Source organism: Phaethon aethereus, assembly GCF_964289735.1.
Source record: "Phaethon aethereus genome assembly, chromosome: 5".
Classification (NCBI taxonomy): domain Eukaryota; kingdom Metazoa; phylum Chordata; class Aves; order Phaethontiformes; family Phaethontidae; genus Phaethon; species Phaethon aethereus.
Genome location: NC_138579.1, coordinates 55,090,056 through 55,210,100, shown reverse-complemented (window position 1 = coordinate 55,210,100; position 120,045 = coordinate 55,090,056). Strand labels below are relative to the sequence as shown.

The 120,045-nt window shown below is 49.4% G+C and overlaps 3 protein-coding genes across 3 annotated transcripts; 2 read left to right on the top strand and 1 right to left on the bottom strand.

Moving 5' to 3' along the window:
• Window positions 1-12,448: 12,448 nt before the first annotated feature.
• On the top strand, window positions 12,449-13,453 carry PHLDA2 (pleckstrin homology like domain family A member 2; the record flags this gene model as incomplete). Its single annotated transcript, XM_081999879.1, has 1 exon — window positions 12,449-13,453. The coding sequence occupies one exon, from the start codon at window positions 12,449-12,451 to the stop codon at window positions 12,845-12,847; it is 399 nt and encodes a 132-aa protein (XP_081856005.1). The 3' UTR covers window positions 12,848-13,453.
• A 2,036-nt stretch (window positions 13,454-15,489) lies between these two features.
• On the bottom strand, window positions 15,490-77,650 carry SLC67A1 (solute carrier family 67 member 1; the record flags this gene model as incomplete). Its single annotated transcript, XM_082000472.1, has 10 exons — window positions 15,490-15,677; window positions 20,852-20,972; window positions 24,764-24,865; window positions 34,553-34,653; window positions 40,014-40,124; window positions 40,611-40,726; window positions 71,968-72,100; window positions 72,791-72,936; window positions 75,338-75,435; window positions 77,468-77,650. The coding sequence occupies 10 exons, from the start codon at window positions 77,648-77,650 to the stop codon at window positions 15,490-15,492; spliced, it is 1,299 nt and encodes a 432-aa protein (XP_081856598.1).
• A 19,319-nt stretch (window positions 77,651-96,969) lies between these two features.
• CDKN1C (cyclin dependent kinase inhibitor 1C) lies at window positions 96,970-99,186 on the top strand. The gene has a single exon (XM_081999920.1). It carries the CDS (start codon window positions 97,246-97,248, stop codon window positions 97,750-97,752), a length of 507 nt encoding a protein of 168 aa, XP_081856046.1. The 5' UTR covers window positions 96,970-97,245; the 3' UTR covers window positions 97,753-99,186.
• The last annotated feature ends 20,859 nt before the right edge of the window (window positions 99,187-120,045 follow it).

Below are 120,045 nucleotides of genomic sequence, written 5' to 3'. Positions count from 1 at the left end.
TTTACTTTATTTTATTTTTTTTTACTTTATTTTATTTTATTTTATTTTATTATTATTTTATTTTACTTTATTTTATTTTATTTTATTATTTTATTATTTTATTTTACTTTATTTTATTTTATTTTATTATTTTATTACTTTATTTTACTTTATTTTATTTTATTTTATTTTATTTTATTCTATTTTATTTTATTCTATTTTATTTTATTCTATTTTATTTTATTTTTTTAATCTAATTTAATTTTATTTTATTTATCTATTTTTAGTTTAGTTTAGTTTAGTTTAGTTTGTATTATTTTGTTTTGTGTCGTTTTGTTTTGTTTTATGACAAGCAGTAGGCAGCGGTGCTCTGGTAGAGACACCCTTTCCGTGACCCCACACAGTGAGCACCAAGCTGGGACTAACCCACCCAGCCCAGGTGTGCGCTTTTCCTGTAGGCACCACTGTGTCTGTCTGTCCTAATGCGTGACCAGGGAGGGGAAAACCGAGGCACGTGGTAGAAATCTCCCTTGGGAAACTGGTAACTGCAGGGGCTGAACTGCTGGCTTAGTCCCCTGAAGCCTCCGCTTTTTATTGCTCGCTCTGGCAGCCGGGAGGCCAGAGCTTTGGCCTTGGCTCGGTCCCGTGCGCTGGGATGTCCTTCCTCCCCGTGTTTCAATGAAATGTAATCGCTCACGACTTCCTCCTGCCAGAGATAAAAAAATAATTATTAAGAAAAAAACCTGGCGGCTTTGTGGCCGCGCCGTGCCCTCGGCGTTTCCCCTGCCCCTGGCCGGTGCTGCTGGGCTTGCCCGCGACGGCGGTGGCTGACAGGGGCAGGTGGCCCTGGGACCGCCGGGCTGCCGGCCACGGGCAACCTGGTTTGGTGGTCAACGCAGTGCCGCGCCGCAGAGCACCGGCCTCGGGCAGAGAGGGGGCCGGTGCTGCCGCCCGGCCGGTGCTGCTCACGAGACGTGGCTCCGGGGAGGGGGGGGAAGAAAAAAAAAAGGGAAAGGAAGCAAGGTCCAAGGTCTTTCTGTGCAATGACTGATTCACCTGCTCGGCAAATATAGCTGGGGCTGGATGGCAGGCTGCTGCGTGGGCGGCCCCAGTCACCCGCTGCGCGCCCCAGCTCTGCGCCAGGCGGGAGAACAAGGGTGCCTTTACCAAAAAGAAGTGAAACCTGCTTTTTTGAATGCCTGCATGGGAGCAACATGCAAGAGCTGGGCCAGGCCCAGCAGTCAGCACCGAGCCAGCAGCCTCTTCCCTTTGAAGGCTGGGGCTGAGATCCCGCTCCGTGTTCCCGGCCAGGCCCCCCCCAACACAAACCTCCTCCCTGCCTTCCCGCTCCCTTCGCCCCGGGGTCCCAGATGCTCCACAAAAGCTCATCAGCCTTGATGCCCACAGCGATCCTCGGCTGCAGCCTGGTTTTTCAGAAGGGATTTTTTTGCCATGACCCACAACCCGTTGATCTCCCAGAGAAATGCAGTCCCGCTCCCACGGGGACAGCTGCGTCCCCATCCCAGTGCCCAGCTTTCTCACGGGGTTAAGGTCTTTTTCCCCTTCCCCCTCATTGCTGTCAGAGGAGAAATCACTTATGATTCAAGATGACTGGTGGCAACTGCTTGTGGGGAACGAAAATAAAACCACCCTCCTGCATTTCAGGCTGGGGAGCAGGGTGCCATGTGTCAGTGGCGCGGAGCAGCCACCCTTCCCTCGGGGCAGCCCCTTCCTCATCCTCATCTTCATCCTCATCCCTATCTTCATCTGTGCGTGGTCATTACCGGTGGCCAGCATGTTGGTGCAGCCAAGGGTAGGCAAGGGGGTCCCAGGGGGTACCCCACGTGCACAGTGCTGGTCTCTGTGCGTATGCAATGTGGACACACACATAAATAAAAAGCCTTAGGGAGAAGACATGGCTGTAAGACACCTGGAGGGAAATACAAAATGTCCCCCTGCTGCCCACCATGGTGGTGACTCACTGGGCACACGCCGTGCCTGGGAGGGTGTTTCTCCTCCATGGCAACACAACACCCCACGCCTCCCGTGGGGCCGCGGCGCTCCCGAGCAGCCCACCCCCCCAGCCTGGGGACCTCCCTTCCCTCTGCTGGAAAACACCCGAAGTCCCCAGTGCCACACAGCCAGGCGGCATGTCTGGGTGTCCCCATTCCCAAACTGGGGGCAGCGTGGGGACGAGCTGCCCTGCGGCACGGGGGCACCTGGAGCTGCCTTTCGAGGGTTGGGAAAGAGGTGATGTCTTTGGCCACCCAAGACCTTGGTCACCTGTGGCATAGATAAGAGAGGATTTTTATTTTTGATTAATAATCGTGCCAACACAATTGGCATTCAGTTCTGAGCAGGGGTAAAGCAAACTGTCCCACGGCACTACCGGTACAGCCTTGGTTTACACCGTGAAAGGAGCAGCGGAAGCAAGGAGAGAGGCACGGCAGGGCGGTAAGCGGTTCAATGGCCGTGGCTGAAGGGGATTTCTGGGCACAGGCGTGGTTGTGCTCCTCCTGCCCCTGGTCAACACTTAGGAGCTTCCCCGTGGAGGAGGCAACCGGCCCTCGACATGCAAGTGAAGCTGAAGCAGCCGTGAGTCACCAAAGATAAAGGTCAAGCTCCTTCTCTTATCAGCCACGAGCTGTGCAAGCAGGCGAGGCCGGGCTGCGGGCTGGGCCTGCTGCGAAGAAATGTGCTCAGAGGGAGGCCGGGGCTGAAAATCCCAGAGCGAGACCTCCGCCCGGGGAGCCAGGGGCAACCGCCCGCCTTTCCTCTTCCATCACCCGTTTCCCAGCAACGTGCGATGATGATGATGGTTTTTGGTGGTGCCGTGAGCCGAGCGGCGCAGATAGGGCAGTTAAACAAGCCGTGGGTGGTGAAGCACCCGCACGGCTTCCCACAGGGCTCCCCTCTGCTGTCACGCATTGCTGGAGCGGCTCCAGATGAGTCCCATCTGGAAGGGAAGGCCAATTTTGGGGAACGGGCGATCCCGGCAGCGGCTGGGCAAACAACGGGCGCTGCCGCATCCCTCCTCCATGGCCAGAGGAGGAGAAGGAAGAAAGGAGATGGACTCACTGAAGTGAAACATTTCTCCTGCTGCTCTCACATAGCTTCTCACTTCAGGGTCTCGAAGGAAAAGCTAAGCTTGGAGGTGCGCCTGTGCGAGCCCGAAGAGGCTTTTAGAAAGACCTTGGCAATGAAACTGGGCTCGGCAGTGGCCGTGTCAGAAACTCCAGCCTCATTTGCCGCTATTTCAGGCAAATGCGTGATTTGCTATTTCTGTTCATTGGGTTCTTTTTGCAAAGCATGGACGTTCACGGACGCGCATCTTCCTCCTGGAGCTGCCCGGCCCGTGGCCCTGCGGGCTGCTCGCAGCCACCGCGGCCTTCGCTGCAGCCCCGCATCCCGCGGTTCTGGCCAAGGGTTTCCAATTATGGGAAATGTGTCCGTCTCCGTGACTCCTGCTCCATTAAGGCTGGAAGAATGACTTAGTCATCCCAGCCGCCTGCCAAGGCATTTAACTCATTTTGCTCCGTTTGGAGGTTATTTCCCAGCTCTGAAGGCCGGCTGGCCAGCAGGACTCAATACTGCAAATATCTAATAGTGAACAAATACATTGAGGAAACAAGGAATTTAAAGAGTTTTTTCCCTGCTGTAGCAATCTCTGTGGTTACAACACCTCCAGAAAAGCTCAGATAAACCCATCCTGGGGTGGCAAATGCCAGTCAGCGCTAGCTGTCTTTGTTCGCAGAAGGGAACCCTCTTCTAAAGGACACCAGTAACTTGGGGTTAATAGCTAAGCTTTTACGACATTTGGCCAAGTGAGCACTCAGATATTACATCATATTAAGGGGATTTCTGTGTTTTAAGCTATGACACAGCATTAGGAAGGTTCCTGTGTTTTCAGCTCAATGAAAATAACTTTTCCTGCACCAGGACGGGGCTGGAGCCCCACTGAGCCGATGGAGGGCACACGAAGGGGAAAGTGTGGGCACCAGGCTCCCGAGAAAACCACCCCCAGTAAAGCTGTGGGAGGCCCTCGGCCGGGTGGTACATCTCTGCCCGCTCCGATGCCCCGTGCGTGCCATGGCTGCTCCCCCCTACATCGTGCAGGGACTTTAACCTGGGTGCTGGCTGCCCTGGCTCCAGGGAAATTTATTTTTGGCTCGTCCCCAGGGAGCAGAGCCCAGCCAAGGTTACGTGCCGAGTGCCCTCATTTCCTCCCCTTAACTGCCTCCCTGCTTTATCACAAACTTTCTCGCTTCATCTTTTTTTCCACTCGTAAAGGCTGCAGTCAGTGGTGCCTCCAGCAGCACCGGCACAGGCTGCCCCTGGGCCACTGAGCCGCTGGACCACTAGGCCACCAGGCTCACACCCGTCTCCAAAAGTGCTGGCTTTTGCTCGCCGCACAAAACACACGGAGCTTTCTGCAAATCCGTTTCTCCCTGCCACCGAACAGTGGTTTCTTTAACAGAGTGGAAAAAATCAAATCCTCAGCTTTTTATGACTTATGATTTCCCTTTCCCACCTCCTGGCTCGACCCATTGGCTCGGGGACCATCAGGAGGAGAATAACGGCGTCATTGATGCTCGCTGCTTTCCCCAGCCACAGCCCAGCCCGGTTTACAGCGGCACAGCGGGGCTTGGCCCAGGACCCAAAGCGGGGCCATGCCCTGAGCTACTTATTGCAAATATTTGCCGAGGTGGGGCCGGGTGTTTGAACGTGAGACAGTCTGAGTAACCGTCAGGAAAAAAGAAAATTTGGCTTTTACACGTTAGCCCCATCAGCAAATATTTGCTCGGGCACCGCGGAGCAAGTGGGCTGCCGTTATCCCCTGCTGTACGACCTGAAAGGCAAAGGACAGGTACAAATCGGGTGGCATCTGGAGTTTATACACAACAAATTCTATGACTCAGGGCTGTTGAACTCACCCCATTCCCTTTAATTTGGTGGTTGGAGTGGGGAAATAAATCAATGACAACTTAGACTTGGGAAAGACAGTCAAAACTGGAAAAAATACACATTGCTGATTCCCCTTCTCCTTTTTATCCCATAGTTTTAGGATTTTTTTTTTTCTCTCCCATGGTTTTTGGATTTCATTGAAGCACCTGAAGCTGAAGCGTGGAGAGCATTCCTATGTTTTTTTAAACCACCATATCAGGCACCCGTTTCCCTCCAGCCTTCCCGGGCACGGCCAGCAACACGACATGGCGTCCTCGGCTCCTGCTGGCTGCAGCAGCGGGGAGCTGGTGTGGGAGTGGGTTTAGGGAGAGCAGCAGGGAAATCATAGCAGGTAAAGGTCATGGCAGTGGGAACACGAGCAAGGAATCGGAAAGCCTCGGGAGAGCACAGCTGGCACCAAACACCGCTTCCCTTCACGCCTGCCACAATGCAGTGTCCTGGGTTCAGAAAGAAAAACTGTCGGACAAAGGATGATGCGAAACATGACATCAGCGCTACCCCGTGTCCTCCCACGCATGCTGGCTGCCTGGGAGGGAAAGGATGCTCTTCCCCCTCCAGCCCCTTGCCGCAGCCCAGCCCTGGCCACTGCTGGGAATGATGTGCTGGAGACGGGAACATCCCAAATCTGGACAGTACAATGACCTCATCATTCCCTCTGACTCCCTCAAGTTTGCTGATGTTGTGGTTAGGCGGTCCTGCGATGCTTTTCAGTGTTTACCCCTAAAGTTTACAAACTGGTACTTAACAAAAAAAAAAAAAAGCAAAAAAGCAGAAAGCCGGGCCAGGAGGATGCGCCAAGCAGAGAGTTCAGTCATCCACCGGCGGGACAGCCGGGGCGGGATGCCGGGACATGCGCCACGCCGACGCCAGGCAACGCAGCCCAGGGATGCGCTCAGATGTGACACGGGGCGGCGGTGGTGGGGACGTCCTGCTCATCAGCGCTGGACCCAACGGAGTCTCCACACCTAGATAAAAATGGGAAAAGATGATTGACAGTCACTTTACTGATCTCTGCAGATTTTGAAAGGGCAGAGTATCCAGAGCGGTGACCTTCAGTTCGGCTTGTGCTGTCAGCATGTTACTACAAGGCCTGGCCCGTCATAATCTCCAGTAAATGTCATTGCTGTAGCACACCAGGGTAATAAAAAGCTGGCTGGGAGCAGACAGGCAATGGCAGGATGAATGGCATGAACTGTAATCACTGGAGACTTCATATGCAAAGAGCACATCAGCATCAGTCAGGGCTGAGGTCTCAGGCATTTACTACTGCTGCTGCAAAATAAAGATATCCCAAATGTTTATCCCAACAGACTCGGTTTGGGAAATCAGATGTCCCATCTTTTTAAAATCGTGACCTGTAGCCTAAACCATCTCCTGAGCTCATTAGACATGAAGCAATGTTGACGGCGCTCTAAGGGGCCAGTAAGTAACCTCATAGTTCAGGGCAGCGCTTGGCAAGCCGCTGGTCTTCCCATGCTCTCGGCAGAGAAGTCTTTATTGAAAGGGAAGTACTGAGTCACCATGGGTTGCACAGCAGCCATGCGATGGGGCTCTCTCCTCCCCGCTGACGTAAGTGTCAAGGTATTCATGGGTCACCCTGTGATTCTCAGCAAGCCGCTTCACGAAGATGATTGTGAGAACAGGCTAAATCCAGGTCTGCCGGCGTTTAGACAGCAGCCCTGGACCAAAACCAACCTGTTGGGTCAACAACCCCTCCTTGTGCAGGTGCCTCTGAGCGGGGAGACAAGCAACGCCCAGCCACGCACGGACCTTGCAGCGACTTTCCATCCATCACCGTTCTGCCATTCGGGCTCAAAATAAGCCAAGAAACTCATAGATGCATGTATGAGGTGAGGGACCGGAGCAGGGAACGGCCCGAGAGACCAGATAACTCAAGCTTTTTTGTCCCTTTTTTTTTGTTTTTGTAACCAAACTAAACACCTACATGATGTCCAGCAGCGGAGAGCACACTACACACACAGTCGTGCCCAGGCTGCTGAGGAGAAAGAGAGCAAAACACACATACACACACAGACCCCCACCAGTTTTTAATCCCAGCATTGAAGTTAAGTGCCTGAAGTCCTCCATAGCAGGTTTGAGTTGGCACATACCCACCCTTATTTGACTGTCTCATTCAGAGCACAACCAAGGACCGGCTTACTGGAAACGAAATCTTTTTTTCCCCAGTCCCTCACACCTGCTCCATGACTGTCTGAAGCAGTTTACAACATGTAATAGTAACACACTGAGTCAGTGGGATGAGACATTTCAAGCTGCTTAGGAAAAAAAGAGTCTTAGTCAGATAAATATTAGTAAATTGAGCAAGCGGGGCTACGTGATACTGCTGATGAATGCACGGGTTGCGTACAGTTCGAAAAAACTTCTCACAGATTGAGCAAAGATGCTTCCGCTGCTGCCCGTGTTTAAATTAACCCAAGAGCTCCAGCCTTGCTACGTTTCATTTGCCGTAATCGTTAAAAAACCAACCTTGGTGGCCTTCGTTTCCCTGGCCGAGACCTTGCCAAGTGAGCTGCCCCTAAGGGAAGAGCATCTTCACCTGAACTTGGCCACCTTGGGGTGAAGTATCTGAGCATCTTCTGTGCTCATGGAAAGACCTGAACACCCCCAAAGTGAGACTGAGCCTCCTCATGGGGTGTCTCCATCTTGAGCAGCTGCCCCTGACGGGCTCCTTGTCCCTCCAGGAGGTCCTGCGTGCAGAGGGACCAGCACCTGACCTGTGGGGTTTGGGGTGACCCAATGGCACCAGTTCATCCTAGGACATTTCTGAAGGAGGAGAATAATAAGGGACTATAACAAAAAACTTCCCAGAAATATTCTGGAATAGTCTAATTTAAAAAAATACGTTTTAAGGAGTATGAAAATGTGAAACAATGGAAAAAAAATGTGAAAAGCATGAAAAAAATGCTGCTCCTCACAACCTTTCCACAGTAGCAACCCACACCCTTAGCTTACGGCTATTTAGGGGGTTTTTGAGTACGAGTTTCCTAAGAGACCTGGTGGTCACTATACTGAGCCTCTGGATACAGCTACGCTCTAATATAAACTTGGAGTGCAACAATTTATGATGCAAGAGCATATGTTTCTCTGCTGTTAATTGACTTCAGCTGGCAGGATTACAATGTCAATCCTGTAAAACTTTTTTTTTTCCCTACAGTTGTCATGTTTTAAATCGAAGGAAATCATTATACCAAAAAAAGTTACATGGTCTTGAGTCTCCACTTCCCTCTGCTGCTGAGATGCCCATGTAACACCAGTGAAATCAGGGATCCTCCTCCAGGGACAGGTGCCTCGGAGAGGAGATGCACATCTCCGGGATTACAGAGCGACAACGGGAATAGAAGCATGATGGCAGCAGGAGCGCCAGTACCCTGCAATGGCTGATAGCCTGCAGTCGGACGTCCATCATCTCTTGGGAGAGAGATGTGCCATCGGGGCCAGCCGGAGACCTCAGCAGGATAAGTGCGTTGCTAAATCCCGCAGGAAAGCTAGCAGGTCCTGCTTGATGGGCGCGTGGGGAGAGCCACAGAGGAGGTAAATCGCCAAACTCCTTTTTTTTTTTTTTTTTTCCATTTTCCTCGGTGTGACACTTACCCATCCTCAGCCTTGACCTCCGACGGTGGACTCCTCCCGGCAGTGCCCACGTGGCTGCTGTGCTGTGTTACCATGACTCGCGAAGCTAAGGCAGCCCGCTTTTGCCCGCAGTAGGGCGCATGGTGCCTCAGACTCCGAAACGATGATCAAATCCCTCCTCTGGAGCTTAAGGGACATGTGCTGTGGCAGAGCCAGTGACCCAGCCTGCAAAAGCTGGGGCCGCTAGCCCATCCGTTGAGGCTGAGTGTGGCCACCCCATCCCACATCCATAAAAAAGTCCCTACACACAACACACGCACGCATGTGTAAGCACCCCCACTGCCCAGCGACCCAGTGCTATTCCCTTTGCCTGGGAGAGGGCTGAAGCCACGCTTCCACGCCGAATTGCCCATGCAGGCTTTTAAAGATGCCTTTACTAGAATAGAAATTTCTTTGTGAGCAAAGCGGAGGGTAGTGCCAGCATCACTGGTGAGCGCGGGAAGAGAGAGACGACCACATGGGATGGAGCTCCAGTGAATGAGCTCAGTGCACTTCCCATCACCTCTCCCTGGTTAACACTCCCCACTGCATTATTTTCCCCTCTTTCTAAGAAGAGAGACCAACTCGAAAATTTTCAAATTCCTGCAGATTTCTTGTATTTGGGGGAGTAACGAAGGGCTGGTGCCTGACGACCTTTTTTAATGACAGCCACGGTAGTTGTATGTGAGAGCTCACGCACTGCCAAGACATTAAAAGAAAAAAAAAGTCTCCTCTCTTGCTCTCGCTGGTAACACATAAAGGCAGCAACAGGTCTCTCCCAGCCACCAGCTCCAGCTTGGACAGAGCCAGCAGCAGTCACCTGAACTGCAATCACCCAGAGCTCCTATTAGCTAAAGCTGGCTCGTGGCCCTTAATTATCAAAGCCACCCACTACCTACACGTACTCAAACCGCCCTGTGACACTCGTCCCGTGCTTGTCCCGAGCTTCGGTGCCAGGGTACAGTGCAGGGCCGGCATCGCATCTCTGACCCCTCTCTCCAAGCACACTGGAGATGAAATTAGCACTCCGCTGTCAGCTGCTCACCTAAGTTATTAGCCCTTATTATTTAAAAAATAAGGCAATATATATATTTTTTCTTTTTCCAAGCAAAGCTAGTGCTATATACTTGTAAGAGTAGTGATCATGCTACCACGGCATGCACTAGGATTAGGGCTGTACTACTTGCCAGCAATTGCCATGTTTCCCAGGTCAGATTGCGCTGAGCTCCTTGAAGCTCTCCGTTCTTTCCCAAGACATGTTCCCATAGGAGATTGCCCATGATTGGACTTCGCTGCCCACTTTGGGTGCAGTTATAGTCACCTTTGCTTTCTGTCTCAGTAAAGGTAAATAGGCTTTAAAACCTACTATGTGGAATTTTTGCATGGTCACAATGCCAGAGACCTAAAACTGGTATTTTAATGCACTGGACTTTCCTTTTATATGGTTATCCACTTAAGAAGCCCATGCTATGTGAAAATGTGGAGTCTTCCTACAATGGATGTACACTGGAAACTAAGGTCCCAGTTCTGCAAGAACCTATGTTTTTCTACACTGTGAGCAATTTTTTCACTTTTTTTTCCTAATAACCTTTTAGTTTTCTAGCAGTTTTCTAATTTGGCCAGTTCTATGACAAGTTGACTGCAGTGACAGCTGGGGGAGGCTTTGAATTTTCCAAAATGATGGATAAATGCATAAGAAAAATCACTCAGATGAAAGCAAAAGCAGAAAGTCAGAGACCAAAGCGGGCTGCTGACCCTGCATCCACAGATGCAAGTTTCATTTAAAAGCAAATTCAGGGTTTTTTTTTACTGGACCTTTTGAAGCAAGGTGTGCACAAACATGCCAAGTCCTGCAGCCTTTCCACACCGGGAGCCTTCCTCCAGATGTTCCTTGTATGCTCCTGACTTGTTGCCTTGTTTTTTTGCTCTTTTTGAAGTGGTGTCCCATTTCCTGTGCACAAAGACCATTCCCTGTTGTATTTTGGACCCAAATTAAAAACATCGTAACGATTTCTGCTTAAGATCCAGCTCTGCTCCTGGCTGGATAAGAATAAGCTCCCTTATTCGTACAGGGCCTTTTGGGCAGGAATTTGCTGTTTTACAAAGCAGACCAGCATTTGTCCAGAAAATGTAGCTGTGCAGCCTGATGGTTAGTCCATCAAAACAAACTGTGTCACGCTATGAAGTTAGCTATAGTGTTGGCTTTCAGGGAAAAGTCCGCAGCTCTTCCTGCAAGGACACGCGTATAGTCTGCGGCCGCTCCCCCACTCCACGAGCAGTGATGGCCAGCGTGGTCTTCCCAGAGCGATCCCACCCCGAGAAGCTCAGCCAGACCGCTCCCGGCTCATTCATCAATGCTGGGAGCATCCCACAGACCCCGCTTTGTTCTGGCCCTCCCCACAGATGTGCACGCTGCCCTGAATTATCAAAGCGCAGCCGTTTACTCCAGCCGATGAGTGATTTGCAGCGGAAACGGGTTTGGCTGTAGCTCTAATTTGTTCCCGGGAATGGGCTTCTGACCCTGCCGAAGTCCCCGGGAACGCCGCCAAGCTCTTCAAAGGGGCCAGGCCTCGCTTTGTAAACTTACCTCTGGGGTTTGGCTTGCAAACACCTACAGAGAGTGTCGGTCATTCAAGAAAAATGATAGAGGGGAACAAGGCTCAAAGTCCAAAGGGTAATGCTGCACAAAGTGCGTAGCTGAGCAAATACCACTTTGGAAGCAGCGTGAATAAGCTCATTAAGCGCAGCCCTGCCCTCGGCTGCAGCATTGAGGCAATGGTTAGGAAGCTGGATCAGCCTTGTGCCAACTATCGTAAAAGGGTGACAAAATGAATGGTGTACGAGAGCAGGGACTGCAGGCTTGCGTGTGCTGCTTAGATATCACCTCCTACGGCCTTTCCTGATTTCCCTGTGGTGCTGGGCACTGGCCAGACTATAACGAACTGCGGTGCCTTCCCTGGGAGGAGGGAGCGGCCTGGGGGGAGGAAAATGGAATAAATCTGGTGATGCAGGGGACAATGAAAAAGATATGGGGGAGCAGTGTTAATGTGAAACTGGGGAGGTGGGGTGCCTTGAGGAAAGGATGCCGGAAGGGCTGATGGCAATGGTGCAGAGCCGGCTGGGATGCAGGACCTCCAATGAAGCTGGTGGGCTTGGCCAGGTCCTGGCTGAGCCTCTTGGGGCAACCAGGGGCTAGGGCCCAAACCAGATGCCCATGGGGTGCCTGTGGGAGATGGTAGTGGCCTGCCACAGGCGGGGCTCAGGCCCCTCTGCGCTCGGTGGACATTGTGCCAGGGCAGATGCCTGGGCCCAGGACCACAAGGACATGGTTTTGGGAGCATCGTGTGCCCCAGAGCGGACCTGAGATGCAGCAGGGAGTTGCTCAGAGGGGCAAGATGGGGCTGCATCAGGTCACAGAGGCCCCATCCTCACCGGGGGGGCTTATCCCCGCGGGGCAGAGGAAACACATGGCATGGGGGGGGGGGGGGGCCCAGAACTGGGGTCCCCTCACGGGGTGGCCGCTGTCCCCCTACCCACCGTCCCACAGCCAGCCCTCCTGCCGAGGCGGAGCAGCATCCAGCACCCTCGCCTCCTCTTCCCGGGACCCCCGCCCCGGTGACCCCCCGCTCCCGCAGGCCAGGGCCGACGGGCGGCGGCGGCAGCGGGGAGCGCGGCCGGGGGGCGGGCGGGAGGCGGGGCGGCGAGGGGGCGGCGGGCCGGGCTCCCCGGGGGAGGCACCGGAAGGCGCCCGGCGCTGATTCATTGCAATAAATTGTTCCCGTCGCGGCGAGGCTCGGTCATCGCCGCCCGAGCCAGAGCCGGAGCCGGAGCCGCAGCCGCAGCCGCAGCCGGAGGGAGCCGCCGAGGAGGGAGGATGAAGATGCAAGCCGAGGTGATCCGCGAGGGCGAGCTGGAGAAGCGGAGCGACAGCCTTTTCCAGCTGTGGAAGAAGAAGCTGGTGGTGCTGACCAAGGACAGCCTCAGCCTGTTCCCCGACGGGCACAAGCGGGCCAAGGGCAAGGAGCTGGGCTTCGGCTCCATCCTCAAGGTGGACTGCGTGGAGCGCACGGGCAAGTACATCTACTTCACCATCGTCACCAAAGACCGCAAGGAGATTGACTTTCGGTGCCCGGACCAGAGCTGCTGGAACGCTTCCATCACCATGGCCCTCATCGACTTCCAGAACAAGCGGGCCATCCAGGACTTCAAGAGCCGCCAGGAGATGGAGCAGGCGGCGGGCGCCCAGGAGCGGCGGCTGGCCCGGGCGCCCTGAGCCGCCTGAGCCGCCCGCCCCGGCCGGCCCGGCCCCAGGTGAGCCCCTCCGCGCCCCGAGCGCGCTCTCCTGGGCTTTTCGGTTTTATTTTTTAAAATTCATTTATTTATTTATTTTTATTCTTATTATCCCTCTCCCCGCGCCTGCTTTGGGAAATCAGACGGGGACGGGCAGCAGGGCTCCACTGGGCACCGCTCACCCCCATTTATTTATTTATGTATTTATGTATTTATTTATTTATTTACCGGAGGGACTCCGCCGGCCCCACCGCCTCTCCGGCTCCCACCCTCCCACGAGGGTGCCCAGCCGCACCCCGAAACCGGGGCGTGCTGCCCGGCCGCTTCAGCGCAGGAGTTTCGGGGCTTGCTCCCGCTTTCCTGGTGCGGCCCTGGGAATTTCTGGTGGGAGCTGGGCGCTGAGAAATGCGGCGATTAGGCGAGGAAATAAGATAATGGGGCTTGGCAGAGCTTTCCTTACAGAATTTGCTAAAAATAGGATATCCACGAAAATAAATGCTGAATGCTTACTCTCCCTTTCAAGCTCCCCCCCCCCGCCCCCTTTTTCTTTTCTGCCCCGCTGTCCTGTTCGTTTAACTAACCTGCTTTCTCTTGCTGCCTTTAGAACATACCACTGGATGATAAACCAGATCAAGTGTCTTGGACTGAAATGGGACAGGGTACCAATGAAGGAAAGCGAAGAAGAGAGCTGGAAGCAGCTTGGTTTTCTCCAAGCCCGTTGAGGCTGCTGAGCAAAGAGCCCTGAGCTTTGCCTGAGATGCATTTAAAGAAAAACCAAAGACTTTTGTAAAGGACTTCTAGCGAAGCGTCCACGTGTTTTGAGTGGCACAGCTTTGCGAACGATTATCTTCTATTTATGAGACGCAAGGAAGATTCAACACTGACTGGTGGTGTTAAACACAGTTTAAATTATTTGTAGTATCTATATTTGTATTTATTTTGATGAATGTCTTTCAGCAGTTACTGGTCTTAATATTGCTTTTGCATTAATATGTCCATTCCAAATAAATTACTTGAAATGTTCACTTTTTATTACTATACTCTGGACTGCAGTAACTTTTCTTGACAGATGTTTGTGGAGCGGGCAGTGGTGTAGTGGCTTAAAAAGAGCAGGCAAGCTTAGCTTTTTGGTGCCCTGGCCTGGGCAGTGGGAGGTGGAGAAAACCCAGATAACCCATTTGTGTTTGACCTTGTCTCCCAACTGGGAAAGGAAAGCGTGTTGAGGTCCAATTCTGGTCAGCGGTGGAAATAGAAAAGCCTGCCACAACTCGGGTAAGTGCCACTTTTGAAGCGCTTTCCCATATAATCGAGTAATGGTGGCTGCAGAAGGCACAAGAGCTCCCCGCAAAACTAAAGCGCTGCTGCCTGCTACTGCCCCGTGTCCTTCCCCAGGCCCCCATAGCTTAGTGCGGTGCTAAGGCAGAAAACTGGATTCTTGACTTCAGAATAACACAGCACCGATGCTCCATGGGATTCCTCAGCTTTGCAACGAAGCAAGCTGAACTCTTCGCTCTCTCCTCTTCCTCTACCTCTGCAGTCTCTAGATCAAGTTAAACTTCTACAGGATAACTGGGAAGAATGGAGGCTGTCTTTTTCTGATAGCACCCGGACCAAGAAGCTTGGAGAAAAAAGCAGCTAATTTTTTTTTTTATAAAACTACTGAAGTTTTATCTTGTGAGGCTCAACTATCGCTAACTAACCTGGGCTTCTTCGAGAGCAATGCTGCAGCACGAGTCAGCTCTGGCAGTGAGGACTACGAGCTTAGCAGGCAAAGTACTTGCTGCTAAAGCTCCAAACTTGGTAATTGCAATTGGGTAACTTCCCCTTCCCCATATCAGTGCAATTTTTGCAGGAGACTTTGTTCTAGAGGAAGTTGCAAAGTATGTAATTACAAGTGGCCTGTAGTAAGAGCAAGAGAGACTCAATAGAGGGGGAAAAAAAGCCCTGGAAGGAGAGTTGGCCCCCGTTTCTGGAAGCAGCAGGGACGCTCTGGCACTGCAGTGTGCTACATGGGGGCTTTGCATCCTCCTTGCACGCTGCTGGCGGCTGTGCTGCCGCGCGCCGGGCTCGTGCAGAGGCAGGGTTGCGCACGACTGAGCTGTGGATGTAACGAGACATTCGGCCACAACATTCAAAAGCCTTTGGCCTCAGTTCCCCTCTAGCACAAGAATGCCAGAGGTGCATTTAACGCAGCAAAATGACACTCAAAAGCAGATGTGTTTTACCCCAGTTTTCCTCGGTACCGTTGCAGAGGGTGTGTGTGTGTGTGTGAAATAAAAGGCCAAACCAGAGCAGAGGCATTGGCTCCTAATCCCCTTAGTTTTGATGAATCCAAGCAGGAATGCTGCCTGACAACAGCTGAGGAGCTGGAGCTATTGCCTGCAGTGACAGCCACTGCTGCGGGGGGGAACCTGATAGCTCCTGGGGTCCCGTGGCCGCCAGCTGCTCCAGCATGGCTCCAAGGCCTTTGCAGAGCGATCTGTCCCTTACTCTAGATGCAAATGTTGATGAAAGGCAAGGCATTGTTCATATGGTTTTACTCCAAGTTTATAAAATAAAAAATAAAACTCAAGAACTTCTTTATTTCTATGGAAAAAGTAAGGGGGTTACTTTCTTGCAGCTGAATCACTGGCTTTTTGTCTCTTTCAGTGGGATTTTACTCTTTAAGAGATAAACAAACAAACCTATATTGACAATTAGCTGTAAATAGCCGAAAGAGGAGACTCCAAATTGTTTGTATAAAACTCCGCCAATGGTGGGGCCCACAGTCCGGGTCAAGGGCTGGACCGAGGCACAGATCCCAAGCATGGTACCTAGGAGAGGTGGCAGAGACACGCAGACGTCAGGGTGAGGGCAGGTCTTGGGATGGGAAAGCAAAGAGTGTGCGGGAGCCCCTTCATCCCTGATGGCATTCCCCTGCAGTAGTAGCAAATCACTTCAAATAATCTCTTGCATTAATTTATAGAGGTCCAATTAGGGTTCGTTAAGGCTAAGGACTCCTGGAGGCACGGGGACTAGTTTCCACCACGAGCCAGCTCAGCTCTTTACCGAGCGGTCCGCACGACCGTAATGCTGCCCGGAAGGCAAGCCGGTGCTCACTGCTGCCTTCACCGGGGTCCAAGGATGCCTTTGGCCCCGGAAGATGCTTCTGGACATTGCATTCAACAGGATTGGGGTTAGGAACGGAGAGGTAATTTCTAGGGTCATGTTAGAGACTTCCAAGCAAATCACAGATTCTTCCAATATCGTAATTACCTGAGAGGGCCCTGTTCCACCCAAGCTGCTATTGCCATTTATTCTCTAGTGTGGGACAGAGGAACAGCTCTCGAGGGCTTAGCAGGAGCGAGAGGCTTAGGTCTAACTAGGTCTTTAAGAATAAATAAATAAAACCACAGATAAAGACTGAACCCCCTTGAGATACTCCCCCACCCTCCCTTGCAAAAAGAACGGATATTTCAATTTGGATGGAAATGTGAGCCCTGCACCCGGCTGGGCCGGTTCCCCCTCCAGCAGCTCTCCCATTTGCATCGTTAACAGGAACCCGGCGGATGGGGAAGCACCTCCAGTTTGGCAAAGGCAGTTTTTTTTCCACACACAGACGGACAGCCAGGACATCCCACGGGATGCAAAGATGGCCCCCAAGCATGCTCTGTGGCCCGCAGTCTTTGTGCGGGACAGCTATCCCGCTCAGGGGAGCAGAAAATACCCAGCCGGCCAGAAAACCATTAGCCCTCAGCACCGGGAGGAAGGGCAAGCTGGCAGTATATGCCAGAAACTTGTGACCCACCCTGAAATGATGTCTGCAATTTTTTTTTTTTAATATCGGTACAATTATTTGGGCTGTTGGCATCAATTTTCCACCAAGACATGCGCTGAGGCATTGCTGCTGCACCAGGCCAGCAGTGTCTGGGAAGAGGAGGATGCTGTCCCGCATGCGAGAAGATGTGGAGCCGAGTTCCATACTTAACGTGGGCAGCCACAGGGAAACGATCCCTGGCTCCGGGAGAGAAGAGGCAGCCAGGTGTTCGCGTAATGCCGCCCAGCGACTGCTGGGCTTTTATCAGCATGCTTAAAATACTTGTGCAATGAGCTCGAGTCGAGGGCGTAGCTGTGCGGAGAGGGAGATCTCCCGGGAAGCGCTACCGAGCGCTCCGTCCGCGCATGGGAACACAAAGGCGATGGGTGGGACCTCGCCTTGACCCTTTGCCAATGGGAACCATCCCACAACCACCAAACTTTCTGGGCAGGTTTTGCAATTATTTTTTCCCCTCTAGGTATTTGAATTAAACTAATTACTACGTACAATTGCCAAACTGGCTCTTATGACTGAGGAGGCGCTTTTTTTTCCTTTCCTTTTTTTTTTTTTTCCTGGAGCAGAAATCCGTCCTCTTAAAAGGCAAGGATCTCCCTCTGCACTTCTGTAACATGTTGCTGAGAAAGGTAATTTCTATCTAATGGGCTTAAATTAGATCCCTTGTGTCAGACACCCTCGAGCTTTGGGACATCGCAGATCTCGGCTCTGCAGCATGGCCCTAGTTCTGCTGCAAAGCTGTGCATGTGATGCATCTCATTTAAGGCAAGACCTTTCACTGGGACAAGTCACCAGATCAGCAGAAAAAGCCCTGTGTTGCTTTGCGCAGCTCTGCCAACACACTTGCTCACCTTCTTCATCCCGTCTATCCCACTTTCTGAACCTTCCCTGCCATTTTTTCTCACTCTCCAGCTTTTTTCTCCCTTTTCCCATACCTGGCACGACCCGTCCCGGCCAGGAGCCCATCCTCCTCTCCTGCCCCAGCCCTCCTCTCCTCCCGCAGGTTTCAGGGTTGGGTGCTGGCAGCATCCCAAGCCGGGTGGCTCCGTCTCTCCTCCCACCCTCCGCTGTGCCGGGGCGCTCGGCTCGCCCTCCTTTCCAGCTCACATCCTGTTGCCGCGCTCAGATGATGGTGCTGGCCCAGATCAGCCAAACCCCGCAGGGCAATCGTGGGGCCTCATTTAACGATTAGGTCATCCCCACCAGCGGCCGCCTTCAAACTGGCAAAGCCCCGGCAAAGCCGCAGCAAAGCCCTAGCAAAGCTGGGGAGTTCAATGCGCTGAGCCCCGCCTGGCTGCAAGCTCTCCTCCTAAGATTTTGCGTCTGATGTGCAAATAAAATCACGAAACGTGGGCCCGTTACACAGGGAGGCTCTGCTGGGCTTCCTCCCTCCCCTGAGGGCGGGGGGCTTCTCTGCAGAAACAAGACCTCCGTTCTCGGGGGGGACCGGGGTTGACAAGGAGTGCGGATGCAAGTCCCCCCCGGCTCGGGGCTGCCCTCCCACCAGCTCCCGCGCCCAGCTGAACAGCACATGCACGTGGGGCAGAATTTTCCCTTCCTGCCTTTGAAGATGGGGGGAAGGGGGTGGAATCAAAGGGAAATGAATTAAATCATTTCCGCTCTTTTCCCTTCAGTGCAAAGCCTCGGCCATAAGCAAGGAGCAAGTGGCAAGCTCGTCAGCCTCAGTAGCAAGTGACCTTGGATTGGTCCTGAAAGCAGGATGATGGGTGCAAGGGACAGTGCCATCCTACGTCCCGCTGTTCCCTTTCCGAGACACCTATTTAAAAGGCAAGGGCAAGTGACTCAGTGTCTAGCAAGGGCGGACAGGTTATCCTCCTGTAACACCCCATCCGTTCCAGCCCTGCAATGAGACGGACACCTGAGCTCAGCCCAACTTCCAGCTCCTCGGGAAGCCTCTCCTCGGCCTGAAGAAAGACCTCCATGGGCTCCGCCGGCCCCAGGCTGGCAAAAACATCAGGAAAAGACAGCAGCAAGGCTCAAACCTGATGTTTCCAAGGGTTAAATTCCCAACGTGTGGTTTCCTTGCATTAACTAAAAGCTGGTGCAAGTTAGCGCTCAGGTTTTTGATACAGCAGCAGCGAGACATTTTCATAAAGCCAGATTTCCACGCTCTTAGAAAAGTGAGGATTCCTAACGCACCACCAAAACGCTCGCTTTGCAGAGCCGGTCTCAGACTCGCATAGGAAGGAGCAGCCTTCTAGCTGCTGTACGGGTGGAGCAGCCGTTGCGGGGTGCCACCCACGGCCAGAGACGGATGGCAGGCATTTTAATAGCTGCATTTCTCTGCGAGACACCCACGCCGTCACTGCCACAGCTGCTGCGGAGAGGCAGCTCGCCGGGACGCGGCTCTGCTGCGTCAGGCATTCCTGCCTTCACCCTGGCCCCTGCCCGGGTGCGTCCAAAACAAGCACAAAACTATCAGATGCCTCTTCCCTTGGAAACGGTGCAAGGAGGAAGCGGGGTATGAAAGGCAAGGGCCAGGGAGGAGTGGTGGAGACGAGGTTTTCCCCCCAGCGCCGCGATCCTCCGTGCCAGAAGCATCCCTCCTTGGCATGCCCAGTTTCAAGCCAGCCGTAACTGCAATTTCTAGTAGCGCTTGGCATGGCATCAGCCCAGGATGGACGGGCAGAAGAAAGCCCCACATAGCTTGTGGCTCTCCCAACGTCCCACGACCCCCTCCTGCTCGCCCACGCTGCCCCGCGGGCTGCCTCCGTCCTGCCCTGCCACCCTGCCCTGCCGTGCGGAGACCGTCTGTCCCGCTGAGGCGCAAACTGACCTAACAACATACGCAAGCAGAGAGCAGGGTGAGGCAACTAAGCCCATTTTCCTCTCTGACCGAAGCTTGCCTCCAGGCTTTAAAAGCCAAGCAACGCTCCAGTTTTCCTCACAAAGCCCCTTTGAGAAGAGCCTGGATGAATTCCAGCTTGGCTGTACGTCCCAAAGCCGCTTGGTGCCCTTCCCCGCAGCTCTCCCTCCTTGCATGAACATCGCTCCAACTCATGAAACAGCAGATTTTCTTCCCATTCGAGCACAGGGGCTGGGACATCCCCAGTCCTCACCTCCCCGGGAACTAAGTGGTCCTCCCAGGTAGAAGTACCACACTCAGAAATCACGGGCTCCCAGCATTTGTAGGAGACGCAGCAGTCAGCTCCACAAATAAACTACTGAAGTGACGTTTAGAAAAGCTCTTCATCCAGAAGCATCTCAAAAGTGCTTTGTAAACTTCACTAATGGGCTGTGCAAACTATGGCTCCCATTCTCAGTAGGGTCTGTGCAGAGGTATCTGCTCAGATGGCTGCTAGGGAAGACGAAGGCTGCAGGCTGGCATCCCGGAAAGGCTCAGCTAGAGCAGAGAAACTACTGGGTACTTGGTGAACGTGGCTTGGGGAGCAAACCTTGAAAGAGCTCAGTCAAAAGACGCCAAACTGGGTCCATCCTGGGACAAACTCAGCAAGCCTCTCGTGACAATAATGTAGGCTTGTTTCCTTTGTTGACAAAAGAAAAAAAACCCAGGTATAAAGATCTGTGTGTCTACCTGCTGCGTTTCAGCACCCTTCTACAGAGAAATACAGTAACTCTTCAACTGAAACACGGCCGAAGTGTAGAAGGGGGTGGCAATTACTGTGTCAGGCAAAACGTGTTTCCAAAGAGCGATCCAGAACACCCCCCTGAGATGGCCTAAGTTAAAAGGTATGAATGAACAGCCCCCTCGGTCACCCTCATGGTGGAAAAGCAGCTGCTTTTTTTTTTGTTGTTGTTGTTGAACATATCTTGTGTTCACATGGTGTTGAACATATCTTGTGTTCACATGGTGTTGAACATATCTTGTGTTCACATGGAAAGAAGCATTTGGGAGAGGCTTCCCTTACTGCGTCCGGCACTACGGATGTCAGCAAGCAGCACAGGACCGGGAGCACTGCGTCACCGGATGCTTGCTCAGTGTTGTTCAAGCTCATCCTGTATCAGCCCCATCGGTCCCTGTTCATCCACTCTGCTGATACCCACTGCACCCAACCGCCAAGTCAGATTTGTTGGGGAATTGGGCATTCGCCATGAATGTGCCCCAGTGCTTGACAGCAGTGGCATGAGCTGGGAAAACCCTGATGGACTCAGAAATGAGAAGAGACCAGTCTGGTCTTTCTTGATGAGTCTTACCGGTGTCGGAGGAGGGGACGGCCTTGGTGAGGATGCTGTCGGTGATGGTGCCCAGCATGCTGAAGGCAAACACTAGCGGCACCGCAACTATGCAGTAGTGCCACACGGTCCTCATCAGGGCCTAAGGGACAGGACAAAAGAGACCACGGATCATTAGAGAGAACAAGCGGTGACTTTGTGGCAAGAAACAACCTAGAAAAACATCACGAGCCAAACCCATGATTTAGGTAAATTGTAGGAGCCACAACTGCTAGATGATGGTGTGGCTTTGGCCATTGCAGGGTCTTTCATAGCCCACCATTTGTCTACAGGCAATTATTCCAAGCATGCAGCACAAGTAGCAAGTGATACCCGACAATCTGGCAGCACGTTTCTCCGGCACTGCTGCGGGTATTTTTAGTGTCTGGGAATTAGTGACGTCCCCGCACCCTTCCCCCCATCTTCTGTCTCTTGTCCAACTCCTGAGGAAACGTGGAAGAGCAGATGCATGTGGTGTACTTCAGGAAGCCTCCATTACTTATACAAAACAGCCTAGAGAAGGCATTTCAGTTCATTATCATAAATAATTAAAACTAAACTGAGCTTGTCAAAATAAATGAGCGCGGTGCATTATGTAACGCTGTAGCTTTGGGATTTCTAATCCTGTTCTGCTGCTTCTTTGCTAATAAATTCACCAAATTCAGTAATCTGGAATAGGTCTTCTGGCCATAAGTGCACATTAGCGAGCATAATTAGGGAGAGTAATGATTTTGTTATTGCACATATTCTTAGCGGAGACATCCCTCCAGCTGTTAAATACTGAAACAAAAGCGGTGAAGCTCCCTAAGCCGTGGGGCTAGAGCGGCTCTCGGCTCATTCACAAGCCCTGCTGGTCAAATGAATGGGTTTCTCTGGGGCATGGAAAGGAAATTCCCCCTTTCTTGCAAGTCTCCTGCCCTCACCCGTGTCTCAAGGTGTGTTGTTGCAGCTGGAAAACATTTCTGTTGCTGGTTTAGCCAGAAGTTTCATTCTCTGGAGTTCTCTCTCCTAAGATCTGGTCCCTGCCTCTCAGCTACAGAAGATAGAGAAGCCCAGAGACATTGCTCACTAATGACTTGGAAATACTGAGGTTTATTCCTAGTTCCCCTCTAGACTCACACACAGCCAGGTTCCTCTCCTTGGAGGGGCTCTTTGCCTACGTTTTGGTTAAGATCTAGGAACTTCTGATTAAGGAACCAGAGAACAAAGACAGAGGAACAGGTATTTGGTACATAATACATTCAGACAGAGGGAGAATAATTCCTTGCTAGGGCAAATGTCATTGCAGGACAGCATTGCAGAGCTCATAGGAAAAAACAGCTTTAACCCTCCCTTGCCTTGCATGAATTCCCTCATGGGCTGAAGCAACTGGGCAGAAAAGAGCTGAGCTGTGTCTGTGCCTCCTGTAAAACCAGGGGAAATGGCTCCTCGCTCCCCTGGGACTCGGGAAGGACGGAGCCAGGCAGAGCCTGGTCTCTGCTGCTCCTCAGCGGGTAGGCAGCAGTCTTTTTGACCTGAGCAGATCTGAAGGCGTTTTTCAGGTGAGAGAAGCAGAACCAAGAGTTTCAGCAGATGACAGGCTCAAAAAGCAAATGCCTGGGAAACGCAGGCAGCGAGGCAGGACGAGGCACAGCCGAGCCTTCAGACAAAGAGAAAAACTTCCCCGTCGCAACCGCCAAGCCCTCCTACATACGCCCCTGCCCACGCGCTCCCGGCTTGCATCTGCAGATCTCACACCGGCTCTCCACTCCTCTACTTCTCCAGGTGCTATTGCCGAGCTCGCAGCCCACCCCTTCCCTTCTCCAGCTGCTGATTGCTGGGAACATCCTGCAGCCTCTTCCCAGCTGCACCGCCGGCTGTCTGTCTGTCTGCTGCCGCTGGTGCCCGCCTTCCAAAAACACTTCAGCCCACCTCCTGGCGATATGAAGATGGGTTTCGGAGTGTCTTTTATTAACAACTAGCTTTTCTCCTCTCTTCCACCCTTTGGGGAGGGGATCTACTTCATTTGGAGGCCAGATGCAGCAAGGGCACAGCGGGCGGGATGCTCCTCCGCCGGCGGCTGCGCAGGATTAAAAGCTTCACGCATTAATCTCTGCGTTTGGGGCCTGCCGCTGTGACGGCACTCAGCCCCGCCACGACAGAAAGCCACCCCAGAAACGGATGTTTTCTCGGCAGCCGCTCGAACAGAGCGCTTTTCAATAAGGCATCCCCGGTGCAGAGGATCGCAGCTGCGTTTGCCTATGAATAGTTCTCGTGGGAAGTCATTGCTGACCCTTGTCCCCAGGCCCGTGCTGTCAGGATGTCCACAGCCCTCCGGGGTTGGCGTAACTGCCAACTCTAAAATGAACTTCCAGCAGCGATTTCCCTTCCCCGCACAGCCACCGTCAGCCTCCCCATGCTGGGGCGTTAGCCACTGCAAGCTGTGCCACCCTGTGTGCCCCTCCACTGCCATTGAGGCTTTGTCTCCTACCTCCAGCCGCCTCCAGCCTTCCCTCTCAGTGAGACCTTGGTGCACAAAAGCTGTTCACTCCATGGCTACCCCTCTGCCTGATTGCTGTGGACTGGGCTTTGGCACAGGGACCCGGTCCCAGCAGCACCCTGTCCTGCACCCGGCTAGAGGTGCTCAGGTCTCCAGATGGACCAGGTCCACCTTGGTCCCACCTAACTGCTCCCCACCATGACCATAAAACAATGGCGCAGCCTTCAAAACCCTTCACTGGCCACGCTCAGGGGCAGCAAGCCCTGTGCAGATGTCCCATGCTAAGGTGGCACATTGATGCCAGCCAAAAACATGTGACAGCCGAGAGGCACCCTTCCCAAGCATTCTACCACCCAGCAGCATCTCCACGAGCCCTGAAATCCCAGAGAGGGGGGACCGCATTCCATCTGCAGAGCCAACCCTTCCTCTGCATCCGTCCTCTCTTCCCAGCCTCATCTCGGACACGCAATTTAGCCTCAGATTAGCAAAGGTGTGTAGGTGCCTCATCTCATCCAAGTAGCTGGGAACCACGAGCCTCAATACCCTCCAGGATTTGGCTCTGACCTCTCTGTGGCTGTGGTGTGGTTGTAGGAACGGCAATCTCCTACCCGCACCAGCAGGAGTACCGGCACCTTGGCAGCAAGGCTCGAGGCCAAATCCTTCAGGGAATATCAAAAGGCTGACACAGCTCGACCATCCTTTGGGCCCATTGGTGTGCACCCTTTCTCCATCCCCATTGCCTGGGCAGAGGTATCGGTTCCCTGAGTGTGGCTTATCTGAGCAAACATGATTACCAGCAGAGCTGCCTATGCCAACTTGGTTTTCCAGTTACTGTTTGAGACTGGCATCGACTGTCACCCATGCAGACACAACTGGCAATGGGTAACATCGCTCATCCCAAAACAGAGGAACAAAATTCTTGCCTTGCTACGTCCTTCCCCAAATACTCTCAGCTTGGGGAAATTAGACAAAAATAAAGCTGCGGAAGAAGAGCACGCAACCTCTGCTGTCTTGTAGCAGTGTACAACTGCAATGATTTCCCCCCACCCACCCATAATCTTCATTTACTTTCTGGGTAGTTCAGGAAATGCAGTTGCTGACAAGACCGAGGGCAGGAGTTCTATGCAAATCCAGTGACTCAGGGGGGACTTAACGACTTTCTATGCAAGATTTTTTTTTTTTTTAAATCCCCGTAACTGTTCCTCACGCGGCCCTTTATCGTTATTTGGTGTAGTGCTTATGCTGAGCACGGCTTTGTTTGCACAGGGGCACAGGAGAGATGGTTTCTCCCCCGAAGAGCACCCAGCAAAGCTGGTGGTGGCATTTCAAGGGGCAGAGCTTGCGGCCAGGTCTCACAGACCTCATGCTGCTGCATTATTAAAAGGCACCATGGACGATTTCACACCGAGCCTTACCATGCCTAGGCCCACAGCAGCGAAGACGAAGACACTGAGCCTGAGCAGGGTCCTCTCCGTGCAGTGGTTGGTGAGTTTTCCAACAACCAGACCCTGGACAACCTGGGAAAGAAGCACATGAGCACCTCTAAGCCCGATGTATAACAATTTAAGCAAGCTCAAAAGAGAACTGCTACAGTGCTTCAAGCAAATGAAAGGCAGCACATGGGTTATTCCCTTGCTTTTTTTTTGGAGAAGGGACCTCACTGTCACGGTAAATGGCTGGAAGACACAATCCATTATTTCAAGCATTTTGCATCCGAAGGATAGATCCATCCCATCAGCTGAAAGCCTTGACTCAGGGTGCACGCCTGAGTTTACCATCACTGCCTACTCACCAGTGGTGATCGAAACTTTCTAAAGATGCTTGCAGACACAAATTAATTTTTCTAACTTGTGATGTTTTTGTGAAATGCAATTAATACTAAGGTCTTCATTCTTGGCAAGTCCTTCCAAAGAAAAAACGTACGTTTGTATGCAGAGGAGGAAAATGCCTCTTTTCCTGTACCTTCTCTTGCCATTATTTTAAACTATAAATATACAAATTGTGTGGTTCACTGTTTTTAGGCAGGAAACAAGTATGACGGAGATGCTAATACTCAGCCCCAGCAGTACACACAGATGTGAGGGTCGGGGAACTGGTTTTACAGATTTTAAATAAAAACTGGGGGAGAGGGGGAGGGAAGGAGGAGCAAAAAAATCTGAATCCCAGGAAGTATTTGGCTTTTCCAGCACTTGGCAGAGCAAAGATTCGTTCTTTTAGTTCTCTGTTCAGCACCTCCCATACTTCAAGTGACACTGGCCCAAGTGGACATGAGAGGACAGAGGCTGGAAAACATCACTTTGAAAACAAACCCTGACGGACTGCGTTTCAGGGAAGGGACAGATAGGAATCTACCAAGTTTCCCCTTCCTTGAAAGGGTTGGTTTGATCCAAGCGAAAACCCCTCTGACTTGAAAGAAAAGCTCTAGCTCAAAATGCTTTGTTTGGTGCGATGGCTTCATTTCAATGGCAGTCCAGCCTGGAGAAAACCTCAGGGCCTTGCTTGGACCTGGAACGACGCTACGCCACGCTTAACCTTGCTGTGTTAGTCCTAAGGGTGAAACCCAAACTCAACTGAAAGGAAATGCATGCACAATGAATAAGAAAGTTATTAAAAAGAAAGGAAACGTTAATCTGTGATAAGCAGTCCAGAAAAAGCAATTTAATTATTAAAATAAAATAAAAAAGCAAAAACTAAATAGTAATATAGTGAATTCAAAATAAAGTTAACATAAAGAACAATAGCTACAAATAGAATATATTTCCAACAAGCTACAACTTAATGGGAAACATCAAAAATTGACTCTTCCCATTGCTTCAGAGCACAAGCCGTTTTTGACACCAGGGCACATCGCACCAAGCAGACGTTTGGGTTCCCGGTGAATGCTTTTCCTGCTTCCTTTTTATCCCTGTCCCCACCCTCAGGCCGGGCTCGAGAGCTCAGCTCACACGTGCCCGGCTGCCACGTGACAGTGGCATGGGCCCCGCTTGTCTCTCCTGGGTCGTGTCACCTGCCAAGTGGCCTCGGGGACACGGGCGATCCTGCTGCGGTGCGATGCTCGGACGATGCGTGGGGTGACCTGAGTCATCCCGGCTGAAAGCCCTGCCGCGGACACGGGAGGAGGCTGATACCAGCCCCGGCGGCTCCTACTCAGGGGGTGGGTGGAGAAGTTGCTGAGTAACTCTTCATTACGCTGAGTGCTCCTAAAATGAAGGATTGTCATTAACTTTTTGCAACTTCCCAGTCCCTCCCACCGGCTCTCCCCGGCCGGGGCTGTGCTGAGTCACGCGGGACGGGGGCTGAGCCCCGTTGCAGGGCATGGCTTGACTCAGCGGTGGCATCACCTGAACCCCAATTCAGCTCTGCTGAGCCACCGGTGGAAAGGAGACGTTTCTCAATTTGCCCTGAGTTGAACGGCGTATTTAATCGGGATACACTGTGCAGGTGCAGCCCGGTCCCTGCCCTTCCTTGAGTCATTGGGGTAGATCATCAGCAACGTCCCAGAGCAGCCCGGTCTGATGGCCGTGGGAGTGGCGTACCCAAAAATGTCTCCACCGCTACACATGAGTGCAGGGAACAGCAGGGTGAGTGGGGCAGGGTGATGGTCCTTGTGCCGAGGCTGGCATTCAGCACGGGCTTCCCCATCACTTGCAATGGGGCAATACGAGCACGAGGTTAAAGCACCACTGCTGAACCAACCAACTCATTGCTGGGACTTCTTCCAAGGGCAAGCGTCAGCCCGAGTCACCTGCCTTCCCTTCGGGGCTGAGCAGCCATCCTTGGATTATGCAGACTGCAGCCTCCCCACTGGTTATCCAGGCTGCCAGACGCCCTCCCCAGCGTGGTTGTTGCCGATCCAGCCATGAGCCCCAGGCAGGCAAAGCCCATCATCTTAATTTTGGACACTACCAAACACCAGTGCCTTGATTTAGGTGCTGGATAATGTTCCCAGTCACCGGGAGCTCCGGCTTCGCTTCCACTCCGAATTGAGACCTGAAAACCCATCACTCCCAGCCTGCAATTTTCCCTGGGTGCGCAGCACCCTGGTTTGCATGAGCGGCAGCACAGGCACATTTGGGAAGGAGGAAGCAGAAGGTGGTTCATGTGCACTCTCCCATGCAAGGTTTTGGACATGTGCTGCTGTTGCCAGAGGGTAGCAGGGGCATCCCGGATGATTTGGCTGTCATCACCTCCACGGATAAGCCCTGGTGGCACTGAAGAGGCAGCAACTTATTTTTATTCCTGCTGGTGTTGTGGGCTTTTCCCTTGTAAGCAACCTCCCATTGAGATCGACTGAGATGGGCCGTCCCCTCCTGTATTTCATTTTGCCTGGATGGTACTTGCCTTTGTAACCTGACCTCCTTTGAAGTCGGGGAAGAGCCAGTGTACCTGGCTGGAATGCCTTCTGTCATCAATAAACAAAAGAGAGAGGAAATTGTTTGCAAGTGAAATAACAGGCACTGCCTGTGGCTGTGTACACATGTCACAGGATAAACTAACTCATCGGTTTTTTTTTCCTTCCCCCCTCTCCTTCTTCAAAGGCAAATAAGTCTCCCAATAAACGCATAAGAACAGCCAAATCTCCTTGTCGTCATGCTCGATTCGCCAAACTGGGGATTTGTTACACTAGTTCAGCTGATCACGCAGAAAAATACTCTTTACCACTGCATTTGATTTCTGGGAAGACAGCAGCTCCCATTTGCTCGGGAGAGCTAATTGCCCATTTTATTGTTAACCTCATTAACAAACTTCAGAAATCCCTTAGCAGGATGGAAAAGATTGCTGTTGTTTGAAGGTTTAAGGTGCCAGTTTTTGGAAGACTTTTGAACAGTCGAAGGGCTTAGCCTTGCTGCGTGGAGCTGCCGCTGAGCAGGACTGGCACCTGCAAGCAGCCGTCCTCGTGGGCAAAGGCTAGAGGAGCTACGCAGGTGCTCCGCTGGTCCTCCGCGCGCAGCGGACGCAGGACCGCTGCTACAGATTCTTCCATCGGCACTGACAGAAAGCGTGACAGAGCCCGGCAAACAAAATAAATTCCCTTTCACCCAACAGCCTGGAAATGAAAAGACACGAGGAGGTGGGAGAGGAAGGTGCAGCGGGCCAGATAAGCTGGTACTGCCTGGCAGAGGAAATGTGGGGCCCCATCCCCAGTGCCGATAGCACGATTCACATCAGAGGCAGCCTCCCACGCGCTGGACCCGTATCTCTCGCCTTTGAAATTGTGCCCGGCTGACAGTTCCCAGGGCGAGCGCGGTGCCGGCTGCGGGGGACACGCGGGTGGGCGCCGGTTGGGGCAGACTGCAGCGGGCATGAGGCTTTCCTGCGCGGGCTGAAGGTGGTGCGGAACATCGGGCGGGTAAAAGGGAGTTGTTTTACTGACACGGCCATGCCAGAAAGTGCTTGAGCACTGGCTCAGGTCTTGCAGAGGAGCAGGCGGGCGGTGGGACTGGAGGGAGAGCTGACGGCGAGGACCAAGCTGCTGAAGGCAGCACTTTGCCGCACAGGGGGAAGAGGACCCTGTGTTTTGCAAACTCCAGCCTAATCGCTTTCTTTCCCCTTCCAGCCTGCCCCGCTCCACAGATTTGAATCCTTCAAAGCCAGGAAACTGGAGAACTTTCTGTTTGTTGTTGCAAGGTCCTTTAACCCAGTGGGTTTTCCCCCTAGGCATACCTGGCTGTAATTAAATCCCTGGCTCTTTAATCATCTCTTTTGCTGTGCAGGGGGGAAAAAAAAAAAGCAAGAGGGACAGACTGGTGATAAGATGATACGCAATGTAAATCTCTCCTCCAGGAATTTCTCTCATCTTTTCAGGATCACTCCGTACCAACTTGTCCCTCCAGAAGCTGCACAGCTAGAGGTGGAGTTTGTATAACAATACAAATTTAAACACAGTAAATAGAACAGATGTCTTATGATTTCTTGATCCTCAGGGTAATAAATATCTACCCCTTTGTCCCACCCAGAGTTTTTGTGTGGTGTGTTTTGCTTTGTTTTTTTGGAGAAAAACTTCTTAAAGGAAAGCTTCCCCCACCCCTTCCTGCAGTTTGAAATCTAAGCATCAGATGTGACTTTAGATACCAACCAGGGACTCCAGGTATCTCGCTTGCCTAATCCTCCGGCAGCATTTTCCAAGCCAGACACAATGCCTGGAAGTTCTCCATGCTATTGTGCTTGCAACTCCAAAAAAACGCTGGAGTCTAGGCCTGCTTCTGCCCATTATGCAAAGTTAAATTATTTTAAATTATTATGAAATTAATTATTCTCTGGAGGGAGACTGAACGGCATCTCACACTCCCAGGCATTCACTCTGAGGGAAATTGCTTCTGGGATGAGAGGACTCTGGAAGCCCAGCCCCGGAGGACAGCGGGATTGCGTCCCTGACGGGCTCTCACGCCTCTTGCCTGGAGTCCCACCAGCAATCAGATAAAGACGTTTCAAGCATACCATGAGCAAGGGAATCTCTGCGATGCAAGACTCCCGGCACAGAGGTACCCCTCCCACTATCTGCCTTCCACTCCTCATTTCCTTCTCTCTCACCCGACGACTCCTCCTCCTCCTCCTCCTCGATTTACGCTGGCACAGCCCCAGCTCACCACACAGCCCCACGCTATCAGGGCGCTTCCAGTATCACTGCAGAGCCCTCGATTGCTCGAATTACCCCCCACTTCCCATTTTCACTTCCCCATCAGACTGCTCCAGCCTTGGTCGTATTCCATTTTCCAAGCAACGACTTTGTTCCCTCGTCAGACAGCTCTTTGTCCCGATGCTCTGACACCGCCTTCCCGCGCTGTGACACCACCTCCCCACACGCCATTCTCAGACCTCGTTTGGCTCTGTCGCGACCCAGGAGTGAGCCTCCTTCCCACCCCCACAGCGCTTAAGCCTGCCCCACACTTTCCAATATCCTCTGCTATTAGATGATGCTCTTTGCCTAAGCACAAAGAGGAAATTGGTGCCAGCTCCTGGGCCAGTACTTCCTCCAGAGTGCCGGGAAGCCCCCGCTCCCCACGGACAGGTCCTCCCACGGGAACTGTTACAACGGTACATCAGCAGACATATTACTTTGGGCCACACATCTCCGTGAGACAGGCTGGGAGCAGCAGCAAGGCAACCTACGTCCCTCCACGTAGGGGTACAAGTGGCAGCAAAGAGATGTTATCACCAGTGCTGGGGCGAAGGGTGACCAACGCTGCGGGCAGCCAACTTGGCAAAGGGGAGAGGGTGCCGAGGATGCCCCATGCCACGAGCGGAGGTCATTGGTGATAGACGCGCAGCATTGAGAGGACAAAACCATCACCAGCACCAGCTGAGCCATCTCACTGCTGGCAAGTGCCATGAGCGGTTCCCATGTGGACAGAGCTGGTGCTCAGCAAGAGAGCAACCAAGAGAGGTACTCTGGGGAGCAACCAGCCAAAGCCCACGAGGCTCTTGGGCTCCAAACCAGCCCTGAATCTGCCTTCCAAACCGGGAGGGATCCTCTCAGGCTGGGCACAGGGCAACCCCCATACGTTGAGGTCCTGCGGGGTCATAAAGTGACAAGACGGGACCAAGCATGATGGGGTGAGGCTGAGGAGCTCCAGATGGGATCCCTCAGCAGGGCTGCCTGAGTTAGCTGGGCTGCTCACTAACATCCTTCATCTGCAAAGGTGGCAAACGCTTCGCCTCTTGTGGGGTTGGTGTTTCTGTGCTGATCTCCCCATGCAAAGAGGTGTTTGGGATACCGATGATAAAGTACTTGACTTGCCTAGTGAAAATTAGGTGGACTGACACAAAGCCATTCAGAATCTCCTCTCTAGATGCTCTGCAGCTGACTTGAATGAGAGGAACAGTGAGAAACAGAGATGTTTACAGCGCATTGGCCACTTCTCACCACAGTAGGTTAAATGAGGCTGAGAAGCTGAAAAATTAGGTTAAGCAATTGGAGCATAATAACCTTGGGGCGGGAGAGGAAAGGAGGAAGAGACCATTGCTATTCGAGCCATCCTGGGATTACCAATCAGCCTGGGAAAGGAGGCTGCAACATTACCTTCTGTGCTAGAGGAAGATGTTCGGTTTTAGAAGATCTCATTAAAAAAATAGGAACTACAATAGCACTACTGAATGTTGGTAGGAACTGGCAGACTGGGCAATGCTTTTCTTGGCGCGTGACTTTTGGGGGAGAGCTGAGTAATGGGCTCAGCTAAGCCTTGCTCGCTGTGCCGTTCCCGGTGTGCATCTGAAGCCACCAGTGCATGCAACGTGTGCTGGGAGCAGGCGAGACCCCGGGACACGGCGCTGGGTCTATCAGCTGGCCATGCTGTGCAACCGCCCAGGCACTGCGTTCAGTGCCTACAGGGGGGTTTAAAGTAAATGGGACATGGCTCGATTTCTATTTTCCCCTTCATTTCTGTGACATCTTCTCCCATCTATAAAAGTCCTTAAACGTGACCCGTTTTCAGGTCCAGGGAGGGATGCAAACAGGAGGGGGATGTTTCCTCTAACAGGAGGGCTCAGAGCAAGCCTAGGAGAATGGGACCCCCCCCCCCCCCCCCAATATTTTATGGAAAGGCAAACTAAGGAATGAGAAATCAAAACTGAGGATCTGGTTGATGAAATTCATTGAAAAGGACATTATATTCCTTATGAATAAAGCCATAATTTACTCAGTGAAGTGGGGAAGCCAGTCAGCAGATATTAATCACTGTTCACCCATCCAGACTGGTGGAATTTGCTTGCACCTTAATCTGCATTTATATCTCCAGCAGTATCAATTCACTGTACAACAGAAACAAATGCATCTGAAATGCCAGCTGAGGCAAGATGAAGGCACACGAGCAGCTCTGGGGCTCGGCAGGACGAAGCCGGCACATGTTGCATTTTCTGTATACATCTTCCACTGGAGGAACCCCAACAGCAAGCCAGTCACTATCTGCAAGAGACACCTTTGGGTGGTTCCAGCCAGAGACTTGATTTGAAAGTAAAGACAAAAATTCTAACGTTTTACAATTTAAAAGCCAGATGGTGAGAATATAATTTGGACCAGTTGAGGATCTGTTCCTGCATAAACCAGAGCAGAGCTTGGAACTGCCAGAGATCAAGTGGAACAGAAAGCAGTGCTTTGCAAGCTCGTGGGCAAGATGGCTTTGCTGCCACGACGAATCAGGTGTCTTTTAAAAAAAATAAAGCATTTGTTTCATCTTTCCTTTTTGGTGTTCTGACAGCAAAACCCAATGCAGCATCGTGAAGAAAAGGAGTTTGTACCCTATGACCGCTTCGCTCCTCTTATATTTCTGATGTCCAGAGTCACCTGCAGTAGAATACGCATAGCAACACGGACAGAAACTGCACGGATAGATGAAAGAGAACTGCCTGGCTGACAAAAACTACTTTCTGCGCCAAATGCCCCAAGGCAAAGACTCCCCAGCAAAGCAGACGCTGCACCTCAGCCTGTAGGCCACTGCTGGATTAGAGCGTGGTAAGAGGTATGACTGGCCTCTGCGGGATGAAAACCTGTGACTGTGGGAAGGGGCAGGTCCCTGGTTAGCACTGACATCTGATTATTTGTTAGGAAGCAGAGTGAATGCTATAATCCCCATATCTTCCAGAGCGGTATCTATACATAGGGTGCACTGGCATGGCAGCACAGGTAACCTTATCTACAGTAGTTTCAACCAAACTAACTTGGGAAACAATAACAGTGAAGACAGACAGATATCCCAGACTTAACAGCAGTGTCCTGAAGACAGATATCCTGGACCTAACAGCAGAGTCCTATTGCTGCCCACGTTCGCCAGCTCAAAACAACCACATCATATCCATGCTGCAACCCCAAATTTGATTTCAGCGTAGACGTATAAAACAGGGATTTAACTGATAGGTCTGAGTTAAGAGCATAGCTGTCGGGAAGTCCCTCTCCATTCAAAGCGGGGAGAAGATAGCATGAGGGTGACTCAGCCCCTCTAAAACCTAAGTGATTCCTGCAGACCCTGGTCTAAGGAGAGGGCACGGGAAGACTAACACAGGGAAAGCCTCTGTTAGCAGTGGAGTTTGGATCAGAAGCATGCTTTGGAAAGCAGCTGCTGATCACCCCACTTGTCATGCGGTTTCAATGCTGTGGAGCAGCAAAGTGGTTTTCTGTCCGATGAGATGGATGGGAGAGTGCATCCAGTCCATAGCAGACGTTGAGCTCATGGGACCGAGTGACAGCTAGTCCAAAGCCACTCTCCCAGAACGGACATGGTAAAGGCATCAGCTCCTCAGCTCCAGTGGGTTTACCCTGAGGACTCCACTTGCTGACGTACAGCCGTGCTCGTCACCTGGTGTCCAAGGTGCCCAGATTTGGTGAGACCAGGGCAGAGCCCAAGCGACTGGTAACGCTATGCCAAATCCAAATCACAAGGGAAGGAACTAAAGCTGCCGTTTCCCAGATGAGAAGCTCCTCCAGATCACACAGGAACTCTGCGGCAATGCCCAGGAAATGAAGGCGGATTTAATAACAAGACCACCCTCCTTCAGGATATTGCTTAACTTGCATTCCTACCTTGAGACTTGCTTATAACCATCTGTTGCTCTTTCTGCAAAATGATTAGCCTCTTCCTCCAAAAGGAAAATTCTGCTATAATACAGCATCTTATTTTTTGGCCCTGCTACTGCCTAATTCAACTAACTTTTCCCTTTTACCCATTTTGCAAGTCTCCTAACCATTGCCCATCTTTAATTTTTTTTTTTTTTTAATTACAAGGTTGCTGTGCTTGTTTCCACGCAGCAGAAACAAGCTCTTCCTCGACACTGAAGGCATCTGTGAAAACGCCAGTAAGACCGTCTACTTACATACATTTACAGGGTGCTACTAAGTAAATGTAAATCAGCTCACCTGCCTCAGTGAAAACCTTGGTTAAGGTGCTTTAGCTTCAACGTAAGTTTTGTTACAAAAACCAGGACATGTCAGTCCAAGGAAATTTTAGCTTCACAGCTTAAAGATCTGCAAAGAGGGACAAGGGGAAGACAGCTTTCGGGGCAGACAGCTTTTGGGACACTCCTTGCTCTGATTTCTTCCCATTCCAAGGAACAGAATAAAATTGGAGACACGTTTCTATTTTTTGAAGTCAAGTGTCACATGGCAGAGGTATGATTTGCCCCTCAATATCATGCATGGATTTGGGAGAGCATGTGTCATAAAGGTAGCAAATTAGATAGCAGTGTGGCAAGAGGGGGACTTCCACTTCACTTACCATTTGAAGGGCACCAAAATAGGACATCAGGTATCCAGACTCCACTGTTTCCAAGCCAAAGAAATCCATAGAGATGATGGAAAACATAATCAAGAACAAACCTAGAGGGAGGGTTAATGAAAAGCATACATCAATATACTTGCACTGCATATAGTGGTCAATACCCTGCTCCCAGTCACCTCCAGTATGAGTCAGTAGCTCTCCCTGGGGTTACCGTCACTGGATATAAACATGAGCAGAATCCTATTCAAAGTCAGTGTAGTAATTTAATCTTTAAATGTTAACTTTTTTATCCCCCTTACTTTCATCTTTAAAACAATGTGACTATGTAGGCTGTAGATTCAGCTGTTTATTATAAACTGGTAAATATTTTTATCACCGAAGCCAAACTAACCATTAAGGCAGCAAGAAAACATTTGTTCAGACAAGACTGTAACCATAAAAATAATCTGATTGGATTCCTCGCCCCTTTGCCTAACTTTAGATTTTCACCATGGGGAACACTGCCTGGGAAACAACCTGGTGACATCAGCCTAAATACAGCGTTTCACTGCACATCTCAGCAGTGACGTTGGTGGCATGTGAAATCTCTCACTTTCCTGGACCGATAGCGGTGTCAACACAAGCAGTGGGGAAAGTATGGACAGAAAGAGCACAGGCTGGGTCTGCTTTTCAATTAAGGCAATTTCTGGAAAACATAATGGCAAATGCCCACTCACTTAGTCTCACATGAGAATACAATGGTGTGCATTTCCCCCAATGCCAAACACACACAGACACACACACACACACACTCTCATCTTACACAAAGAGCCATCAAATTAAAAATATTATGATAAAACATTGTTCTCAAAGTGCTGGTATGGGGTAGGAGGCTGCTGCCTCCCCTAATGTCTGTGCACCTCAGGTGGACCAATACAGTAGGAAACGGGAGCTCTCTACGTGTGGACATCCCTACAACGTGCCCGTCGGAAAGCACTGATCCTGCTGGGGAGAGGAGAAGAGGGCAGATGACCCTTAGTGGTTCTCCCCTTCCTCAAAGGATCTTCCGAGGTACAAAGACTGGGTAAAAAGGGAGCTGTGGTCCTCTCTTTCCTGAAGAAAACAGAGCCCAGGAGGCAATGCGTGAGGACTGAGAAGACAGCTTGTGGCCTAGCAAGGTGAGTCACTAGCCCCGCGGCATGGGAAGGATTTGCTGGCATTTCCCGGAAGCGTGAGGAGGGCGATCCCAAACTGCTGACTAAAACGCCGTGGGGGACTCGCACCCTAACAAACCAGCGCAACTCCACCTCATCCAGCAGACCGGCGGCACTGCTACCAGTGGAACACCTGCAGCACCTCCCTCCAAGCACCCTAAGCCTTTGCCTGGAGGGACCACCACCCTCCCATCCTAGGACCTGCCACAAAGCCTTCCGGAACCCCAGTGGAGACACCTGCTCCCCCTTAATGGGGATATCTGCACCCCAGCTGGCCCCATGGCACTGGGGGAGAGGGACGGGGGCCAGGACAGGCGCCCTGCTCTGCTACTCTCTGGATATTTGGAGAAGGTGCCGGGGAGCTGGGCTGGTGAAGATTTACGGCTTCACCACACCCCTCTGCAGAGAGCACCCCATCGTTATCCAGTTACTTTGAAATTGCTCTTAGCTCAAGCCAGCTTAAGGTAACATGCAAATAACAGTTATTTACCCACAACATCCAAACCAGGCAACAGAGCCGCACATGTTTATAAAAGGCGCGTGTGAAGAAATGAAAGAAAAACCACACTTCGTCTCACTTGCAGGAAGATCAGATCGAAGCGGGCGCTCACCCTCCATCTTGCTGCCCCGCTGCAGGTACCACCTGGGAGGGGTTCGACCTTCCTACATACCTGACGCTTCTTCCTGGTACCGCGCGCCAGCTTCAACAGCTCCTCTCCTTTTTGAAGTCCCTCACCAAGTTAAGGCAGATTTGGATCTTTCTCCAAACAAGCCGATTTCTTTCGGAGCAGGAGGGTAGGCTGTGCTCTTTAATTAGCCGTTACACGTTGCGCGGCTTCGCCTGGAGATGCAAAGGTCTCTTTCTTTAGATGGGTGTCATCTCCCCCGGCCTGCAGGGTCACTTAAGCTACCCAGGCAAGGGAGACCACCCTGCTCCCTCTGCTTTCAGCAGCTAAGGGGGTCTCTCCCACTGGCAACACGTTTCTTGGTGAAACCCTCAGGCTGAGCCCTAGATTGAACTCAAAAGGTTTTCTGAACCTTCACCTGAACATGCATAAGCATTTCTCACACAGACCTCGGCGGGTCCCACCTGGGTAGGCTGCGGGTTGGCCGAGCACAGCCATGTGAGTAACCTACCCCTGGGGAGGGCTCTTCCGGGGACACCAAAACCCCGCACAAAGGCTGCTGGAATAAGCTTCAATCCACAGTGAGGCTCAGACTTTCAACAGGAGAAAAACTGAAAATAGCAAAAAATATCCGCAAAACCCTCGCCTTTTTTTGGGGGGGGGGGAGGGCGTGTCTAAATAAGGAATGAACTCCTTAGAAAACCTGGTACCAGAGGGATAGGTAACTAAGGCTACGCAGCAGAAAGCAGGTAAATGGTTTGCGAGATACAAATAAAGATGAGGACAAGCACCAAGGGGACACAGGAGTGCAAACCGTATTTTCCAAAAAAAAAAAAAGAAACGACAGTTCTAAAAGCAGCCCCTGGCTTTGGCAGGGCCAGCTGGGCAATCCTGACCGAGAGCTGGTGGGAAGAGGCGAGCGTGGCCTCTGGGAGCCCGTCTCAGCCCTCCTACGCCGGACTGCAAACGCGATGGGACGCAGAGCCCCAGGGCCCACTGCAAAATCCTGCTCTGCGTGTGAAAGAACGTCCCTTTAAAAAAGGGATGGGGATGCCAAAGTGATGGCAGTAAAACCAGGTTTTCCAAAGGGATTAGGCAGCCGAAGATTCATACAAGCATCAGTAGTTTCAAGGCCCGGGTGATTTCTGGTCAGTAAGAGGTACGTTTGACATTTTTATCCTCGTGTTTTCTGTCTCTTATCTACCGCAGTGCAACGAGACTCGCTTTCCCCAGGTCGGCCGAGGATGTAATCTGGCCGTGCGGGAGCGGTCTGCTGCCCATCCCTCCCGCGGCAGCTACGCTCCACGGCGCAGAGCCCGTGTCTCTGCCTTTATGCAACACCGGGAGGAGGTTCCCAGCCCCGCAGCCCTCTCGGGGAGGCTCTTTCGGTCTCAAACAAGCTAATTTTAGACAACAATGAGATCCATAAGGAACAGAAGTTTTTTCTTCTGTGTATATCACAAACTTGTTTACAAAGTAAATAGAGAATGGTCTGTAATTTGGGCGATCTAATTAATTGTACAGTTGCAGCAGGGAGATGAAAGGTAAGTGAGCTCATGCTCAGCCTCCAGCCGTGAGCTGCAGAGGAGTAGGTGATGGCCAAAGCCCCTTCCGGCCGCCATCGTACGGTCAGTAACCCGAAGAGAGACCTGCAAGGGATTTTGATCACTCTCCACTGTAGCGCAAGCACTATACTTGTGGCGGGAGTGCCTCAGACGAACCCATTCCAGCTCCCACTGAAATACTCCCAGCCATTTCAGTGACAGACTGTCAGCCCATGTCCTGTCTTAACTCTCAGCTTCACTGCCTCCATCCTCTTTGCCTAGAAGTTCCCTTGCAGTTTTGGGCGGGAGATGTTGATTTGGGTTGGGTGCACGTTTTTGCCGTGCAGCAGTGAAAGAACATCTTCTGCAACAGGGAGGAATTTGGATTTCAGCAGGGATGACTAAAACAAAGCGCATCTCACCTGGCCTTTGGAAAAAGGAGAGCGCACAGGAAATTACCGTGCAGACTGCATATGGATGCGGTCTCGGGATGGCATTTTTAAACAGAGAAACGAATCATAGAATCATAGGATCGTTAAGGTTGGAAAGGACCTCTAAGATCATCAAGTCCAACTGTCAACCCAACACCACCATGCCCACTAAATGAGCCAGAATCAGCAAAGAAAACCCTCTTAAAACATCACTTGACTATCTCATTCTGTGAAACGCTGTCATTTTATAAGCACTTTTAAAAGTACAATTTTAAAAGTTTAGTTTCAGAAGGACCTAAAAAGCGCACTATTAGGGCAATCCATCGAGACTGTATCCTGCCTCCAGTGGTGGTGATAGGACCAGCTGGCATTACTGATCTCAGCCAATGCCAACTACACATAAAAAGAAAAAAAACCACAGAAGTCCTTTACTTCCCTGCATGTTATTCTACAGCTCCAGTTGGACTTGTTCCCCCAGAGCCTTAGCAAGGAATAACAGGCAAACCTGGCCAAGCCCAGAAATACCATCTCTTTCTGATTCAGCCACTCTCCACAGCCAAATCTACTACTTCCACTTGTAAACTGAATTTACAGTTTACAAATTAGAATTTAATTTGTAAATTGTTTCATGTTATTTAGACTTCAAGGGCTTCTCCAGACACAGATGAATTAGAAAAAGATGCAAAGTATAAAAGCTAAGGTACCTTAAATCCCCTTTTAGGATCCTCGTTCGGAAGGGAATTGCCCTAGTTTATTCAGATGCATGATGTGCACAAAATCCAATCCTTGAAACTGTAGTCAAGAGAAACTGCACTTTTAGGTTTGACTGGGAAAGAGCTGTGAAGGCTCTCTATGTGGAAGGGCAGAGAACATCATCCTTTCTGTACACCACCGCTAATAAGGCTGATGTGCTGGCTTGTCTCCAGACAAGCGGTGGGGGAAAAAAGTTAGACGGTAGGCAAAATTAAAAATTGTGGTCAAGGATACACATAACCAGGCAAATCGTGAGACATGGACTATGCCAGAACAACAACTGACTCAAAGGGAGCAGGGAAACAGGCAGGTTTGGGATGGGTTTGAGGTAGTAGCATGTTCCTACCATGACACAAAAAACCGAGCAGACTATATAAAGAAGAGAAGAACAAACACCACCATCAACATGCAAGGGAAGAAACATGCCGTGGTTTCCCTGCATGCAGATGACAGAGCAGCCACAGCCTCTTGACAAGCAATAGTTTTTAGTTGTTGGGAAAAAGGTTAGGGTACACATACCCCCTAAAATCATTAAGTAAAATCAGGAAGAACCTCGGTGTTTCTGGAAGAGTACAAATGATTTCCCTCTGCTCTGAAGAGCCTAAATAGAAATGACAGACAAGAGGAAAAAACATTTACAGCCAGGGGGATGGGGTAGAGGGATTAAGCGATTTGCCAAAAGGTGCAGAAAGCAGCCTGTGGCAAGTAGTCTGTTTTACATTAAGTCCCAGGTTTTTGACCCTGTGTAGCTGAGGCGTTCAAAAGCAGCCAGCATCAAGTTAGGATCTGAATTCGCAGGGCTCCATGATCAAATGCAACGTGCTTTCAGTAACTTGAGACAAGCCTGGTCTACAGTGTGTGTCATCTTATTTTAAATACATCAGCAATCACAGGTAATGGGTGAGATTTACCTATGGGAAGTCCAGCAAAGACCTTGACTATGAAAACTTCCATTACTCCCGGAAACTTCATCAGGCGTAGGATTTCTCTGATGCTAAACATGCTGCCAGACTGCCATGTGCCTACAGAAGATGACATATTGATTAACACTCTCTTTATACAGGATAGAGGCAGGAAGCAAGAGACTCTGAGACTGTCTGCTCAGGTCCACCACCGCCTTTCCAGAAAGGTGGGTCTCTGAAGCACCAGCTTTCCACCAAGAGCAGGAGGTTGGGAGGTGATGCTGGGTCTGCGTGCAGAGGATCCTTGTGAGACAGCGGGACTGCCTCCCATGCCGGGCCAAACTAAGCCCCAGCGAGGGGTCCATGTTCACCTTTTCGGAGATGTGCAGCAAGCACTGGGCTGGAAGCCTGCAATTCTGCACGGCAGAGCGGTCAGAAGGTAGGGAATAATATTCTTCCACAAGCACAGCTTAGGCGTTAAAGTGTCAGCATTTCAAGGTTGGTACCTTTTTGCCCTTAAATGCAACCCCTTTAGCAGAGTCCTTACAGCATGTCAGTCCCCTGTCCCTATTCATGCGCTATTTATCAGAAATGCTAAATACTTACTGTGCTCCGTCACACGATGGTCTGCCTTTGGTTTAGCCTGCAAAGGGATCCAAACCATTGCTATCATGGTATTTATGAGATTTCCCACCAGCCCGACATACATAGGAACAAAAATGCTGCAAACAGAAAAAATATAGGTAAGTGGATAAATAGCATAAGCAAGACATTTATGCCTCTGTCCTGGAACGGCTTAGGCACCTGGATGAAGAACAATCCCCTTGAAGTCGCTGTACATAAGGCTATAAAAGAGCTCACATGTCTTCATGGGGGCTTTGGACATGACCATGGTTTGAAATTTCACCAAAAGGTATCTATTGCCATCAAGATAGTTTACAATTTGTATTAATAATAGGGTATAATGCAACGCTTTTAAATCTGTAAGTGTCAGGGGAAAAGAGCCCCTCTTGGTTTAATGAAGCTTAGAAATCTTCCCACGGAAAGCACAGCAACTGCTTGTTAGGATCCGTCTAATCCCCCATCTAATCCCCAGTTTCATTCATCTAAGTATCATTTCACTCCTTGAAATTTCTCAGCAAAATCAAATGAACTTAAGGAAAGTGAAGAAAGTATTCAAGATTATTAGGGATGGTAGAATACAGCCCAGCCTATTACCACAACTGAAACCACCAGAGGTGCAATGCCACTTGAAAAAGGAGCTGCTAAAAATAACAAACGTGATTTACAAAGCCTTCTGAGGAGGTGAGCAAACAGCACTTTGATTGATGCACCTACTTTTCTCTAAAGGTGCCCAAAATCAAATCAACACGCCTTCAACTGCCCATCAGACCCCAAAACGTTCAAACTTTAACAGAAGTGGGGCCACATCCTTAGATGTAGGCCCAGTGAACAGCAATTATTAACAGTAGTTTTACAATGATAAAAAGGAACAATCACAGCTTCTGTAAAAAACGCAAACACAAACCATGTAAAAGTCAACAGAGCCAATAATAAGTCCTCAATTATCACTGTTGTCTTAAAAGAGAAGATTAGGAAATGACTCCTCCTAGACTTCAAGGGCATCTGGGAAGATTTCAGATTCTGAAGGACTTTAACTCTGCCAAACACAGATAGAGCAAAGTCCAGGGCTGGAAGACTGAAACTCAGGAGGGTCAAGCTGAAAACAAAGGGAGAAGCATGTTATGTCTGTAACAGTGAGAGCAATAATCCACTAAACCAGCTCATTAAAAGTCTTCCCCACCATGGCAACCCTGTTAGTTTAAGCGTTTCCTAAAACATGTGCTTAAAACCTACCGCAGGACACAGATTTGGGGTGGGAATGCCTAGCAGAAACACAAAAGGCTGGTGTCTTGGAGGGGACAAGACTAAGTGACCATTGTGGTCTCTTTGGGGCATCGAAATTAAAGTACCTTGGACTTCAGCAAAACAAGCCCTGGATTTCACCAGAGAAGGCTTTGGAGCCATGTGAGTCAGAATCACAGAACCATTACAGAATCATTAAGGTTGGAAAAGACCTTTAAGATCATCAAGTCCAACATTAACCCAACACCACCATGCACATTAAACCATGTTCTGAAGTACCACGTCTACACGTTTTTTGAACGCTTCCAGAGACGGCGACTCCACCACCTCCCGGGGCAGCCTGTGCCAATGCTTGACCACTCTCTCCGGAAAGAATTTTCTCCTAATATCCAATCTAAACCTCCCCTGGCGCAACTTGAGGCCATTTCCTCTCGTCCTATCGCTGGTTACTTGGGAGAAGAGACCAACACCCACCTCGCCACAACCCCCTTTCAGGTAGTTGCAGAGAGTGATAAGGTGTCCCCTCAGCCTCCTCTTCTCCAGACTGAACAACCCCAGTTCCCTCAGCCGCTCCTCGTCCACGCCGTCCCTGCCTCCCCAGCAACCTGTGCTGCAAAAATAGGATGCAAAAGTGAGCTGCGAGCCGCCAACCCACGTTCCCTGCAAGCCTCCTGTTAAAGGACTGCTTATTGCCTGACTCTTTACTGCTGCTTTCCTTGTCAGAGCACGGTGCATGTTTTTTGTGGAATAACCAGCAGCACTAATTGTAAAAGCCTCAAGTTTCCTCCATGCTAGTCAAAGGTGCGGTCTGAATAATTTCTGGAGTATTATTAAAGTCCCAGAGCAAGACAGTCAAGGATTGAGATGCAAATAACCAAGAAAAGCATCAAAGACCAAATACACACATATATATTTATATACACATGTATTCCCGCTAATAGCAAGGGCAAAAATCCCAGATGAATATTTTAATTATCATTAATTATTATTAATAACAACAAAGTCAGATAATATCTTCCTGCAAATGGACTTGGTGCAGTAATTTAGACCTGCTGCCTTCCATCCGCCAAGCTGTTCCGCTAATTCTCCTGGACCACAAAATTAGTCATTTACTGGATCGCTACTTTTTACTTTTAGTGCAGCAGATTGCCACTTTCTGATTTAAAACTATCTGCCAAACAGCTCCCAATCTATTGAAATCAACTTTGTGGACCCAAATTTTTATCCAAGAAATCTGGAATTTCTACTTTGCATTGCAACATAAAGTAAATTTACTAACAAAATAGAAAGGATAAAATAACCAAAATAAGTAGATGCAGCTGGCTTAATGTTTTTTTTTTGGATTTCTATATTTCAAGCTTTCATTCTGATGAATGGAAAAAACACATCACAAAAATTTTTGTTGGATAGAAAAACTTCCTTTGCAGTCCTACCTTTTCCTGAGGTTTTCCAGACTCCCACATGCCAACGTAAATATGGTTTACTCTTCAGATCCAAGAAGAATTACAGCAAGCAATGAGGGAAGGATCCTCCTATAAAACTAGTAAGCAAATGATGCACTACTACACCGCAAGCATATGACTGATAATTCATTGCTGTGAAAGGGAAAGAAGAACCTTAACATTTTACATATTTGAGAAAACCTGGGCTTGCCGTAATGGATTCGTGGCATTTTGTGCGGCTGGATTCTAAAGTCAGAGAAACCCGGTAAAACATAGAGCTCAAAACTGTGTTTCCCAGGCAAGCCTGAAGCATTCAAAATTGCCTGAAAAGCCCTTTTCTTAGCCACAGCTTTCTGCAAGCGCTTCGCCTTTTCCCACATACTAAACGTGATCATTTGTTGATGGAAAGGTGATGAAGGTACACCCCCGGGTTAGCTGCTCCGCCGTCTCGTCCTACACGGCAGGGACGAACTCTGGAATCGGAGGTAACGCATCTGTGCCCAGGAAACCACCTCTCACTTTTTTTTTTTGCTTGTTTAAGAAAGAGGAAGTAAAACCAATGGTCACAAAACACGCCGTATCAACACAGCAGGTCATGAATCTTTTTTCTGATGTATCTTCATCTCTTTTTTTCTGATGCTTCCATTACAACCCATGAATCGTGGCACGACGACACCTCCTGTGCCACCCCTCCGGTACAGCATCTGTGGGACGTATCCTCCCACTCCCGCAGTGAAAGGCGACCGTTTCACAAAGCGGCAGTGCAGGGTGGCTCTCCTGAAGCCCTGAGACATCATCACCTCTGATCTCTCCATGATGTTTGCTTTGGGGCTTGGGTAGGGGAGGGACTGTAGACAACGTCTTTCCCTCTTATATATGTCACAGAAATATTTACGCTGTCATGTAAAGGGACACGAGTGCTGAAACCAGTGTGCGTGTGCGGAATCATTATTTCTGGCAGCAGGGAAGACAGAGGTCACCGGGTTGAGCTGACGGTATTCTTGCAATGACACTGAGCAGGAGACCAACGTGTTTACTGGGGAAACAGGTGAAGATGCAATGGTGCTGCTGGCTCCCCAGATAGAGCTGCTCCGTGTCACTGGCACCAGGGAAAACTCTACCCACACCCTTGGATGCTGCTGGGATGGGAGCTTCTGCCCTGCGGAGGCAGGTGGGAAGGAAGCAGTGGCGGCTTGGAGGAGTCCAGCAAGCACCAGGATGGGAGGAGAGGGTTTGCACCCCACGGCAGTTCTGAGGAACAGCATTTTGGCAAGGGGTATGGTGATGCTATTGGCAGCAGCAGAGAAAACAGCGGGGGGTTAGCACTGATAATCCCTCCGCTGTGCTCGCTGGACCCTTTTCTGCAAGCTAAAGAGGTGGAGGGCCCAGGGGTAAGCTGTTGCTCTTATTTCTTACCGGTCTGATGAGGAACAAGCAGTACAAACCAGAACAGCGAAGCTAAAAGCGAGACACCCCGACCCCTCAGGTAGCCCAAGGCTGGGGCTAGGAATGATCGCTGGGTTGGCATCTCCTGCTGTGCAAAATCTGGCTCATGGGCACCTGTCTTTTTTTTTTTTAAGCTTTAAGCATGAAATTTCATCTCTGCTGAAATCAATGGGAGCCCTTCTGCATTTAATTTTGCCTGTTTGGCTTATTAGGAGAAAGTTTCACCAGGAAGGGACGTGGTGGCACTATTAAGACAAATGAGGCACACTAAGCAGGTTGCTCCCACGGCCCCTTTTCCCATCTTCCTCTTCCCCTTCCTGCCCTCCCTCTCATCTCTCCTGGCTGTCCACAAACCAGCCATGTGGAGCCAGAGCGAGCCCTGCCAAAACCAGCGGCAGATTTCCTGAGCGGGGCGGAAGAACAAAGGACACAGGCAGGATTAATACAATTAAATTAAAGGGAGCAAAAGGGCGCAGCAGCTTCAGCAGCTGAGATCATTGTGTGGCCTCTTCCAGCTTCTCGCTGATTAGTAGAGGTTAAGAGCCTTTACTGTTCTGGGCTTTATGGTCAAAATAACTTGGGTAACTTTATCTGCGTACTTCAGCGTGTAACTTATAATGCCTTTGCCCCTCTTGCATCTGGAGAGAGAGTCCCTTGCAGACTTTTGCCAGCAGCCTTCCTTGCTCTTCCCTGGGCTTTTCCACTGGCAAAGGTCCTCTCAGGCTGTCGGCTAAGACCACAGCTGCCCGCTCTTCTTCGTGTGTTTTCAGCCCTGCTGTGAAAGGAAGGAGCAAAATGCATCGCCCCGTCCTGCACGGGACGGATGTGCCCCGAGGTCCTGCTGCCAGGAGGGCGCAGAGCAGTCGCCTGCAGAGAGCAAACAGCTGAGCCCGGAGGAGGACTAGTTTTTGTGAGTTTTTGCCAACAGGAGCAGCCTCAGCTTGCCCTGACTTAAAGCTTTCAGAGAAATAATAAGAAAACAAGAGCAGAGGGACCTGGAGGCCAGGAGCCGATAACATTAGCCAAATGCTGCTTAACAGCATAACAAAAGCCTCCTCTTTTCATTTTCCTGAGGCCATTAGGCAAGTGTGGTGGATGCATTAAAAGCATCCATTAAAAGAGTTTTAAAGGGTTTCAAAAAGCAGGATGGTGAGCCCAGGGCACACTTGCCATGGGACTGATGGTGTGGCTCACTTGGTAGCCTGTGGCCACGGATAAGGGGCAAGTGGCTGACAGCTAGGATTGCCCATCTGGAAACTCCATCCTTAATGCTGGTGGGAAAGCAGAATTGATGATGAAACCTTTAATAGTAATGTCATGGTAAACAGATTAAACCCAAAGAAAATATTAGCATTCAAATCCAGCTGGAGGAGGGCTGCATTTCTTCCCATCTGAGGCAAAGCTAGGACATGCTCTACGTTACTTCGCAACCTGCTCCCATCGGGGTCAATTAGTATGAGGCAAACGAGCGCAATCAGGGAATCAAGACATGAGGCAGTAACACAGGTGACAGCAAAGGCTCCCAGAGGCTCCCCAGCTCCTGGAAGTGATGTTGTGCAGCTCTGCCCCAAGTGTCACACGCCCCTGAAGTCAGAAGTGGCACAAATGGAGCGTCAGAAAAATCTGGCGGAGTTTATAGCAAACAGAGATTTTGGAAAGCAGTACCTGGCCAGCCAAGTACATGTGGGGGTGTGTATGTGTGTGTATATACATATATATATATATGTACAAACACATACGCAGAGCATTTCCCAGTAGCTTTGAAGCAAAACATCCATGAAAAATTCAATCCCGCAAAGGCGCGTGCCCCATGCGGAGATCTGGCAGTGGCACAGGAGCAGGAGAGAGGCCACTGACCAGGCCTTTGCGGGCGGATAATATTTTCAGCTGGCAGATGAGGGCATTTGAACAGAGTCCCCGCTGCCATCTGCCAGCCGCAGCCCCCAGGCAGTGCCAAGGAGGGACGGGCGCCGGAGCCTCCCGCTTCCACCATGGAAGGTTACAACAAACCAATAGGGGACACAGTTTTGGGCTCCAGCCCAAATTCCAGTCCTTGCCCTGACCTTGCTGGGCAGCGATTCCCATCTTTGGTTTCCTGCCCGAAAAGGCTGGGACAGACCCATGAAGGTACCTAAGGGTTGCTGCCAGCCGGGAGGCCGCATTCAGGCTGTGTGCGCTGCGAGATGGTATCAATCGCTTTCTGATTAGCATTCCAGCCACAGAGACCTGCTCTGCAAAGCCCAGGAGAAAAACGCGTGTGTGTAATTGCACAATTAAACGTTGCGTCAACACAGCAATTCTTTCAAGGAGGAAGCAGTTCCCAATGATTCCCTGAGGATTAAAGGATCAATGTGTATTTCGGCAGTGAATGGGATTGTGTTTGTTTTCTTTCTCTTTTTCTTAATAAAGCCAAAGTTGAACACAGAGAGAGCACAAATTGTTTTTTAGTGACTCACTCCTACTTCAAAACAGCGCTGCATAAAGCCAGCATTCATAGCCGGCCCAGATTCCTTAAAGAGGTCTGAAAGGACTCTTAAAATATTTCTTTGATTGCAGTCCGGCCACACTATCCACTCATCCACTCACACCCTTAGAGGGGCAGCTATGGGTGAAAAGCAACTGGTGAGTTGAAAAGAAAAGCAATGCAAAAAACTGATGTGGAAAAAAAAAAGGTTCAGGTGAAACCATGAAACCATGCTCTCCAGTAAACAGCTTTATGTCCATAAGAGAGTGAGCAGTGGCCACTGTGTTCCTGAAGACTTAGTGATACATAAACTTAGTGCATAACTTATTGTACATTAGTGATGGTTTCATTCAAGGAACTTTGTTTTACTGCCTTGACAATGCCTCCTGAATGTATTTCATCTTTGACTCATTGTGGTCTGGTCTATGCTGTTGAGATTCCTCCTAAAGACAAAAAATGCAAGCACAAAATTTCACCAAAGCTTCTTAAAGAAGCAAAACCACAAAAGCCTCAACCAAACCCAGATTTATTTAGCCTCAAAAACTTTCACACATTTCTTAGGATGTTCAATGCAAATGTACAGAGATAGTCCAGCTTCCACAGCCCAGGGCAAGGAACGGCACAGTAACACAAACCTAGACAGCCCAGTGCTCAGCAAGCTTCAAAGCAGCCCTGCCAGTGAAGGGTGGCCAGTACAACCCATCACATTATCTCTGCCTTTGAGAGGAAAACAAAAAAAACCCCAAACCTTCCTTTCTGCATTTCCTACTCCCTGTCCTCCTGGAAAAAACCATCATACAAAGGCATGAGTAAGCGTGGCACGAGCCCTTCCCCCCGGTGCTCCTGCCCAAGCAAATGCCCGTGTGAAAATTGTACGTGAAGTGAGGAGCGCAGGTTAACGCCAGCTGAAGGAGCGTTAAATCCCAAGTGGGAACAAACACAGCCTCCAAGGGACGCGTGCCAGGGAAAGATGCCCTTTCTCACTTGCGTCCTCATGGTCAGGTAGTAGGTACTTCACAAGAGGCAGGACAAATCGCCTGGGATAAATCACCTGTATTTCACGGTAGCCACTCAGTGGGACCGCTTCAGTTGCAGTTTTCCCATTATTTCACTGGGAGCCTGGGATTTCTCTAGAGACAGAACGTAAAACCTGAGCAGATACCCACCCCCGTCCCCACCCATGCATCAGCCGGAAAAGGAGGGAGCTCATTGCCCTGATGCAACTGGAAACCATGACCAGGGTGTCCTTTTTGCCACATGTGTTTTAGACGAGGAGCAGCAAAAGTTGGCTGCAGCTGCTTCAGGGAGAGCAGGAGGCTCTTTTTCACTCCAGTGAACTTGACATCATTGCAGGCTGTCCAAGAGGGTGGTGAGACTCCACGTCTGCACCCTCCGCAGAGCCCCTCACAGGGCGAGCATGAGTCACCCACAGACAAGTGCTCATTCAACTGCTTATTTCTAGTGGCAGCCACGTCTGGAAAATTCGGGTGGTGGGAAAGGAAAAAAAAGATGGAGGGGGGTATGGGCATCCTGCATCACCCATTTCCGTCCAAACTGGGCGGGGGAGGGATGCTGAAGATTGGCACTGGTTAGCAGGGCAAAGAGCCAGGAGAGCAACAGCAGAGGCACGTCAGAGCTGCCATGTGCTGGGGACAAGGTGTGGGATAGTTCAGAGCCGTCCCTAAAGTCATCAGAGCTACCTGTGGCTTAACTTCCCTTAAGGGACATTGGCTCCTCTGTGCGTGTCACTGATCCAGCACAAGGAAGGTTGCTGGTGCAACACTCAACCTTGCAGAAAAAACACTTTAGGTCAGTGCAGGGCACTGAATAAAAACATTTGGGCTTCTTCCACAGGGAAAATCCTCCTTTGGCAGAGCTCCTTACGTAAGCGGTGCTGTCAATCAGGGGCTCCAGAGCAACGAGGCTATCTGTCCCCCTCTGAGCCTCTGCTGCAGAGAAAATCCCAGCAATGCAAAGCAGCCCGAACTAACCGGCCCCTGCCATAGCCCCAGCTCAAGCACAGCAGATCCCGCTGCCAGGGCATGAAGGGGACGGTTGTGGCAGGATGCTAATTCCTAGGCAGCTGGAGCAGCCTGCCTGCACCAGCCTGTCCTGCTGCTTGATCCAACGCAGTGCTTCTCCGAGGAACTCGGCTAATTGCCGGAAGAGGCATATCAGTTACGCTTCAATAAGACGTGGGCGGATTTGCATGCTTTGCCCATAATCCGCCACTAATTTCAAGTATCATTTATTCTCGTGTGCTCTTTTCTGGTCAAATACCCTATTTCAAAATACTGCACTTTGCTAATTCAAAGCTTGCACTTGTATGTGTGGTTATTGCTTTTACCCTATTGCACGGCGTAGAGAGTCCTGCTGGCATCTCGGTGCACCGAACACCTGCACGTTTACATGCATTTATAACAAATAGGGGAATAAGCTGCACTCCCCGAAAGATTTTAGCCAGCTGGCTGGCTAAGGCATTGCTTGCCTCACATTCCATGGTATCAGCCTCTATGTCTAGAAATGGAGGAGTCTAGACAAAGACGAGGTATGAGCTGCACTCCCTGAACGGGGGCTTGCAACATCTGGCTTCGATCCCGGCAGCGCTGCTACTGGATGAGCTGGGGCAGGTCAAGATAAGCATCAGAAAGTAGGTGTAAGTGGTCAGTTCTCACAACAGAGGCATCCCACTGGTGAGGCCGGGACATGTGCTGTTCGATCTATCTGTGAACAATCTGGAGCAGCAGCGAGGGAAGAAAGTTTGCTGAGGACACGCAACTAAGAGAGTACTGGGGAAAAGAGCAGTCAGTGGGGAATTGCGTATGGTCCTTGCAGGGCTGAGGGATTGGGCAATAACATGGCAGCTGAAAGTTACTGCAGATTAAATTTGAAGTGATGCATGCCGGGAAAACAAGTCTTAAATGCACCTATGAAATGATGGTTTCTGAACTGCTTATTATTGCTCAGGAGTGAGACCTTTGGACTATCATAGACTATTCCACAAAACCATCGGCTCAGTGCTCAACTAACCAAACATTAGGGATTACCATGAAAGAAACAGCAAACGAACAGAGAAGAAAACCTCATTAGACCACTGTATAAACTCCTGGTTCACCACTACTTTGAATAGTGCATGCAATCCTGGTCCCCTCCTCTCAAAAAGGCATCTAAGAAGTGGGATAGGCTCAGAGGACAGCAACAAGGACAGTTCATGGTGACTGGTTTTATAAGGAGGCCGAGAGCCTTCACCCCAGGAAGGAGACATCCAAGGGACATCTAATACAGGTCCACAAGTTTGTGAGGGACTTAGAGCACGGGTTTAGGAAGTGACTGACATGGTAATTTCCACCACAAAAACTGGGAAACACCAAACGAAGCAGTCAGAGACTGGTTCAAAACGAAGAGAAAGGCCTAATTCTCCCCACAACATGTAGGTCAGTGGAATTTGTTGTGGAAGCAAGAGGTTTAGACAGGTACAAGGAGAGACTGGGCAAGCACTTGGAAGAATGATCCACTGGAGGTTCCTAAAGAGTCACAAACCGTATTCATTCATGTCAGGAAATCCCCTGAGTTGAAAACAGTTGGAGGCTGGAAAAGTAATCAGCAAAGTGTTATGCAAGTTTGTCCCACTCTTTCTCTTCTCTAGGCTTCTTGATTTTTATTGGAGAAGGGATACCAGATCATGTTGAAACGCAAGTGCAATTTTCTCCTCTGCAGCAGGAATCAAAACCATGTCTCCCACCACCATCTTACAAACCAGACAGGCTGATTTTTGCTCATTCCCTGGAAAACGCTGCTTTGTTCCTACAATCCTTAAACGTTTCAGATAATAAATAAGAATAACCACAACTCTCACTTTGCACTTGGGACACTCAGTTGGGAAAGGGTAGTGCTATGTTTCAGTCCAAGAAATATTCACGTATCTTATCAAGTGGCTGTTTAATATAACACAAAGATACAATCCTCTATCTCTTAAACGTGGATTTTTCCCAGTTTTTTTCTTGGATACAGATACTCCAACCATACAAAGTAATAATAGTTTTTTGGGGTCCCTCCCTTCTTCTTCATGGTGGAGGTTCGCTCCCTAACGGGTGGCAAAGTCTTTAAGTAATTCTTTTTTTTTTTTTTTTAATTAAGCAACAAAAATGGTTCTTCCACGCTCAGAATGTGGTAAATCATTAAAACGCTCAGTTTGGGTGTGTCGCCGGGTAAGGACTCCCACACACAGACTGGTTAGAAGGTGAGCAGTGCTTGCTAGACTACCCAGTGACTCACCACTGAACACATCGTTAATCATATGTTACAGCATGTCTGACTTCATAGAGTACTGTAGGTGGTGTGAAATAATCTTTGAATGAGTTCAACCTTTTTCTAGCTTTTATGAGGTTACAATGCTTCAGACTCCAAAAGACTCAGCTGGGCAGGAAACTGTTGAGGATTTGCTATAGTAACCTGGGTTGCACTCCCAGCACGTCAGGTCTTGGCTCACAGCGGTGGCTTTGGAGGATCCACAAGTTTGGCATCGGCTGGAGTTGTTACCTCTCCCTGATCGTGATGCACTTGCTTATTCAGAGCTGGCTCAAAGCAATGCGTAGGCAGAGCTGAATTTTGCTGCCCAAGGATGAGAGGTGGGGTCCGGGTAATTTCTGCAAGGGGAAGGGGTAGGTTTTGGCTGGGAAAGAAAGCATGAAGAGAGCTCTGGCGAGCCAGGACCACTGCCTTTGCTGGCACTAAGGAGACAGGCGGTGACTGCGACTTTCAAGAGAACCTCTCCCACCTTCCAAAACCAGACACAGACACCAGATGCTCTGGCTTTCCTCAGTGAGCATGCCTTGTCGCCACTCTGGCACAGGCAAGTAGACAACAGGACTGTGGGCGGACAGTCCAATGCCGCAGGCAGCTACTTGTTTTGCCGATGCTTGGAGGTGTCCCAGCGTCGCCCCACTAAAGGACTCGAGCTTCTTCCTCTGCCTGTCTCTTTTGCGAGCAGGGCACTGGCGAGGCTACTGCAACGATCCAAGAGAGCAATCCTTGCGTCGTCCAAAAGGAAGGGCTCCCTCCACGCCCCACAGCCAAAGGCTAACGAGGTACATAGCGAAGTCATTGACTAGCCAACTCTGACACTTAAATTTCATCTCTTACCAGGACCACATTCACGTGAATGACATTTTTAAGCTACGTAATCCCTGGCAAGACACTACTTTACCTTGAGGTAAGTAACTGTAAATGCAGCACCCTACCGGAGGTATGGCACAGACTGATCTTGCCTTGGAACAAGTAGTGGCAGCCAACACCTCCTACCTCAAGGTGTGAAAAATCTTGCTGTGCTGCATCAAGGGCTCCAGTGGCTTTTGTCTAGTAAGACCTTTTAATGAAATAGGACACATTAGGGCTAATTTTGTACGGGAAGCAACGTTGGAACACTAATAGCCAAAAGTCACAAATAAAACATTTCACACGTCAGGTGGAAGACGTCCAGCATCCCACTCCAACCTCTTCAGTTGCACAACAGGGCCCTTGAAAACAAACCTTTCTCCAGCAAAGACAGAGCCTGAGGGCTGTGGTGCAGCTGATTTGATTTCATTAAGAGCTTGACCCCAGAAGGAGGCATCTGCATGAGAAGAGTGAGTCACTCCATTTCAATAATGGGTGAAACCATTAATTAAAGGTGCACAGTTTGCTTGCTTGGGCAGGCTTCATATGCTCAAACCAGGAGTGGTCTCACTGTTACTATATTTACTGAACTCCCCCAATTAAGTATTTTGTTTCCCTCATCCCATAATGACAATGGTTTCTGCATGTTAAATATATTCAGAAAGGAGGTTGTTCTGCGTTTTATATCTGCAAATTGTAGTAGTTTGCCCCCCCCCCACAGGCTGTAGGACAAACACTAGCCAAGGAACAGCTAAAACTTTGCACTGAATGATGTGTTTTCAACTACTGTGTTTAGCATAGTAGAAAATAATTTATTTGGGTTAAAAAGCACATTCAATATTAACTGAAGTTGCTTGCACTTTTTGAGGCAATGAATTGAAAACAGATTGAATGTACTTCATACCACCCGTCAAATGTAATTGCAAGGTCTCCTACGCACCTTGCACATTTCAGTGGATTCCAGCGTTGCCAAAGCCCTGAACGCGAACATCCTTCACCTGCAGACCTGGTGCAGCGGTTGCATTTCGAGCTCTGCCTAACACACCTTTGCTCTCAGTTGGAGGCGCTCCCCTTAGGGAGAAAAAAAAAAAGCGCTTTGTTCATCCTTTTGCACCACGTTTCATCTTGGCCCCACTACTGAGACCACCTACAGGGATGCCAGTTCGTATCAGCTGCGTTATGCTGAACTGGTATTTACGGGAGCGCTCGGTGGGAACCACATCTTAGGCAGCCTCACGGGCAGCCTCTCCACCCAGCCACATGCTGACGGCAGAAGCCTGCTCCATTCACCGCCAAACGACGGCGACGGCAAGCTACCTGACAGAGTCACGGGGAAAATTGCAAGCAGAGTGTTTACTGTATTTTCAGTTGTGTTTAATTGCAAATTAGCAGCCGGAAACAAGGGAGGGGGGACAGTGTGTGAGCCACCAGCTGTCTGCAGAGGAGTTTGGAAACCTCCGATTACGCGTTTCTGTAGCTCCGATGAGCGAAGCGCCGGCTCGCTGCACGCTTGGGGTTTGCTGTACCTAGAAGATTTACATTTCAAGCCATCTGGTGTTGCAAAAGCCAGAGGCCACACACTTCTTTGGCAGGACATCTTAGGGAACACCTGTATTTTAGATGCTACAACCAGGTAACTCAAGGCAGCAGTGGGCCGTGTTCTTTAGCGGCTGGCAGCAACGATGATTTTAGTGACTAGCGCTTGTGACATCCTGGAGCCTTGCAGAAGCTGGCTGTTTCCAGCGCAAAGAGGTCCACATAAACAGACAAAATGGTTGATGAGGAAATCATTTACCTTTTGAGGTGACTAGCAGGTTGCTTTTTTCGCTTCTCAATGCACAATGTAAAAGAATCTCGTGTTTTCGTTTCACTTCAATTTTATTTCCAGCAGGGCAAAAACATGATAACATGGACTTCAAAGTACTGCCAAGCCTGTTGGACGTACGTCTCGGTCCACATCCATCCTTGTAATAGTCCTTACATAAAGTTTTCCTTTTCTGCCTACAGAGACAGACCTAATGCAGTAGCAGCTGAAAAACTTCACACTTTAAATCTCACAACTTATCTTCACAACATCCCTGTGGGTGATGGTGATGCAAACACCCCGTATGTACTCACAGGGAAATGAAGCACAAAAACCCCAAGTGCCCCAGGAAGGTCCCATAAAGATCATGGTGGAAAAAAAAGCCTTAAAAATCAGGTCTCTCACATGCAAGTTTAGTGCTCAGGCCAGCGTACCACGCTTTTCCTCTCTCTATTTTCCCTCGATACCCCAAAAGCTTTTTCTGCTGCCCCAGCAACAGGAACCCACAATGCGCTGCATCTTGCAGCACCCTGACAACGCAACACCAGCACCGCATATTACAGCACCGTTGATGGGAGAAGCACACATATGTAGGCTTTGGACGAGTGCGACATCCCTTTTACTGTTTCCTCCCCTCCCGAGGAGCCTCGCCACTGTGCGCCGGTGTCGGCTGGCCCAGCTCCACAGGAACCAGCTGCCCTAGAAACAGGCTTCGCCGCAGGGACGCATCCTGGAGCCCTGACTCAATTAAAGAACAGATTTGAGTCAGTGGAAACTTGTCTGAGGAAGGACTGAGTAAAACCACAGGGTCAAAGCAAAACAAGCCATGCAGATCCTGAGGAGTTAGCGAGAAACACTGCAATCCCAGCTGCACCGGGGGCATCACGGAAAAGGGGTTGGAAAAGATCAACTGGGGGCATCATGGAAAAGATGCAAGAGCTGAAAAAAAAAATTCAGTAAGAGCTGAAAATGGTTTCCAGGATTAGGACGAACATCAGCGCTGTAGATGCAATGGCTGCCAATCCCCATCAAAATTGCAGCACCCAGTACAAAGAGGTCAGCCACAGAGCAGAGATACGGATTAGCAGCAGGAAAGGACTTGAAATTCATTGCTCTTTAGCAAGTTATCAGAGAGCGGCAGTCGAGGGAAAAAGACAGTATGAGTTTAGCACGAACACCTTTAATCCCTGCTTCAGATCAAGGCTAGTAGTTAAACTGGCCTCAAAGGCAATTTCTTTACTAAATGACACAAACTAAGCATAACATTGTTTTTACAGATATAGCCACCAAACGCTGTATTTCAACTACACTAATAATGAGATATCCTAAAAGCAAAACACCATGGGATTTGAAGGCTTTAGAGATGTTCTTTTTGGGTTCCTTTAAGTCTGGTTAATATTTGCCTTTAATTTCTTTCACAGACCTATTTCTCGTAAAATCCAAACATGACTGAAAAAGAGACGAGAGTACTGAAAGATCACTAAACATATGGAAATCATTATCCCAGAGGGAATATGAAAGCCATCTGCCCGAGACTCCCTCTGCACTCCCCCCGCAGACACAAATGGCAAGAGACTGATGCTCTGGTGGCGAACCCTGGTCTTGGCTGGCATCAAAAGAAACCGCACATCCAGCCGTCCAGAGAGCTCGTTTATTTAAGAGCATATTAGTCCCTAGGCTAGCCAAGACTTTATCAGCTGGAAAATCCCAATCATGAGTGCTAGCTGCAAGGGGGGGAAAAAAAAAAAAAGAAAAGAAACGGGGAAAGATCAGGCAGGACAAGCCTGAACATGTTCAGTTTGTCCTTCCTACACTACAATTATATCCTCATTCCTCACAGCAAAAGGCAGTTCAAAGAGACAATAAACTCCTTTTTAAGTTTTACACTTTGCAGGAACGTCACTGAAACGGAACTGAAGTGGTTCCCAGAGATAAGGCGACAAAAGAAATTAAACCCTTCCCTACAGCTACCCTTTGGTAAAATATCAGCAGAGAAATAGAGGCAGTGCTTCAGAGGTAACTATGGCATTCATCTGAGGAAAGAGGACTTACCTTAGTGGTTTCAAACAGATTAATTTAGTATACTGATCCTCAAACTCTGCAGCTGCTTCCTTCCTTTGCATTGCAGCAATATTAGCCTCTAAGGCTCATGCTAACTTCATTTTATGGGATGGATAGTATTTTATTGTCAGGAAATGTGATTCCCTTTTGGGGTATGACTTAATAAATGCTTCAGTTTAGGTCCCAATAAATTTGGGCTGAAACACTGTAGACCATAGGATGGCTTTGGAGGGAGGCAAAGTGTGAGGGATCAGGTAAAGCAGGCACCAAACGGGGCAGTTTCTACCGCTTTTCTTTCACCTCCTCATTCGGGCACAAAAGACATAGACCAAGGGACAAAGAGAAGAAATAGAGCTGAAAGGCAAGGCAGGATGGACCTGGGACATCTCCGAGGGAGCAGGCGCCCCACCCTGTCTCCCTCCCAAACCAAATGAAGCCAAACTGAAAGCACAGGGCATAGTGGTACCGCAGGGAGCAGTTAAGTGGCAAGGGGAAAATAATTGGATTTGCAACTAAAGGCATGAGACACTAAATGGCCCTAAGCACTGAAATATTTGACAGCTGCAATCCAAGACATGGATGGGACAGGCAGAAATAAAAGGCTCCATCATCTATTACCAAACCACCCAGAAACCATAAAGTACTTATGTTGGAAAAGTTACTATAAAGTGAAACAACGGGGTTTTTTAAAATTAATTTTTAATCTACATCACCAAGACTTTTACAGAGTATGGAAATTGCTCAGCTCATCATCCCGGCTCTGGGGTCTCATTGCCAATGTACAGTCGTGTAGCAGTAACAAACTTCAACCCAGCACAGGACAGACATCTTTTCTAACCATAACCAGGCTGCATGAGAACTTAATTACCCAACTGAAAAGCCATCAATACTTCAGACTGACTCAGTTCGGGTGCACTGGATTGTTTCCTGCCTTTCACTGCGTCAGGGAATTTCTTTCCACCCTATAGCCCTTAGGAAAGGGGCACATGGCTGAAGGAGTTAGCAGTCATGAATAATCAGGGAGGGACTTTTCCAGAACAAGGCAGTAATGTGAAAAAGTCTTTCTTCTGGGGCGATATTTGCATGACCGAGGGATGACATAAGTCCGCAAACAAAAAAGGCTTTATACCCCCATGGCGGCTTTCGAAACCTCTCCACGCTGGCTTGGTCCTTCCCTTCTGTGCAGAAGCATCGCATTTTGGGGGCAGGAATTTAAGCCCCATCTGCACCAGGTCAATTGCCGGCTCTGCAACCATGGCTTTATCTCATTCTTTCTGGCTAACGCAATCCTACGACCCACGTTAACGACGCTATTTTACGGGGCACAACATTTCACTGTAGGACTGAAGGGACTTATTTCTGCTCTGGTATGAGGGTAGAAGAGCCAAGCAGAGCCCAGGGTGACAAATCTACTTGCATAGGAGATCCGCCAACGTGCAGCTGGACCCAACTCCAAGAGGCAAGGACACCAGCTTGCAGTGACAGAGCAGAAAGAAAAGGTACAAACAGTATTGCCAAAGAGTGAAAAAGCAGCAGCCTGCCAAGACGTGCCCTGCCCCCCCCGCCCCCCCCCCCCCCCAAAAAAAAAATCAAGCCCCTGTTAGACACCTGGGAGCTGCTGAAAGAGCCAAACTGAAAAAGAGCTGCTGAAGTGCAGCCAGAGGAGCTGCGTGCCAGGACGCATCCTTGCAAAGGCAGCTGAGCAACGTGGGTACCACCGGGGCACCAAACTGGGGCTGGAAACCCAGCCAGGGCGTACAGACATGGCGCAGATGCTCAGACTGAGGCAGAACTAATGTTTCACTTCCAGCATGGGCCGTTTGCCAGATGAGGACCTCTGCTGAGAGTTAACAAAAATGCACTTGAGACTCTGGACAAAACCCTTTAGTTTGCAGGTCATTTGTTTTTAAGGAGATGGCTGAGCGGTGACCTAAGGAGTCAGAATCAGGTAGTTCAGACCCCTGCAGAGAAGTGTCCGAGGACTTTCAGAGTGGTGAAGCAGGCACTACAAGAATGATGGATGCTGGACCAAGCCCAGCCTCCCAAGCCCAAGGGGATTTGCTCACGTTGCCGGGAGCGGGGAAACCGTTTCTCACCAGTATAGGAAGTCAAGAGCTTGGCAACAAGGGAGGCAGCTCTCCCACAACTCTGGTTACGCAAACAGCTGCCTTCTGCTGGGTTTCAACATGCTTCACTGCTCCAAAAATAATTTCCTGCTTGATTTGATACTATTAGCAGGAGCACAGAGCGCAGCAGGAATGGTCATGCTGCTCCATGCTGGATCCAGCTAGCTGCTGGTTTGTAGCAAAAGACCCAATTTATTTTTTTGGCAGAGGGGCACAATTACGCAGGACGAAAAGGTAAGCGGGCTGATAGCATAAGCCCTCTCTTCTTCCTCCGCGAAAGGTTTTGACGCAAACCTGGATGAAAGTAGCTGCCACCTTTGTCCTTCCGAGCCTCTTTCCAGAGCTGAGATTTCCCAGCCCTTATAGCTCATAACACTTATGGCATATAACCAACACTCAGCAGTCAAGCAATAATCAACGCCAACGTGAAGGTCAACGACCAAGTCACTGCTTGCCGAGCGGTTAGGAGCTGTGCCGGTCCTGCACAGAATTGCTGGAGTTCCCCCACGGCATGAGAACCCGAAAGCTAATATCACACCTTTTTTCATTCCCCACTGGATGACTTTTTGTCGCCTTTGGGGGCTTGTTGGAATGATCCCAGTCCAGCCCAATGCTTTGGGAACAGCAGCACTTTCCATTCCTAGCTGGACTGGAATTTGGATAGCAAATTTTGCCCCAAGGTGCATCTGATTTCCTGTTCCCTATTCCCAGCCTAGGCATCTGCATGCCCCTTTCCAAGGGCCTGCCTTGGGAGGGACTCCTCCAGGGCCCTTCACCAACAGTGCTTCAGAAACCTCAAGAAGTACAGAAAGTTAAAGATGCCAAGGCCCAGCACATCAGCATTGCACTCCATAGTCTGTGGACCAACACCAGAGTACACCAACCCTCCCAACTCACCTCTGGCCTTACACAGAGGTTAGCTTGTATCTTCCAGATGAAGTTCAAGTAATGTTCAGCAAAGAAATGAAGCAGCAAAGTAAAACTCGATGTCACCCAGTAAAACAATGGTTGCAAAGTGGGATTCAGGAGCTGATAGCATGTCCACAAAATCAGCATATTTTTAAGGCAGTACATAGTGCACACTGGTGCAAAGAGGGACTCCCCAACAGAGTCTGAAGGTCTGCTTTAGCACCTGAGGAAGCTCTATGGGATTTTCCAATACTACCTGACTCAGAAGCAGAAATCCTTGAGAGGATTTCTCCACTCATCATCAGCCAAGTAGATGTAGCAGTAGCATCAGCCAAGTGATTTTGTGCTGCCTTTCTCCTCCTTTTATACCTTGAAATGAAAGTTGTGCAATGACATTTGCTTATGCTTATACATTTTAAGCCCAAAGAGACCACGAAGGACCATTTCATCTGATCCACACCACACAAGTCTTACCAACCTTTTCTTTCCACCATCATTCTTTGAGCCACACAATGGCTTATGAAAGATGCCCCTCAGCCATGACTAGAAGAGTATAAGGGGTGATGAACCCACCACTGCTTTTGGGGAGCTTGGACAGAAACTAACCTTGGAAAGTAAATCCATGGGGAAAAAAAAAAAAAGGAAAGGTCCCGTCAGCAGTCCTGCACAGAATGTAACTCCAGGACGACACCCCCAGCTTTCATACACAAGGCAAAATATGCATCTGAGCTGACCCAAATGTCAGATGGGGCCCCTCCTGTCACTGTCACCATAAAAAGGAATAACCCTGTGAAGAAGGTGGCTCCTCACCTGCTAGTGGACCTGAGCCGGGCGGGAGGGCAGGACTGGTGGGAAGACAGTGCAAGCTGGTTTCCATACTCAACTGACCCATGTCTGCAGCTGCTGCTGCTCCCACAGCCCACGGGAGTGGAGATAAGCAGCACTTCAGCTTTTCCAGACATAGCACGATTCCTGTTTACAGCCTCTGGGCTAGACTTTTCAAAAGAAGGAGCTAGGTGTCTATTCTTGCAGGAAACCAGGTGTGTAAACAGTTCAATACACCCAGCAAACTGTGCTGTAGCGCAGCAAAGGGGGCTAGTGGAGACAAGCCAAGAGCACAGGAGCTGAGGAAGGAAAATACTTTTAAAGAATATGCCTAATTAGAGAAGGGCCTGGGCCAAAAGTTTGTATTTGAACACCTGGAATAGCCCTGGGGAGCAGAATTGTAACCTGAACCGAGATCCACATTTTGTAACTTGTGCCTCTCCCAGATGAACTAAACCCCAGCCCCAATCATCACACAGTCTGAGCTGCAGGTCTCCAACAGCCAAAGCCTGGAGGTCAGGCTTTCTGCTCTCAACTGGGTTTTGGCCGAGCCACTGTGCTCGGCTGCTGGTGCCCTCTGTTCCTCTCACCCCACACCGCCCAGTACCCTGCCGTGGGCCCGCTCTGCCCCACTCGAGAGCTCGCTGCTGCTGCTCAGCAGCGTGCCCCTGGATCACTGACTCAAGGTGGAGATGCCCGTTCGCTCCACTGGCCCCGGCACCCCCAGCACTGCAGCCAAGCACTACTTGTCACTGCACCACCTTCTCCCTGCCCTCACAGGCTACCGCTGCAGCTCCTGGCCAAAGCAAGAAGCCGGCCCCAACAGAAAGCCAAGGGGCTCCACTCATGCCTGCAAGCCAAATATTGACAGCATCCCTCGGTTTGGTGCCCAAGACACAGAGTCAGGGCTTGTTTTGAAGGGCACAACCTCAATGGTGGGGAAAGTCCCCCATGCCCTTTATGAGTCCTTGCAGACTCCCTTTTCTCCCTTACAGCTCTCCAGGACAGAAAACAGAGCTTCACCCACACCTTACAGTCTCTTTTGAATGGAGATTTCCTTTACAGCAAAATCACATTTGGCCGAGAAAGGTCAGCCCCATCCCCTTAAAACCACCCTGTCACAGGCACGTCATGCATTTCAGACAGCTTGCAATGCTGACTAAACATTTACTTTTGGATGGCTCATTTCCAAAGTCCAGAAATAGATCTTCGTCCACAATAAAAGAGTGCCTGGGTGTGCCATCGGCCGGCTTCATTGCCCCGTTACAGCACGCCATTGGCATTCCTGTGCCTTCCCCCTCGCGGGGTGCCGCCTCTACCCGGCGCCAAGCTCGCTGCCGGTGCCGCCGCTGCCCGGCGCCGAGCTCGCTGCTGCATCCCCCTCTCAGGGCAGACCTGCAGATAGGTAAGGCCTTATCTCCTTGCTGGATTATTCCTGGTAGGTATTTGGCAGTCACCTTTGCATCGTCTGACCTTGGGTCCTGTTGGGCTGAGGTAGGCGACTAATCCACCTGGCTCTTGATTGCTTTCTCTTTCCCGGTGAGCACCCAGCACAGAATGGGATGAATTGGCACAGCTGGAGAAAGGCAACCAGGATTTGCTCGCACTGGATGCTGTAATAGTCAAGGCAGTGTTTGTGATTTGGAAACCTTTCGAACCATTTAGCTCCACTGCTATTCAGAGCAGATTTGAGCCACAGATGTACTTTTCTAGCTATTGCAAATTCTTCTCTGACACAGTTGAACCTCCATCCCCAAGAAATAAAGCAATTTGAAAAATAATAAATCAGACTTCATACAAAAGCACAGGAAAAATGTTATGAATCCTTCAAGGGCCAAGACACGCCGTCTGAAAAGGGCTTGCCACACAGCACCCAGGCAAAATCAAAATGATGCAACTTTTGGTAGAGTGGATAGATTACAATCGGGCAATTACACATCCCAGACCGTGTAATCGCATGCAATGAGAACACGCGTGGGCGTCGTGCGAGGCGTGAGCCTGGTGTCACCAACCACAGGCTCCTCCGGTTACCCTAAAGGAGTTCTTCAACAAATGGTTTCAAAATTTCTTTTCTAAACATCAGTAGGTCCATCTAGAAGTAGGTCTCATTCTGCCATGAAAAGTAATTCCTGGAAGACTGGGAAACATCCAGGACTACGCTGGAAAACCTCAGCCAGAAGAATCAATCCATCATTTATCTCATATCCAGCTGTGCCTGGACAGTTGGAAAGGGGAGGGAAAGAAACCCATCACACACAATACAGATCATCTGTTATACAGCTTTATATCAGGAAAGAGCCTTTCTAAGCTTCTGTAGGAAGTAAGTTGAAACATCTGACATGTGAGCATCCTCAGCTTTAATAACTATTACCGTCTTTCACCTCTCCCCTTTTTTAAAAGTCTGAGAACAACATTTAAGACTCTGGCCTCCCTGTAAGCATTGCTAAGATGGTCCCCAGATGGCTTTTCCAAGGGGATTTCTAATTATTTGAGGTTTTTAAAGAAATATCCTGCAGGAATCTTTTCGGTTTCTGAAGGTTTCCTTCCTTCCTCTACAAATTTCTTTACCCAGAGCTTGATTTAAAACCAAACTCAAAGGAAACACTTCCAATGACTTCAGTATGTCTCAGATCACATACCCTGGGGTAAAAGAGAAGTGAACCAAATCCCGTAAAAAAAAAGATGGTGCAAATTTCAAAAGGATTTACAGTGAAGTTTTGTAAAGAAGTAGTTAGTCCAACGTTTCAGCCTAGAATATCACTGAATAAGGGAACATTTAGTGAGACTGAGAAAGTTCATACTGCATACAGACCACAAAGGATTAGATGTATGATCCCCTCTCTACCAAGAAAAATAAATTAAAATTGAAGCAACAATTGCTGTAATAACAAGAAAACAAAAAACCCTCAGATGCTTAAATATTCAATGTTCTCAGATCCTGAACTACCTTAAACGGACTGGATTTCCAAAAGTGCTAAATTCCTATCTTCTGAAAATCCATGTAAGACATCCCTAAGTGGGAGACTGAAAGAAAATCAGAGTCATTTCTGGAAAGTCTGGTTACTGTGCTTCTGCTTTAGAGGGTAGTTGGAGAGCAGAGCAGAGCCCCTTACACATTTGTAAAGCAAAGCAAATTATCCTAATGAACTTATAGGGTCTGTCTCTCTTCCAGGCCATCCAAGCCACCTCCCAAGCAGTAGTTAATTACAATGAGACATGCTACTCCTCTAAAGCTGCTGCTCCATGTCCCCCAAAATGGGATACAAGCCTACAGGGCACGTTGCCCTGCCTCCTGCAAATGCCGGCTGGGCCAACTGGAAGAGCTTCTGCACGTGCTACGGCACAGACCAACCGCTGGCTCAACACCTGCGCACTGACAGACCCTCACCGTGGCGTCAGGCCTCTCAGATCACACCATTAGCACTGCCCTCCTCTTGCATCAGCATCTCTACTTGCCAGTGGTACCTAAGGGCATGTGCTGCACCACTTGCCCAAGCGGTCTGGAGCCTGCAACCTGAATGCTACCCACAACGTTTCTGATGCTGGAAACACCTTCTCCCATGGGTGCAATAACCGTGATTTGTCGGGTTAGAGAGACAAGCCCCAACACGCGCTGGCGTTAGCCTGGAGATGGCCGTTCAGAAACTCTTTTGCCCTCTGGCTGCTTTCACTGCCTGAATGCTTCACATACCTTCGGCTCTTGCCTGCTGGTGGAGTGGCTGTGAGCAGGGTTTCATGAAGAGACTGAAGGGAAACGAAAACCCTGGGTGGGGCCGTGGAAGCCGGCGTAGTTCATGCAAAGGTCACACCCTTTTTATTTCCCTCTGAGCGCCCCATCCAAGCAGCCTGGCCTTCACCCAGGGCCACAGTGAACCGGCGCCCCGTGAGAATGGGGTCTTGCATCTCCCCGTCCACCCGGCAGCCTCCTGCTCGTCCCATCAATCCGGCAGCAATGGCCAGGAGAAGCACCAGGAAGGGTTAAATACCCAACACCAAGCTCCTCCAAAAGGGCTGGTTTTCCACCTGTCCTTTACAGCAGCTGTATTTCAGGCAGGAGGAAAACAGGAGAGAGCAGCAGCAGCTGATGTGCTGTCTCCTTTCTTCCCTCCAGGCAAATGAAGGTCCATTTTGGAAATACTACTTCCTTCCAGCCCAAGCCCCTTGCTGCCGCAATCTTACTGCCCCAGATGACCCAGTACATCTAAAAGCACTAAGCCTTTCTCCTGCAGAGCTTCATTCCACAGTTTCCCAAGTCCTAACTCCTCCCAGTCCATCCTTCACATGCCAAATCCACACGTTTCCGTTCATCCCGACCTTCCCTCCCTCCCTTGTCTGATAGTCCTTCCCACACAAGCACCACATCCTTCCTGCCCCAACCTCACCGCAAGGCTGGGTTCGTTCGCCGAAGCAGATCAGAATGAAATGTAAGCATGACCCTTTGAATCTAAAGGATTAGGAGATGTAAAGGAGAGAGCTGTCCATACGAACATGCACAGGCAGAACGGAGGAAGGTTGTGCCACCGGATCCCTCTGCTAGCTCTTGTTGGGCTCAGCTCTGCAGCCCTGCACTTCAGCCCCCAACCTCTGGGACTCCCCCACCGCTGACCACTATGGCTAGCTGAGCTCTTTTTTTTTTCTGCTGCTTTTCTGAAACAGCAAAAGGCTGGCACTTGCTTTTGATAAACAATCAAAAAAAAAAAAAAGAAACAAGCCCCAAAAATGGGATGGTAGCTGGGCTTACAAAGCCTGCCCAGGACACTAGGGGAAGAGGAAAAGAATATATCCAGGAAAAATTGGATGCGTTCCCCCAAGGTAGTAGATATTTGCATGAGCACACCTCACGATAGAGAGAGTCTGCATCCCAAAGGTTGTATAACCTAAATAGCAATATTATAATGTATTGAGAGAGGGAAGGAAAAACCATCTCATTGCCCCATATTATGCATGGGGAACACCAGTGTAGAGGGTTGGGATGAATTGCTTGCGTTACAGGAAATCTGCAGCAAAGCCAAGTCCCAAATCCCAATTCAGGGACTTAACCACAGCCTATTCTGTGCTTTCTATTTTCTGTTAACAAAGGAAACAGTATTTCCCTGGATTTCAATCCCTAGCGATACTGCTGGATTTGCTGCCCAGTGGTGAAATGTTCCAGGAGTGGGAAGAGCCGATGAAGCTCCAATTTTGGGGGTCTGGGTTTTTATTTTTTTTCCATTCTTTACACTTATTACTCGAGGCTGTTAAGCCAGGCTTGACAAGAAAAGTCAGCCACCACCTCAACGCAGCCTTGCGGGAACGTGGCTGACAACCAAGCAGGCAGGGCGCTGCGCCGCACAGAAACCCGGTGCTTTCAGAGCATTGGCCAAGGTGGGGGGGAGTGTGCGTGTGTGTGTGTGTTCAAACAGCCGTAATTGTTTAGCAGAGGTAACTTCACAAACACACACACTTTTGATTGGGATCTAGCCACCACGCGCACAAAACAGCGTTTCGCTCACCCGCCGCCCCCTCACTTTCTGTCTCCAGGCATGGGACAGCGAGGCAGGGCAGCCTCCCCGGCACACAGGCATGATGAAAGCTGGAGAAGGCAGTGGGGAAATTTCCTTAGCTCCCCCAGAGATGTTTTTTTCCCCTCCTTTATTTCCTAACTGTCTGTCTGCTGGGGTAACTGCTGTCAACCCACGAAGGGACACCAGGTAAACCACGCCAGCAGTGCCCCTTCCCAGGGCTCTGGTGCAAGTCAATTCCCAGCAGACCTCAACCCTCAGCTGTCTAAGCAGCACAAACCAGCCACACAAGGAAGTTCTGGATACTTTCTCCCTTTATTTTTTTTAAAATACCTTTTCATAATGGTTTTCCCGGTAAGATGAACCAGCTAACCCAAAAGGGCAGAGATGCCTGGGGAAGAAGGAGGGTGCTGTGGGGAGAAGGGGCAGGTGGACAACCCCTGTGAGCCAGCACAGCCACCCTCACAGCCCTCCCACCAAATCCCTGCAGAAAGCTAAGCGGGAATGAGGGGTTTTGAAGGAAAATGGGGAGCTCCTGACAAGGCTGAGGAAGGGGCTGCCAACCAGCACCCCATTAGCTCAAACCAAGCCCAGCCCTCCTCAGCCATACCCCATACCCCATACCCTTGAGAGCAGCCACAAGGCATGGGGTCTCCCTCCCATGAGCTGCTGGCTCCTGCCCTGAACCCCACTCTTCCTCTCTTGGGAAAGGGCCCCACCTATGGGTGAAGGACCAAAGAGGAGCTCTCAGCCCCATCATCATGACTCCTTGCACTGAAGTTCAGACCAGGGGTTTTAGGCAGAGGCTAGAAGAGACAGGTTCACTGAAGGTCTGCAAAGGGGAAACGATGGCACCTTTGCAGTGTCAGTGTGATCTTCCAATGGGTAAATAGGAGAAAGCCAGGGGACCCAAATCTAAAATCGGTGGCCTAGAAGTGGTAGGTGGGGTAGAGGTTTGCAGGAAGGAAGGGCTGGGGATAAGCTTAGTGCAGACCTGTCTGCTGCATGAAGGCAGCACAGATGAGGGAAACTGCTCAGGACCAGCATCCTGGTGACTTCTGGTATGTTCACAGTCCACCATACTCCAGAACTGTGACCACAGGCACAATGTATTGATGGCCAGAGATAGTGTTTTGGGACTCAGATGTTAAGCAAGCAGAAAGGTTGCTTCCCTGAGCTGTTTCAGGCTTGCTTCATGAGGAGGTAAATGGTGCTGGAGAAGTGCCTGTGCCTCTCCATCAACCACACAGAGTCTGAACAGGAGATTTAGGTGCAGTCCTCTCCACTGTAGATGTCTAAGGTTAGGTGAACTCCATGCAGAGTGCACCGATGCATTTCTCAGGTTCAAGAATAGGTTAAACAAGTCATCAGAACTAGAAAGCTCTGAGAATAAAGGAGAGGAGAAAAGTGCCCTAGATCGGAACTCTGAACCAACAAGTTGTGAAGGGATGATGTGCCTGATCCTCTATCCAGACCTAGTATAACATAGACCTTACAGGCAATCTTTGGGACCATGATTTCCAAAACTAAGATTGTTATCATGCAGAGTAAATGAGATCCATCAGCTCCTTGACAAACAGCCCATTTGCTATTCCCTCCCCATCTCTCCCAAGGCACCACAGAGCTCGACTGATGGTGACAGACCACGTTGCAGCTTATGGATGACTTGCTGGCAAGCAGACGCCACCTCCCTCTCCCCAAAGTTCCTTGATACAAAGGACAAAGCAATGCCTGCACAAACATCACTGATCCATGCTGCTTTGCCAATCGACATCATCCCAGGCGGAGAAACACCACAGTTTCTACTGGAAGGGAGCAGGAATTGCTCTCAGCAGCAGAATGCTCTGCTTTGTCCCGAAACAGAGCGCAACCCTCTCACCCTTTGCCACGTTCCCACTCGCCTTCCCAGCTCCCAGCCTTCAGCCCTTTCAACACCCACAGTTTTTCCATTCTGCTGCGAAGCGATGAGAAATTCCCTGCCAGAGGACATTGTTCAAATGGGTTATTGAAAAGAAATGCAATTCCCTACTCTGGGCGAACAAGCTCCTTCTTTTCCCCTTGAGGAAGAAGGATAATAGCACAGCTAGAGAAAAAAAAAAACCCCTATCCCCAAAGCCTGCTGTAATAACATTAAATAAGAAACCAAAAGGGTTTGGCCAGGAAAATCCCAGGTTCAAAAGAATAATTGCTTGAAGAGATGCAAGCCTACAGCTGAGTCACTAAAATGAAGAAACCTCTCCTTGTCCATAGAAAGCAAACAAATCTTGGGTCATGCAGCAAAGCTTCTGTATGTCCTTGTTAGAAAGAAAGAAGAAAGAAGCCAAATGCAATTAATCATAGTCCGAGAAGAAAGGATGAAACCTCTGTAATTAGCTACCTAGGCTCATCTTTCCACTTTTGAAGACTAATCCAGCCTTCTTTCACCCTTCACCCACAGTGCTGCCACAAAAGTCTATTACAAATACCAAATCACTTCTCTCCAGGGGTACACACTCACCTGCAGCCTGTGGTCCCCTAAAAGCTTTACAGTAAGTGTCCAGGGAGGGGAGGACATTTGCAGAGAGCAAACAGAGCCCCTTTTTTTTGGTCAGCTTTTGTGGATGAGCTCTTATGGAGTTTGCAGACTCTCCAAGAACCTGGAAACCTCAGCTCAACTGGAGTTATTTTCAAGCTAGGTATTTTATATCCACAATCCTGATCTAACTGATCAATGACCAGAAAACACCAGTAAAAAAACCCAAAACATATAAACATGAAAACACTTTTCAAATAGTTAAGATTACAACTGGTTGTGTTAATAAATTGGCTTATGCCTCATCCTCAGGTGGTGTACATTTGCCTGACCATCACCCCATAGAAAGCATGTTCTTCACAGCTGTATGTACAGAAGTGAGTGGATATGGCTATATATTAAGAGCAAGGTCTCCAGCAATTAAATTCAGCAGGGAGAAGCCAGCCGACAAGCAGTTCCTTTAACTGCAAAAGGCAAAGCCACATTCCACAGATGAAACCTGTCCAGGTCTGACTAAAAGTCACAATTCCTTTGCTACAGCTTCATTCAAACTTTTGGAAAACATAGGGGAAAAACACAGTACTTTAGAGAGAGGAAGAGGAAGGGCTGGAGCTGGTGGCTACAGTTTAGGAGTGAAGGTCAGGATCTGATGTCCCAAAAATCCTATGCAAATCAGAACAAGCCATTCAACTTCCCTGAGGCTCCCTCAATAAATAAGGGTTGACAAATATTATTACAGCAATGAAAACAATAACAGAGCAGCTCTTTAGGTCAAGTACATCAATGGTGAATACAATACAGTGGAATAATACCAAAATGACATCAGCTGAGGAACTGAGACCAATTTCTACACCCTCTTTTGTATACAAACCACTGCTATAACATATGAATAATGCTGTCAACAACAGACGGGGAACGTTGGCCAGCTTTGTGGTGAGGGAGAATGAAGAATGCAGAATGGACAGAAATCTCCAGCTTTGCTCTTCCATGACATGGCAGAAATACTTATTTTTCAAAGGAAGGAGATTGGGTCCTTCTTCTATGAAAAAAATTGGAAATGACCATGCAGCTGGAGCCTTCCTGTACAAATGTGGGGAACGGGGAGGGATGATTAACAGCCCATGTGTAGGATAGAGCAACAGGGCCAAGGAGCCTCACGTACATCCATAATGCGACACCCACTCCTTTCCCCCCAGGTGAGTGCCGCAGGCATAGCCAGAGCTGCTAGGGATGCTCTTGGGGACTGCGCCATGGCACAGACCTGCCTTCATCTGCTTGCAGGGCTGAATCCCCGCTCACCACCAATATCAGCCAAAACACTAAAAAAAAAAAAAAAAAAAAATCAGTAGATTGCTTCTCTAATCTTTGCATGTGGCTGAGATGTGGTAGAGGAGCAAAGCACGGTGTCAAAGCAAGGGTGGGATTTGGCTGCATGGGATTTGGTTGCAAATGAAGGTGGCTACCAAACATCCAGAGTGGCTTTCTCAGCCTGGAGCTGCTGTTTATAAAATCAAACCCACCCTCTGCAGGTCAGGATGGTCAGAAGGACCCTGCCAGCATGCTGGAGTTTATCCCTTGTTAATGGGAATTCCTACCGTCCTTCCAGGGGGATGCACAGATCCTCACAGAGAAAAACAAATGCTGCCAGCAGACAGGCTGCTTTCCCCAGTCCTACTTACAGGTCTGAAGAGCAACCCCAAAACCACTGCGATGGGATGCTCCAGCAGCCAGGCATGAACTGTGAGCCGAAGCTGCCCTCCGCCGGATGCAAGGGAAACACCCCACTGCAATGGGAAAGCCCAAAACTATGTTATTTTTCAGGTGCAGGTCCCTTACTTTCCCATAATCACAGGCAACATTCACTTTTCTCAGTGTTATGTTGCAGGCACAAAATGCAAGGGCCAGGAGCTTTCAAAATAAGCCGCAACCTGGGGAGTCTGGAAGCATCCTCTTGTCTGACAGCACCAAGCCCCGGCATCCAAAAGCCGGACTCCATTCCAGTGTCTCTAACTGAAACAGGGGACTCTCTCCCACTGCTGCTTTTTCTATAAACCAGCGACTGATGCACACACTGGAAAGTGAAACCCCATAAATTTTTGCTAGATGACGGTGCTACTTGAATGTTGATGTTGAGGCATATAACCAAAGATTAAGCTGAGAACTGAAGTAACCTTTACTTTCAGACAGTTAACACACAGAAGGGGTACAATCACTGTATTTGATTAAAAATAATACTTATTAAAATCCCATTCAACCATCAACACCTATAAATACTTCAAAGTCTGGAATTAGTTCATATTATGTACAACCCAAATTTTCGTTTTATGTAACCATGTAACAACTACAAAATGAACCCTCCTAGCCAGCCTTGTGTCAATTGACCAACACAGAACAGGCACCAAAGAATTTAGAAAAATCTTTTCAGGTTTCAAGTGAAAGGAAGAAAACCCCTGAGGTTGCGTGCAGCAATTAATTTGGCCCAAAGTACAGCCGCAAACAGAGTTTGCAGGGGCTAGTCCCTAAGGTAGCAAGGTTAAAGTCTGCCACTCAGTTAACCTTTGCAAAGATCCGAGACGCAAATAGCATCACCGCAGCACCTGAACACACGCGGACGCGCAACGGGGTTCAGAGGGCAACGCATGACGCCGAACACCGTAGCCGAGCGCGCCCCGTGCAAAATGCCCAGGTGACGTATCACCATGTAGAGTCCGCAGCGCTTATGGCGCTAGGGCAAGGATCGCGGGGGGAGGCGGACGCAAAAATAAAAAGCCATGACATTTGACTGCATGTCGCGACAATCGGTACGGAGGAGGGGAGGCCTCCGCCACGGGGCGCGACAGGCCGACGGCGCCACCTAGCGGACGGACACTGACACCCCCCCCCCCCCCTTGCAGGACGAGCCCGATTCCCGAAAACCAGAGCTTCCCCTAAGGATTTTGTTTTAACCTCTACCCCGCGCTGTAGAGACGCTCTAGTGCTCACAAAGGTTGGGGGGGGGGGGGGGAATTAAGAGAGTTATTTCGGTGCTAAGCTGCTAAGTGTCCATAATAAAAGCAGCAGAGCAACACAAACGCTCAAAAGTTCATATTGGATTTTTTCCCCCACCACCACCAAAGAAATGCTGGGGAATCTTCCAGGACGGTTACAGCCATGTGCGCTTCCCTGCCTGCAAAGTTCTCTGACACACCACAGCACTTGAGCTTCCTTTACTACTAATAAACAGAGACCGGTAAATAGAGTAAAATCAGGCATCGCTCTCCTGTCGCAGCACACGAGAGAAGGCAGCAGCCCACTGTCACGTGCCGGGCTGTGGAAAACAAACAGGGAAGCGGCAGGCATGTGCAGGCAGGCATCTTGCTGTGACAGGGATAGACCTCCTCACTCTTCTTCCCCACCATCCCAAGCTTGCTTTCCCTTTTCCCCAAGGTTTTGCTCTGTGTTGAGCATCCCCCAAGCACACCAGTTTCCCCAGTGCTCCGAGTTATCATTTCTCAGTTGTTCAACACTGTTTCTTAAAAGCAAGTGATGCAATATGTGCTGCTTTTCAGCACTCTCAGCTGCAAAGAGAAGACAACCAGGAGACAGACAGACTTTCATACGTCAACTTGTTTTTAAATTAATTTAAGTAGACAGAAGGTGGGATTTTCAATGAGGTCCCCTTAAAAACAGTGGGAGTAGTTCTTTGTAGCGGTATGGAAAGCAAAATTTCGAATTCTGGTACGATCCTCTGCTGCCACCAGCAGTTAAGATATGATCACAAGCTGGGGGGGGCGGTGTGTGTGGAGCAAAATATCCCTTAGCAGCTCACTCAATGGTTGCAACAAGGCCAACACCAAACAAGTGGACCACTCACCCAAATTTGGTGGAGAGGACACCCCCCAGGGCAGAGCCGATGATGATGCCTATTCCAAAGCAAAGACTCAGCTTCCCTAAAGCATCAGCACGTTGGGCAGGAGTAGTCACGTCTGTAATAACCTTCTGAGCACCTGCAGGGAAACAAATCCCTTGAAAGAAGCTTGTCCCAGGGTCTGAGCAGCGGGTGTAAATTTTTAGGCCACAGAAGCAGCGCCTGCCACAAAACACTCCTTGCAACCCTGGGCAAATGCTCGCGCACACCGCTGAATGGAATTGGTTCAGCCCATCAGACACAGGAAACAACATACTCAAGCCACTCAATGGCAAGAAGAGACTTAACAGCCTATCAGCTTGAGTCCCCTCACGTGAGCTACACGGCCAACTGAAGTACAACAGCTTGGTGAGTAATGGGGGATATTTTTGTAACCACGTTTCATTTTGACTAATATGTTAGTTTTACCAGGAGAAAGAGAAAAGCTCGTCTATAAAAGATCCTGGTTATGAGAAGGCAGCTGAGAAGCTTGGGATAGCTCTGCTGCCAGCAAGTATTCATCACCTGCATCTGAATGGTGAAGTCCAAGCAATTTGCTCGAGATCATAGAGGAAAAGAGACCTGGGACTACAGGCTACCAGCCCTGCTTTCCATAACCAATACACCCGCTGCTTCACATTCTCACCATTTCATCCCTGATAATCATCAAATGTTCCTCCTGCCTTCCTTCATGCTGTTGAGCCTGTTGACTTCCAGGAACATGAGCAAGAAGAGAGGAATCGGGCAATAAAAGCAAGTTGGAAAGTCACTCAGCCCTGACTGACCTTACCTGGTAGCCCATGCATGAACACTGCTGGCAGCCTGGAGAGGAAAAGGAAGGGGATGCTGGTGGAGATCGACATGAGCAGGAAGAAGGCACTTCCAGATGCACAGGAGAGAATTAAGGCGGCTCGGATGCCAAATTGATCTGCAAGCCTGGTAGAGAAATGGTACAAGGTTGTCAGAAGGGGGACCATGCAGGTCATTACAAGTGTGATGCACCCAGGTGGATGGAGCTGCACGGCCATCTCGCTCTCATTTACCCGCCACAGAAAGTGCTGGTCAGATTCTCAGAAGTGCTCTGTTCCCAAAAGAGGACTAGATATTCAGAGGAGCTCAGCTTACTGGGTAACTTCTTTTCATTGCTGTCTACTGGCAATACAAAACTTTGCCTTGCAAAAAAAGTCAAATACCTCAAAACAAGCCCCCCAAAACTGGAAGTCTTGCCTGAAGGAGGAGGGCAAGGACCAGTGCTGAAGAACCAGCTGCTCACTTGGGAACGTGGGCATTGACGCTTTGGTGTAACAGGGGAATGCGCAGACAGCTGCCACTACTCAGCCCATCTCCAGACCCCTTGTAAGCACAAGATAATATGTGCTTGCTTAAGTCCCTTCCACCGGCTTTTCAATGAATAAATGTGATTTATCTCAGAGCTGCTAAAGACTAGCCACAGGCAGAGGCAGTTATGGCATCTCAGCTCAGCAACTCATTCAGTGTTATCGCTTCAGAGCACATAGCACCCTCAAATTTTACTTTGCAGCTTTTAGGGTTGGTTCAGACCAGGGAATCAGGCTAGCTAATTTTTTAGTTCAGGTTCATGGCAATAGAAGTTATTCCAATGTCTTTCCAGAGGATGTTCAAAGCAACATTTCTCATTCAGCACCACTTAAAGAAAATAAATAGATATCTTTCTATTTAGGTTCAATAAAGACTTCACAATAGCGACACAAATTTTCTTCTATTTGAGGGGAAAAAACAAAAAAAGCCAGATGAGGTTTTGGTTCAGGTTTTGTTCAACTCCAAGATACTTAAAGCTAAATTGGACAAAGTCCAAGAGTTCTGGGTTTTACTCAGAAAGGGTTCTGAGCAATTGGGATTAAGATGACAGTAAAATAGGCCTTAGATAAAGTTTTTCACTCTAATTCCTCCTTCTTTCTTTTTACTGAAGTTGCCTATTACATTTAGCAGATGAATGTTACCTTGCAAAGCAATTAGTTGTGCTTACACTAAAAGAAACAACCAAAACCAAATGCCAACACTGGTCTACAAAGCTAAGCATAAGTAATTAAACGGGTTTGTGTTGAGGAAGAGGTACAGGTCAAAGCTGCTCTGTTTACATAAAAGACAGGGAAGTTTATATTAGCTGTTTGTAACCTAAAGACCATTATTAACTAGATAGTCCAGGGCTTTATTGGGTTTGTTCCTTAAGAGTAAATGCAGTGCTTCACCTTCTCATGGCTATTTAGCAACGTCAGGCAAGAAGAAGGAGGAAAACTAACCTAAACACCACATTCTCCTCTCTCTCATCCCCTTCCTTCTCTTTATCTACCTTCACATCGAGGTCAAAGCAGCCTCACATAGAATCATAGAATCTTTGTGCTGGAAGGAACCTTTAAAGGCCATCTAGTCCAACCGCCCTGCAATGAGCAGGGGCATCTTCAACTAGATCAGGGTGCTCAGAGCCCCATCCAACCTGACCTTGAATGTTTCCAGGGATGGGGCATCTACCACCTCTCTGGGCAACTTCTTCCAATGTTTCACCACCATCATTGTGAAAAATTTCTTCCTTACATCTAGTCTAAATCTACCCTCTTTTAGTTTGAAACAGTTACCCCTTGTCCTATTCGTTTCAGGCCCTGCTAAAAAGTCTGTCCCCATCTTTCTTATAAGCCCCCTTTAAGTACTGAAACTCTGCAATAAGGTCTCCCTGGAGCCTTCTCTTCTCTAGGCTCAACCACCCCAACTCTCTCAGCCTTTCTTCATAGGAGAGGTGTTCCATCCTTCTGATCATCTTTGTGGCCCTCTGAACCCTCTCCAACAGGTCCATGTCTTTCCTGTGCTGAGGGCTCCAGAGCTGGATGCAGTACTCCTGGTGGGGTCTCACCAGAGCAGAGTAGAGGGGCAGAATCACCTCCCTTGACCTGCTGGCCACACTTCCCAATTATTGTCATTGGCAGTTCTACTTATCATCAATAAATATGCTCTTTCTTAGGTTTCCCAGTCACAAGACATTTCTAAGGTTACACACAGCTATAAAACATTTGCAGGATTAAGCTGTTAGGATCTGGGCTCTGAGGACTCTGATGGTTTAAGCCTGTTCCCAGTATATTATTACACTTAAATGTGTGTCATTAAAACATAGCTAAGTTAATATAAAGGCTGCTTCTATTCTGTGGTATTTCTAATTATAGTACTTATTTTCCCCTTGCCCATTTATGAAATCTTCAAACATTTCAACAGGACCATGAACCAGAACTAATTTTTTTTTTTATTAGAATATAAAAATGCCTGGCCTTTTTCAGCTATGAAAAGGGTCATGAGAATTGTTCTCACTTACCTTCCAAAAATGGGACCTCCCACAAGCTGGAGGACACCAAAGGTTGTCTGGAGGTAGCCAAATCCCACTGAATCCAAACCTAGGCTCTTTGCCAAGTACTAAAAACAAAACAAAAAAAAAAAAAAACCAAACCCAACAGGTCAGGGGAAATAAAGTATGCTATATTTCTGAATAAAGCACTTAACATCTGTGTGAAAAAAACCACAGCTCCAAACAAGCACTTCCTTCAGTTTCCCATACTTACAGATAAAATCTTCAGCAGGTCAGACACAGGCTGCTGAATAAAGACCAAAAGACTCCATCCCACATCATGCACTAACGAAGATCAGCCCGATGTGATCAAAACCATCAATTTTGCTCCAGGTGACAAATCCAAACCACCCTTTACCTCTGCAGCCCAACACAGATGAATGTAATCAGCTACCATTAAGGGGGATGAGGTAGATTTTAAGTAGCTTTCCTGCCTCCAGACCCCACACCTGGGGCAGCCCAAGCACCACGCAGGAGATGATTGCAGTAAGGTCTTGGAGCTGTTGTTTAATTGAGCAAGCTGGAATCAATGCAAGCACAATATGGGCAAAATACTGTCTATACTTATAATCTGGATGGCACATGCCCAACCTGAGCTGGCAAAAAAACATAGATGCACACCCTGAAGAGCCAAAATCCTTTGGGGTTTTTTACTTCAAAATTGTATGCTCAAGGGACAGCTATTTCTGATTCATGTTTTTATTTTGTGCCATCTGCTAAGAGCTGTTTAAAACTCTGAGCCAAGGTCAGCTCTGGTGTAGAGGTGCCCCAATCTTGCCCCCTTCCCTGGTACATGCTCTTGCACCCAGGTCCCTAAACCCCCTGTAATTGATCAGTGGTTGCCTACACCAATCTCCCATAAATAAACTCTCTCTCAGCCTGCAGGCTCAGGGCACAGTGGGCTGGTTTAGGTCCGGAAGGAGGGAGAAGTTTGCCTCTGGAGGCACAAAACCAGCTGAGAGATCTCCCAGAAGGCATGGGCTCACCAGAGACAGTGGGTGGACAAGCATGTCATAGATCCAGGAGCTCACAAGAGTGGGAAAGCTGCCCAGGAGAAAAGGACCTGGGGATGTTGGTTGACAGCCGCCTGAATATGAGCCAGCAGTGTGCCCAGGTGGCCAACGGTATCCTGGCTTGTATCAGGAATAGTGAGGCCAGCAGGACTAGGGAAAAAACCATCCCTTTGTATTCGGCACTGGTGAGGCTGCACCTTGAATACTGTGTTCAGTTTCGGGCCCCTCACTACAAGAAGGATGTTGAGGTGCTGGAGTATGTCCAGAGACGGGCAACGAAGCTGGTGAGGGGTCTGGAGCACAAGACCTGTGAGGAGCGTCTGGAGAGGACTGGGGCTGTTCAGTCTGGAGAAGAGGAGGCTGAGGGGAGACCTTATCGCTCTCTGCAACTACCTGAAAGGGGGTTGCAGCAAGGTGGGTCTTGGTCTCTTCTCCCAGGTAACAAGTGATACTACAAGAGGAAACAGCCTCAAGTTGCACCAGGGGAAGTTTAGATTAGATATCAGGAAAAATTTATTCACTGAAAGGGTTGTCAGGCATTGGAACAGGCTGCCCAGGGAAGTGCTTGAGTTACCATCCCTGGAGGTATTTAAAAGATGTGTAGATGTGGCACTTAGGGACATGGTTTAGTGGTGGACTCAGCAGTGTTAGGTTTACGGTTGGACTCTATGATCTTAAGGGTCTTTTCCAAACTAACTGATTCTATGAAACCAGACAGAAGAGTCCAGGAAGCGAGAAGCAAGGATTCCCACTCACGGCTTGTTTATTACACCCTCAAAAAAACCCACCTCTGATTTCTGCTGCCTGCTTCTTGGGTCACTCTTCCGCTGCAAGCAAGAAGACACAAACCACAGCAGCTTCCCACAGGGCCATCAGGCCAGGAAAGGGCTCTAGGTACTGCTGCAGTACAAGCAATAAACCAGCTCTTACTGCTGGGCATACCCTGAACGCAGTCACAGCTTGCCTGCTGGGGTAGGAATACGCTTTCCTCTCTCCTGCTAGAAACTCTCTTCTGACTTTGCTGGAAAACTACATAGCCTGACTTTGAAGGCAAGATGTGCTGTGAAGCAGGACAACCCATACTCACAGGCATGACTCCCATCTGCATGAAGAGGAAGGTCAGCTCTAGGGTTGCAATCAGGTAGGCAACAAGAATCACTTTTCCCCTCTTGATGTCTCCCGAGCAGCCGCTGTCCCCCAAGGTCTTGATCCTCATTTCCGAGGCTTCTTCCTCACCTCCAGAACAGGCTTTTGCGTTCATAGCACTCATGGAACGATTTACTCCAGGCTGACAGGCTGAAAAACGACACGAAGGTACTTTCTAGCTGGGAACATGGATCATACGTAAGGTTTAGAAGCTGTGTGTACAGCTCAAAGCTTACAGTGTGAGAGGTGCTGAGTCAGCATGCCAGGGATTTATTTTTTCTTTCTTTTCTCCCCTCTGAATACTTGCCACGCAGGATTAAAGGTGACCATGCATCCAACCACGGATCTTGTTCTTCAGCCTTGTTCCAAGTAGGCTCATTGCTTCAAGTACCATCTCAACAAAGACCAGCAAGGGTCTTTGAAAGTCCCAGCAGGGTGAAAGTGGACATTGTCCCAAACAAGAGCACGTGACAAACTCTTCAACTCTTTAACTGTTTCACTTCTTTTACTTTTATTGCCTCTGGTGGCTCAGAAGAAATGACTATTTTAATTCTTCATGAAAGGCACGTTGATTTTATCTTTGGAGGGTGCAAGTGAAGCTTACAGCAGAACAGCTATTTCCAAGTCCTCATGCTTCTTGCAGTACACTTATACAGATCCCAGAACAAGCATAAGTCTTACATGCAAGTAGAATTCTTCTCATCAACATCCCTAGCTGAGACATTTTCCCTCCTTCACCAGGTGCTGCAAATTTATGGAGAGACTGAGCTAACAAATGTTCACATGTGACTCCACCCAGACTACAAATTACATAAAAAAAAAAGTATTAAATCCACACAAATCATGAGGCTGACTGCAGACTGGGGAATTAAATAAACAAGACTCATTTGTCCTTTGGGGATTTTGTTTGTTTGTTTGTTTGCTTGCTTGTTTACTTAGGGTTTTATTTGTTTGTTTGTCTGCTTGCTTGTTTGCTTGGGGGGGTTATTTGTTTTCTTACTTGTTGAAGTCTGGTTGAGCTTTATCTTTATTTTAAAGACAAAAAGAAAGCAGTGATCCCAGTGCCTTGATTTTGTAGAATCACAGGACTTTTGGTAGGAAGGGACCTCAGGAGATCTCATCCACTCGCCTGCTTGAATACATCAGCTCAGCTGTGGCTTTTTCTATACAAGCTTTGAAAACCTTTAAGAAAAAAGATTTTCCCCCTCCCTGAGTATCTGGGAAAGACGTTTTTCCTAATGTCCAATCTGAATTTCTCAAGCAGCAGCTTGTGGCTGTTGATCCTCATGGTATCAGCTGTCACTACCAAGAAGAGTCTGGCTGCATCATTTCTGGAGCTGCCCTTCAAGTAGTTGCAGGTGGCTGTTACATCACCCCAGCCTCCTCTTTGCCAGGCTGGACAAGCCCAGTTCCCTCCACCTCTTTCACAGATGATGTACCCTAGGCCTGTGACTTTCTGGGTAGCCCTTTCCTGGATCCAGTCCAGTTTGTCCACAACCCTCTTGAACTGGGAGGCCCAACACTGGGTCAGCCTCACCAGCACCAAGCAAAGGGGAATAACAACTTCCCTGGACATCCTGGCCATGCTCCTACTCAAATGGCTCATTATATGGTTTGCCTTATTCCTGACGAGCACGCACCATTGGCTCACACAGCATTGCCATCACCCACAGTCCTCACGCTAAGGCTGCTATGTGTCCAGTCGGTCCTCAGATAGCATTGATGCAGGTGGATATTCTGCCCCAGGCTTGGTGCAAACTGTTGCCACCTTCACCTTGTTGAAAACCTTGAGGTTTTGGTTGATCCAGCTCTCATGTTTCATGCAGACCCTTCAGCCTGAGGTTCCGTCATTGACCATGTCACCTCTAATTTAGTAACACCTCCGTTCAGAAACAGAGGCTTGATTTGCTGTGAAGGCTGAAACAGCCACATCAATACAGGGACACACAGAGATTTGCTGGCTTGGATCTGCAGTGGTTGTCAGGGCTCCCAGGTTTCCAACCAAGCCCAGGGAGAGGGAACTGTAAAATCTCTGGGCACACCTTTTTATTCAACACATGCTGCCGCAGAGCCCTGGGATTTGGTGAGGGCTGCCAGGCTCTACCTCCTGGTGAAGGAGGGGGAACACCAAAGGTTTACTGTTTCACCAGGGGTGGGTACCGTATCTCTGAAGGCTGCACAGAAACAACCTTTCGCAAACTCAGCCAGAGCACGAGTAAAAAAACACCTTTAAAGAATGACTTTCCTACAGTGATACCAACGCTCACACAGACACAACCCACAATGCCCTAGAAGTTGTATTTGTTACTGAAGAAGGAAGATTACCCAGCATGTATCCCAATTTAGCGAAGGATCAGTGCTCAACATTTGGTTCATCTCAGCCCGAAACAATGGATTTGCCTGCACTTTGAATGTCCTGCAGCACAGCACCAACATCATCACTCCCTGGTTTGCGCTGGACAGGCACAATGTACAAATTACCAGCATTGAATAGAAGAGTAAAATTAATGACAGAACTCTGTTTATGGAGGTTTCGAGACAACCAAAAAAGCAACTCATGCAAATGCAATGTACAAGACTGCTTACGGGAAACTTGCTCACTTGGACTCGAAAGGCGTCAATATTTTGACTGGTGAGTTTGTCTCAGCAGCAACTGAAAACAGATTCCCAGCAAGGCAACCAAGGGAAGCAACGACTTGCAGACGCAGCCACTCTCCACCAGATATGAGTCCTGTCCTGCCCAGGGCATGCAGTGCAGACAGCTGACCAGCCACATGCTCTCACTCACATTTAGCTTCTTTTTACTGGCATTGACAAGGGAAATGGAGTAAAAAAATAAAATTTAAAAAGAAAGAGCTTAATTTTCAGCCTCTGGGACAAAGACACAGTTCTGAGAAGCAGGAACCTAAACTTGGTGCCTGGTGTGGAGGTCACCACAGAGAATGAGCTACGGTCACTGGACTCTGTTCCTGTGCATCATCGGATGCCTCTTGATGGGTCAGTGCCCAAGCCTGCTCCTTAGCATCCCAGATCAGGCTGCAAGTAAGAAAGTGCCCGGGGACCAACTCAGCAATCCTCTTCTAGCAATAGTCTCTTTGGGCAGGATGATTTATTTTCCCATCTCTGCACTTTGGCACAAACAGGACAAAGGGAGGAGGGTGGCAGTTTTAAGCCACTTTTACAAGCCATGAGCCAAGCCACGTCCATGCTGCCCTGGGCCCAAGGATGCAGGGATGAGCTGTATTCTCCAAATTTGGCCAAGGTGAAGGCAGTTCCAAATCATCTTGGTGTCCTCCTGCAAGGTCTTCTGCGCAGGACCTTGCACCTTCTTGAGTTTCAGCATCTAATTTTTAAAATCTTGCCCCATGAATCCGTCATTCTAGGGGTTAAACATGGCAGCACAAGCACCGATGGAAAAACAGCCAGTGTGACCGACACCAGGCAGATCCTCCTCCTCCCCTGAGTGAGAAGCCTGTCTGAAAATATCTGCAGGAGCCAAAGTATGATGAAGATTAACTCCGTTCCCAGCTATGCCCCACTGAACACTGCGTTTGTAGTCATCCAGCTGGGGGCCAGCTCAGCGATAATGCACCATTACTGACAGGCTGGTGGTGCATTTTTATCCAAAGGCTCCTTCTGGCTCAGTTTGAGACTACAACACAGGTAGGGCTCAGTCACTGACAAGCCATTTTTAAAAAATAAAGATTAATTTAAAAACTGGGGAGGAATAGGTTATGAGTAGGAAATGAATTTTCTTGGGTAGGATAAATAAACTTTACATGGACAGATATTCCAGGGAGACTATGGTGAAAGCAAGCAAGGAGATGAATGTCTTGTGATGAAACTGCAGATTAGGCCATTAGCTATGCATTAAATCTTGACACTTATTCTCAACATTTTTGGAATATTTATAGTTGCCTTCCCTGGTATATCTTTCCTGAGGCCTATTTATCTGGTGATCTCTGGAAAAACAGAGTGGGAAACCTAAGAACATATCTAAAAAAAAAAATAAAAAAAAATTACTGTTTATGTTACTTGGGCAGAAATCTTTTCTTAAATTGCTGGAATTGGGAAGCAAGGCCAGCCCAAAGCGCATATACATGGGGAGGGGACATCCACCCACAGCAATACTGGCAGTTGAAAATGTTGGTTGAAAAAGGGTAAATGATGGGGAAATAAATCTTGAATCCTTCTCTCAGAGGAAGCAATATGATCTGTAGCAAGACGAGGTACTCTGGGTGGGATTCACCTCTCTGCAGAGGGACAAAACAAGCTTCACAGCCTCAAAAAAGCCTTGAAGAGGGATAGAAGTACAGACATGGTGCCCAGTAATGAAGGGCATCTCTCAGGCCTCAAATCCTCTACGGGCTGGCAGGTCTCTTCAGCTGTGCAACCCAGTAGGATGAACCAAATCCTGCTCCACTGCAGATCGGTCACAAATCCTTGCCCCTGGGTGTATGCACCCATACCTACGGCAGGCAGGAGAGCTGGCTGGGGATGCCGGCGAGGCAACCGCTGCCTCTTGGGTCCAGTAAAGCTTTCATTTCTCCTTTCAAAGAGAAAATGCATTTCTACGGGCTGTGTGCTGAGGGATGCCAGGAGGGACAGGAGGTGCGAGGTGAATAGTTATGAGCATACTTTCCTCCCCTTGCAAGAGCTTTGTGAGGCCACTGCACCAAAACCAGTGAGGCATGCAGATATTCAGGCAAGGAGAGACATAAAAACCCTTTATGGAGACACAGCCCTCGGGGAGCTATCATCCTGGTGATGTTTCTTACGCTCTGAAATACGAGAGAGGAAAGGGAAGAAATATCCCAAAGCGATTTCCCAATAGTGGGAATGCTGAATCGCCATAATGAGGGAAACCGCTCAACACCAGCCATGGTCAGTGCGAGCCGTCAAATCCACAGGATCTGGCCCGATCCCTCTCTTCCCCCCGACCCCAAAACTGAGGGAACCGGTCTCATTTGTAGTCTGGTGAAAGATTTATACCGTTAAGCAACTAAGAGCATAGACGGCCTGGTATTGCCAAAATTATGTCCCATGTTTGTTGACTGATTTATTCCTTTGTCTAATTGTGTTCATGAAAAAAGCAGCTCACTAATGAATGGAAAAAGACTCCACATGGCCAGCAAAAAAAGCCATGTTTAGTTTACAAAATAGCACAGTCTTCAGGGATTTTCATAAAAACTACGGAGACAGTCCAAATCGGCAATGAAATCAGATTCCCGGTGGCTGCTGAACTCTTTTGGCTCTTTCTATGTGTGTATTAAATTGCAAAAAGCAATTATTTATATTTTGTTTTTATAAAAATGCTGGTGCGCTTATTCTGTCTGGCAAATTATTTTGTGAAATGGAAAAGGCTATTGTTCATTCTTTTGGTAAAGTCTTTGTTACTTTGCATATTAAACTGCAAATCACATTTTATCTGAAATATGGCTGGTTATTATTAACTTTTTAATGGTAAAGCCCCAAAGCTCTAGCCAATATCGAGGCCCCGTTTGGTGCTCTGCAAACACAAAAAGAAGTTGAGACTAAGATAAGGGAAAAGAATTAGATCCTCCTTGTCTTGCAGATGGGACTCAGACAGAGGGGTTTAATGACTTGCCTGAAATCACAGAGGAAGTCTGGAATCAGACACCACCATCCTTTGGACGCCAGTCCCATTGTTTAACCACAGGGCAGTTTCTCCTCTCTAATACGCTGGAAAAATTAAACCAAAAGAGAACATTTCAGAATGCTGGAATTTGACAACAAAATATGCAGATGGGGCAGAGACTGTGTCAACTGCAAAAGAGTTTTGGAATAATCCCGTGGCCTGAATTCAGGAGAGTTGCACCAAGAATAACATGACCAAATAGGAAGAAAAAGCTCAGTTCTTTGTACTCATCCAGTCTCGTTGGCTCCAGCAGGACCTCACCGGAGCAGGAGCCTCTTGTGCCTGCTCACACCGAGTGGCATCTTGCTTAGGATGTATTTCAGCTCAGCCAGAGGACCACCTCTAGAGTCATGTCCCAGGTGCTGCCATGGCTGTGGCCCACCTCTGCCCCAAAATCTCTCCTGGACAAACAGAAACCCCTCAAGTTTCAATGAGCTGCTGCCATGCAGTGGAGAAGGGCTGCTGGGCTGTCCAGAGAGAAGCCTCTGACCTTCTTCTTCAAGTGAAGGTATCAAAAGCCAGCAAATGCTACCAGCCTCTAGTGGTGTGCTATGCTAGGACATTGATGAATAGGCGAGAAAAAATTACTTTTCCCATAGTGAAAGTCCAGGTCTGTTGGGTGAGCTCTGTCCTGGGCAAGGGATGATCTCCCTCAGACTTGACATACTTCTCCCTAATGCTCAAGCCACACTGGTTTTAAGCAAGCATGACATGGCCACCTATGCAGGAAACTGTGATTAAAGGAGTGGTTATACCATCTGCTGCTGAGCAGGGTCCAGGCAAAACTGCACACGCTAATAAGGGATGGTGACAGCCCAGAAGCGATGGATACTTCTGCTGCCTCTGTGGTTGCGTCTTCAGCTTACTGGCATGTTGGCGTGACCGACCTTCAGACAACTTGCTGCCGGATAATGGATGAAGCCCTGGGCTCCAAAATACACACAGTGCATTGGAAGTCCAAGGCTTATAGCCAAAGAATATGCTAGATGTGACAAAAACGGATACACACACACAAATAAAGCCTCATACTTAGGCTGCAATATGCAATATTTCATTCAGCTGGTATTATACAGCCACCTTCTGGAATCGCAGCAATGTCTGGAATGCAAAAGCTGTTTATCATTTAAATAACATTTAAGCCATTACAATTTATATGAGAATTGTAACTGATTGGGCTGTATGGAGCTTCTTGTTGTGGTTTGCCGTAGGAATGCTGCAGATTTCCTCTGCACGCATTACATTCTGCACACAATGGGAGTCCCAGACATTTTCAGCTAGCCTTGAGCCTCCTGCATTTACCAAAACATTTTCCTGTGTCAGAATCAAACAATTGCCTGATTTATAACCCTCGAGCATTCAGGGGACCACCAGCAACACAATGTTAGAAGAATCTCTCTGTCAGTCAGCCTTCCGACGAAGCTACGCACAGCACAAACAAAATACGGATGTGTATTCAGTGTTTCTGCTAATGTATGTTTCTGCATAAAGCAACGAAAGAAGGGCAAAGCACGCGGCGGTGAAACCTTGCACGTCCCAGCCACGGCTTCCCCGCAGAGGCGAGGGTCTGCGTTACATCCTCAGACAAACCCTTACCTGCTGAGGGCCAGGGGAGACGTGGGTACCCTCCCAGACTTGCTCAATTTGGCGGGCTGGTTTCTCCACGTGGATTTGGGACCCGTGTGGAGCCAGCCTGGGATGTGGAGGGAAGGGGATGGCTCCCCCCATGCCCAGCTGGCTCCATCCGCTATGTGAGTGGGAGACAACCCTACATTGCAGATATTCACTGCCCTTGGACAGTGGTGGGACAGAAGTGGTGGGACAAAGGTATCCATAGTCACGCAGGGCTGGATTTATCAGCAGCTCAGAGGTGATGAACTCCTAAAGGTGGCTGGACACCTCTTGATATATCTGGACTCTAAATGCCTTTCAAAGCCTCACCCAAGGTCTTTATTTTTTTCCCCTCTAATAAACACCACTTGATTTCAGCTGAAGTCTTGAATGGGATTTGTATGGCCAGAGCAAACTCCCGAGTTCACACAGTTCCAAGTCAGAGCAGAGTGCATACTCCTGTCCGTCATCCAACTCACCTGGGAAAAACGTTTTTTAAAGCTCTAGAAGACACTAGCCCTTGGCAGTATTCACTCTTCCAGCCAGGTCTGCATCCCCTGCATTGGCAGTAAAGGCTCTAGCCAGGTCCACTTGGGGAGAACGAATACAATCTTCATTTTAGTTAGGAATACAAGAGGCATGACAGTTCCAAGGCTGCTGTTTCTTTGTTCAAACCACCAGAAGGCTTTGGAGATGCTTCACTGCTTCCCCCCGGCCTTCCCACCTGCCTTCTGCTTGAATTCATCTGAGACAAAAAAAAACCCAAAAAAACAAACCAAACCTCCTTTGCTGGACGTGGAATTTCCTCACGGGCTCCATAGCACTGAGGCTGTAGGGAGGACCCACTAATGGCTCTTGAGTGGGGCATCAGGGATCTTCACAGCAGTTTGGGGAAAATTTTCAAGGTGATTCAGTTAAACCAATGTTGAACACTGAATACAACTCTAGCATGGACAGATAGATAAGAGGTGGAAAAGTTTAGAAGACACATCCCTAAAGTCAATCTATCGTACAAGTAAGTCCCACTTCAAATATATCTGAAACTTCACTATTAAGAGGCCAGCACCTGCATGGTACCATTCACTTCTTTCTAGCTCAATTTCTATAGGTATGGCATTTCTTCAGACTAAAGGATGAGGATACTTTCCTAACACATTGCAGCTACATCTGACACACAAAAAAACCCCAAACCTGCTCAACTGTGACTTTAAAGCACTCTCCTGAAAGCTCATTGCTTACAATAATTCTTCAGAATTATTTTGGAACAACAGCAGGATCTATGAACAAAATTTGTCTCTCTCAAGAATCAAAGCAAACTTTGCACACTGTTAGGATCCAGCTCTGGCATCAGGAACAATTTCAAGTGGGACATGAGTGGCACACAAAAGTTTTCCTAAGAGAAAATCCCTAAGAGCTATTTATTTTTTTTAAATATTTTAAAATAATTTGTAAAGATTGTCCCCAAGATGACCACAGGCTCACAACCCCCCTGACACTTTGTCACTGAGCAAAGGTATTAGCACTTGCCGTGGACTTGTCAGCAGAGAAGGAGAGACCCAGACCCTTCCACAAGGAGCGGAAAAAGCATTTATGCCCTGGAAAAGGACAGAGAGGGAATTAGTGCTTCTAAACTTGCCAAAGACAACAGTTTGCCAGCCCCAACCAGAGCTGGCTGCTGCTCATGGGACGATTGGATGATGGCTGTGACCAGGATGCACTAAACATTTTCTGTTGCATTATTTATTTTTGAGGCTTTTTGCTTTAATATTGGTGCCTAATTCTAGGCCATTCCTGAGGCCAAATGCAAGGCTGGCATAAAACAGCAATGCCTGCACAGTCTTGGGCTGGGCTTGCCACTGTCAGTACCATTTGGCATTTGTTAATCTTTTCACACTCTGGAGAGGGTGGAAATAACCCAAGAAGGGCTGACTTGGAGCTCTGCTCCGCAGTTCACATGTTCCATTCCTGGAACATGCAACTCCCTACGTCAAAGTCTCCATGCACTAAATGCAGGATCCCTCATCTGGCTTTTCCAGAAATCCATCAAGTCTTGCAAATTTTCAATCCAAACTGGTTGAGAACCAGTCCTGCTAAAGCAGAGATTGAATTTAAGGATTTTGCAAAAAATTAGGATATTTGAAACAAAGAAAGAGAAAAAATGCCACTAGAAGAAGAGGTCTATCCCAGCTCATTTGCCTAATGCCTTACCAGACAGCAATGGGATTATGTCTGTCAAACTGCCTCAGGGAGGATGCTAGGAAGAAATTCCCCCTTGGCTTCTTATGTTGGCTGAGTTCTGGAGACTTCTACTAAAACTGACGCCAATTTACTCAGCAACTTTGCCCAGGTGCTCTCCTCATTACCTTCAAGATGAAAAAATAAGGATTTATTCCTTTTATTTATTGCCCAGCACAGCCAGAGGAGTGGTAGGTTATATTCCTCCTGAGCCTTGGCAATTAAATCAGCTCTGCACAGGTGAAGCAGCAACCGCCTCGAATCTCACCGGAGGCACCCTTGGAAGCTGCAGGACTGCAGAAGGGCTGAGGACTTCATCGGGACTGCAGGGGCAGGTCAGCAGAGAACCTTGCTTAACAGTTGTGGTGCATGAAAAGGAAAGGCTCTAGATTAAATTTGCAGGTTTGCAGTTTAAAAGAAATAAAAGCCATTCCCCCATCTGCAAAGCAAGTGCATTTGATCTAGAGAGCAATGAGACTCCATAAACATAGCACCTCCAGATATATTTTTTTTCCTTCCAGAGCAAACTCACTACCACTTGGCCCCTGTCAGCTTAAATGATTTCACCTGGTTTATATTTTCCCTTTGAATACCGATGATGACCAACTGACTCGTTTTTACTTTGAGAAGAGCTGCGAGATCTGGATTACTTGGCTCTAGGCTGAAACCCTGACCCCAATTCACTGGGAATTTTGCCTCTGGTTTCCATGCTGCCACGATTTAATCTCCAGGTCTTTCATCCAGCTCCTCTTCTGCTTTTACTGTCAGGAAAACATTTGTTTCAGACTCATTTGGTCACGACTATGCGAATGTGGCTCACGGTTCATACGAGAAGAATTTGTCCCATGTCACTCTGAAATTACGTCATGTGTGACTGCATGCTTGCTGGGAGACAGTGAGATACCTGCTCTCCTGCACAGTATCAGGGTGTGTCTTTAGTAGTACCTTTATGAAAATGAAGTTTAACTGAGAGTCAGGTACAAGTCCATCTCTTGTGTGCCTGATCCTCCTGTCCTCACTCAGTCCAAAACTCACCCTACTTGAAACTCAGGGTCAGGCACCTGGAGTTTGCTGCCCTACACGTTTTTTTTAGCAATAGTTCCTGCAAGAAGTGGCAGAGTGGCTGGTAAGGGTAACTTTTAAGACTACAGAATGACTTCATGATTCTTCAACCTGGTCATAGCGCAGGAAAAAACGTAGCTTTCTCCTGGCCTCCGCCATCTACCAAAGGACATTACAATCACATGTAATCAGAGTATTTAGCAATATTTGTGACCATGGCCCAAGGTAGCAAGTCCCTTCAGCTTCTGTCCAAAACTCAAAAACTATCTCTCTCATTAAGAAGTAATGTAGGTGGATGTAATGCAAACCATTCAAAAACCTTTAAGCCAGTGTTGTCCATGGTCTTCCACTCCCTCTGCTCTGTTAGGGGATACGGCACTCGGTTCCTCTTTGGATCTGCGGGATGCCAAACGCTAGTGGGATTTGTTCTGACTGCTGTTGCGGGTGGCACATACAAATGCTTAAATGCTGCCCCATATATTACACAGGCTGAGCTTCCAGCAATGAGTCACAGAACTAATTGTTCTGCATGACATAAACGTGTTTATAGTGTGCTGCTGGTACAATTAACTCCCTCCTCTGTATGAATACATACCGTATTGCGGGCAGGGCAGCCTTATTATAGTTAAACTGGCTGTAAAACGAACGTGATGGACTCCCCCAAGGGAGCTCATCAAACCACTCCCGTCGCAGGTTCACCCCTGGCTAGGTTATGTTTGGTCCACATTCAAAGCCTGCAGCAAAATTAATGCTCTGAATCTAGCAGGGAGATTATAAAACGATTGCTTTTCGAGATTAAGAGCAAATAAAATTGGAGTGCTGCGTCCTCAGAACGTTACTACGCTAAAAGCAAATTTAAAGCTGTAGGCAAGAAGATAAATTAATTAAAGAAATACAAACAAGAAGCCAGGGGGTGGGGAGGGGGGAGAAATTATCCCATCATGCTGCATCATCGCATGGTATCTCAACATCCCATCGCAAGGAAAGGAGGGAGCAAGCCCTGAGGGAGAGGCAAATAAGAAGACGGAATTCAACTTGGGGAGCGAGAGAAGGAACAGCCAGATCCCACAGCACCATATTACTTTGCCACCCGCCCCCAGGGGGGGAACCAGCCACAGAAAGACGTAGAGGAGACAGAGCTCCCGGGGCTCCCCGAGGCATGCCAGCCATGCATGAAACCACATATGTGTCTTGAGGTCCACATCCTCTGCAACTGCATCTCCTTCTCTTGGACTTCCAGGGTTTGAGCTATCATTGAGCTAAGCCACTATCCATCATCTCTAAAAAGTTATGGCAGACTGGTGAAGTTCCCAGTGACTGGAAAAGGGCAAACATAACCCCGATTTTCAAAAAGGGCAAAAAGGAAGGCCTGGGGAACTACAGGCCAGTCAGTCTTACTTCTGTGCCCGGCAAGATCATGGACCTAATCCTCCTGGAAACTATGCTGACACATGCAAAACAGAGAGGTGATCGGGATAAAGGCAAATTGTGCATGAAAAATGTGGTGGCTTTCTACAATGGGGTTACAGCATTGACGGGTAAGGGAAGAGTGACTGATGTCATCTACCTGGACTTGTGCAAAGCACTTGACGCTGTCCCACACGACATCCTTGCCTCTAAAATGGACTTGACGGGTGGATCACTGGGTGGATAAGGAATTGGCTGGATGGTTGTACTCAAAGAGTTGCAGTCAATGTCTCAATGTCCAGGTGGAGACCAGTGATGAGTGGTATCCCTCACGGGTCCATATTGGGGCCAGTATTAATTAACATCTTTGTTGGGGACATGGACCGTGGACCTACAAGCAAGTTTGCAGATGACACCAAGCTGAGTGGTGGTGTTGATACTCTAGAGGGAAGGGATGCCATCCAGAGGGACCTTAACAGTCTGGAGAGGCGCACCTGTACAAACTTCATGAAGTTCAACAAGGCCAAGCATGAGGTCCTGCACCTGGATTGGGGCAAGCCCAAACACGGATACAGGCTGGGCGGTGAGTGGATTGAGAAGCCCAGCACCCTGTGGGTACTGGTGGATGAAAAACTGAGTATGAGCCAGCAGTGTGTGCTCACAGCCCAGAAAGACAATTGTATCCTGGGCTGCATCAAAAAAAACATGGCCAGCAGGTCCAGGGAGGTGATTCTTCCCCTTACTCGTCCAGCTCTGGGGCACCCAGGATAAGAAAGACATGGACCTGTTGGAGCGGGTCCAGAGGAGGGCCAGAAAGATGATAAGGGGGCTGGAGCACCTCCCCAGTGAGGATAGGCTGAGAGAGTTGGGTTTTTTTAGCCAAGAGAAGAAAAAGCTCCAAGGAGAACTTATAGCAGCCTTACAGTACTTAAAGGGGGGGCTACAGGAAAGATGGGGAGGGACTCTTTACCAGGTAGTCTAGTGATAGGATCGGGGTAACGATTTTAAACTGAGAGAGGGTAGATTTAAGTCAGATATAAGGAAGAAGTTCTTTACTATGAAGGTGGTGGGGCACAGGAACGGGCTGCCCAGAGAAGTTGTGGATGCCCCATCCTTAGAAACATTCAAGGCCAGGCTGGATGGGGCTCTGAGCAACCTGGTCTAGTGGAAGGTGTCCCTGCCCGTGGCAGGGCGGTTGGAACTAGGTGATCTTTAAGGTTCCTTCCAGCCCAAACCATTCCATGATTGCCAAGCTACACCTTAAGCCCAGTTTTCACAGAATGGAGTGATGTATTCTTCTCTTCACAGACTCAGAACATCTTGAAAAATCTAGAGGATGGTGAATATAGCTTCAATATATTTTATTACCGTAGAAGTACTGTGCTCGCATCGTAGATTTAAAATCCGCACTTTTCAATAAGCTGCTCTCATTTGAGCTGCAAAGGGCTGTCTGCAGGCTGGTGGCGTGGAGAGCGGTCGCCCGCGGGGCGGACCTTACCTAGAGCTCTCTGGGCCAGCTGCGAGGAAGCGGGGAGCGCGTCCTTACCTATGGCCCGGCGCGTCGAACGGCACCCGGAGCCGAACGCGGACACCCGCGGGGGCTGGGTCCCGCAGAGCAGGCCAGCGAGGTGCGGGAAGGCAACGGGCTGCAAGTGCGTTGGGGGAGGCGGGGGGGGTCGCGCTGCAAACCCACCCCCGAGGCCGCGCTCCCCGGAGGCGAGCCGGGGCACCCGGGCGAGCGCCCGCCTCTCCCGGGCCCAGCCGACATTAGAGGGCACCATTGCCCCACACATAGGGGACATCCCGCCGCCACGGCTCTGCCTCAAAGCCGCCCGCCGGGCTGGGGGGAGCGGCCGGGCAGGGGAACCGGGGGGGCGGCGGGAGGGGGGCACGCCGTGCTCCTCCCGTTATTTTGCAGCCAGGCGGGGCAGGCAGGGTTTGGCAGAGGGTGAGGAAGCACCGCGGCTCCGGCTGCCCCCCCACCCCCCACCGCTCCCCTGCCCGTCCCCCCGGAACCCCCCTGGCAGCGGAGGGCGGCCGGACCGCCCTGCCGGGCGGCGGGGAGGGGCAGAAACCGGCAGAAGTGGGGAAGGAGGGCAAGGCCGGAGCACAGGCGTTTGTTGCCGGGGTCCGTTCTCAAGTCAGCTCGGCAGCGGGAGCGGGCAGAGGTGGCCGGGGGCGGGGAAGAGGACATGACGGGGGCAATTAAAACCTGGATTCATTTATTGTCCCTTGAAACTGTTTTTAAGGTCTTTATGATCAGGATTTTTTAGACACCCTCCACTTTTCGCAAGTCTGTTGCTTTCATAGCCAGACTTCAAGCACCTTCTAGTCTTTTGGTTTTTTTGTCATACCCTTAGATTTTGTCTCTAGGTGCGCATTGGGTCCATCTGAAGATACTCCTGATGCACTAACTGCTGTTCTTCAGCCTGTCTTTGGACCAGACACCTCCCCTCTGCAACAGTCCAAGCCACGAACAATCTCCTTCAGGACTCGTGGAAGACTATCAGCATTTAAAAAATACATTTATTTAAGTAACGTGAAACCAAACACAAAACCTGTGGAATGGCCCCTTCACCACACCCACGCTACAGAAAGTAGAAATAATGTATCACAAAAATAATATTGCCATGGATCAAGACGAAAGGCAAGGGCAATGTCAAAACAATCAAAATGCAAACCTCTCGTTTGATACAAAGAGAGGCAACGAACGGTACCTGTGAGCGTAAAGCATGACTTTCACAAAAGTTATACCAACAGAAAAGCAGGCAGTATAAATAAACGGAATATTTAACTGATGCCTAAATATGACTACACAGACAGCCAGCAAAAAAGAGCCACCCTCCACTAGTACGTACTGTGTGAGCCCAAAATGCTGTTTGGTACCCACCGTTCCCAGCCTGCTTTCCAAGTTAACAGCATGGTGTTGGTAGGGCTTGCTACACCGCGGTTCGCAGAGAGCATCCGACAAACCAGTCAGGCTTTCAATCCGTCATGAAGGGCCAGATGGCGAGTGGACTTCATCTAGTAAAACAACATGATGGAAAGAGAAAAAGAAGATTGTGAAGAGAGAATGCGATGGCCCCCGGTACACTGGCAGGTCCATCAATAGATTAGTCTAAATTCACTGCTACCTTTGTGCTCCCCTAATCATGCGCAGCAGCTGGGCAGCAAGGCTAGCTCTTCTTTTAACAACCAAGAACAGAAATAATAATTAAAAAAAAAAATTAAAGGAAATTAAATGAGATAAAGCTTTTTTTTTTTGAGATGTTAGCTTTTGCATATTTTTGAGAATGCAACAAAAAGCAATTCAAATTCAATTAAAACTACCAGAATTTTTTCAGGGTTCTGTTCAGATTATCTTTTCCCATTTTAACCCTCGATCTAGGGTAGTTTTACCTAGCTATCAGATCTAACAATTTGACTTTTTATGACCATGTCAAGAAATGGAAAATTCTGAATGTACAACAGCTTTAATAATTTGAAGAGTTACTTCTCCAGTGAAAAAACCTTGATGAGCAATTTGGGCAGTCTGTGCTATCTTGAACTTTAGTTGCAATTGATTTATTTAAGAAGGATTACAAAGTACCATGCAAAATTGCCACTGATATAAATGCAAAACTGCAAATTCCTTGTGATCACAAGCACAGTAAGAGAGAAGTGCATGGCAGATAAAGTACCCATGTTTACTGGTCTGCGTCTCTGCTAAAGCAGTTATGGAACATAACATGTTCTGAAATAAAGCAATTGCACGTGGATCGCACAGCATTTGAAGAATCCCAAGTTAAACATTGTTGAGTGTATACAATAAGGGTGTATTAAAGGAAATGAGAAGGGAGCAAGGCACAAACCTTCAAGCCTCTGGGGCCCAACAACGGGTTTGCTTGTCTGGCAGCACGCTGAGGACAATACCTGCAGGAGATGTTCACCCTGAGACTCTCCAGAAGACGGAGGAGTGCTCCACTGTGGCACTGTGTCATGGGGACCCGTTCGCCTCCATACACAAACGTCTCACCTGCAGCCCTTCTGTGCTGCAGAAGTTAACCTGGAAGTCCGCAACAACCAGCTCCGTCAGAACGACAGCACTGAGGCTGTCTCTTTTGTTACCTTCATAACTTCTTACAAGTTTCCTCGGTTACTCCTTGCTCAGTTTACAGTGCAAGGACCTTTCTTCCCCTCTCTGCCAAGCTATCAGATTCAGCCCTGGCTCTGACGGTCAACCTGGACTCTTTCCAAACAGGAGTAGTCAAATGCAATCACAATCCCTTTGCAATGATGCACATGCCATAAAGGAGTTTGCTTTCTATCCCCTCATTCTTTCAAAGCAGAGCAGCCAGCAGGAATACATGCTAGTTAAAGGCATTGTTTTTTTCTGACATAAGCAGATATGACTTGGATATTTTGAGCAAAAATGTTTCATTCTTATGGGGCATTGTTCTAACCATAGCGGTAATTACTCCGCTCCAGTATTCTGGAGCAGGAATTTCTAAAGAAGCTAATGGGTGGTGGGAGCTCTTGGGTAGGATTTTGTGGCTCATGTTAGGCAAACTGCTGGTTTAGAGGATCATAACATACCCCTCTGGCCTTAGAGTTCATGGATTCACTAAACTAAAAGCATCTCTGTGCAGACAGTATTCCTTCTCAAATGGGCTGGATGCTCTCTATCTCCACAGAGAAGAGAAGCACAGACACTGCTAGAACTGGCATCTGTGAGCAGAAAGTCCCCAGGACTATTACTACCAGCTTAAAACATAAGTGTATAACAGAACAAAAGAAAAAAAATCAAAGAGATGGGGAGCACTAGCAGTGAGGAAGATGAGCTAAAAAAAAAAAAACAGAGCTGGTGACCTCCAACTCGGGCTGCTTTACCTCCCAGGTGAGCTGGAAGGTGAAGTGGCCTCAAACTCGAGGCAACTCCTGAAAATACTTCCCTGCTCAAACCCTAGTTCCAAGCATCCCTCAAGCACTGCGTAAATATTGGCTAACCTCTGAAAAACGGTTTGGGAGAACCATGATGTGGATTTTGCAGAGAGCACGCCCACATCTTGCAAATAGCAGGGAAGTTTGCTCGCTCGGCTTGCATCGCAGGAATGTACAAAACCGAGGAGACAGAAAACAGGAAAGGCGGCCGCTGGCCTCTCCCGGCGCTGGGGGAGGACAGCAGCAGGTTCACGAGGACTCCTGACAAAGAGCCCCTGTCTGCAGGGACCCGGCCATTGCCATTTGGCTCCCGTCTTGAATAGAGGGCACTTTTTCAGCAGGTTTCTCAGGGAACTCAAGGCATTTTCTCCACATAGCACATTTATTTCTAAAACCACCCCATCCTACATCCCAAGAGGCACTTCTGAAGGCTGCTGAAAGAAGTCCCATCTGAACACTGTGCTATGTTCAACAAGTTCCCCTATCATCCCAGCTTGTCCCAGGACCCACCCCTGCTCTCCCTGGCCAAACCCGTGCTAACCGATGCCCACCTCCTGCTTTTTAAGACGATGTGCTTTTAGTGATGAGGCACCAGGAGAGCCTTCTTATGACCTGCTCACTGGATGACATCCTTTGGGCCAGGAGAGCTCTGCATGGCCACCATCGAAGGCTGCTTTGGGTAGGAAAGGATAGTGTGGTAGTATTTACCTGAAATTACCACACTGGTAGGTTGTGGTCCAGCTCACATGGGAAACCAAGAATATCTGTTGAGAACACCACATCTAAACTGGTATCGTTAAAAAAAAAATCCTTCATATATCCTAAAATACCTGTGCTACCACTATTTGTGAAATGAGAGTGGTCTGTCTGTACCATCAGTCACAAAGTATTCTGCCAGGCGTGGCTCTACCCCTGCCCAGGGAGCAAGCAGGGATCTGCACTCTGAAGACATTCGCTGTGTCTTCTTTTGACTGCAAAGCTACAGACCTTTGAGCTGAGCAGCCCACCTGCCCCCACAGACATCAGAAAATTATTTCAGGAGATCAAACCTGCTGTGGTCTCTCGCTGCCCATCAGCCCAAGCACAGAAGGACCCTTCCTGTGCTGTAAGCCAGGCTGTAACCTCCCCTCTGCACCAGCCATGGCCAACCCCAGGTTCATAGCTCCAAAACCACGGGCACTGCTGGTCTCTCCTGGCGTGGCTGGTCCTTGGGAGCACCGCTGAAGGTGCAGTACCTGCCAGCTCGTGGAAGCCACCGTGGCTGCCCCAGGCTCCTCAGCAGCATGGCAAGGGCAGGAGCGAGTGCCCTCGGCGGTGCTGGAAGGCTGCTCCATCACTGACATGAGCTCACTGTGGAAACAGCATGTAGGAACATGACTTATTTTTGTCCAGTGGGGGAAAAGGAAGGGCTTTCCATGGGTGCAAAGGCTATTGCCCCTCTTCTTGAAGCTGACACCTGCCTGTGGTCACCAGTGCCCTACGGGACCTAAAGGTGCAGCCTCTCCAGCCCCTGCAGCCCTGTAAGCTGGCACCTGGGCAGTCTCTGCACAGCCAGCACCACCCTCGGATTTAAAATTAATTTTATTCCCTCTAGGAATAAAACCATCCAAGTTGTCTTTGCTCCAGGGTTCGAGCTTCCCAGAGGCAAGAGCCGTAGGTACACGGAGAGCCAGCGTGTCCTCAAATGCGCAAAGAGGGATAAAGGTCCATCTTTTCCCTTGTTGTCTGCAAATGAAAAACTCACTGTGCTAACAAGCCTCCAAGGCACACATCAACGTTAGGATGATGTTCTGGGCCCAATTTTAGCACCGTGTCAATTATGCTCCCCCTCCCTTTCCTTTCATGCTCCCCCATCCCAAAACAACAAAAGGCAACGATTGCAGTGACCTGCAGAAAATGTAAAGCACAAGCCAGCTGATCCCTGGCAACACAATAGCGAGATTAGTTCATCTGCTGTGAACAAACACGTATTATGTGGGTTTTAAAGTTAGGAGAGGAAAATGCTGCGGTTTTCATGTATTTCTATTCAGTAAGGCTGCAACTTATTACTTCCATGCAGCTGAGAAGCCCTGTTTTTAAAAATAGCCTTCAGCTTGTTTTGAAATCTGCAAGCATCTCGCTTTGTTTTGCAGCAACGTAATAAAAAACCCCGAGCCAGAAACGATCCCGTTTTCCTCCACACGCCCCAAACCCCTGCGCCCCACGGGTGCCGAAAAAAACCTCCCGGCGATACCCCTCGGGAAAAAGCATAATAATGAAAAAAAAAAAAAGAATAGTAACCCCCTCACACACATACACATCCCTCACACAGGCTCAAAAGGCAACACGAAGGGGGGACAAAAACCCAAGCCCGAGAGGAAGCGCCGCCGCAGCCGCGGCCGCCGGCAGACAAAGGCAGCGGGGCCGGCGGCGGGCGGGGAGCGCCGCGGCCGCCCCCCGGGGCCGGGCCAGCGCCGGGGCCGGCCCCCCCCCCCCGCTCCGCGGCGGGGCCGGGCCGGGCCAATGCGGCCGGCGGCGGCGCGGCGCTGCCCGCCGCAGCCAATGGAGGGCGCGGGCAGGAGGGCTGCCGCCGGGGGCCGGGGGGCGGCGGGGGGGTCCCCGCCAATCGCGGCGGGCCGACGGCCGGGAAATACTATTATGCTAATGGTTGTTTTGCTCGCACTCGCGGGGAGCGGGGTTTAAAAGCCAGGCGGCCGGGGGCAGGGGCTCAGAAGCGGAAGGCAGGGCCGGCGGGAGAGCGGACGGGACGGCCGGCGAGGAGCGGCGGCGGGGGGGCACCCACCCCTTCCCACCGCGCCCCATCCCACCCCGCGCCCTCACCGGCGGCGATGTCCAACGTGCACCTCTCCGGCGCCGCCGCCCTGGAGCGCCTCTCGGCCCGGCGAGCCCTGGCCGGGCACGGCCGCAGCCCCGTTTGCAGGAGCCTCTTCGGGCCGGTGGACCACGAGGAGCTGGGCCGGGAGTTGCGGAGCCGCCTGCGGGAAATGGGGGAGGACGACCAGCGCCGCTGGGACTACAACTTCCACACCGACACGCCGCTGCCCGGGCCCGGCCGCCTGCGCTGGGAGGAGGTAGAGGGCGGTGCCGTGCCCGCTTTCTACCGGGAGACGCTGCAGGTGGGGCGGCGCCGCGTCCCCCTCCGCCGGGCGCCCGCAGCCCCGCCGCCGCCGCCCACCGCCGCCGGCAAGGGGCCCGGGGGGCGCCTGAGCCGGGAGAACCGCGCCGCGCCCCGCCGCCGCGGCACGCGGCTCCGCCGGAGGGGCCCGACGGCCCGCATCACAGGTGCGTGGGGGACTGGGGGGGGAGGGTGGGGGGCGTCCTGCCGCAGCGGCTGACAGACACCTCCTCCCCTCTGCGTCCCCCGTCCAGATTTCTTTGCGAGGAGGAAAAGGCCGGCGGAGCCCAAGGCAGCGGCGGAGCGCCCCGCCGCCTGCCCGCCGCCCCCCGCCGCCGTGCCGGCTGAGCAGACCCCCCGCAAGCGGCTCCGGTGAGCCAGGTGAGGCGCGCCCCGGGGGCGGGCGGGGGGATCCGGGCGCTTTCTGCGTTGCTCTTTTTTTTTCCCCCCCCCCCCCCCCCCCCTCCACCTTTTTTGTTTTCTGACTTTTTTTTTCTCCTTTTTGTTCCTCCCCAGACTTTTGCACTACGGCACCCACGGGAGAGGCGCGCCGCCCCCGGAGGCAAGGCGCCTCGGAGGCGCGGGTGGCCGGGGCGGGCGGCGCGGCGAGCCGGGACCCCCCCGCGCCGACCGGGAGCCGGAGCGCCTGCCCGCCGGCCGCGGCCGCGCACGGAGCAGTGTTAACGTACAACTGTGCAATGTATTACGTTTTATATAGAAATGTATTATGCCTAATGTGAGTACACTGGCCAGAAGTGTAAAGCTTTAAAAGTCATTTATATGAAATGTTTAATCTCTGCTGATCTCTCAGTGCAAAAAAAAAAAAGAAAAAGGAAAAAAGCAAGTGTATATTTGTACAAAACTTTTTTTAAGAGTTATACTAACTTATATTTTCTATTTATGTCAGAAATGTGGATAACTTTTGACATCCAATAGTCTTTTTTTTTTCTTTTGGTTAAGCCAAAGGGCACTATATTTGCTTTTGTTATTTACAAAATGTAAATTTATTTTTATAGTGGGAATTTTTTTTTTTTGCATTCACAAGATGTAGCTATCAATCAAAATATTTTTTAGATTTTACTTGAAGACAAATCTGTTTCAATGGTTCCTGAGCCGGTCTGTACCACTGCCATTGCAAATAATGCCACAACTTCAATAATAAAAAAAATCCAGGAAACCCCTCCAAGGCTCCTTGGTGTGTGCTGTATAGAAGCCCTCGGGGGGCGGGAGGGGGAGCCGGGGGCGTTGGGGCAGCCGCAGAGGCTGGGACGGTGGGGCCCGGCCCACCTCTGCACCTTTGGGGGGGCACCCCCGCAGCGCGACCCCGCTTGCCGCGCAAAGGCGGCCTGCACTGGGGAGGGGAGAAGAGTTCTCCCTTCAAAACAAGCGTGTCTGAGCGCTGCTGGAGTCAAACCGAGTGCTGAGGGGGGGCGCACGTCCTTCCATCACAACCTGAATTTGGCCTTTCAGCATGTTACATGTTTTGTTTTTTTAAAACCGTTTCCCTCTCTCTCTTGCCCAAACTTGTACCTGCCGCCCTCCCCCACCCGACAGTGCTGGGGGCACTGGCAACCGCATCAGGGTGGGTGCTGCGGCCTCCTTCACTGGGGGGTGGCCGGTGTGTGCAGCCCACAACCCCAGCTCAGCCCTGGGAGGGGTATGCATAAGCCCCCCCCCCCCCCCATCTGTGAGCCCTCAAACCCTGACCTGGAGCTCGAGGCTGTGGCTACTTGCAGAGAGACGTTTCCGGGTACCTCTTGCCCAAGCCCAGCAATGATTTACAGGGCAAACACACAACGGTGCTGGGAAACCAGCAATTCCAGCTCCCATAAAAGAGGGGGAGAGAAGAAAAACAATGGACAAAATAAACCCTCCCACCAGACAAACTACCCAGCGTTTTGGCATTAACGCTTTGGTGGCAGTGCTGTCGCAATCATGCGCACCCAAGGCAGTTCGCGGGGGGGGCAGCCCACCCTCTTGGCCCGGGAGCAGGTTGAAGCCGTGGGATCCTCACACAGCCCGACGGGGTCAGGGCACGTGTCCCACTCGCGGGTCTCGAACCCTGCGCTGCTCGGGGAGCAGGGAACAGACCATGTCTGGGCCCAGCTGCAGGTGGCACTGGAGAACATTGGGGTGCTGGAGAGCATGAACGGGGAGCAGGGATGTAGGAGGGGGATGGGGGTCCTAGAGAGGCAGGGACTGGCGGGACAGATTTGTCCCTTTCAGACCCTACTCCCCACTCTACCACCTCTGTGGAGCGCTGCACCCCCATGCTGGACGCAGTGGGGTGGGGGTGGACGAGGGCATCGCTCCCCAGCCCTATAAGCTCTGCAACAATGCTCTTTCATGGAGAGGGGAAGGAGCTGAGGGAATAAAGCTCAGGGTTTATCCGCATCGTCTTCCCCCGGCCCCTGCAGCGTTCCTCTCTGCCCCCCCTTCACGGCCGCCAAACGCTCCTGGCTGTAAAAGTAACATTGATTACCTCCAGCTCCCTGATCGCTTAATCAGAACAGGATTATTTTACGCGCCCGCATCAGTGGCCGCTGACTCAATACGATTTTCCCCCCTTTGAAAAGAAAAATAGCTTTTCCCTTTCCTTATGAAAGCCAACAATACCCGGAGTGAGGCAGCTGGATCCTCCAGGATTTATGGGCTTTTCTCTCGCTTTCATGAAAGCAGGTGCCTTTGGGACCTCCATTGTCCCAGCCCCCAGCTAATAATAGGACTTTCTGCAATGAAAGATCCCTGCTCTGAGCTCCCATATACCTCAGCCAGAGGAGCCGCCGCCTGTCCCGAGGTGTGCCCAGCTCGTCCCGGGAGGAAAACTCTCACCCCGGCGAGAGTTTGGGCACGGGGCTCTTTATTAAAGCAAATAATTTCAGCACTCAGGCATCGCCTGAGAGGAGCCGGCAGGTTTCCAGCCCGCCGCGGGGAGAGCCGCATCCCGCAGCCCCCCGGGCTCTGCTCTCCTCGAGGGCCCGGGGGTGCGGGAAGGTGTGCGGCCACCCGCCCGCCACCCCTGCGCCCTGCCGCACCCAACCCGGCCGGCCCTCCTCGCCCCGGCACAAAGCACACTGCCCCTATTCTTTCGGCCTTTGTAGCCATATGGCAAATCCATGTAGACACAGCCAACATCCATTTATTCAGGCACATAATGTCCCGCAACAGGGAACAATTGGAACTTTGTTTGCTTCTATTATTGGCGAATGGGCGACAGAGAGAGAGAGAGAGAGAGAGAAAAAATCATTTAACTATAAGAGATATCCAGCTAATTATGAACCATATGTGCCTATAGTTTCAAAGCAATCCAATGAAGTTCATTTTAAATCTAGACTACTTTATTAGTACAGAAGACAGATGTCTCAACAGTACATGCATCAGAGGAAACCATGTAAAGAAGTTCTTGAAATATTTAACTAGGACTCATTCATTGTCAGAGGGGCTTTAAAGTGCCCTTTATCATGAGAATGCATAGGCAGAAGCGGAGGGAGGCTGCCGGTTGTTACCGCCAACCCACTTGCCCCTTAGGAGTAAATCCCAAATTCCACTTTGGATTTGAGGACAGGGATATTTTTTGAAAGGATTCAAAATATCAGGGGTCTTGAAGGACTGAGCTTGCCACTCATTACAGCTACAAAAAGTCAGGTCGTTATTTGAGCCGCCTTAATCCCAGGCTGAAGCCAGCTACTCAATTAAAGGAATAATCTACCCCAAATCACCAACACTCCCTCTCCCGCAGAGCAGAGCCGTGCATTTGGGGGATAGCTACTGCAGTTACTCCCCTGCCCCAAGAGAGACCGAGACGGGAACATTAACGTTGCCGGACCTCCAGAGATTTGTTTCATACAAGCATCTCTCAGTGCGAATCCTGTGGTGGGCTCCTAAGGGGAAAGGGCACGGCAGAAAGACTGGAGGGGAAGATTGGCGGGAGAAAGTATTGCGGATTTTTTTTTTTTTTTTTTTTTGGGAGACGCAATTATCAGCAAACAATCTTGGCAGAAAGGTTAGTGCTATCTTTATGAGCACGGCAACATCTACCAGTAATTAAGCCACTTCGGTTAGATGAATGAAACATACGGTTGACACTGGGAATCATTCTCCTTCCCAGCCGCAACTTTTCTTTCTGGGCCAAAACTTGTTCTATTATCGCTTAAAATAAACAAAAAGCTGCTTTCCACTTCTTGAGCAAATATTTGTCACTAATGAGCAGGAGGTGTAGGTAACAGGATGGGGAAAAAACCCTTCATTTTAAAAGACTAATTTCCTACATTTGGGTATGGAAATTACATAAGTTCACCAAATGACCAATTCACTTGCAACGAGTTGCGATTGCTTGGCAGGATGGCTATGCGGGGAGATCTGTGCAAAGGATGCACGCAGGGAGATGGAAGTAGAATTGACCCTGTTTAAGCAGAGAAACAGGTATGAAGAGAAAGAGTGCATGCGTATATAAAACCACACATATATATGTGAAATAACTAATCAGGGAGTATAAAATAATCAAGGAGCTAGATTTTTTTTTTAGCCACCTTGTCACTTATTGCTACAGAATAAACACATGATGGTTTTCCAAAGCCTTCCCCCCTCCACTAGCCTGGACCCTCTCAGAAATGTTCTTTTTGACAAGCGTTTTGGAACAAAGCGGGCCAAAACACAACCCAAAAGTCTAAGATGAAAGGATGGGATTATATCTGTTATTCTGACTCATAGACAAAAGAGAATCAAGCATCTCCTCTCCCGTCACAGAGCCTCTAGAACTAAGGACACCACCAACTCTTTCAGTGTCAGTGGTGAAATTCCCAGTGAAAAGAACTTAATGTTCTTGTTTGGTTGTTTTTTTTACTCAAGGGGGATTTTTAGCCATATATTTCCAAGAAACTTTTGTTGGGACAGATTTTGGGGGAAAAAGGGAGAAAGAAAGGCGCTAAACAGTTAGATGAGCTGTACAGAACATAAAAGCCCTGAAGCAGGCCCTGCTATGAGACAAAAAAAATAGCTCAAAATATTTTAAACACAGGACAAACCAAATTTCAGAGCCACTTTCCCCAATCTGCATGGCCAAAGACTCTGCTCCAGGAGAACCGGTGGCCAGTGGTGCTTGTGCAGCCTCATGTCTGCATCCGTGGTGTCACAGGGTCCCAATCTACAGGATGGGGATACGGGGAGAGGGAACAGAATGCGGGGATGGGGGTTGGCAGCGCCAGAAAGCACCCGGGGTGGGGATAACAGGGCGCAGGTGGAGCAGCAGCACAGCTGGGGCTGGGACATGCTGGAAGGGGCTGGGCAGAGCCCACCAAACCCCACCGGTGTGCGTGAGGGGAGGGAGAGAAAGGAACAGGCCACAACATTGATATTCTGCGTTATATCGATTTGTATTTATATTCTGCGCATTCCTTCAGAGGCTGCCTGGCCCCAACACACCTCTGCTGCCAGCAAACACCCATGAAACTCACCCAGTAACGTCCCGTCCCTCCCCTCAACTCATCTACAGATGGGTGCTAACGATAATCTGCTATTTTTTAATCCCTGTGCCCCAGCCCTGCTGAGGAGCCAGTAGGCTTCACATCACCCCAGGATTACTCACTCTCCCCGACCAGGTTTGCTTTAGCAGACTCGATGCTCTCTCTCGCACATGCGCTACACTTGTATTACAGGCAGAATGAGGATTGGGAAAGAAACACTGAGTTTTCGGAGCTGCCTGACCTGTCTGTACGATTTCAGACCAGATCCTTTGCTCACGGTGCGTTTTCACTGGCATGCCCACCGTTTCTTCCCCCAGGACACCCGCTACCCACTTCATGCAGCGCTTTCCCGCGCGGAATGAACCTGGGCTGTGCAGCAAAGGGGAGAAACCGGGTAAACTCCTGCCAGAGAAGCTGGGAAAGTAAAGCAAGGGCCTGCAGGATGCTTTCATGCTTATTCCAATGCCAACAGTTGGATGCAGGTTTTTATTCTTTGGAGGACAGTTGGCTCCTCCTGACATGTTCCTGCAACAGAGGCTTTGTACAGTCCTGGGAAAGGTGCTTGATGTTTTCAGGAGCAGCCACTAAAGGTACCCACTTCTGTTGGGCGTCTGACAGAAGACCCTTCTGACTTGGGTCTGACTTGCAAAGGCACTGAACATCCACAGCTGCAGCCAGGGTTGCCCAGCACCGGGCTCTGCATCTGTTTTCGGCCAGATGAAGCCCAGGGCTTGGAAGGGGATGGCTATGGGGTTCCCTTGGACCAGCACTCCAAATTAATTATTAGCTCCCACCTCTTTTTTTATGTTGGTTCCCCATCATTAAACAGGGATAATAGCACTCGCCATTTATATTTCAATCCATTAATGTTTGGAAAGCGCTTGGATACTACCACGAGCAGCACCGTATAAATTCAGTGGGGAAATTAATAATGTCTTTGAGCAGGGTTTGAATAGTGCACAGTTAATAAGACATAGCACCGTCCATTGAACAGCGAGAAAAACAAAATTGAGCAACTGCTCATTAAGTGAGCACTGTTCACTCTGTGCACTCAATGCGATCATTTAATTAAAAGATTTTATCATCATGCACAGACACAAGGGGGCAGAGCCAAGGCCCCGACTTCCCTCATCCTCCCCTGCTCCGCATCAAACACACCAGAGTATTTCTTGGATGTAACGTAGAATAGAAAGCTAAAAAACATTCAGCATTTTTTGTCAAGCCCCTACGCTAACAGAAATCACTACTTGAGCTTTGACAAGTCTTTTCACCTCGCCACATCTTCCTCCCCCCGCCGTCTGTCACTTGTCAGTCCCACCCTCACCTTGCTGACTCTCCAGGTGTAGCAGGTGCAGCATGCTGATCCCAGACCCAGGTCTCCACCACCCTTGCCATCACAGCGAGCCTAGGAAATCACCGCTCTGCCTGGCTATGAGGTGGGGGGAAGGAGAAGAGGTTTTCAGAGCTGGAAGATGCTTTGATGGGGGACGTTTCTGAGTGATATTGGATTAGAGGGACATGAGCATGCAGCTCCTCTTGCACACCACTCTCTATGAGGGCTGGTGACAATACACGTGCAAACCAGAACCAGCCACCTTAAAAACAAACGAATGAAACCAAAACCACCCTCCCTCAAGAATATACCACCACATCATCTGTTTTTACATGAGAATACGGAGGAAAAGTCCTTGTTTGGGTCACATTAAGCAGCTTGAGACATACTGGGACCTGAGGTCTACAGCAATTTACTCCGCAAAACAATGGGCATGAATTAAGTTGTTTTCATACATCCAAGGGTAATTGGTTTAGCAAAGCCTGCTTTTCTCAGGGCCTTCATTCAAGAAGTTTTCAAACGTGTCTTTAGTTAACATAGCTTCAGTTTTGCTGGTGCTGTACAACATCCCATCCCCTTGCCGGTGGTCCCAAAAGCGCTCTTTTTTTTTTTTTTTTTTAAAAGGTTTTGCTCTCACCCAGATGACTAAGCAGGACTGGGAATACCGGCACCTGGTTCTTCATTTTCTCCTGCACATCATTAGACCAAACCTGTTCCTCCGTCCCGCTAACCAAGGCGGTCCAGATGCACATCCCTCCAAAGCAGCGAGCCCACCTTTCGTGCCAAGACCAAACCTTTTGGAGCTGCTATGACCAGGCTTCTCTGCCCGGAGGGATGCTGGAGGGGGTGCGGCGGTACATGAAACCCACCTGCGCGTGCCCAGAGTCCCACCCCTCCTCCTCCGCCTACGGGCGAGGAGCCCGGGGAGCGCAGCGGGTTACTGACTGTTGCAGGGGTTTGGCAGCACCGGGGAACACGCGTGTTTAATTTGCGCTGGGATGGCAAAAGGCACCTCCCTGACGCAAAGTCCACCCCCCTGCCAAATTTCACATTCCCCTTCCAGCGCCTGGGGGCACGCGTGGGGCAGCAGGGCACGGCCGGGGGGAGAGGGGGGACACCTCGCAGGCGCTCGCGGGAACCCCTTCTCCCCGTCAGCACAACTCCTGAGCTGGGGTGCTCCTCCGAGAAATGGCCAGGCATAGCCTTTCTACAGCGTAAATAAAATAAAAGCAGCAGTTTGCATGTGCGGCACAGGACAGCACAGTTCCAAGCAGCAGCAGCCACCTCTGCAGGGGGATGCAGCAGATGATTTTGGGATAATTTCCATAATAATCACTGTTAACAAGCACCCATAAAACACAGCGTGCAAAGACACCTTATCAGGCAGAATTAGTTGCAAATTAAAAGATGTGCTTGTTGGTTTCGTTTCTGTGCCTGTCTGCAGGAGTTTTGAGGGCTTGGTGCAAAAATTCTCTTTAACCATATTAAATAAAAAAATAAGTTCCTGATTTCATTTGAGAGCTATTAACAAGCAGAGAGAAAATACAAAATTTACATTTGAAGCTTGATCTGTGTACACTGAACTATTATGTCAGAGGAAGGACAACAGGGGGGAGGAAAAAAAAAAAACCCCAAAGAGAATAAAAACTTTCCCAATTACCATATTTCCTTGAAATTCAGCTATACAGAACCAGGATAATTACAAGCAGAGGAGAAATATTGCAAAATGTCAGCACGGAAGGGGTTTTTTCTTGACCCTGCAGACTATAATGGGAGATAAAGAGATTGACCATTTTGGGAGGAGGATGCCTTCATTTCTCGACGTGACTGTAGATTATTTCGGCTTCAGGAGACAAGAATGTCCCTTTAACATCTGACCTGGCCTTTATTTAAGAGCAGCACTTCACGGTTCAGGAAAGACAGACAATTTTCTAATTCCCAGCTCTGCTGGAGGCTGAGGCAGCAACTTCCAGACAGGACACCTGCTAACACTAGAGAAATGGCATTATTATGTCTACAAGTTTACAAATCTGAGGATCAAAAAGCTTTTGCTTCTGCTGCTACTCCACAGGCCAAGGACGACAACTTCTTCAAAACAGAGTTTCACAGAAGTTTTTCTTCCCCCCTCCAAGAAATGGTTTCTTTTCACTTTCAGCAGATCAGTTTCCACGTGAAAAAGTCAATAGGCAAAGAGTTTCCTAAGTTTCATTGGTGTGTAGCAGAAAGGGGATTAGACCTGGGGCCTTTTTACTGGCAAGCCTTTAAGCAAATAAATGTTCTTGAATCTTAGAGAAACAAACCTAACTTAAACAAAAATCCAGAATCTATGGGATTTGCCCCTCCCCAACCCAAATTAAAAAAAAAAAGAGAGAGCTAATTACCAAAGATTTAAGGGATACTCTTGCTAAGTCTTTGTCTACTGTAATTTTGCTTTTATTTTTGCTTGTTATCCTAACGGGAATGGCTGTTTCCACTTTAGACCGTGTTCACAATGCATTATTAAACCCTAATATCCAATGTAATGCAATGGTTCATTTTTAATAGATCAGTTTAATACAGAGCTGTGATTCTTCAGCAGTGAGAGGCAAAAAGCAGACTGCACGCATGCACACCCCCCCCCGGTTCAGAGCCCTACCTGGTAGGCAAAGACATTGCTTAATTCCTTCAACCCCCAAGTCCCAAATCTGAAGCCTGAAGTTTCTCTCTTAAGGCACAAACAAATCACAATGCATGATGTGGGGAGCTTTTATAGGTGTTTTTCTTAAGCTCCAAAAATCACAATAGACAGATCATTCACACCCCCAAAGTTTGAAGTACATGCGTATATACATATATATAAAACCATTTTTTACTACCTGACGACGAACCATTGCTCCAGAGCAGCTCCCCCAGCCTGCAGACATGGATGCAGGTGTCTGTGCCAGCAATTTGCCAGCACACACAACACCTGGGTCAGCATTTGCAGGCTGGGTTTAATTAAGCCAGAAAACTAAAGAGAACTCAGGCAAAGCAGTTGGCTAATATGCTCCAAAGTCAGCAAGAAAACCTCAGTATCTTGTTCTATCAAAAGAAACCATATAGGAAAAACAAAGTGTAGAGTTGTGACTGAACTGAAAATTATAAGCTGTCTGATGTTTGTCTCCCTGCACTGTTAAATAGTTTTAAAGACTTTTCTAACATTGATACACTTTTCCCACTTCCCCTCCGTTACAGGAACGGGCTTTCAGCCTTTTTAAGAGGCCTGCGTACCTCTGAGCCCAGATTGCAACTCTCCCATGCCAAGCTGCTACTGCTCTGTGAAGGTGCCACCTCAGATTTCGCTACCAGCCCTCCTACAGCTCTGCCAGCACGCACCCCCAGGGCCCCAGCTTGGTGCCTAATCCCTGTCCAGCCCCATCGGCAACTGGGGCAGATCCCCGGGCCTTTCCTACAGCTGAGGGATTTGCTGTAGAGCACGCTTCCAAACCCAGCACCCCACAAAATGCAGAAGCGGCTTAAAATATTGCTGAGGGGAAAGGAATTGGGGGCTCTGCTTGCTGCGTTAGCAGCACAGCAGGTAGGGTGCTTACCTGCCGGACCTGCCTTGAATAACACTCCTTCTAGCTGAAGACCAGGAGCCAAACCTGCAGCTCCCACCCCAGGGGCAAAACCATCCTGCTGCCAGGTGGTGAAGAAGAGCCTAGCCTCCTCTCCCTCCCTCCCAGATTACAAAGCCTTGAGTGGGGGGCTTAAATACCCACAAGAAGGGGCAACCTGAGCCCACGGCTCTGCCCTGAGTTCCCCCTGCACAGCTGAGCTGCAGCAGCCGATTGCCAACACACGGAGAGACACGTTGACTCACGCCCCATAAAAAGGGGATGGGAAGGAGTCTGGGTTTCATCCTGAGCAACTGCTGCATACACTGTCTGTCTTTAAAGAAGGAAAAAAAAAAAAAAACCCAGAAAACCCAAAACCACTTTTGTTCTTTTTGCACTTTTTTCCTTGTTGAGAGCAAGCATCTAGGTGCAACCATTTTTAATCCATTTCAAAGGCCACCGATTCCCTTTGGGGACAAGCTCTTCCAACCAAAACTGAGTGAGACCCTGGAGATGCCAAAGAGGAGGGCACACCTCTCAGCATCTCTTCCCGACCCGTTTTGGTGTCTCTCTCCTCTGCACCACATCTACGGAGGCTGCCAGGCCCGCCGTGGGGTTTTTTGCATGCCGCAGTGCTGGCAGCTGCTCACGGCTGCCCTTCTCTATGCCCTGGTCCCCATCCCCACCCTCAGATACTCAGACCTATGGTGGCACCTGCTCCCCGCTTCCCATCAACACCAACACTGAAAGGAACTTTTAAAAAGAGAGAAAGCACTTATTTTTGTGCCAGATCCAGCTTTATGACCCTACTGATGACAAGATGCTAGCAAAGGGAAGCTTATTTTCCCATTGTCCCAAGAAGATGAACTTTCCCTGGAATCCTGCCTGGATTCAGGCAAAATCCACCCTGTCTCCCACCCCAAATCGCTCACGCCAGCTCAGGAAAGAGAAGGATTTGCCTTTTTCCTGGGAGGAAAGCGGCGAGTGAGGCACGGAAGGAGGAGAGCTTTAAAGGGAGGGAGCGAGGAGGCCGGGCTCATGCACGGATTTTAATCTGATCACTTCCCTGTCAAACTAATCCCTGCCTGACTCAGATCGGACTTTTAGAAACGTGCCTAGAAACCAAAAAGCAAACCTCATTTGAATGAAGCACACACTCCGCAGCCCCCATCTGCAAAGAGCCGCAATTAAATGCAAAAAAAAAAAAAAAAAAAGAAAAAAAAGGGGGGGAGAGAGAGAAAATTAGCATTTTCCGCGGCCATCTGGCATGAGGAGCAGGCGATGGGGAACAAAAGGAGATTTAGGCAAAGGGGAGAGGCGAGTGTGCCATGGCATTGACCTGCAAATGAGCCTTTGTGAGCGAATTAAAGCTTCCCGGACCCCCCGGGACACCCCAAAACAGGCACCATTACAAACCATCCGGACAAAAACCCACTCATCAAAATTGTCTGCGTTTGAAGCAGGGGGGAAGAGACCATTTAAATCTGCACCTTCCCTGCCCCCACCCCCTGTAATAGGCGGTTAATAGGAGCTTGGCGGGGGTGTGGGGGTGGCCCCGCTGCACCCCCGGCTCTGCACCCCACTGACGGTGTAACGGGGGAGACGACACCTTAGAAACGTGTCTCGTCCATAAAACCCGACTGAAACGTTATTTATAGCCCTAGCCCTAAACAATAGGGAAGGAAAAAATAAAAGGAGGGGGGCATTTGGTGATATATTAGCTTCCAGATGCTGTTTATTTAATTCCGCGGGGTGTGTGTGTTTGAAAATATATTTCTAAAGCAAATAGTAATCTTCCCCCCCCCGGGGATGGTACAGAGGAAAGGGATAAGCAGGGATGCTATGGCCCAAAAAGAAATGGAAAACCGTGAGGGTTAGAGCTTTTGCTTCCTACCCCCCTTCCTCCATGACTCCTGCCTTTAAACTGGGAAAGCTTGAGGATTTTGAAGTGAAAGCAAAGATTTTGGCCTGGGGTAGATACATGGGAAGGGCAGGGGGGAGCCATCTCCCCCTATCCCCTCTCCAGAAAGGGAATAAGGACTAAAGTCGGGGGCCAGCTGGGGGAAACTTGTAAATGAAACGTGTTTCTTTTATGGCCCTCCCCCCCGGGGGACAGCCCCATTATAACCCACCCGCTATATAGACTCAGCTGCCGCCTACCCGGCCTGCGGCAGGTACACGGCGGGGGGGCCGGGCCGGGCCGGGCCGGGCCGGAGGGGTGCAGCCCGCCGGACGCCACCTTGCCTGGGCTTGGCTTTGCAAAGCCAAGCCGGAGACCCTTGCTCGAGGTGGGGGGGTGGAGAATGCGTGCATATGCATGCTCGGCTGTGTGCGTGGGCGCCCGCGCGTGTGCCCGCGCCCCGCAGCAGGTGAGCGCGCTCCCCGCTCCGTGCCCCGCGGCCGGGGGGCCGCCGCCCGCAGCCCCCCAGGTGCCGCTCCCCGGAGTTTGTTTGCAGTCAATATTCATGTGTTTCTGTCACCGGGGAGGCTCTTTTCACAGTGATCAGCCGGGCAGAAGGCTGAGTGACAGGAGACTCGTGGCTCGCCGGCTTTCGGGGAGGGGGGAGGGATGGATTCAAGCCGCCCAACCCGCTGCCTTTGCTTTTTTTGGGGAGGGGGCCCTCAGCCCTTGGGAGAGGGCTTGCCCTGCTGGGGCCGTCACCCTGCCCTGGGTGGGGACGCGGCAGCGGTGCTGGACACTGGGCACCATGCGCCTCCCCCCGTGAGCAAACGGCTGCGGCTTCAGGGGAACCCCCCACCCCAAATACACACACAGACACAGGACCTGTGGGCTGCAAGGGCTGTGGGCCTGGCTGGTCACCCCCCATACCATGTGGCATGTGTGACCTGTGGGTGCCTAGGGACGGGGTTCTTACTGGTGGTGTGGGGTGGCTGGAGGCTGGCGGGGGCCCCCAGACCCACGGTGCAGATGGGAGCCCCAGAACGGCCACAAACCAGGCTGGCCTGAGCAGGTAGGGAGGCATCCAGGGCTGGAGAGTGGGCTACCAAGACCCTTTGAGTTTTTCTGGGCACTGAGCACCAGGAGACCAGCAACAGCCTGCACCTCGCAGCCCCATTGCTCAGGGCACTGCGGTGCCATGGGGCGGCAACACTCCTCTGGGGTGCACGACCCTCCTCGCCCCTCAGGTTATTCCCAGGCTGCGCCGGCGGCGAGGGAAGAAACTCCGCTCGCAGCGGGGCTGCCCACCACGGCGGCGTGCCTGAGCCCTGTGACGGAGGGGCCAGGTTTTGTTCCTTCCTGCTTGCCCAGGCACCTTCCCCTCGCCTCGCAGTGCTGCTCTGTGTGTGTTTTGTTTGGTTTTGTTTTTTTTAAAAAAGTCCACAAACTTGTGATTTTCTGTGCAACTTGCGGGGGGGCGAATCAGTATGAGGGAGCACCCTTCTCATTGAAACCAGAGGTGAATAAATTGTGAACAAGCGAAAATTGGAACAATGTCTCCGAGCGAGTTTTTTCTAGAGAGTTACTATTCCAGGCTTTGAAATCAATTGATACATAATTAGATTCCTCAAGAGAGGACAAACAAGGGCTGCCATTCACCCCCTCCTTCTCCCACATGCATCCCAAAGAGAGACCGGAGGCTTTAGCAGAAACCAGACAGCCAGCATTCTCCAGCACTAAAAACATATTCTGGCTTTGGGTGTTCATTTAACAAACAGATCCTTGAACCTTGCTTCTGTTTTCAGTTTATTTCGACCATGTTTCTTTGTGTTCAGTTCATTAAAACATGTCTCTTTTGAGATCTATTTTTACATTTCAAGAATCCAGTATTGTACTTTTGCAGTGGCAGATGGCCCTAGACATCCAAGCATAAGCTCTTTCCTGCTTTTTTCCCCCTTTTGCTTAGGTCCTTTCTGCACTGCACTTGAAGCTGTTAGCAGTGACCATTCCTCTTTGCAACGTCTGGGGCGGGCGCGAGGTTCAACACCAGGGTACAAAGACGTTACAGTCCTCACTGTACCCTCAAGGTGTATTGTAAGCAGAGCAGATACTACTTTCTGTAAGATAAGAGCGCTCCACAGCTGGATAGATCCTGGTCATGCAGGTGGCCTGCTAACTAACTTTGCACCTTCATCTCGCATTAATGTTCTGTAGTCCCCCAAACGACTTTAGTAGCTGTTAAGGTTGAGTTGCATTCTTGAGGGAGAGAAAAGGTAGGTACAACAGCAAGGGCACGTGATAGGATGCCTAAAAAAAAAAAAAAAAAAAAAAAATTTGTGTTTGCAAGAGTGCTCTGAAGGAACAGGAAAAAGCATAGAGTGATTAGAAAAGACATTTTAAGGATTATTGAACAGTAGCACCCCTGGCCAAGTGGGCCACCTAACCGAAGGCAATGGCTCCTCTGTCTACCCTTGCGACTGAGGTACTAGCAACAGCCACTTCAAAATCTGGTATCAAACATGGATTGGAGTGCTGCAGCCATTAACATAATTTGTGTCAGCTATGAATAGGATTAAAAAACCCCCACCTGTACTAGCAACAAGAAAAAAAAAAGCTGCCTGAGTTGCCATAGACCCGTCTCTTGGGTAAGGTGCCAGTACTATAGCCTACAATACATTAGGTGTCTTAAAGACATCACAAACAGAATGACAAATTCCTACATCTAACTGAACAGTGGGATCTTTAGGAAGGGGTAAAGTAAACCTGATATAGGTGTTGTTTGTAACTTAGGCAGAGGTAAATCCGTGTCCTCTGTAGTAAAAAGAAAAAAGCTCAAATACATACAAGAGGAGACTACTTTGTTTATGTTTGGTGCATAGATGGCATATGTTTATATCTACATGTGTGTATGTGTGCATTTCAGTACTTGTCTTGGTGCAGTTCACTGTTTTACCTGGGCTAAGCAACAGGCTACAGGCAGAGCCAGCTGGAAGATCTTGGTCAGTGCAGCTCCACAGACGATGCACACACGTGCTGACACAATCTGCTTCCTGATGGGAAGTGGGACAAGCTCAGGAGCGCGCAGTGCTTCGTCTGCAAGGCGATGCTCTTCCTCAATGCCCATTCCTGTATCCCAGCCTTGACCGCGGCAGTTGCACTGCTCTGGCACGGGCAAAACTGCAGGCCAGTTGGCTGTCTCGAGCAGCCCATTGCTTTAAGCAATTGCCCACTTCGTGCCCTGAGCCAGCCCTGGCAAACTCTGAAGGAGGAGAATATGGATTACAGTTAGCCTCAAAGATTTTTTTTTTTTTCCCCCTCCAGCCCTAGTGCAGTCTAGAAATCCCAGCATACATCTTTTTGCCTTCCTGGTGAACGATTTATATATATATAGCTCAGTGGAACAGGTTTCCATTGCTGCTGTGTTTCCTCTTGTGTTACTGGCCCAAGCCACAACACAGAGTGCAGCTGGGACCACCAGCAACTCCTGGCTGGATATACGAAATGCTTCAGCTGCACCAGGAGACTATAACCCAGGATGGCACAGCAGCAGGACCTGTACTGGCAATCACAGGCTCCTCCAGGCAGAGCCTTTTTCAGATTTGCCTTGTGCCAGTCTCCAAAGAGTCCCAAGTTTCTGGGAGTGCACAGGAGGAGAAGCAGCAACACTTCCTTTCCCCTCCGTGTGGCTTCACTCAACCTGCTTTTGATGGGACAACACTCAGAAGTGACAGAAGAAATCTCTGTATTAGAAGCTATTTCCACCTCACAAAACACCTCAGACTTCTGCAGGCAGAAACCATTCTTCTTACCTGCTTTCAATTGCCTCCTCCCTCCACCCTTCAAGTTCAGGAGGAGTGTGCAGGTGGAGACCATGTGGGACTGGACCTTGGCAGCTGAGAGTCTTAGAGGTCAGACAGAGGCAGTAAGAAGACAAAAGTAGTGATCAGGAAGCGTTCACGGGGCAGGGAGTGTTTTGGCCTAGCCAGGAGATGAAAACAAAGAAACCCAACAAACTCTGCAGATCCAAGCTTGATTACTACTCTTAATCCTTCTCCAAAATATCCAGGTCCTTCCAACATCTGCTTTTTTCTTTCCCCATCAACTTTGTTATTGCTTGTCTTGACGATTTGCTTAAAGTGTATTAGAGAACTCTGGGTCTTTTACTGGTAGAAGCGTCAAAACAGAGGATAGGTATTATATATCCACTATAAACTCTCCCACAGTTAGCATAGTCCTCCAGAGAGACCTGCCAGATAATGGTTTTTGAGAGTAGCTTAGAGACATCTGGAGTAGCCATTTTCCTTCATTGTACATAGAAAATAAAGATTAGATAGGGCATGAGGATAGGCTAAGAATACAATCAATGGCAATGGACAAGCTGATGTCATGTTGCTTATCTGCGTTGCTGACTTCAGGTCTACTACTTGTGCAGACCCCCGCAGACCCCCCTTAAGTCAGTGGGTTTCTGTGCAGGTGGAGGAGTTCCCCATCAAGCATTAGTTTGTGAGTCTGGGGTCTCAGATCACAGGGTCTTTGCGGTGTTTTTTGTCTATAAAAAGGAGCTGGTCCTTTGAGTGCGTAGATGCAGAGCTCATTTTTTTGATGCCTAGGTCTTTTCATGAGTCTTTTCTTTGTTTGACCTGGTTTTCTTTTCAAATTTTGATAATTTTCTTGCAAAAGACACATTCAAACCAGTCCTGCATCAAGGACAACTGGAGTTTGGGGCTGAGGAGAGTTGTAAGCACCAGTTGGGCCCTGTCGCCCATCAGAGTGTGACAGCTCCAGCACCCGTAACCAGTGATGTTAACAGCGACCGCAGAGGCCATGGTCGCCACATTTCAAGCATCAACGGCGTATTGGAGATGGCATTCCCAGAAACAGCACCTGCCTAAAAAGCAAAGTGGCTATTCGTGGATTTTTTTTTAGTATGGTTAAAGAGATGCTCTGAGGGACAGAAGCAGAGCCCTACGGTTCTTCGTGCGACATTTCAGCCCCGCAGCGGGAGCTGCCCAAATCAGGTCGCAACGTAAAGCGATGGGGGAGGGAAACCACCCAAAAAACCAACCAGACAAAAACCCCACATCGCGCAGACTACAGCCGGGCTGGGGAAAAGGCCCATACGCGGCGATTTCGAAAATACTTCGTTTCCCCCCAAACGCACCGGTCTCCCGCCGGCAGCGGGGCCGGGGCCGCAACAGCACCGCGTCGCGCGCGCTCCCTCTGCTGGCGCCGCCGCGGCAGCGCGCCCCTCCGCGCCCCTCCGCGCCCCTCCGCGCCCCGCGGGGGGAATTACCCTCCCGCAGGACCCCCCGCCGCTCCGCTCCGCGCGGCGGCGCGGCTGAAGGCAAACGCCGCCATTAAAAAAAAAAAAAAAAAAAAAAAAATTAAAAAAATTAAAGCACGCAGCAAATTTCTTCTGGAGAGGGATTAAAGTCCCCGGCGCAGGCCTTGCCTTCACTGGGGTGCTGCTGTGGGTGGGAGCGTGGCACCCAGAGGTGGCAGAGGGTGGGAGTCTTGGCGCACAGCCCCCACTATCTAGGCATTCTAGATAAAAAGAGTAGTTCGAGCCATTTTCCAAAATCTACACTGCCATCAGCTCACACAAATGCATCCCCCCTGAGACTGCCGAGCACCCACCTGGAAAAGGAGAGCAGAGGCAAAAAACCCATGTTAAACTCACACCATGTCTTGCTGCAATCTCACCTCCCACCTCGGGTGGATAAGGGAGCGAGGGGGAAGACAAGCAGAGGCACTACAGTACGTTTTCCCACGTGCTGCCACGTTTCTGGTGAAGAGGTGTGTGTGGAGCCCCACTTCTTCTCCTGTCGTGGAGGCCTTAATGTTGAGTGAGAAATGAAGCTGCAACTGTGGACTAGCTAAAGGGGGCTGTGGAGACCACCTGTGCTGCCTCTGGTTACAAGGGAAGCAAAAGAGTAGCCGGTGAAAGAGGGCAACAAATAAGCAAGTCTATTTTGGGAGCAAGATGCCTGTCCACCTGACATCTGAGACACTCTCCTTGGGTGGGAGTGTTGATCTGCTGGAGGGCAGGAGGGCTCTGCAGAAGGATCTGGACAGGCTGGATCAATGGGCTTAGGTAAACTGTATGAGGTTTAATAAGGCCAAGTGCCGGGTCCTGCACTTGAGTCACAACAACCCCATGCAACGCTACAGGCTTGGGGAGGAGTGGCTGGAGAGCTGCCTGGCGGAAAGGGACCTGGGGGTGCTGGTTGACAGCCGGCTGAATAGGAGCCAGCAGTGTGCCCAAGTTGTTGCCATCCCCCTTCCCACCTGTTCCACCCATCCCAAACTCCAATCTGACTGCTGCAGTTAGAACAGAAATCACAGAGCAGCCTGTGTTTTAATTGGCCACAGAGTATGTGGCACATTTAAATCTCCAGTGATAACAGCGTCCTGGCCTGTATCAGAAACAGTGTGGCCATCAGGAGTAGGGAAGTGATTGTGCCCCTGTACTCGGCACTGGTGAGGCCGCAGCTTGAATCCTGTGTTCAGTTTTGGGCCCCTCACTACAAGAAGGATGTTGAGGTGCTGGAGCGTGTCCAGAGAAGGGCGACGAAGCTGGTGAGGGGTCTGGAGCACAAGTCTTATGGGGAGCGGCTGAGGGAACTGGGGTTGTTCAGTCTGGAGCAGAGGAGGCTGAGGGGAGACCTTATCACTCTCTACAACTACCTGAAAGGGCGTTGTGGTGAGGTGGGTGTTGGTCTCTTCTCCCAGTTAACTGCGACAGAATGAGAAGAAACAGACTCAAGTTGTTCCAGGGGAGGTTTAGACTAGATACTAGGAAAAATTTCATTACTGAGAGAGTGGTTAAACATTGGAACAGGCTGCCCAGGGAGGTGGTAAGGTCACCATCACTGGAAGTATTCAAAAAACATGTGAATGTGGCAGTTCAGGACATGGTTTAGTAGGCTTGGTGGTGTTGGGCTGATGGTTGGACTTGGTGATCTTTGAGGTCTTTTCCAACCTTAATGATTCTGTGATTCTGAAGCCACCCACCAGAGTTCAAGTCACTTGCTCAACCTCACTGAGATACAACTCCAGCACCTGTGCTGAGCTTAATGCAGCTGATCTTAACAACCACTACGAGATGCCAGCTAATGACACTGGAGTGGGAAAATGTAAATGTTCATACCATCCCTGTTCTCACAACAGCTGGACTTTTTGACCAAGATGTTTGGCACTGGAAAAGTTAATATTTAATATTACCTTTTCAATGCAGCATTTCAGAATTACCCCGTTTTTGAGATAAAGGAGGCAAATTGCCTCAACTTTAAAATTACCATTTGAGATCCTCAGGCACACTTTCAAAACCTTGACAGTTTTGTCTGTCTTCTCAGACCAAAGAGGCAATAAAAAAAAACCCTTTGGACTCATTTGATATTCAAGACGTTTATCCACGTGGTAGGGCTGGAAGTTTTGGTTTCTTAAAATTTTGTTTGTATTTCACTGAAATGTAGTCCTGTATTTTGTGCAGGAATAAATGGAGAAATTTTTGCCCTTGTTGCCATCCCACTTCCCACCTGTTCCACCCATCCCAAACTCCTCCAAACCCAGACTCCAATCTGACTGCTGCAATTAGAACAGAAATCACAGAGCAGCCCGTGTTTTAATTGGCCACAGAGTATGTGGCACGTTTAAATCTCTAGTGATAGTGAGCATAATGAGTAACCTTGATGACTTTTTTTAAATGAGTATGTACCGTTTTAATTTCATTGCACAAAGAAAACACCTGAAGTGATCTTAAAATGAGGATAATGCTTTTCCACAATAGCCAGGTGAGTGATGGTAAAATTAAAGCATTTAAAGGTTGATTTTTGGATAGATTTTAAAAACTGTAATTGTCATGTTAGGTAATGTTTCATTAAAAATAACTGATGTACGTGTAATTTGGCCAAAGAGAGGTGGCAGAGTTGTTCCAGGAGCAAAATCTACCGTTATACAAAACCAAATGTGATATTTTTAAGAGAAGTATTTATTAAAAGGAAGAGGTACAAAATGTACAGAAACCCAGACTGGCAAATGCAGGGTGGGGGGTGGGGAGGGATGGGAGTACTCAAACAGGGGAGATAAAGCTCCAGTTGTAACAAAAGCTACTTGTATAAACATATTAAGATCTAAAAAAAAGTAAGACAACTAGTGAGGCCAACACTAGGAGTGTAAAGAAAAAAGTTTTCATCAAAGCAGTGAAGGGCTGAAGGGCAAGATTGTGACAGTGTTTGGAAAACTTGCGTGCCTCATGGTGGGGGATCTCAACTGGTCACTATTTTCAGCTCTCCAGTACTTTGTTCTTGCCAAAAAAACATCTTCAAGAGGGTTCAGAGTAGGTTCATTGAAACACAGGGACCAAACATTGCTGATTACATATGGAAAGCTTGCCTTAACTTGGTTTTGTGCTGTTGAATACGGAAAGGGAGGAGAAATAAGCAAAGGGAATTGCAGTGAATGGGCCTGTGGAAGAGGCGGCAGCCCCAGCGGAGCAGGGAGCCCAGAGCTGGAGAACACAGGTTATAATCAGAGAGACTGAAGACCAAGTCATTGCATTGCCAAGGAGGCAGCTCTAAAAGAACTGGCCCAATCTGATCTGCCTTGGCTCTTTCCTAGAGGACAGCCACCCTCAGCTGAGCAACTGCTGAGACCCTCCTAACACCTGAGGTGTTTCCCCGTCAGTAGCAGCTCGCAGCGTTTGAGTTCCTGCCAAACGGCGTATTGCACGGTTCCCCTCTACCGTATGCCCGGTTAAAAACTAGATGGACATCTGGGGATAACATCAGAGATGACAGCGCTTTTCTAATTACAGCTCAGTGCATGCCTTCTGCTCTTGATTTTTGCTGATAAACCAGCATGGAGTAGGCTTCTTAACTAGGGACAAACCTGCTTAGCTAACAACTCCAAAATACACCCAAAGGAAAATACCAGTGAAACTCCCCTTGCTGTGGTTATCAGAAAAAGGAGCCACGAGGTGTTTTATAGTCTCTATATAGGTAAATAGAGAAAGATTAAAACAATAACATCCCCCCCCCCCCCCCCCCCCCGACAGATGTCCCTCCATCCTCCTTGGGAACAGCTTAGTAGCACTGCTACTCACCTAGGACATGGTCTGACATGGTCTTTTCCAAGGCTCCCTGAAGAGGGAATTAGGTAAGCAGGGTCAGCAGGGGATCAGCAGGGAGAAGGGGAGCTTTATTCACGGGGCTATCGCTGCTTCTCAGATTGCTGGCCATCCCACAGCTGTGAGCATCCTGGATCTAGCAAAGGGCACAGCAGCGCGCAGAGGCTGCAAGCTGAAGCCAATTACGTGCCAGGCGCATACAAAACAGTTTTTGCTGGCTTTCGGGATGCTTTGCAAGCTGATCACACTTGCCATTCCACCCCCCCCCAAAAATAGAGAGCTAAGAAGCTACTTTTTGTAACAAAAGACAGAAGCCTCTCATGTCCTCCTGTGACATCCGAAGCTGTGACTCTCAGAAAAGAAGTCACCAACAAAATCACTGGTCACAAGTAATGGCCACCTTGACGTTGCTCATTCTAAGCAGCTATGTCTTCCCTGGTTGTAGCCTAAATATCATTACATTTCAAGTGGTATCTAGCAGCGATGTGGAGTGGCAGGTGGGTTTCCTGGGAGACATCAAGCTTCACCCTACAGTCTGTGTAACCAGAAGAACGCTGAGCCTGGCTCAGCTCCTGCTGCATCCCCTTACCGTATTTTTACCGACTCCAGCAGCAGGTACATGAGGCTTGGACGAACAGTACATTTGTGCCATCTTGGTGAATCCTCATTGTGACGAGCGTAGAAGATGCCTTTTTATTTTACCTATGAGCAGTGAATGTGTCGGAGAGGAGGCACAAGGCAGCTGGAGGAGAAACAGCCCTTTTCGTTTTGCAGGCAGCATGTTATCTAACAGGAGCTACCAACATGTTCCGCAGCTTTCTCTCCTAACCTTTAAGGCAGGGTAAAGCTGGAAGTGCCACAAATACTCTCAGAATAAGTTCAGAGGAAACCACCCTCTGGATAGTCCTTCTCTTTATCTGTTAGCACTTGCTAACCTCGCCGCATAACGTTTTGAAGATATACAAATCGTTCTCCTGATAAACGTGTGTTTTCCCGTGCACAACTGGCTTTGAAGGAATCCTACCCCTATCAGTTGGTTACTCAGCAACTTCTCAAAAACCCAAAACGGTATTGGTCCTTAAAACACTTTCTTGTGCTCTTTTTCTGATGACAAGA

Excerpts from the sequence above, each read along its gene's own strand:
- CDKN1C (XM_081999920.1), top strand. The coding sequence starts at position 97,246 with ATGTCCAACGTGCACCTCTCCGGCGCCGCCGCCCTGGAGCGCCTCTCG.